General features: G+C 55.1%; 7 protein-coding genes and 1 long non-coding RNA gene across 12 annotated transcripts; 4 read left to right on the top strand and 4 right to left on the bottom strand.

Annotated features, from left to right (window-relative positions):
• The first annotated feature begins 23937 nt into the window (after window positions 1-23937).
• Window positions 23938-46321, top strand: LOC140003425 (uncharacterized). Its single transcript, XR_011812002.1, has 2 exons — window positions 23938-24536; window positions 44628-46321. It is a non-coding gene; the product is annotated as an uncharacterized lncRNA (long non-coding RNA).
• Window positions 46322-60552: 14231 nt separating this feature from the next.
• Window positions 60553-68871, bottom strand: RHCG (Rh family C glycoprotein). The gene is made up of 10 exons (XM_038185238.2): window positions 68429-68871; window positions 64965-65151; window positions 64575-64725; window positions 64298-64445; window positions 63722-63888; window positions 62912-63049; window positions 62420-62556; window positions 61736-61860; window positions 60917-60990; window positions 60553-60811 (listed from the first exon to the last, which is right to left on the bottom strand). Exons 1-10 carry the CDS (start codon window positions 68637-68639, stop codon window positions 60746-60748), a joined length of 1404 nt encoding a protein of 467 aa, XP_038041166.1. The 5' UTR covers window positions 68640-68871; the 3' UTR covers window positions 60553-60745.
• Window positions 68872-72260: 3389 nt separating this feature from the next.
• On the top strand, window positions 72261-89791 carry TICRR (TOPBP1 interacting checkpoint and replication regulator). Of its 2 annotated transcripts, none has more exons than XM_072043591.1 (22): window positions 72261-73221; window positions 74573-74858; window positions 75403-75644; window positions 75894-76137; window positions 76587-76719; window positions 77491-77633; window positions 78349-78561; window positions 79091-79239; window positions 79726-79820; window positions 80208-80301; window positions 80474-80553; window positions 80847-81089; window positions 81683-81779; window positions 81950-82019; window positions 82725-82865; window positions 83350-83440; window positions 83919-83980; window positions 84811-84963; window positions 85671-85828; window positions 86012-88298; window positions 88910-89020; window positions 89359-89791. In XM_072043591.1, the coding sequence occupies exons 1-22, from the start codon at window positions 72562-72564 to the stop codon at window positions 89475-89477; spliced, it is 5871 nt and encodes a 1956-aa protein (XP_071899692.1). In that variant the 5' UTR covers window positions 72261-72561; the 3' UTR covers window positions 89478-89791. The 2 variants fall into 2 exon arrangements, with proteins under 2 accessions (XP_071899692.1, XP_027321435.3); XM_027465634.3 differs by having other exon boundaries at window positions 72263-73221; window positions 84808-84963.
• Window positions 89792-90549: 758 nt separating this feature from the next.
• KIF7 (kinesin family member 7) lies at window positions 90550-99763 on the bottom strand. 2 transcript variants are annotated; one of them, XM_072043592.1, is made up of 18 exons: window positions 99406-99763; window positions 98744-98944; window positions 98192-98609; window positions 96879-97410; window positions 96396-96533; window positions 96030-96257; window positions 95456-95652; window positions 95105-95214; window positions 94692-94826; window positions 94116-94318; window positions 93820-94017; window positions 93441-93566; window positions 92840-93016; window positions 92357-92572; window positions 91961-92167; window positions 91650-91848; window positions 91418-91567; window positions 90550-91329 (listed from the first exon to the last, which is right to left on the bottom strand). In XM_072043592.1, the coding sequence occupies exons 1-18, from the start codon at window positions 99707-99709 to the stop codon at window positions 90983-90985; spliced, it is 4086 nt and encodes a 1361-aa protein (XP_071899693.1). In that variant the 5' UTR covers window positions 99710-99763; the 3' UTR covers window positions 90550-90982. The 2 variants fall into 2 exon arrangements, with proteins under 2 accessions (XP_071899693.1, XP_038040942.2); XM_038185014.2 differs by having other exon boundaries at window positions 95456-95628.
• Window positions 99764-100281: 518 nt separating this feature from the next.
• Window positions 100282-104030, top strand: LOC101796528 (ras-related and estrogen-regulated growth inhibitor-like protein). Its single transcript, XM_027465637.3, has 4 exons — window positions 100282-101435; window positions 101899-101952; window positions 102398-102474; window positions 102980-104030. Exons 1-4 carry the CDS (start codon window positions 101303-101305, stop codon window positions 103403-103405), a joined length of 690 nt encoding a protein of 229 aa, XP_027321438.3. The 5' UTR covers window positions 100282-101302; the 3' UTR covers window positions 103406-104030.
• A 269-nt stretch (window positions 104031-104299) lies between these two features.
• PLIN1 (perilipin 1) lies at window positions 104300-109261 on the bottom strand (the record flags this gene model as incomplete). Its single annotated transcript, NM_001310391.1, is given in 8 exon segments — window positions 104300-105279; window positions 105723-105956; window positions 106536-106688; window positions 107175-107419; window positions 107635-107887; window positions 108230-108312; window positions 108461-108659; window positions 109216-109261. Coding segments are annotated over 8 exon segments (1588 nt in total), but the record flags the coding sequence as incomplete, so codon positions are not given.
• Window positions 109262-112229: 2968 nt separating this feature from the next.
• On the bottom strand, window positions 112230-117809 carry PEX11A (peroxisomal biogenesis factor 11 alpha). 2 transcript variants are annotated; one of them, XM_072043595.1, is made up of 3 exons: window positions 117670-117809; window positions 116933-117048; window positions 112230-115478 (listed from the first exon to the last, which is right to left on the bottom strand). In XM_072043595.1, exons 1-3 carry the CDS (start codon window positions 117807-117809, stop codon window positions 114913-114915), a joined length of 822 nt encoding a protein of 273 aa, XP_071899696.1. In that variant the 3' UTR covers window positions 112230-114912. The 2 variants fall into 2 exon arrangements, with proteins under 2 accessions (XP_071899696.1, XP_005030740.2); XM_005030683.5 differs by lacking the exon at window positions 117670-117809 and adding an exon at window positions 117126-117290.
• WDR93 (WD repeat domain 93) lies at window positions 117764-128801 on the top strand. 2 transcript variants are annotated; one of them, XM_072043593.1, is made up of 15 exons: window positions 117764-118027; window positions 118633-118828; window positions 119452-119516; window positions 120110-120192; window positions 121092-121215; window positions 122300-122387; window positions 123000-123183; window positions 123371-123441; window positions 123860-123946; window positions 124242-124367; window positions 124848-125064; window positions 125755-125815; window positions 126568-126724; window positions 126978-127155; window positions 128242-128801. In XM_072043593.1, exons 1-15 carry the CDS (start codon window positions 117764-117766, stop codon window positions 128357-128359), a joined length of 2019 nt encoding a protein of 672 aa, XP_071899694.1. In that variant the 3' UTR covers window positions 128360-128801. The 2 variants fall into 2 exon arrangements, with proteins under 2 accessions (XP_071899694.1, XP_071899695.1); XM_072043594.1 differs by lacking the exon at window positions 117764-118027 and adding an exon at window positions 118377-118549.
• The last annotated feature ends 7010 nt before the right edge of the window (window positions 128802-135811 follow it).

Here is a 135811-nt window from a genome sequence, read left to right as displayed (position 1 = left end):
TAACTCAGTCGTGTGTGCGCCAGTTTGCACGGTCCCAAATTTCAGGTCTCTCTCCCAGCCGTTTCTTCGTGAGTGACACTTGGTAATTACTTGACGTCCAGCCGTACGTGTGGGAGCCTCGTTCTAATTGAGACCAATTCTCTTTTCCTTAATCAGACGTGACTGCAAGTGCGCGGAGTGGGATGCCTTGGGAAGGGCTGGGACGTCTCCACCTGGGCGAGGAGAGGTGAGTCCCTGGGAGTCCCGCTGAAGGGCCGAGTCCAACCTGGGCACGGGGGACCAGCTCTTTTACCCGATCCCTTCCTCTGCAGCCAAATTCCCCAGCTAGGCTTTTGAAGCAGGGCCAGTTCGCTGCTGCTGGAGGCCAGTGGTGATAATTCAGTGAGCCTGGGTCCACCTGGAGGCAGGGAGCCAAGGTGGGTCTGTGTGAAGCCGCCTGCTTCACGACCTCCTTGCTGGGCACCAACTGAGCCATGGCCGGCAAATTCCCTCCTGAAGCAGGCAGAGAGGATGGGTGCAAGCGTGGCGAGCAGAAAAGGCAGCAGGGAGGGAGAGAGCCTTTAAAAAAATAGTAATAGAAACGAGGGTTCGAATTGGGTAGCTGGGAGTTACTGAGCGGGGGAGTGGATGTGGCATTTTGTGTGGTTGGTTTGTTTTGTTCAAAGAAGGGGGGCTCACGCAGGCTCAGCAGCTGCTGCCCTCAGTGCTTCGGTGCCCTGCGTGGCTCCCGCCTTCCTCCGCTTCGACTCAGGCAGGAGAAAGGAGCAGAGAGAAGGGTGCTGCTTGTCTGCACCCACCGAGCCCCTGCGAGCACAGGCACCGCTGCCAGCACAGTACTGCCTTGTGTACGGCCTTTGCTTCCCGCAGCAGTCACATCTGACCCTTATTACTTCTGCAAGGTAGAACAAGGCAGGAAAAATGGCTGTGCGGTGAGTTTCTTCATGCGCCAGGATTTATTAAGAACAATAGGGGAAATCAATCCATCTATGTAGAATACATCGCAGGCTGCAATGGGATAAAGCATTTATTCCGCTCTTGAAGGGTAGAGCTATAACTCATGGGAGGCAAAACCCTCAGTGCTCCAGAGTCCCTTCCCTTCATGTGTGCAAAGAAATGCTTTAGCCCATGGCAACCCACCAGCTATTGAATTTGTGTGGAGAATCTGCCGCCCTTCCCCTCCGCTGGCCCCTTTTTGGAAGGCGAGGCACTCATTAAAACACACCTCTGGAAAAATGAAGGGGCTGTCTGTTCGGAGGCATCTCTGCATCTCGGCTTTACTTAAAACAGAAAGCCAAGGCAGAGGAGAGAATAGAAATGTCTCGGTGACGTACAAGCAACCCCCCACCAATTTCGAACAGAAAGATTAAAACCGGCGCTGGTTTTGCTGAACTTTCTGCTGATGCCCAAGAACCAGGCGTTGCAATTACAGCGGAGAGGCACGGGTTGGGGTGCCGTGGCAGGGCAAGGCGATGTGCAGGGAGAGCTGTGCTCTGTGGCCGGGTATCTCTGCTGCTGACTGCATGTGTGTGTCTGCGTCTGTCAGCACTGCCCTGTGCCCGGCTCTCCGGCTCGTGCAGTGCAAAGACTGGAGCAGTAGTTAGCAGGGGCAAAAGGTGACCGGGATTTGTTATAATCTTTCTGGGTGTGTGAGAGTGTGAAGGCAGGGGGGGCATTACTAGTGAAATGGTATTTTCACTAAGCCTATTTTCACTGGGTCTAATCTATCTTGTGGGAAGAGGATCTCTTCAATAGGGCAGGCCCAGCGAGGCTCAGGAGCTGTTTGGAGGGGGTCTGGAGAGCCAAGGAGCGCAGGCAGGGGGAGGCGTAGCAATTGAGCGGACACATGTCAGGCGGCCTTCCTCAGCAGAGATGACTTGGTAGGTAGCGTGCTGTTGGGCAGATGGGGTTAATTCTTACACCCAAATCAAAAGGCGACCGAGGGGGGAATGTTTTATTAATGAAAGCAGCCCTTTGTGAGTATTCCTCCTGAGGCACGTTCCCTCCACCCGCTGCCTTCCCCCCTGGCTGCTGTCTGGCCCCGCGTCTTGCTCAGTACCTGCTCAGCTGCCACTCACCCACTGATGGGTTTCATCAAGAACTGTCTCTGCATGTCTGAGTTGTGGGCCCGGGCGGGCAAGGCCGTGCAGGAGGAGGGACCGGTCCTCGGCCAGCCTGGAGAGAGAGGATGCACAGGCAGAGCTCGGGCTGTCACAGGTTGCGTGTCAGCCCCGTCGCTTGCTGCAGGGTCACCTTTTGCTGGTATCAAAGAGCGAGGGACGCCGTGGTTGGCAGAGCACAAGGGAAAACGCAGGTCAAAAGCAGGCACCTCAGTGGGCTGGGGATGGAGGGGATGACTGGAGGTTGGGCTGGGGAGGTTCAGGGTGCCTCAGCCACCATCCAGCCCTCTTCCCATCCCACTGCCTCGCTGTCCTGACAAGAAATGGGCTCAAGAGAAAGGGCAGAGGAGCTGGTTTCTGTGCCCCAGAAAGCATTCATTCCTGCCTGCTTCCTCAGGCGGACTGGGCAGCTTGTGCTGAAGGACTGGGCTGCGGGAGTGGGAAGATCTGTGAGCGGAATTTATTTCTGTCGCTTTGTTAAAAATAAAACAAAAGCTGGTTTATGACAATTGATTTAGAAGAAGGAGGAAGCGGAGCTCAATTCCCAGAGCTCCTTTTAGAAAGGCTCTGCATGCGTGCGTGCGCGCTGTATGTGTGTCAGAACAGAGCACCCAAGGAAGGCCGGGTCGGGAAACCTCGCATGGAAGCGGGGAAGAGACCCTGGTGCATGGCTGCTTCCCTGAGGGAACCCCCGCAGGGCTAATGTTTGATCTGAGGCTCGGCTGTACTCCTCTGAAACCTTGGGATGTCAGGAGCTCGAAGGGAGCCTGGGACGGAAGAGGATGCTATTTGCATTTTCCTATGAATGCATCTATTTGTATAAATATGGTGTCTCCGTGCATGCGCACACTCCCCCTACGCATGCATTTGTTTGAAGAGCAACGCACTGTCCCCGTGGTGTTCTCTGCTCAGGGCCAGAATTGGTTAGCCTGAAATTCAGACTCTTCCTGGAGGAGCTGTAACTCCCCTCCCTGCTCCAAATCTAGCGATGGCTGTGGACGCGGGACTCCCGAGATGTTTTGCCGTGCAATAGCAGAGTTTCATTGTGGAGGATTGCAACTCCCCCTTTCAAATTTGCACAGACATCAAAAGAGTCTGGAAGGTTCAAACAGATCACAACGTAATCAAAATGCCAAGCCACCGTCTGTTTCTGCCTTTGGGTTGACAAGCAGGATTAGCACCCAAGGGAAGCAGGGTGTAATAGTGTTTCACGGGCACTGTGAACAGCCCAGAAGTGCGCGGAGTACAGAAAGGTTAGCCGAAGGGCAGGTCTAGCTACAGACGTATGGTTGGGGGGTGGATTTTAAAGCAACGAGCTGTGCGCGTACAACCTCTGTGGATATTTGCTTCAGCAGAAGGCAGGACTGTCCTGCATATGGTTCTGTCATGCTGGAAGCACTTTAAACTAAACTGGAGGGAGCCAGTCCTGGCCTGGAATGTGAGTGGAGATGTGCACCGGAGCAGCAAGCAGCAGAGCCGGTTGACCTATAGGGCTGTCATGATAACGGTGTGGCTTTCCGTGTAGACAACCCCAGAGTGGAGTAGCTAGCCTGCCATCCCGTATGTTTCCCTGTCTAACTGAGATGTATAACACAGCTTGTCTGTGCGCGGCTGTAATCGCCCTCTTGCCCGGGTAACGCGTGCTCTGGTTCTCAGCGGCGTAGAGGAGCAGATGCCAAATTTTCAATGGGTGCCATGTGCCTATTTTGCCACGCAAAATAGCCCCATCTTGGCTAAAGGCTCATGAAATGCTTCCCAAATACCGCTTTTATGTCAGTAATTGCTATAGCCATTCTGAGGACAGCCCATGACCACGGATGAGAGTTCCTCATTTGGTATTTGAGCTTACTCATTTGGAGAGGAACAACAGTGATGTTTCCACCGTAAAATTCTCATGAAATGGGAAACACCAGGTGTAGCTTTGTTTGTGTCATCCGTATCACCTTACCTTTACCGTTTTATAACTGACTTTGTTTTAAATTTTTGTTAAATTGAAATTTGGGAAGGTTGTGTGTTCTTTACGGGTGCCTCTGCAGATTTGGCTTGGGATTTGTTTTGTTCTGGACAGGAGAAAGGCAGGATTTGCCCGCGACTTGTTCTCGTGGCTGGGCAGGCCATGGTTTCCCTCATAGCTCTCAGCCCAACTACCTGCACTGCTGTAGATGTCCACAAAACGTTTCCCTGGGTCAGAACGCAGTTGGGACACAATCTCCAGCAGCTTACAGGATTTATGGGGCACATCCAGACAGGCAGCCGTGTACTGAAAGCTCCTGCCTGTGTTGTAGGGTGGACCTGAGGCCCGCCTCAGCTTCCGCAGGTACCTAAAGGGACAGGCATTGTGAGGGCACCGCCACCTCTATAATCACAGGCATTCCCTGGCAATATGCACTGCCTTGTGAAGGAGAGATGTACTGTAGCAAACAGCCCCACGAGCTGAATTTTCAGGTCAGAAGGGCTGAGGGAAAGCAGTGGGAGCGCTGTGCACCTGGTGCCTCAGCCCTGGGAGCGAGCGGCCTGGGCTAAGATGGCCGCTCGCCCCGCCTGTGGGCACACTCAGGCCGGTGATGGCGTCTCCCCGGTGCCCAGGGCTCCCCGTTTTCCCCTCGGGGCTGCATGCTGGCCGCCCATACTTCCAGCCCCTGGTGCCAGCCATCAAGGGTCGGGCGGAGAGGAGCCCACCGGGGCAGGCCAGCCGCAGCCCTGAGGCAGCGTGGGCCCTGGCGGCCATTTTGAGGGAGGCGAGCGCTGCCTGTAAGATGGCCGCATGGGCATGAGGTGGGGTGCAGCGCTGCCTCGTCTTCGCCACGCTGCCTCCCTCACGCCGTCCCCTCCTTATCTTGCTAATTACCAATGAAGGCAGAACAATAACGGGAGCTGGCATGCCCCAGTTCTTTCTCTGCCACCTCCTTCCTCGGGCGGAAAATCTGCACGCACAACTCCCCCCCCCTCCCTCACTCCCCCCCGCCCGCCAGCCCCTCTGTGATATTAATTGAATTAACATACTTCCTAATTTGCCCTGTGTTTTCTGCACGCCGGCTCCCAGCCGCCTCGTCATGGCTTATCCAACTGGTGGGGAAGGAGCGAGCGCATTCTTCCCCTCCGCTCGTTTGGTTGTATGCGAAAAATCCTTAATGACATATAAAAGGGGTGGCGTGGGGGTGGGGATGGCGGGACAATAGCCCATGAGGGATTTGGCAGGAGACGTGCAATATTTACCGAGATAGACCATCCTTGCTGTCGTTTTGTTGGTGGATTACGACGGCCGTTTTCACCGCGTTCCTCCATTTATTTATTTTTCCGATGGCAGGGGGGACGCGTTGGCACGCTGCTGCTTTGTACGCCTTGCTTCACCTATGAAAAGGACACATTAAGGTGTTTCCATAAACCCCTGGATGACAAAGAAAGCGCCTTTCTGCTCGGCTCGTATGCAACAATGACAGAAGCCTTTAAAACCATGATTTTTTCCCCCCCCCAACGATTGCAGAAGGCTTCCCCTAAAAGGAACTTAAATACATATCATTAAATCTAAAGCACTAAGCTCCGCTCCTGCTAACTATGCCATGCTTTTTGTTTCTGATAGTATTTGTCCATTGCACAGAGCAAGCGATGGATGCGGAGCCTCCCCCGCCCTCCTCCCTTTGTTTAAATGACAAAATGTTTCTATGTTTTTGTTTAGAAAATAAACCTTTGTGTTTTTTTCAGCTTTTATTTTTATTTTGCATTTATCCTGGCATGAAATCCAAACTCCCCCTCTTCCCAGATCTTGGGAATCCATGTTCCTTGTGATCGTTTTTCCCTCCTTTATCTAAAAATGCAATGCTATTTTACAGTATTTCTCTGAAAACGCACCAATAATATTTTGAATTTGAGTATTTGGGGCTTCAGGATATTGCTTTTTTTTTTTTTTTTTATAAGCGATGAATGAAAAGCAATGATTTAAGTGTGTAATGCACAATACAGATGCCATGCATTGTAAATACATTTCAGGGGCATAAAATCCAACACAGAGAGCCGGTGTTCCACGAAAGCCGGGAGTCCAAAAATAACTGTAAAAATGAATTGTCTGTCGGGACGAATCTCTCAGATCCCATCCAATATTTGCAAGGTTACAATATACAACTGGGTTACTTATTGGCATACATATCTCATTTTAAAATGCCGATGACAAACTAAAAAAAAAAAAAAAAAAAAAAGAGGTGAAGGAGATATTTGACTGATTATTGAATAACGTGGATTCCTCGCATTTAATTTCATACTTACGTGCTATTTGCTTATCCCACGTTTATGGGTATGTGCTTTAGCTTCATATAAATCTCTCCTGTCTGTCTGTCTCGCCGTGTTCTTTTCTCTTCTGCTATCCCATCTGCTTCTCATGGTCCTTCTCCTGAAACCACATCACGGGGTCCGATGGGGATAAAGGGAATCTGCCTCTGGTCTCTATCATAAACATGCCAACGTGGGCTATTGTGTCGGGAGCCGGCGGTCACCAGATGGTGCTTGGTTGCCCAGGGTCTGTGTCGCTGGGTTTGGTCTCTCTGTACGCCAACAAGCCCCTTAGTATTGTGTCCCCTCAAGATCTACCCGCCCTGTCTAAGGACGTGGTAGGGACCTCGTGATGTGTCCTGGCGAGGAAATGCTTCTGGAAGTGCTCAGCGCTTTGCAGCCTCAGCCACACAGATACGAGCTGCCCTTGCAAAGCTGAGCTTTGTTAATCCCCATGCTCAGCCCTGTTCACCCCACCTGCATTCATGGGGAGGAAAATCAGCGTGTGAGTTTGTGGAGGACTAAATGCTGTCCTCACGCAAAAAAAAAAAAAAAAAGGTCTGTGCCAGCCTGAGCAGGCGTCTCCCTTTGCTAGCTTTAAGCACCAGGCTTGGGAAGACAGGGCGGTGATACTTCTGCTTCTGTAGGGTGCAGACAAAATCAAGGTATCTCATCAAAATCAAGGTATCTCATCTTGTGTGGGTATTATTGAGGAGTGGTTACAGACAGCAGGGCTTTCCCCGAGAAAAAACATTCAGCGGGTCCAGCCAGGAGAGACCCGGGACAAATCCTGCTCTTCGCTTGGTGTCTGCACGTCCTCAGGAGGTCCCGGACGTTGTTGTGCATGTAGGCTGCAGAGGGGGAATTAATGCAGAAATAAAGATTGAGAATAAAAACACTGAATGCAGACAGATGGAGAGAGCCTGGCATAATTACATTTAGTGGAGGGCCGCCATGAATGAAACCAATTAAAGGAGAAGCAATGCTTCTGTGAGAGAGAAAGGGGGGAAGACGGCCACCTCGCTATGACTTCTTAGGCATCCATCGTCCGGTGGGGGTGAGTCCCCAGGTCACGGGGGAAAATGTGCATGCTTAGCGGGACTTTGCTTATCTGCCAGGGCAAAAAACGAGAAGGAAATGGGAAAAGTAGGAGAGTGGCGGGGCAGGAGCAGAGCTGGCTCGCAGCCAGCCCCAGCCTCACGGTCCCCATTGTCTCATGGCTCTAATGCGTGCCTAGAAATCCAGTATTTGGGATTCAGGTTGCCGCTGTAAAGCAGAAAGGTCGTGCTCAGCGCCGCCTGGCATGGATTCCTCGGGCAGCTCTTTCGCCTGCATGCCCCGAGCGTGCCTTATGGACAAGCTCGGCTGAAGACCTTGCAAGCCAGGAGCAATGCTTCTGGCTCTGGTTCCTGCTCCATCAGACACTCAGCCAGGTTCAGAGGGAGCTTTGCAAGTCGGTGCTGCAGGTGGCTAGGGCTAGGACAGTCTTTTGGGGCTATTTCTTCTGTTTTAAGCAGAGCTTTGAGAAGCTTGGCCCATAGAAGACATGTCAGTGCCCTCCTCTAGGGTCTGTGCCATCCCCTAAACAAAGAACTGAGGAATCTGTGCCCTGCTTGGGAAAGGTGGAGGTGGGAATGCCCCCCCTGCACACTGACAGAAATCCCAATTTTCCAACTTTCTCCCCCTCTCCCCCCTTCCACTCCCTCAGGGGTGGAAGCCTTCTGGGTAGAACAGCAGCTGGCGCGGCTTGGCCAGAATGACTCCCAGGGGGTTATCACCCGGCTTGGGATTTGGGATGTTTGTTGTAAAACCCCATCACCTGGAATCAAGGGCTGCCTGGAAGTTTCAGTTTTCACTTGAAAGTAATAAAATGGTGCTAACGAGGAGTGCATTTACGGGCATCCTCATTACAGGGAAAGCTCTGGAAACAAGGCAAAGACATGCTAGGGCCTGGAATTGCCAATCTGAAAAAGATCTTTCCAAATCCTCAGGTGTTTTTGGAGTCAAGATTAGCGATTTTGAGGAGTCAGATTGCTAGTATTTGGAACTTGAGGCTGGAAGCTCAGGGAGGGAAAGAAAACCTTTTGCTATTGAAGTATGAAGGATGGCACCCGGTTGGATGGGGCCTGGCTTGCTCCTGCTGGATGTGCCGATGGCTCTCAGGAGCAGCCCAAGCCACTGGTCACAGAGAAACTTGGAAATAAATGTGTGTGGTGTGTGCTGCAGCCTCTGGCCTGTAGTAATTGGTGATGCTGGTGCAGGCACCCTGTCCTGGTGGAGATCGCGTTGGGGTGCCCGCGTGTATGTGCTCGTGGGGGTGATGCTGCACAGAGGCAGACCGGCTGTGCCTGTGGACCTGTCCTGGTGTGGCACACGCTGGGGACAGCTTGCAGAACATTGTTTGACTTCCCAATTGTTTGACTGCCAGGACTCAGGAGAAAAATACATTTTTTAATTATTTTTTAAAAATTTCTCTGGTCCTTGCTTTAACTGAGAGGTCAGTGCTGTGCACAGTGCCATGGGGGACTCTGCTGAAGAGCCAGAGGTGAAGGCGCTGTCCCTGTGCTGTCCTCCTGGGGCTGTGCAGGAGCTCCCCGGGTTGCCCCTCAGCCTGGTCCCACAGGGGATCGTGCTCCTTCGGTCCGTTTGTGAGGCCCTGCACAGGCATCGCCCCCACACCGGCCGCCACTTTGCCTGAACGTGCTGTAACCCGCGTGGTTTGTAACATACCCTGTGTGGAAATGTGCTGGAGCTCCCCGAAATGAAGACACGAGCCAGGACTTGTACGAGCTGGCCCAGTGGCTTCGTGAATTCTTTCAGGCCTGGCTTTCATTCCCCCGTGCTAACAGCCCGCTCTGCTCATCCGTGGCGTTTCCAGCAGCTCGGGCCCTGCCCCGTCCCCTGGCGTGGAGCTGAGGAGCAGGGTGGAAATGCAGAAAACACAGAGCGCTAATGAGCGGGTGCCAGGCTGGGGCCCTTCGGGCTCGTTTTGCCCGTGCTCGGGCTCAGGGGTGACGTGGCAGAGCAGGCTGATTGCTTGGGGAGGAAACAAACAGCTCACGAACACGGGCTGGCTGGGGAGCGCATCCTGCGGGGTCACTGGCGCTGCCTGCTTGTCCTGCTGACCCTTCAGACCTGTGTCCTCCGATCCGACCTGCTCAAAACGTGTCACCCCGGCAGGCACGGGGACACCGGGCTGTGCCAGCTGCACGCCGTGCCCCTGAGGGACCGGCTTGGCGGCTGTGCAGAATTAAATCCGCATTTTCTAGGCCACTTTGGGAAAAAATGGCTGAAAATTTCCTTTCCTTAGCCTAAAAACCCAGCTCTCCCGTTGGCTCTTCAAGTGCTGGGCAGGGACTAGAGGTCTCCTGCGACCCGAGAGCCTGACGAAGCTGTGAGCGGCTCAGTGAGGCTGGAGATGGGTTTTGTTGTTCCCCTGCTTTGGGCACGAGTGCCACGGTGCTGCGCTGGTGGCAGGGGGCACCTCGGGGCTGCTGAGCCCAGAGGAGAAAAAGGGACGGTTCTGGTGATGACCACACAGCCCTGGGGAGCGAGAGGCTGCGTGACAGCCCGCTTGATGCTCTCCACAAGCCCTCCTGCCTGCGGAGCCGGCGGTGACACGTCTCTGACAGGAGCGGGGAGGAGATGCCAGCGGGAGAGCCTGGTCGTGTCAGCCGGGATCAGGTCCCAGGCCCGGCTGTGGCTGCCAGCAGCTGCCCCAAGCGGTGGTGAACACGGTGCAGAGCTGATCCTGGGGTGTGTGCATGCCTGTGGCGAGGTGCTGTCCTAAAAATCTCCTGCCCCCTGCTCCTGGGGCTCTCCAAAACGCTGCTGGAAGCTGCCGGAGGGGCACCAGCCGCGGATGTGACAGGCTCACGCTGGACTTGCAGTCAGGCAACGGGTGCCGGCCTCGTAGGGTGCAGGCAGAAATGTTTCGGGGTGGGATTTGCTCTCCTACAGATCCTACTGCTTCCCCGGGAAGATGGGAAAACTCTGGTCCTGAAGGGATGAGCTCTGCCTGCACTTTGATGGCAGCCGTCCCAGGAACCGTGGGGAAAAAAAGACACCCACTGCTTTTTTCATATCTCCTTGTTTCTGTCTGCCTATCAGCCTGTCAGCTAGCTAGATGCTAATCCACATCAGCAGCAGCACAAATAAAGCTAGACTGGAGGGATGCTAATTTATGCCTGGATTTCATGCTTTGTTTTACTTCCCCACTTTATTGGACAGGGGAGGCTTTGTGAGTGACGTAAAATGTCGTGTGCGCTCTCCCCGTGGCAGGTTCCTGCACATGCAGCAGGAGAAGTTCATTGCTCTGCCTCCCCTGCAGCTCCGCACATGCCCTTCTCTGCCTTCCCCGGGGTGTTTTCGGGGGGATATTTCCGATGAACTCCCCTCGGACGAGGCCTGGCGCTGAGTTTTGCTGTGCCGCATTGAAAAGCCAGGGGTGCGTTTCCAGCCTCGCCTCGTTTTCCGCGCTGGCGCTGGCGTTTCTGCGTCTAAACTGTAATTTTGTATGCTCTAAGCGGGCAGCGGGGCTGCAGCCTCTGTCATTTGCATGAATAAATGTCATGTAAAATCATCTGCTCGGGGAGAGTGACCAGCTGCCGAGTAGGCGATGCGCTCGGAGCCAGGCGCGGGTCTGCCGAGAGCTGCTGGCCTCGCCGGCGTTGGGGAGAAGCCCGGGTGGACGGACGGGAGGTCGCAGGGGCATCCCCAGCCTGCCAGCGCCACGGCCAGCGGTGCGAGCAGGGGAGGAGTTTATCCCTTGGTGTTGGTCTGGGGGAAAACCCACCAGGCTTTGAAATGCGCTTAGGAAAAGGGAAAATGTAAAGGTTGCTCAAGGAAGAGTTAATAGGGAAGGGTCCGGCGTGGTTTCTTGTGTAGGATACGCGCAGTGACCCTTGGGGTCTTTGACAAGAGGCGTCAGCCTGCAGGGACAGGGAGTTAGGGGTGGGGAAGGTCTTCAGCCCCGTTAAAGGGTGGGAGATGCCCAAATCCCTTTGCGGCTCTGTGCTTTCCCCTGCAGCCAAGGTTTGTCAGCAAGGTGGCAAACCACAGGTTAGGGAGGGACCAGGCCAGAGCTGGAGAGGGCTTCGAACTGGCCACGTTGGTTACCGACCGCCCTGCTTCTTCGCCCAGCTCCTTCACACCTCGCCCAGCTCCCCTGGGTTAAACCCCAAGCGAGGAGCTCATCGCGTTCGGTACAAGCTGCCCAAATTTACAGCCGGGAAATGGGAGCAGAACCGCGTGCCCTGGTTTCTCCGTGCCGTCAGACAGCTTCCCCCAGCCCCGCGTCCTGGCACGCTGAGCCCTGGTGGTTTTATTTCACGCGGTGCCTGCCCCATTCCAACCACGGCTCTGCTCCTGGCCCTGTGCGTGGTGCTGTGCCCATCCCCGTGTGTTGGGGCAGGGGGCTGTGACCCTAAAACTGTTTGTGACTGATGGAAACCCCAGGTTTGCTTCCTTGGCGGCTCCCAGAGCTCTGCCGCAGCGAGGCAGCTCTCTTTCGGGTTTCCATCACAGCTCTTTTATTTTTATTTTTATTTTTTTCCCCTGACTATCCGATGGCCGGGAATAGTTCCTTCCTCCCGAGGTGCATCTGCTGGTGGAGGAGGACGTGTGGGCTGTGGCATTTGTGGCGGCAGCTTTCTCCGGGCCCCTCCTTTACAGCTCCTGCAAAGCACACCCAGGGGGATGTTTTTTTTGTTTTTTTTTGGGGGGGACCCCAGAGCATCGCCCCTCGCTCGGCTGTTCCGCGGAGGGGCTGGGAGGTGGCTGGAGGTGCCGGGCTTTGTGCGCCTGCCTCTCGCAGTTCTCTTTGTTTTGTCTCCCCCTCCAGTACCTTGTGCAGCCGCATTTGCATATATGGAAAATGCTGCCAGCCTCTCCTCCCCCTTCCCCAGCCCCTCGCCGCCTTGGCTCGGCCGACCCGTGGGCATTTCCAGCTGAACGGTGGCCGCCGAGCCCGGCCAAGCGTGCGCTGGGGCTGGGGGGCGAACCCTCCTCCGTCTGCCGTTCCCTTCCCGAGGGGGCCGTGGGGTGGTCGGGGGGCGGGCAGGACATCAGGGGGCTTTGGGCTTAATTCCCTCTGACTCGCAGGGAAGGCGGCGAGGTGCTGGAGGGGCGCAAGCCCCGCTCCATGAGCCCCCAGCCCCAACACCCTTGGTGGCAGCAGCCCCGCGGGAAGCAGGCCACGTTTAGGCGATTTTCCATCCTCTCTGGAAAGCTTGAGAGCGGGCAGCCCTACTGATAGACCCCCTGCTTCACCAGCCAGCCCTCCACCTCCCCAAAAGTGTCCTCCTCGGGATGTTTTAAGTCCCTACAGCCCCGGCGAGGTGCTCGGGGACAGCCCGGGCCATTGGAGCGGCCGGGGACGGAAGAAGGGGGTGGAGGAGAGCCGGGGCAGCTGCGGGGCTTGTGTTAGTAAACACTTCCTCGGGTTCACATTTTAATTCCTCGCCCCCCTCCCCATCTTCTCCCCCATCCTTTCCCTTTTCTGTCCGCTCACACAATGAGACCATTGTCAAGGGGTGATTTGAATGAGGGGTCTCCGGGCATGTTCCCAGCATTGTCAAACAGAGTGGGAAAAAAACAAAAAACAAAAAAAAAAAAAAACACAACTCCAGCCTAGCCAGGAGGACCAGACCAGACCGAGACAGATGCCTAAATTAGTGACAAAGCCTTTTGAATGTCCCCCCTAGACAAGGGGTGCCTTGTGCGTGTGTGCGTGTGTGTGTGCATGCTCGTGGGTGTGTGTTTGTGGCTGGGTGGCAGCTTGCATGTCTCCCCATGTTAATTAGTTTTGCATGCATGTCTGATAAGGTGCCAATGAATATATTTGTCCTCCTTCACATCGGCGAGAGCTGTCTGGGCGGCGGGGGAGATGCGGGGCGCTTTGGGGAGGGGGGTGCTGGGTGCAGCCCGGGGTGATCGAGCTGTGCGGGGCCGGGGTGAAGCTGGGAAGAGAAACGAAGCTTTTTTTTTTTTTTCTTTTTTTTTTTTTTTGGTTCACTGGCTCTTTCTGCTCGTCTTCGCCGATTGTCTGGCTGAGGGGCTGCGGGCTCTTTCTTCCCCTTTGCCCTGCGTCTCTCTCTCTGGAGCCCCTTGGAAGGTGTTTATTGCCCAGGGGGTCGTGTCCATCTTTGTGTGCACGCAGAGGCACGCAGCCGCTCGCACAAAGCCCCGCGCACAAAACCTCAGCCTGCTGCTCCAGGAGGGCAGCCGGACCCGGTGCCAGCCAAAAAACATGGGAAAAAAGCAAAATGGGTGTGCGAGCGGGACGGGCACGGGGTGGGGAGACAAAGAGGTGGGTGCTGCCGAGGGTTTAGAGGATTTACAAGCAGTGGCTCAGGGTGCAGGGACTAATTACCGAGAGAAAAGTGTTCCTGCATCCCCAGCGTGTGGACCAGCACATCAAGCCATTCCTAGAGCGCTGTTACCATCCCTCCCTCCATCCACCCACCCACCCCCATCCTGTAGGTTCACCCAAGAATCTGTAGCACACGTCGGGATAATTAATTTCTTGTGTATTTTTTTTAATTATTTTTGCATCCTTTCCCTTAAATCACCAAGACCTCAGAGCCCACGCAGGTTCCTCGAGCAGAGCAAGAAGAGGCTGTAGCGAGGCGAGGTGCCGTCGCTGCCCGTGCTGCCGCCTGCCCCTGAGCGGGAAGAGCAGGGAAATTCGGGGCTGACACGAGGCTGCTTCGAAGCCAGGCTGCTTGGGGAGGTTCTGCTGCGTGCCGAGGTCTGGGGGCTTCGCTCTCTGCTCCACGCCGGGGTCCTGGTGCTGGCCGCGGAGGTGTGGAGGGGCAGCGGGGTCCTGCAGGAGCCTGGCTGGGAGGTGGCAGAGCGCGGGGCGAGCAGCCCCAAAAACCTGTGGGTAGCGTGGAGGGAAAAGGGACCCCGGTGAAAGGCAGGTCACCCTGTTGGAGAACAAAGGCAATTTGGTGTGACTTCTCGGCGCTGCCTAATTGCGCGGGGTGAATAATGAGCAGTGGGGGAGGCAGCCCCGCCGTCCTCCCCGCGGGCTGCGGCCAGCGGCCAAGCCCCGCGGCTGGAAGCCCCGAGTCGGTGCCAGCAAATCGTGGGTGTCCTCGGAGAGAGCCAGCCCGCTGCTCGGCATCTGTGCCCCTCGCAGGGCCCATGGGGCTCCTGTGTTGCAAAGGCGTTGTGTTAACGCCGAGATATCAACCGGGGGGGGAAGCTGCTGGTGGGAGAGCTCACCCTGCGGGTGCTTGGGCGCGCTGTTTGCGCACAGGGTGACCCTGGCCTTCAGCCACAGGGATGCAGAGGGAAGCAGCACCCTCCCCGTGCCTCATCCCCAAACAAAATCCTTGCTGGAGACCCCTTCCAGCTGCAATCCCATCCCTGCCTCCTCCGTCCTGCTCCCAGGCCCCGCGCAGGGCTGTGGAAACCGCTTTGTCAGAGCCCCTTGCCAGGCTGAGCTGCAGAAGGGTGTTTTTTTTTTTCCTTTTCCCCGTCGGGATGACAATTCCCACACAAGCACAGCCTTTTAATGACTCCGTGGCAGCGAGGCAGGTAGCGCTCGGCCTGCCAAGGCTGCTTGGCACAGCTGGAGGCACGGCACCGCCGCGGGCACCCGGCCGGGGACAGGGTGGGAAGAGTGAACGTGGGGACAGCGTGGGGACAGTGGGGACAGCTCCTCCCCAGCGGGGACCCGTCCTTCATCGCCCTCCCCTTCATCCACGCTCTCTCCCTCCCTCCTCACCGCGTCCCACCTCGTTCTCTCCCTCTCCCACCTCCTCCCCTGGCTGCTCGCTCCTTCCACCGCCCCGCGCCTCCTCCGCCGCGGCGTTTTCTCACTCCTCCCCCAGTTTCGTGGTGCCCCTGCTCTCCCCGGCGGGTTCCCCTCCCCGGCGTGCCTCCGGAGCTGGGCTGTGGAGTGGGAACTTGGGGCTGGGTCCCGGGGCTGCGGCGGAGGTCAGAGCTATCTGGGGATTGTTTAAAAGAGATTTGCCCACATCCCGGCCCATGTGACCAGCCTCAGCTGCAGGTCTCTCTTTCTTAATCTGGAGATAAGCGTGATTATCCGAGGAAGGGCTGTTCGGAGCTTTGTAACTGTGACAGGGGAGCTTTCAAGTCGCACTTTGCTGGCAGAGCAGCGTTTAAAGCCGGGGAATCAGATTCCAAGCGTGGCTTTGCATCTCTTTTCTGCTGGGAGCATGGCGCAGGGCTGGCAGTGGGGATGGGAGCTTGATGAGGACTTTGCTTATGATGCGGAAAAAAAGAGCTGGGGGAGGGAAACGGGGGTGGGGGGAAGAGGGAGGCGAAAAAATCCCAATTCGCCATTTCCCAGGATAACAGAGATGCTCCTGCTCAAGGGGCCGGGCTGGCAGGAAGGTCCTTTTGGTGGCTGGGGGGGATTTTGGTGGCTGGCTCGGTGCTGCCGTGGTGGCACCCGGACAGCGAGGACGCAGATGGGTGCTCCTGCTCTCCTGCATCACCCCGACAAGCCCCTCGCACAGGAGGCCCTGTTTGGGAACGAAATGCTCCTGGGAGCCAGGATCAGCCTGTCCTGCCCGCATCGTGCCCTGCTGCCTGTCCCCATCCAGAGGAGGGACACTTGGGGACGGCGCGGTTTGGTGTCACGTCCCTGTCCCCTGTCACCGTATGGCGAGGTGTTTACAAGGGCACGGCCTCTGAGGGTTTCTCTCAGTGGGGCAGGCATCGGGACAGGGGTCAGGGGGAGCATTCGGCTGGGGAGCGAGGCGCTCCTTTGCTGCTATTTGCGGAACGGGAGCTGGTGGCGGGGACCCGTGGCGGCGGCGCTTTTGGTGGAGACGGGTCAAGGAGAAAGCGAGCTGGATCCACGCCAGGGGCTGGGATCTGGGTCGAGGCTGAATCAGGACGAAGTTGGCAGCGCTGCGGCCCGCCGCCTGGGCAGCACTCGCTGTTCTTGCTGGCCCCTCCTTGGAAGTGGTTCAGCTCCCAGCTGAGGCCAGCCCGATCCCAAGGACGCCCGGAGCAGCCCCTCCTGCTCCCCCCGCCCCACGCACCCCCTTTTGCTGGTGGCAACCCGCAGGGAGGGCACCGAGCAGCCCCATCACCCCGCTTTGGTCGAGCAGGGGCAGTTTCTTGCCTGTCACGGCACCGAGGGACCTCAGACATCCCTCTTCTTCCTCCTCCTTGGGGGCACCCTTCAGGTGAGAGCCGAGGCAGGTCGTGGGCCTTCCCCTGGAGGTGGGGGTGCGGAGATGTGTGCAGGCAGGGCTGGTGGCTCGCTTTTCCCCCGCCGCTTCCAGGAGGGAAGCGATTGCAAATGCCTCATCTCCAGAGCGAGCTCTGCAATCTCTCCCACATTGTCTGCCTGTCCCCGGAGCCCCACACAGCTGGTCTGTGGGTGGCAGCTCTGTTTTCCTTGTACCCCCGTGAACTTTCTTTCTTGCTATTTTTCTCCGCCCGCCGCTTACACCAATCCTCCTCAGCGCCCACAGCTTATTCCGGGGCTTTACCGAGGATCTGGCCAACATCTGCAGCCTTCACCAGGGCACAGCTCCTGAAGGAACTTGGAGCTGGACATGGCGTGCCTCTCACCCAGCCACAGCAAGGCTGAGCAGCCCAAATCCCTGCCTGTAAGGGATATCACACGTGCCCAGGGTGCAGGAGAACACGGAGAGCTCTCCCCGAGCTCCTGGCAGCCCGGCAGGCGGCAGAGGGAGCGTGGGCAGCAGCAGGGGGGTGTTGGCGTGTGCAGGCAGCAGCACGCGCACGCTGGGGCACGCGTGCCCATCGGCAGCGGCACGGCCACACGTGTGCCTGCACGGCCCCGGGTCCCGAAACCCTGGGCTGCAAGGGGAGAGCGGGGAGACCCTCTGAAGGGCGTCCCTAAAGGGATTTGGAGGCAGCAGCACCTACACGGGGATGGATGGACAGACGGACGTGGGGCGGGTGTGTGGAGCTTGGTTAATGCCTGCTCGGCCCGGGCACTGCTCGGCCCCTAATGGAAAGCTTCTTAGCAGGGCTCTGGGCTGATGGCAAGCGGAGGGATGCGAGGTGGAAGGGATTAGTGGGATGAGCCACGCGGGGAAAGGAAAAAGCGAAAGGAAAGGCGCTGGTGTGTCTCAGAGGATAGAGCTGAACGGAGATGCGGGGAGGAGAGGGGAGCAGGATGGGCAGAGCCCAGCCAGGCGGTTTCCCAAAAGGGAAACCTGCCTGCCCAGGAGGCAGGGCCTGAGCAGGGTTTCTGGGGAGCAAGGAGGAGCTCTGAAGGAGCCATGGCCATGCCTGAGAGGTGGGAGAGCTGCCTGTTGTCACAGCTCTTCTCCAAAGCGGCTGGTGCTGGCGGGGGGAGGCAGCTTGTGGCCGGGAGGGCGAGCTGGGTGCCCGACCTGCTCCCCTCCGCCAGCACTGCGGGCAGGGCAGAGACCAGGAATGTCCCCGGGCACCACGTTAGGCCAGGCCTGGCCTCCAGGCTGGGGACGAGCCCAGCGCAGGGCATAACGCACACGAGGGCTGGAGAGGCCGTGCGCTCCCCGTCCTGCGCAGCATCCCCCAGCCATGCTCTGCCTGCTGCCTCCTCAGCTGCAGCAGCACCAAATTCCCTGCAGCACGGGGACCCTCGGGGGACCAGGGGCACCCACCAGGACCAGGAGGGTCTGGGAACCTCCTCGTGGCCTTGCTGAACTCACCTGGGTGTCTGCTGGCACCGTGTGGGCAGTGGAAGAGACCCAGGGACAACTTGGGGACACTTCAAGGACAACTCAGGGACAACTCAGGGACAAGTCAGGGCTTTGCATTTGGTTCTGTCACTTGGGGCCGTTTATCTCTGCCCCTTGGTGGGGCTGCTCCCCGTGGCCAGGGCTGCCAGCACCCCACGGCAGTGCCCTCCTTGGGGACACCAGTGACAGCCCCGAGGAGCCGCCGAGGGCTGTCCCACCGAACGTGGGAAACTTCTGTCCCTGCAGCCGGCTCGGCTGGTGTCCCCTAAGTCAGGGCTCCCTTCCCGGCCTCCCATCCCCCTCCTCCTCCCTGCCTCCCTCCCCCCCCTTTCGCCGGAGCCTCTCTCCTCCCGATTTGCATAATTTTCCATTTTCAGTGTCCCCTTTTCTTTTTTTCCCTCTCCATATGGTGCGTCCCCCTCTCTGCCTGGCGCAGGAGCCTTCCTTAACAAGCTCGGCAAAGCCCTCTCTCTCAGGGGCTGCACATGAAAGATGCTCTGTAAAAACAGAGGCCGGGAAGGAGCCCTCCCCCTCTCCCCCTTGATTTATAAGGGGCCGGGATGTGGGAACGTTTCTGGGTCGTGCTTTGGAGCCGTCGGGTGCTTGCTGCCGTCTGCAGCGCCTCTTTGCCCCCCGCCATTCAGCGCAGCCCCCTGCGGCCGCCTCTCCCTTCGCTTTGATCTGCAATGCAAAAAGAGCGGCCGGGCCCAGCCTCTGCCCCTGGTGCCCGGCCCGAGCCCTGTTTTTGGGGTGCCCCAGCCCTGCCACGGCGGGGCCAGGCCGTGCCCTTGCTCCGGCCTCACCGTGCTGTGACTCCACAAGGCTGGGACACGGCTGACACAGGTGGCACGGGTGGCACGGGTGGCACAGGTGGCACATCCCAGCAGCTCTCGGTGCCATCTCCATCCCCCCGTGGCTCCGTCCCAGCAGCTCCCAGGCTCTGTCTCTCCCCACAGCAGCAAGCCCCAGGCTCTCGGTGACACAGGGACCCCGTTGCCACCCCGTGGGGAGCCCGAGGGCCGTGCCAGCGCCGTGCCACCGTGCCCAGGGTGGCGGCCGAGCGGCGCCCGGCCAGCTGCTAACGGGTTAAGCCGGTCTCCAGCTAATTTCTCCCGGCGCTCCCCTCCTCCTCGCACTTCTGTATGCAGCAGGCAGGGCCTCAGCGCAGGTTCCTGCACTGAGCTGTTGCCAGGGGAGTAGTTAGGCGAGTCTGAGCTATGCGGGGAAAAGGCCCGGGCTGTCAAAGTGTCTGAGATGAACCATAGCCCGGTCCCCCTGCAGCTGGGCCCAAGCATGCATCAGCCCTTGTTTGGAGCCTGGGAATGGCAAAGCCCAGGGAGGTTCAAGGGCAAACTTGCTATTCATTAGTCAGGGGTCCTTGACGTTCCCACTCTCTGTCTCCCTTCTTCTTCTTCTCTTTTCTGTCCCGCTTTTGACAGATTCCTGGGTGCTTTGGGGGGGAAGCTCCCCTCCTCCTCCTCCTCCTCCTCCTCCTCCTCCTCCTCCTCCTCCTCCTTCTCCTCGCCCAGCACATAAACTTCCCCCGAAGACAAGGCAGGAGGACAACAATGAGGGCGAGCGGCAGCCGCAGCCCTCGGGCGTCCTCCCTGCCCGCTGCCCAGCCCTGCCCGCAGCTCGCCCGCCTTTGGTTATCTCGGAGCTCACAGGAAATTGGGACTTGAGATAAGGAGCAACGTCAGCGGCCTTCTCCTCTCGGGTTCCGCGCTCGGAGCTGTAAATGCTGGCCCAGGTGCCCAGGACGAGAGGTGGAGGGAAGCCTCTGGGGGCCGTGCGCACGCCCGACCCCGGGCAGGAGATAAAAGTGGCCGTGGAGGCGTAACGCCGAGCCTCCCTCCCGCCCCGCCGCTCTCAACGTCCCCGTGCTCGGAGGAGCCGAAGCTCCCTTGTAATTATCCAAAGCAAACAGCACGTGTTATTAGGTTAAAATGATTTTTTTTTCCCTCCCCAGGCCCCCGGAGCAGAATGGAGGTGTAATTGTGCTAAGGAGTTAGCAGGGGAGAGCGCAGCTTTTGGTCACATTCAAGTTGGAGGTCTTGAGACAGGGAGGAGGTATGAAAGGCTTGTATTTGCATAAGCAGCATGCATCTGTGCAAAAAGAGAGATATCAGGGGCTTGCAAAATTCAATCAAGGCTGGGAGGGAAGAAAAAGGCGGGGGGGGGGGGGGAGAAGGAAGAGAGGGCGAAAAAAAAAAAAAAATGACAGTGAAAAAGGTTTTTCTGAGTAACACCCTGGCGAGATTAAATTGTCCAGAAAGTTTCTCCGCGCGAGCCTGCGATGCAGAGGCTGGGCTGAGGGGAGGGGAGGAGCAGGGTCCCTCCTTCCCGGCCACAAACGAGGCTTTGGCAAGGGGTGGGAATATGATTAGGCAGAGCCTCGTGCATCAGCGTGCCGTTATTTGGGGTTTGTGCCCTTCTCCCTGCCCCAAACAGCCCCAAGGGGCGGTTTGATGGAGTTATCTCCAGCCTGCTGGGTTGCTCCAGCTCCTCCTGCCCCAATTTCTTACCAAATGCTGGTGGGCATCACCAGGTGGGGTGGTGTTTGTAGCCAAGAGCATCCCCTCCATCTGCGCATTAAATGGGGAGCTCGTAGCATGCTCAGCCTGCCCAGGTGGAGGTCGGGGGCACCCAGCAAGGGTTTCCCCTGGCAAGCACAAGGATGCCTCCTCCTCCTCCTCCCCTGGGCCTTGGGAAAGCGCCCAGCACCCTGCAGCTCCCATCCCTGCTGCCCTGCCCAGCGGGATGTTAGGAGACAGCAGAGCTGAGCTCACCCGGGCTGCAGCTGCCTCCTGCCCCTCCAGCTTCGAGGCTGGCGTCAAAGTTGTGAAGGGGAAGGGATTTTCCTTGGATTCCCATCAAGCGCTTTAGGAATAGTGTAATAAAGGGGTTACAGAAGATATCTATTTTTAAGAAGGAGAAAAAATACCCAGGCAAATTGCAGCCCGGACCCCAGAGCGCGGAGTATTTGCACAGTTCAAAGAGTGAGGGCGGCTCAGCCACTCGCAGCCCGGGAACGTCGCTGTGCGACCTACAGCACATCACATGCCAGCTGCTCCCAGGGCGGCTCATTAGAGAGCCACACGGAAGATTTATCTCTCAAAATGGGCTCGCAAATATTTTATAAAATTTGCAATATTTTATAAAATTACAATTTGGCGCAATAAGAAGAATAAATGAGCCGGCTGGCGGCTCCTTTTGCATCCTGGGTCCAAGCGTGCCCAGGAATTGGGGGGTGCATTTGGCGTGGCTCCTGCCCGCACGGCGCTTTATGAGCAAAGCACAGGGAGGACAGCGAAGGGTTCAGAAGCTGTGCTGGGGGATCTGTGCTTGCCATGGGGAAAACAAAAAGGAAATGGAGGAAAAATCGTGAAAATTCAGGAAAAAGGGGGAAGAAGCTGCTACAAAGTGTGGGGCAAAAGCCGAAGCGCAGGGAGAGCCGCAAAGGGGGCGAGGCAGCACTTTTGCCCAGCAGACAGCTTTGGCTGCAGCTCCGGGGCTCGGTATCACTTTCTACAGACAGCCAAGGGCGCCGAGGGCAGGGAAAGTTAACGTGAAGATTAAAACATCAGAGGGCTGTTCCTTTAGTGGCTCTGACATGCAGAGTAATCCCATGCCCCAAAGCCTACGGAGGAAGGACAAGCGGCAACCCCTCCCCGGGCTGGCGGGGCAGGGGGCGGACGGGGGTCTGGGTGGGCATGGGGGGAGCTCGGTGTCTCGGGGACCTGGGCGAGGTGGCACCGAGCTGCTGGGCTGGAGGGGCCGGGCAGTGGGGTGGGGAGCTGTGGGTCCACCCGTGATCGGAGGTGTTCAGCCCTCAGCCGAGCGCTGCTGTGGTTCTGCGCGCTGGTTCTGCGCCCTGCCCCGCTGCAGGTTGTAACCTCTCCCTTTTTTCCTTTCCTTCCTAGATCCCGGTGAGTGGAGAAGGGATTTCTCAAGCCCGTGAGCTCCTTGTTGTGCAGTTGGCTGCCACCTGCCTGGACTCGCTGGCTGATGCCTCCAGGATCCTCCAGGAGGGTCCCAACCTGCTGCAGCGATGGCACCGCGAGGAGGAAGCTCATGAACAGAGGGTTCCTGCAGTGCCTCGCATCCCACCGCTGCGGGGAGGGACGGGGAACCAAGGGAAAACCCCACCTAACTCCTGTACACCTCCGGTACCCCAAACACCCCCAGCAGGACCACAGCGCTCAGAGAGATCTGAGCAAGCCACAGCTCCAAAATGCTGGGTGCACGAAGGGGGCAGGAGGCAGGTCGGAGCTGGCCGGACCCTGCTTTCAGCAGGTTTTTGAGGTTGGGCTCTGCTCATGGAGCAGGGCTTGGCCCTTGCAGCTCAACCACAGGGCACCGCGTGTGTGTGGAGCCCCCAGGACTGTGACCATCTCCGGGCCAGGCAGCCCTGCTGCTGCTTTCTTGCACTGTAAAAAAAATTAAAAAAAAAAGACTGTCTGTAATTGTCTCCCGTTAACATCACCCCCACCCCTCGCACTGTTGAAAATAAATTCTCCTTTTTGCAAAAGTGAAGCCGAGTCATCTGCTGCGCTCTCGGGACGGAGGAGGTGCCGGGCCCAAAACGCCCCCAGCCGCAGGGGGAGCAGCCCAGCCCGAGCTGCGTGGTGCCCGAGCGATCTTTATTTGGTCTGCGCCCTGTCTGGGAAGCGGCCGCTAAACCCAAGGCAAACAGGCCCTGTGAAAGAGGATAATGAATATGTCGCCAAAACGATTTGGAGCCCTTCTGCTTGCGGAGCGGGGTTCCCCATTGTGCCCGGCTCCCGGCGTGCTCTCGGCGGAGCGCGCGAGGTGGCTGCTTTCCCAGCTGAAACCCTAAAAAAAAAGAAAAAAAAAAAAAAAAGAAAAAAAAAGCAAACAATGGGTCAAGGCCCGCATTGTGCGCGCCCAGGCAGGCAGAAGGAGCGCAGCCCGGCATGGCCAAGTTCAAGGCTGGGCAGGGGGCCGGGCGCGCGGGGATGCTAATGGGGCTGCCGAGCTTCGGGGCCGGGAGCAGGGGGGCCGGGGGCTCTGCGTGTCCTCGTCCTGCGTGGCCACCAGCGCCCCAAAAACTCCTCGTGGGGAGCACTGGGGGTGGGTGCCCAGGGGAGCAAGGGGAGCTGCTGGTACTGGGAGCGGGGTGGGTTATTGGGGTGCTGGTGTTACTGGGAGGGGGTGTTACGAGCTGGGTCTTGGGTTAGAGGGGGAACTGGGGTCGCTGGTGGGTTGTACTGGGGAAACTGGTGCTGCGGGGAGAAGGGGAATGGAAAGAGAGGCGATGGCTGCAGGCAGCCCGTGTGCAGTGCCTGGCAGGGGCATCCTGCGGGGTGGGGGCGGCTTTGGGATCCCTGCAGAGGACGAGGCTCGGCCGCTCTGAGGACGCAGCCCAGCGGCAGCCGGAGCCCCCCCGGCCCCCCCCGGCCCCTCTTTCCCCGCCGTTTCCCCCCGGCTCCCCCCCCCCGGCCCGGATGAAGTGTGCGGAGACAGGCGGAGCGGCCCGTGGAAAAACACCATGGAGGGCCCGCACAAAGGGGGTTTTATTCAAATTTGTTTAGAGTTTAGCGGATTTGCATGAAAAATGTGTGAGAAAAGCCGGCTCCAATGACCTCATCCCCAGCTGCCATTAATGTTCAATTAAGTGCTGAATAGCGGCAAAGGGGGGACCGGCCGGGACGTGCAGAGAATCCAGGCTCGGGCGCAGACTGTGAGAACCGGGCGGCCCCCCCCCGGCCGTCTGGCCCCGGCCAGCCCCGACGGGGTCCCCCCCCCCCCCGCCGCCCCCCTGGCAGCGGCGCTCCGGGAGCTGCGCTCAGCCCGACGGGGCCCCCTCCGGGTCACCCCCCCCTCCCCCGAGGTTTAAAATAATGGGGACCCCTCCTCCGGGGGGGGGGATGTCTGGGTGTCTGGGTGCTGCTGGCTCTCCCCTGCAGCCCCCGTTGTGGGGGGGACACACACAGAGCCCCCACCGCCCGTCCCGGCCGGGCCAGAGCCGCTCTCCGCCTCGCAGCCGGTGTCAAAGCCCAAGTTCAAGTCCACGCCGAGGGGGCTCTGCCCCGGGATTCCCAGCTCCTTCCCATCCTCCGTCTTTTGTTCGCCTCTGACAATTGCTCTTTATTTCTTACACACCCCCCAGCCTCCCCCCCGCGAGCCCCCCCGACCCCCCCCCCCCCCCCCTTCCCGCACTTGGCACCGTTTAGCTGCCTGCCTTGCAAACTTAACAGCCCCGGTTCTCGGTTATAAGCACTCAAATTCCCCTTCTTTCCCCGTATAAACACGGCCCCGGGGTGCGCGGCTCTCCCCCGGGGGCTGCCCCCCCCCGGGTTCCCACGGCCCGGCCCCGGCCCGCCGAGGGCAGCCGCGAAGTTGCCGCTCCGGGACACGGCGGGAGCAGCACAGGAGCGAGCCGGATCCTGCACAAATCCCCCCCCCCGGGGGCTCCCCCAAGCCGCTGCTGCCCCGGGACGGCGCTCAGGTAAGGGACCCCCCCCAAAAAAAAAAATAATAATTGAATCCCCGGGAGCTGCCTCTGCGGCGGGGCGCGCCGGGACGGGCAAGTTTGGGGCTGTGTCACTGCACCCCCAGCACCCCCCAAAAAAAAAAAGATACAAAGATCCTTTCCCAGGGCTTGCTGTGGGGTTGTAGTGGCCGTGGGTGCCCCCCCAGGAGTGCCCCCCCCACACCCCTTCCCCCCGCAGGGGTGTGCGGCCGGGCCGGGGTGCGGGGATGCTCGGCGCTGCCTGGCGGGGGGAGGTGGGGAGGCCGAGGGGGACTTCCCCAAACTTCCTCCGCCCCCCTCGGGAGGGGAACACCCACCTCGGAGCGGGCCCGGTGGGCTCGGGGGGGACCCCGGCGAGCCGGCACCCCCGGCGGCTTCCCACCTGCAGCCGGGGAGCGCCCGTAAAACCCGGCCCGCTGCCGTCGGGGCGCTGGGGAAGGGGGGCGCAGGGGGAGCAGAGGGCTCCCGGTAGGCAAACCCCACCCCCGGGGCCTCCTCCGCCCCCCCCCCGGGGGGGCAGATGGGACCCTTTGGGCGCCGTAGGGCCGGGGTGCCCGTGGGGAGCGCGGTTTAACGGGGGGGGTCGGACTTGGGGATATAGGGGGGGACAGCGGCGGATCTGGGGTGCCCAGCCCCGGGCTTGGCACCTGAGCTGGGGGGGCACAGCTCCGTATCCGTGCCCTCCTCACGGGGGGGGGTTCAACCCACGCAGGACACCCCACGCGTGCCGGCACCGCGCTGGGATGCGCCGGGGGGGAGCGGGGTCGGAGCGGGGCCGCGGGGCCGCGGCTGCCCCCAGGCCTCGGGCACGGGCGGGCAGATTTGGTTTTGCGCTTATTTTATTTATTTTTTTTATTATTATTATTATTTCTTTGAAGACAAATTTGGGGGAAGGGGGTGGAACGAAGCTTCCCCCCCCGCGGTTAAAATAGAGATAAGGCAAGGCGGGAACGAAAACACCTTATCTGGGCGGGGAAGGCGAGATTTGGGGGCAAAAAAAAAAAAAAGAACAAAAAATAAAAATAAAAAGGAGAGGAGAGAGGCTGGGATATGGTGGGAAGGCAGGAGGGGGTCCTGAGGAGCCGAGACCCTTCCCCACGCCCTGCGCAGCCCCGCGGGGGCCCTTCCCCGGCTCCCCAGGTCCCCCGTGCGCCTGTTAAAGATCCACGCGTCCCACGCGTCCCACGCGCCCTCGGGGGCGCCACGATTCCCCTCGGCGCAACACGAGGGCCGTTTCCCCACGGCCGTTATCCCCGCAATCACCCCGGGGGGGGTGATTTTTATTTTTTTTGGGGGGGGGGGGATCGGCTGGGCACAGCCGGTGCCCATCCCTCGGTGCGCCCCAAGGCAGGAGCCCCGCGCTCCAAGGCGGCGCACGTTTGAAAATAGCAGGATTGGCGCACATCGGGGCGCGGACACGCCCGCTGATGTGGGAGAGGCTTTATTATCGTTATTTATTATTTTTTTTTCTGTAGCTATTTAAAAAAAAATAAAAATAAAAGCGCCCCGGTGCCTCTAATTTCCGTCCCATCCGTGCGCTGCCTGGCGAGCCCCCCCCCATTCTCCGCCGCCTTGGGGACCCCCACGCGTGTTTGGACCCACGGGGCTGTGTGTCCCCGTGGGATTTCCTCCCCTTCCCGACCCTGCAGGGACAAAACCACCTCCGGGACCCCCACCCAAAATCCTGGGGGGGGGACCGCGGCCGTGGTGGACCCGCAGCGGGCACGAGGTGCGCGGGGCCGGCGTCGGGAGGCGTCGGAGCCCCTCGGGGCGGGGGGGGCAAAGCGACTTTTCCCCCCGATCGGTCGGCAATCAGAAATCCCCTGCGCATGGAAACAGCCCTAATCGGCGGGGGGGGGAGGGAGGGAGGAGGGAAGGAGGGATGGAGGGGGTGAAGGAAGGATGGAGGGAAGAAGGAGGGATGGAGGAGGGATGGAGAGGAGAAGGAGGAATGGAGGGGGGGAAGGAGGGATGGAGGAGGGATGGAGAGGAGAAGGAGGGATGGAGGGGAGGATGGATGGAGGGGGAAAGGAGGGATGGAGAGCTGGAGGGGGGGGGCGGGAGGGGGGAAGGGTGCCGCGCCCCCGATTGGCCGTTTAAGCACAAAAATCCAGCGCTGGCTTTGAGGGGAGGGGGCCCGGGAGGTGCTGGGGGGCAGAGGTGGGCGCTGGGGCTGCTGGCGGGGCCCCCCCGGCCCCCCCCCGCCGGCAGCCATTTTGCAGCAGTGCCTGCCGTCGTGCCAGGGCCGGGCGGGGCGGGGGGCGCGGGGGGGGGGTGCGGGAGGTGCTCGCTGCCCTCCCCGGCCCGGCGGGGCTGGGGGGCTCCGTGCCACGGTGGGAAATGTATTGCCTCGCCCGGCACGCTCGCCCATTGACAGAGATAAACATGCAAATGAGGCGATTTGCATGTGATTAACATACAGGCAGATTGGGGGGGGAGGGGAGGGGCCGCCTGTGTGCGCACTGCAGCGTGTGTTAATGCAACACCCAAACAGCCATTGCTGATGGCTCCCGCCAGCGGCACCTGCGGGCCCCGTTTCGCCCCCCCCCAGCTCCCCCGAGGCTGGCACCGACCCCCCCGTGCCCCCATCCCCGACCCCCTCCGGACCCCGCTCCCGTCGCCCCTTTTCCCGAGCCCGGCCGGGTGCAGGAGGGAGAAGAGCGCAGCCCCCTCCCCTTCCCCAACCCCCGGTACGGAGCCTCCCGGCCCCGTTGGGCTCGGTTCAGCCCCGCGGGACGCGGGGACACGCGTGGGTCACTAAAAGGCTGCCCCGAGCCGGGGACGGGCTGGGGCTGGGGCTGGGTTTTCACCTTGTGCGTGGGAAGGAGGCGGAGGGCTGGGGGGGCTCCGTTCAACCGCTGCTGCTTCCAGGCTCCGCCACCGCCTGAAATCGCGCGGGGAAGGGGAAAACGGGGCCGGGGGAGCGTGGCCGGGGGGGTCCCGGGCCCGGCAGAGGTCCCCGAGCGGTCCCGGAGCTGGGGGGGCACCGGGATGCCCCCCTCGGGGCGCTCCCATCGCGCCGCACCCGTGGCCGAGCATCCCTCGGGGGGTGTCCCCCGCCGGGGGCCGTGCCCGTGCGCGGCCGCGGCCCCAAATTTTGCACGCGCGTGGCCCCAAGCGGACTCACCCACGGGGGTGTGGGCGATTTCTGTATATGCCGACCCCCCCTGTGCCCTCACACGGGGCTGTATCAGAGCCCGCTGCACCCGCACCCACCCGCTGGTCCCGCACCCACCGTGGGTGCCCGCTCCCCGGACACCCGTGGGTGCGTCCCAGGGCGCGCTGAGCCCCGCAGCAGCGGCCCCAGGGGCGCGGGGAAGGCCGTGCCCCCCCCGCTCGTAGCTCGGCCGCCAGGAGCCCCCCAGGCCGGGCATCTCCTCCCCTTCGGCTGCGGTGCGGCGTGGGGGCGGCCGCGGGGCGCCCTGCCCACACCCCCGCGTGTTTTCGTTGAGGTGGGAACCTCGCCCTGCCCGGCCGGCAAGGCAGCAAAAGCAGCGGGCCGCGGGGCGAGGAAAATCCATCCACGGAGGGAGCCGGGGGGGGCGAATCCAGCCCGAAATTGGGGGTGCCCATCACTGTTCCCACCCAAAAAAAAACACGGAGGTTTTGGGAAAAAACGGGGGCGGCCCTTGGGGTGCGGGGGGCGCAGCGGGCAGCGCCCGTTCCCTGCTCCGGCTGCGGGGATGCTGCGGGGATGCTGCGGGGATGCTGCGGGGATGCTGCGGGTCCCCGGCTCCCCTCTCTGCTCTCCGCATCCCGGGGTCCCCGTCCCCAATTTAGGGGCCTCCGTCCCTAATTTAGGTGCCCCCGAGCCGCGGCTCCGTCCCCCCGCAGCCCCCAGCAGCAGGTCCCCGGTGCGCTTTGCGGGGCCGGGAGCCCGGCGTTCCTCCGCCGCTCCCCGGCGGCACCGGGGGGAGAGGGCGCCGGGGCCGGGCGTTATTTGGGGAGGGGGCTCAGGACCAAGGAGGGGGGCCCGGGGAAAAGCCAAGCTGCGGCTGCCGGTGAGAAACCCAACCGCGCCGCCTCGTCCCCGCGTCCCACGGCACGGGAGATGAAAGCGCCGACGAATTTTGTTTTCCAAACCAATTTTAGCAAGCTCCCGTGTATATCTGCCCGCGTTTCCTCGGGAGAGAGGGAACAGCCGGAGCAGCCCTGCAATGAATTCTTCCTGCTGAAAATTCCTCCCAAATAGAGTTAATAGATTATTCTTACAAATAACGCTGCCTCTTTTCTCAGCGACTCCACACACAATCGGAACTTGCAAACACCAACACCGTTGTTGTCCTTTTTTTTTTCTTTCTTTATTCTTTTATTTTTTTATTTTTTTAATGTACCCGAAATATAATTTCCTTAGGGTTAGGAAGCCCTTCAGAACAGCCCGCTGGATAATACCCAGCAGTTCCTTCTTTTAAAACGACAAAAACATCAGGTGAAGCCTCCAGGAGAAGCATCGTGCCAAGGACAATGCCGAGCGGGGCTGAACGTGTCCAGCCGATGCCACTTACGAGAATCATTATTTCATTATTATTTTTTTTTTCATTTTGGTCAATTTAGGAATTATCTGGGGGGGGGGAGAGTGGGAAAAAGCGAGGCACGGAGGGAGACCCGGGGACCTGCGGCCACCGCGGCTGCGGGGCGGCACCGGCGGCCCCGTTCCCGGCCGCAGCCCGCAGCCAGACCCGGAGCTCTTCTCCCTGCCCCGTTTTTATTTTTTAAAATTTCTTATTTTTTATTTTATTCCCGTGCCCGATTTCCCCGGAGGACGCTGGGGGCGACCCCCTCGGTCAGCCCCGGGCTGCGGCAGGGCAGGGCGAAGTTGGCAGCGCCCGGCGGTGTTAGGGCGAGGCGTGGGGCGCGGGATCCGACCCGGTAAAATCCCGATACCCGCAATGGGATTTTTTTGGGGTCAGAAGCGGTACCGCTTCGTGCCGCCCGCCCCACGCACAGCCCTGCCCCGCACCTTCCTCACTCCGCTTTTGGGGCTTAGAGCGGAAGAAGGGGAAGCGCCGGTTAACGAAAGGGGGCTGCGTTTCTGGCAACACGGCCGGCTTTTCGCCGCCGGGCTCGGGCAAGGCGAGCCCCAGGCTTGGCCACCCCATTTCCCCGTCGGGGCCCGTCGGGGCGTTCACGGGGACCAGGGCCGGGGGTGCCCTTCCCTGCCCGGCCGCGGCTGCAGCCCGGCAGCGGGGAGAGCGGCGGAGGCTGGCGAAGCCTCTGGGCGTTTATTACCGCGGGTTAACAACTGCCTTTCCCCTATAAACCCTACAAACCATTACTAACCCTATAAACCATTTCCTCTCCCAGCCGCTTCGTTCCGCACCGAGCTCGGCACCGACCCACACCCGAAGCGCGGCCCCGGGGGGGGGGGCTGAGCCCAGCCCGGTACCGCCGGGGGAAGGGATGAGGGGCAAGGAGCGGAGCCCCGGGACAGCCGCGGTGCTGCGGGGCCGCTCGGGACCCCACTGAGCCGCCCCCCGACGGGCGGCCCCGCCCGGCCCCTCCTGTCCAGGGTCCTGAAAGCGCCCGCTCGGCGCCGACGGGGCGGGCGGGGAGAGCCGCCGACGGGCCGGGTACGGGGCCGGGAGGCATTTTAGGGACGGGGACAAGGAACGGGGACTTGGGGCCGGAGCCGGGCTCCTCGCCGCGGCGGACACCGGGGGAGCTGGCTTGTGCGGCGAGACGGGGCGGCAGCTGTAGGGCTGCCCCGACGGCGCCTTTGCAGGCGCTATTCTTCCCCGATTTACTGCTTGTCACCGGCGGCTCAAAGCGTCCCCCCACCGGCTCCGGGACCTGAGCCGTCTTCCCCCTCCCTCGCTTGGGGGCTGTGCAGAGCGGGGCCGAGGGGACCCCCCCCCATCGTTTTTCTCTCCTCGCCCCCTCCCTCCCCGGGCGCACGGCGCTGCCCGCAGCCCGCTCCCCTGCGCGCCCGCCGCTCCGGGGAAGTTCAAGAAGTTGCTTGGCCCCGCTCCCTGCGAGCAGAGCCAGCCCAAACACCAGCGTCTGCCCCGGAATATTTCACCGGCGGGGAGAGGGAAGGAGGGGGGGGGGGGAGACAGCTTAAAAAAAAAAAAAAAAAAAAAAAAAAGCCCCCTCGGGCTCTAATCTCCCATGCATCGTTACAACTGTCCGCAACGAGGCGGGGGAGGCCGGGCTGCAATTAGCTATAGAGCCGCTCGCCTTGCAAACAGAGGGGCTCGGATTATTGCAAATTCATTTCTATTTTCCAGGCCAGCGCTTGTATTCTCTGTTAGCATAAGAATAGAGCCAGGCCCTGTGAACTCCTCCGACCTACTGACCCCTCTCCCCAGAAATGAATAGCAGCACTTTCCGTCCCCCCCCCTCGCCAGCCTCTCCAGCAGACTCGAGCCACGGCCTAAATTCCTAATCAGGGTAATTTAATATATCTTAAGCCCCTGGCTGCTTTATTTTCGCTCCTTTTTTTAGTTTGTTTTAGGCATTCACTGGCTCTCACCCCGTCATTAGAGATCCTTATTTGACGGATATAAGAAGCTGTTATGAGACTACAAGTCTCTTTTTATCTTCTAAATAAGCTGTGCTTCCCTGTAATTAGAATGGTATTCCCAGCCTTTGAGGCCTTTCAGGACCGCCTAACAAAAAACTTGCAGGAGATGAATAATCCCGAAGGACAAACTCCCCGTCCCGAGTGAGGACCGGGACAGAAAGCGGCGCTGGGCTGCGGGGAGGGGGGTGCACAGTGGGGGCACACACGCGTGTGCAGGGCCGGCCCTGCCCGCACCCCCCCCAAACACCGGCCCTAGGGGCGCTGGGGGCCGGTGGGGTCGGTGCAGCCGCTCGCCTCTTGTCCGGGGGTCACCCGGCGACACCGCTGTCCCCGTGTCCCCAAATCTCCCTTTGGGGCACCGGGGTCCTCCCTGCCCTAAAACCCTCCCGGGGGGGTTCCCTCGGCGGCAGGCACCGAGCCCTCGTCCCCTGTCCCCGCAGCACCTCGGGGCCACCGGGACCCCAAGCCCCGGCCACCCCCAGCCGTGTCCCCGGCCCCCCCGGGACCCCGTCCCCCCATGTGCCCGTGGAGCCGTCGAGGGGATCGCGCCCCGGCCGCTCCTCTCGGCTCTCCTTGGCCAGCTCCTGCTGACGCCAGGAGCCAAACTCGCCAGAATTGGCTCGGATTTATGACGTCACGGCCGCTCGACGGGGGTCCCCCGTCGGGGGTCCCGCCCCGGCCCTGGAAACGGAGATTTTTTTAGGGGGGAACCAGCCCCGAAGGCTCTGCCTTGCCGGGACCGGGGAGGGGGGACACCCCGCCACCCGTCCCCACGCAGCTCCGGAGGTTTGGGGAAAATATCACAGCTCTACACGTATAGAAAATAGATGTGGAAACGCAGGGAAAGTGGCTGCGGGATAATTAGCCTTCTTGATGTGGTTGGAGAGTTATCTAATCCAGAGGAGCCTCAAGGCATCATTACGGAGACAATATTTCAGGAAATCCAATTCATTGGAGCAAAAATATGACATTCATTTTGCTGGTTATGTTATTACAAATATCCTTCAAAGCCGACATTTCACGCCCCCCCCCCCCCCCAAAAAAAAAAAAAGGAAAAAAAAAAAAGAAATAAAATAAAATAAAATGACCAGCCCGAGAGCCCCTCAGCTAGGGGCTGGGTACGAGGAGGAGGAGGCTGAGCCCGGCAGCAGAAGCTCCTCGCCTCCAGGAGCAGGGCTGGGTGTTTGGGGTGGGATTTGAGGTTGGAGGGAGCTCCCGAGGGGGCAGAGGGTTGAGGGGGGGTCGGGCAGAAGCAGCGGCAAGGTGAGGACGAGCTGCCCAGCCCCGACCGGCGGACACCCTGCGCTGCAGCTGCCCGGCTTGGCGGAGGCTGCCCTCGCTTCGCCTTGCGCCAGCGGTGCGCGCTATTTTCAGCTCCCTTTCGCCCTCCCGGGCGGCGGGCGGCGAGCAGCAAGGCTCTGCCTCTCCCGGTGGGCTGCGGAGCCCCAGAGCTTGCCCTGTAACGCCGAGCCGCTGGTGCTGCTGGTGCCGCTGGTGCCACTGGTGTCACTGGTGCCACTGGTGCGCGGCGCGGCGCGGCGCTGCCGGGCGGTTCCCTGCCTCTTCCCCGCTGCCTGCGGCTCTCCCGGGGTTTTCCTGCCCGGCCCCGGCCCTTCCCACCTGTTTTAATTTGGGGTCGGGGAGGGGGAAAGCGGGGCCGGAGCCGGAGGGGGTGCGGGTGGCCGTCGGTTTCTGCCGGCGCCGAGGATGTCCGGAGCGGCGACTTCCCAACCCCTGTCAACGAAATCCGCCCCCCCGAGCGCCTCTCGACGCCCTCCCCGCGCCCCCCCGCGCCCCTCAGCTCCCCCGGCCCACGCAGGGGCACGGACACGCGTGGCATCCCCCACGGCAGTGTTTATTTTTCGTGCAAAACGGGGAAAACACGGCGTTTCCCGTCCCTAGACGGCAGGGTCCGGGTGGCCCCGGCACACCGGGGCCGGTCCCGTCCCGATGGGGCGACCGCGGGGGTCGCCCCCGAAGCGCGCCCATGGCGGCTCCCCCAGCTGCCGCCACGTCTCGGCTCCAAATCGCAGCCCGGTTGTTTTGTTTAATTAAACTCAATGTCAGTGTTAATTTTCCGCCTGGCCGGGCAGCCCTGCCTTCGCCGGAGCCGCCGTGTTGGTTACAGATGTCAGGACGCCCCGTCGGGGCTGCGCAGAGCCCGTGGAGCCGCGTGGCGCCGGCCACGCGTGTCCGCGGCCGCGGGCTGGTCGCTGGGAGGAGCAGGGAAGGGGTTTCCTTGGCGAAGCTCCCCCCTCTTCACCCGCAGCTCGGTCCCGCGTGGGCGAGCAGCGTGGTGTTTCGCCAGCTTTGTAACGGGGGTGCCCCCTCTGCCCCCTACGGAGCGCCCCCGTCCCCTGGCTGTGCAGGGACAGCAGGGCAGGGGGTGCTGCGGGCGGTCGGGGGGGGTCTGAGGCACTGAGCGGCTCTGGATGTGGGTGCAGGGGAAGGACAAGGAGCTGGGGAAATGTAGGTGCTGGGGGAAGGCACGGGATGGGATCCGTGTCAGGCTTTGGGGGGTGGTCCTCTGGGAAATGTGGGAACAGGGTTTGGGAGCGGGGAGTCGGTGCCGTCCATTGCTTTAGGAAAGAGGTCCCCTCCCGAGGTGTTCTGGGGGACAGAGATGCTCTGGGGATGAGCAGGGGACACTGAGACACCCCCAAACCCATGGCAGCTCCAGGGAGGAGCCGTCCCCTCCCCACAAGTGCCCCAGCCCAGGACAGGGCACAGGATGGTGGCAGTGAGGGATGTGCCCTCCTGCCTGCCTGCACCCAGCAGAGCCCTCAGCCGGCTCCCTGTCAGCCCTTCCAGCAGCCAGGCACCTCTCTGCTCTTCATTTCCCCAATATTTTTCCAACCCCTCTAAAACTGAGGTCCTGCACCCCCCAGGGGAGTGCCAGAGCTGCTCCCGTGCCGAGCGCCCAGCCGGAGCATCCGATGCTCTCTGCCTCTCCTGCTGAGACGAGCAGGGAATAATAAGTGCCCGTTCACCTTCTCCCTGCCACTCACGCTTTCACAGCCCCCGCTCTTATCCCCCTTCGTCAACTCTTTTGGCAGGCTGAAGAGCCCCAGCCCTATTGAGTCCCTGCTCTGACTGCAGCTCCCGCGCGTCTCCAGCCGCCGGCCTCCCCGTCCCTCCCCACAGCCTCCCCAGCTCTGGGCTCCTCTCCTGCCATGGCCACGCTCTGCTCTGCTCTTTCCCAAGTCATTTTGCCTTTTTGCCCCCCCTGCCAGCGAGCAATGCGATCTGTTCAAAGACACATCCACAGCCCTGAGCTCTCCTGGAGCCGCCTCATTGCTGCGTGGGCAGCGGATTTGCGCCCTCCGTGCACGCTCGCCACTGAATCCCCTTCTCGTTTTAAGGCTTTTACCAGCACAGAGCCCCTTCTATCCCCCTCCGCGCAGTGCCAGGGCTGTAGCAGCGCTGGGTATTGGCACTTGGCAGCTTCCTCCCTTTCCCCAGCCACTTCCAAGCCTCCCAAGCACCGCGCTCCTGCGCCGCGGAGGCTCTGGCGGTGACCCCTCCGCTGCGGGAGCCCCAGGTTTTGTTACGCCACTTTGTCTCCTAACTTTTAACCGGTTATTCATTCCCGAGCTGCTTTTCAAACTTCCCTTCTCAGCAACGGGACCGGCCTTATTTACCAAACAATCAGGTTTATTGCTGTTTCTACTCATTCTTTGTTACAATTTCTATCTGTTTTCCCCATTAAACTCGGGACGTTGTGATTTTCCGGACCCCCCGTCGAGCCCTTTTTCGGAAGTTGGCTATCCTCCATTCCTATTTACAAAGACCGATTCACACAGGAGGCTACGCTCCAGCTACTGAAATAGCCATTTCATATTTAAGTCCTTCCAAAACTCCCGTGGAAATCTCATCCTTTGTCGCTCTTTATTTCTGCGGGAGCAGCTCTGCGACCTTTTCCACCACTACCTGGCCTGCGAGCGCACCCGGCTCCTGCAAGAAAGCCTCCTGTGGGGGAATTTCTGTAAGATCTTGTGAGCGATTGCCAGGGCAGGGGATTCATCTGGTTTCCTTCTTCGGCTGCCCGGCTGCCACCGCCCAGCCCTGCCTGCACGGCCACCTCTGGGGCTTTTTATTTGCCCTTGGCAAATTGTTCCTGGGAAGCTCTTTGTCCTGCCTCGTGGTTTTACATCTGTGCTGGGCGTTGCTGCTCCTCCGGATTTTCCCCAGTTTCTGCGTTTTCAGGGCATGCGTTTGCTTCTGCTGTTCTGTTTGACTGTGAGATTTCTCTGGGTGGCCTTAAATCTGCGTTGGCCCACAGCACGTTTGTTATAGTGTGGGATTTGGATGGGCTCCTGTCTCCCTGCCCGTGTCCCCAAACCCTGTGGGCACCATTGGGTGCCGGTCCCACGCATTTTGGGCAGTTCCTGCCATTGCTGCTCCTTTACCCCCTACACAGACACCGTCCCCACCCCAGCGTCACCTCCAGGCTTGGCACGGAGCATCCTGGGGACCTTTACGAACCCACCACCATGCACCTGCCCCAATTATGGTGGGGATTTACACCCTTTGGGTGCTGGCAGGGTACAACCCATGCCTGCTAGCCCTGATTTCCAGGCGGGCATCATATCCCGGGAGGGTGACGGTGGGGCAGCAGCAGGAGAGGTGTGGGGCTGGCGGCTCGGAGCGGAGCGAGCCCCTTGGCAAGCGTCCATCCCACCGCCTGCTGGAGGTGCAGGTGGAAACGCCTCGGAAGAGAAAAACGCACCCGCAGCAGCGGGCCCGGCGTTATTGAAGCCGCTCGTAAACAAAGCCACTTGAGTGGAGAGTATTCAGGGAGCCCAACAGCCGCAGGAAACTATAATTACGTTTAAATATTGTTAGCGTCATTATCTTTTATCCGCGATCAGATTAAAACAATTATGGCATTTTCAGGAATTGTCCTGGCATTCTCTTGACCGGCGTTATCTGTCAGGCAGGAAATGTGATTTTCTCCCCGCGCGCTGGGAGAGGCGCCAGCAGCCGCGCGGTCCCCGGCACACCGGGAGCAGCCGGCAGCCGGTGCGAATTCCCCTTTTGTGGAGAAAACTTCCCTCATCCCCTTCCCCTTCGTAGGGCACGAGCTGCTCCTTCCCCATCGCTCCGTTTCCAGCCTCTTGCTCCGGGTTGCCCAGCCCGGGTCCCCTGCCCCGGTGGCGGGGTGGGGACGGAGGGGGACGTGGTCCCGTGCCACCACCTCTGCCGGTGGCGGTGGCGGCGTGCCGGAGCGGGTGGGCTTGGCAAACACGGCTCCGTGCCTGAAAGCCGTGGTGAGCAATTTACCCGAGGAACTCATTTCAGGAGATCTAGTCTAAGTTAATTAAAGATGGCTGGCTGGGGTCATCGCCTTGGCAACAATTAAGGGCAGGAAAGACGCCTCATTAGTAATAGTTTTTAACAAAAACCATAATTTTTCATATCAGGACAATTGCTGGCGCACAAGGTGGGGGGGATGAGGACGCTTTGCTCTCTGTCCCTCTGTCTGTCCCCACCACGGCTGCTGGTCGCCCGCAGGGCAGGACAGGGACCCTCGGCCATCACCACCCCGAGGCCTCCCGAGCATCCCAGCCTTGTACCTGGCCTGGGGTGGCTGCTGGTGGCAGTGCCACCCCCGCCACCACCATGGCTCCATTCCTCCAGCTGTACCCTTTTTTTTTCCTTTTTTCCCTTTTTTCTCTTCCCTTCCCCCCCCCCCCACACTTCTTTGTAATCCAGAAATCTTAATGCCGCTGCCTACTAATGCCAGGCTGGGCAGAGTAGCTTTATTTTCTACTTAATTAACTGTCATCCTGTGATTGATCAATTAATGATGGAGCCATCACGGTAATGCTCCGGGAGCTGGTGCACGAGGGCCAGGCCAAGGCGGGCGCTCGCCTCCCCGCTCCTACCTGCCCCGGTGCCTGGGCACGCTGCCCTAAATCCTGCCCTGACAGCAAAGGGCAAGGTGACAGGAGCAGCCCCTTCTCCTGCAAATTTTGGCCCTTTGCAGGGCAGCAGCAGGAGGCCCAGGGCCCAGGAGCGATGCTCCTGCCCTGTTACCCCCAGCCGGGCAGCGGGGGGGTCGTGTCCTCCTCCTCTTCCTCCTCTGCCTCCTCCTCCGCCTCCTTCTCCTCCACCTCCAAAGTTGCACAAATGGCTCAACCAGCAGGGATAAATATAAACTCCATTCAGATATCCATAGAAACAGAGCTGGAGATGGAAGACCCCATGCAGCTAGAACCTTCCTCCTCCTTCCCACACACTGACATTCCCAGCGTTATTCCAGAGCCCTTTACGAAACCCCTCGGGCTGGGCAGGGGCCAGCAAGGTGCTACTGGAGAAACCCCAGAATCGGGGAGAGCTGTTCCTGCTGGATAATTTATCCCTTACCATAAGAAACAACAACAAAAATAAATCAGCATTGTGATCTAAGAGCTGTGAATCCACTCGGGGTGGATCTGCCCCCTTGCACGCGTGTGTGCATGGGTAAAGCAGGGGCACGGTGAGCACGGCGTGAGTCCTGCGGGTTAATTGCTGCTTCTTTCCTGCTCTGCAAAGTGCTGAGGTACGGACTGGATGTGCCTGGCGTATTGTCGTGCACCAGCCTGGCCCCATCACCCTGAATGCAGCCCCGGCACGGCCCAGCCGTGTGCCTGCACCCACAGCACCGCCGCGTGTGTCTGCGCACCGGGGACAACTCTTGGGTTTTAAGCCAGACGAGGCTCCCCTAACCCTGCTGGCTGGCCAGAAGGAATTAAAACCATGCCACAGGCAAGCAGCCGCTCCTGCGGGCTGCCTGAGCTGCTCTTGTCCTGCAGGAGCTGCGGGCTGAGCTGTTTGTCTCACGGCGGTGCTGTCACACCCCCGGCCCGCACGCACACACACACATATGGAGAGTCACGCGCGGACAGCCGGGGTGGAACCGTACAAAGTGTGGCAAACATGATGCTATTTTTCGAGTTAAAGCTCCGAATTGTGCATCGGAGGTGACACACGCTGCGGGCTGGGGGCCGAGAATAGGCCGGGCTTGGAAGCAACTCTGGCAAATATCAAAGGCATCGGCACCTCCTTGCTTCCCAAACCCAATCAGACACAATTCCCGCGGCCGATAATGCACGTTTACGGAGAGGAGATGTTGGAAGAGGTGTATCTAAGCAGAAAAAGGGTCTCTTTGTAGCCCCAGCTGCTGAGATGCTGGCAGGGCCCCGGCTGTCTGAGCCCTCCCAGGTCTGCTCTCCCTTCCTGCTGGAGGTCTGGCGGGGAGGCCGGCGTGGCACGAAGGCTGTGATGGTCTGAGGATAATGAACCTGGTGGCCAAATTCAACCCCTGGCTGTCTTTGGGCGGGGACCGGAGCCTTTTCTCGGTGCCTGCAGGCTCTGGGTGCCCAGCAGTGCCCAGACACTCGGGACCAGGAGGGGCAGCAGGGACAAAGCTCCCGTGGTTGTGCAGAGCCTAAAAATAATTTGAGGCTTGGGCAGGATGGGGAGAGGGTGGCAAAGCGAGTCTCCCTGTCGGGGAGCACTGAGAGAAAAAGGAGGTGTAGGAAGCTGGAGAAAATGAATTCATATTTACAAAAACAGTGGCTGAGCATCCTCAGGGCTTCAGCAGCTCCTCTCCCCTGGTTGCATCCATTCCTCCAGGGAAGGCAGGGGCCTTGGTGCACAACTGAGCATGGTATATGTACACTCTCTGATCATGTACTTCGGGCTTTTTAGCTAAGAAAAATCAGGTTAAAATGCCAGGCTACCATGCTTAAAGACATTTGCAGCAGCCACCACTGAAGCTGGGTTAAGAACACCAGCTTTACAGGTAACTGGAAAACGCAGGAATTGAAGGTTTCGAGTGGTTTATCGAATCTCTTGATAAATTAAAACATTTTTAACGTGCACAAGAGCAAACCTATGTCCTGAATTTCCACGTGCTGGAAACAGCCCCCCCCGTGGCTGCTCGTCCCAGGAGCCCCGTGGCCGTGCGGGAGGAGCGCAGCACCCGGGGCTGCTGTGCCCGCCGTGCCCTGACCCTGAGCATTGTGGCCGGCTCGTAAAGATGCTCCAGGATGGAGCTGGAGCCATTTAAAACCAATTAATAAGCAGTAAACTGCCCCGGCCCTCGCTGTTCATTAGGCAACCACAAAGAAACTTTATTTTAGAGTTGCAGCCCTTTTTTTTTCTTTTTTTTTTTTTTTTTTTTTTTCAGAAGGAAACTTTTTAAATATGTAATTGGCTCTGGGAACCAGGACCCAAAGGGGTTGCAAAAGCAAGGGAAGCAATTGCCTTAATCAGTCCAAGATCCCTGATTTATTTATGTATTTATTTCTATTTCAAAGCGGTGCTGCTCATCATATCAGGGCCTTTAGAAGCACAATTATTCTCTCGACGGAAGACCTAACCTAGGCTGTGATTATTTGCCTTTCTGAAAGGCAGCGTGGACCCCCCCAGCCGTCGTTCCCCGCCCCCAGCCCCCTGCTCAGCGATTTTGGAGCCCCCCAGCCAGCCTTCCCCCTCCAAACCGCCCCTGCCAGCACACGGCGGAGCTCCGCGGCTTCAAAGGCCGGTGCAAATGTGAACTAAATAACGCTCCTTTCTTCATCTCCTCCGGCCCCTTCTCGAGTTGCGTTAGATAAATGGGTGCCCGTCCTCGCTGCTTGCACAAGGCACCCGAGGTCACCCCCACGAACCCAGCCGGGGCAGCCTCGGATCGGCAACCCGGTGGGTTTTGTCCCCAGGAGCCTGGCTTGTGCCATGAGAAGTGTTTTATTTATCTGACGGGGGTGGGATGCAGAGGGGCTGAGCTGCCAGGCAGGGCCTGCCAAGGCTGAGCGTGTCTGGGAGATGGGAGAAAATGAGGGGAAATGGGAAAAAGCAGAAATCGGGATGTTCGCGGTGGGGCGAGGCCCCTCCGAGCCCAGCCAGCCCTGTCTGTAGGGTCAGGCTTTTAGGGGCCAGTGCTGGCGTTTTGCACACACCATCAGGGAGGGGGGGACTTCCATTTTCCCCACCAGCTGCAAATTTTGTCCCCCAGCATCCCCATCTCATGGCCCTGGGATGTCACAGTGCCGGGGCTCGCGGCGATGCCACGCCGGGCACGGGCTCGCGAGAAATTCTCCTCTGCCCCCCCAACTCCCGCATTGCATATTTTGCGAACGTTTAATTGGCTGCAATTATTAACTAGCACGGACACTGGAAACCTGCCAGTCAGGAAAATAATGAACCGTTTTAATACAAATTCAGCCCGTAAACAAACGCGGCTGCCAGCGCCTCTGCGGCCGCCTGGTGCTCGGCGGAGATGCTCCAGGAGGGGCTCGCCTCGGTGGGGACCCAGGGTTGGGGAACCCTCCATCCCCACGGGACCACACGTGTCCACATCCCCACGGGGACCCCACATCCCCCCAGAATGGTACCCGCACCCTCAAGCATCCCCAGAGCATCCCTTGAGGTGCAGAGCCCAGGCCTTGTGGGGGGGGTGCTCAGCGTCGTCCCCATTAATGCAGGGCTGAAACCACAGGACCCCCCCCAGCAGATGATGCCTTTCACCCCCCCGAGCTCTCCCTAAATATTTCTGCCCAGAAAAATATTCCTGCCAAGGTGTGGAGCTCGGCTCTGCCTACTTCTGATTTATTCCAAAATTCTCCATTCTCTATGCTTCTAAAAATTTTTCTCTTTCTCTCTCTCTCTCTTTTTTTTTTTTTAAAGTAAAATGAGCTGATGTTCCTTTTAACTTTCAGTAATTTGTAGAAATTAAAAAAAAAATCATTTGCTACGCGACCCAGATTTTAATAGCACTCTGAAATTAATGTCTCAGGGCTTTGTTTTATTTTTTAATTTTTTTTTTTTTTGACGAACTCACTCCCAGAATGGTGAAAAACCTCTCAAATCTGGATCATGAAAGTAGTTCTGAATTGTTTTCCTGATTTTTTAAAATACTTCTGACAAATTAATTGTTCTGCACCTGAATGGAGATGAAAATCCTCTTCCTCTTGCACGTAGTGCGCAGAAGCATATTTTAGCATTATAAAATAAAGCGAAATTTTACAAAACAGGGAGATTTTCAAAATCTAAATTACTGAAGAGGTGGGGCTGTGTTTCTCTGTTCTCAGGGACATGTGTGTAAAAAGGCATTTTTACATGTTGTCTAGGCTGAGAATATTGATGCCTGCCTTCACGAGTGCCTCCTTCCCCTGAATTAAGCAACAAGGTAGTAAAGATACAGCATTTATAAGCCAAAAAAGCAGGCACAATTTATTAAACAGCTACAATGTGACAATAAATAATTTTAATGTCAATCAAAATCTGATTATTGTCACAGAAATTTGGATTGAAAAGATAAAAGCCTGAAAAGGAGAATTGAAATCAAAACCACAGAGAAGATTCCAATATCTTTGTTCCTTGCGATAAATATTTTGGGTGATGGTTTTAAACAGATAATTCTTAATTTTTGGGGGGGAAAAAGGTTGAATGCGATAGGCTTTTAAGAAATGCGGTAAGAAAATATACACAGCTTTGGGAGGCAGTGAGAAGAGCTTTTTTTTTTTTAATAAAATGATTAAAAAAAAAAAGGCAAGAGAAAACAAACATTATTATTATTTTTAATTGAAAAAGACTGGTTTTAAAAAATTTTCTGTTGACTGCAGGGCAGTGGTGGGAGAGGGATGGCTCGCACTCGCTGGACAATATTCCCCCTCCATCCTCCCACCTTGGCAAGAACAAACAAACCCAAAAAAACCGCTGGGGATGCATTGGCCGAAGCTCAGGCTCTCTGGGTGAAAAAGCCCCGAATTAGGGCCACGCATTTATCCACGCAGCAAAACTTCAAACGGCCGGGGAGCCCCTGCTGCCGCGGGGCCGTGCCGCCACCGCAGCCCGGGCTCGGGGCCGGAGGATGCTGGCGGCTGGGGACACAGCGTGCCGGCAGCTGGGGTGGCAAACGCCGGCCATTTCTGCTCAGAAATTAATTTTGTAGGGGAAATAGAGGTGTTTTTTTTAAATACCGGGGGGAAACTGCGTGTTTTCCAGCAGCCTTTTGGGTGCTGCATGTGTGGGGTAGTGAAAAAATAATTTCCCTCGCTGTGAGCTTGTCAGAGCTGAGGCCAAGGATGCAGCTGCTGGGAGGCACCCGCATCACCCTTTTTTACCCCAAAATGAGGATGCTGAGGGTGCTGCGGGGAGGATGCTTGGCATCCCTGTGGCGTCGCAGGGTGCTGCAGGGCCGGTGGCCTCTCCTTGCTGCCCGTGAGGGGCTGGGTGAGACCCTCCAGCAAGGAGAAGGGTGCCCTGCATCGCCCAGCTTTCCCCTGCACGCCTGGGCAGCAGCTAGGGCTTGGCACCATGTTCAGATGACGTCTGATTTGGGGACATAAAATGCTAATATTTCACAGAGCAGCTAAGGTCGGAATCCTCCGTGCACCACTTCAGGCATTCGGTTTTATTCCGCACCCCAACCATGCCTGATTCTTCCTCCTGACATGCTCCCAATTATTGTTATTCTTCTTGCAAGGATTTAGGGGCATGGCACAAATGTGCACACCTGTAAATACACAACTGGGCGGCCAATATTGGCTCAACCCCTGGCAGCAGAACCCATGGGTTTGGAGGTGTGGGGATGTCCAAGTGTGTCCCCAGAGCGGCTGATGGATGGACGAGGAGGAACCGGGCAGTTTTAATCAGCGTGCGCGCCGCAATAGTTGGGTGAAGAAGGGACCTGACACCCGGATCCTGTATTTGTTATAAATCACACCCCTAAAAGCAGGGGGGAGAAAAAAAAATAAATTAAATCGAGGGGGGAATCGCGATGCTTTCAGTGCCAACTCACTCCCCGAGCTGGAACAAAGCTTTGCCAGCCCAGGAATAAATGATGCCGCACCTAACGGCTCTTATCCCTTCCCCGGTGCCTCCGACGAGGCAGCTGTAGGGGTTTGGAGATGCGGAGGTGATAGGAGGCGGCGTCCGGGCCTGGTGCTGGTTTTACCTTTACCGGTGGAGATGCTGGGACTGGCGGAGGGGCCGGGAGAGGGGCTCGGCCCCGGGTCCCCGCTCGCCCTGGCTGAGCAGCCGCCGGGCTCCTCTCTCTGCTCAATTGCACAGCGCACAAATGGAATCGCTCTCCTCGCTGTGTTTGTGGCCACGGGAGTGGAAGAATTACATCGGGCTGAAAATAGTATTTACTTTTACTGATTGAAAAATAGATGTTTGAAAAAAAAAATGCAAAAGCAGGAATTGAAACTATAATTACAACAAACCGTATGTAAACTCCCAGGTAAACACTGATTATACTGTGTCATTTCAGCCAGACTTTATTAGCGAGGGAAGAGGAGAATCTTCTCTCTCTCTGCCTGCGGCGGATGCGGCGTGTAGGATCCCACCGCCTGCCATTTGCAGAGCACTTTTCACCCTAAAAAATCCCACGTTTCCGGCCTGATCCCACATGGCTCTCCTCACCCCAGCTGCCTCGGATGAGCCGTGCCGTCGCCTTGTGCACGTGCATGGGTGCAGCGTGGGGCGGCGGCATGGGGGCCTTGGGAGGAGGCTGGGGAGTGGGCAGCGGGTGCTGGGGGGGATGAGGAACTTGGAATGGGGTCCTGAGGGGTGGGATGGGGTAGGTAGGGTGGGATGGGGTGGGTGGGGTGGGGTGGGATGGGATGGGGTTGGATGGGGTTGGGTGTGATGGGGGGGATGGGGTGGGATGGGATGGGATGGGATGGGATGGGATGGGATGGGATGGGATGGGATGGGATGGGGTGGGGTGGGGTGGGGTGGGGTGGGGTGGGATGGATGGGATGGGGTTGGATGGCGTCAGATGGGATGGGGTGGGATGCCCCAACTGCAGAATCCCCGTTCCCACAGCACCTGTGGGCCTGCTGGGCCCCATCCCCGCGGAAAGGCCGGTGCCAGCTGCAGGGCTCCCCATGCAGCTCCCCTTCGCTCAGCCACACGCCCTTCCTCGCCCCTGCATTAGGCACCCTCTCCCCTCGCTCACAGGCTCCTCACCCAGCCCCAAACCCCTAAAATTTCCCCTCTCCCTTGGGCCCACCGGTGCCGGAGCTGCAGCCCCCGCTGCCCCCCGGGGCAGTGCCAGGCAGCCGTGGGGACACCACAGCATCCCTCCGCCACCCCGGGCCGCCCGGCCTCCTGCTCCCCTTGCTCTCTGACATTTGGGGGGGAGTTTTGGGGTGGCGTTGGGGCACGGGGGGGGGACACACAACGAGAAAAACACGGGGAGCTCCAGGTAGCTCTTACACAACAGCGCTGCGGGGCCGGCGGCGCGTACAGCTTTGCCATAGTGGCACCCTGTGGCAAGAGGCGTTACTGCAAGCCTGGGGGGGGGGGACACGGGGAGGGGGATTTGGGGAGGGGGACAAGGCCCCTAGGGAAGGGGAGAGAGGGGCTGCTGCCCCCCCGGGGGTAGGGGCAGGGGGGGCTGCTCTTTGTCTGCCCTCCCGCACGGCTCCCGGTATCCGCCACCAGCAGGAGAGGGGGGCGAGGAGACGGCCGAGCTGCCGAGAAGGGCCGGGGGGGAGTTATTGACACAGAGGGCACGATGCTAAAAATCAAATCTCTCCCTCGCTCAGGCGGTGTTGACAGAAGAGGATGGGCAGAGATATCAGCGGCACACACGCGCGTCCCGGGAGAGGGTGCAGGCCGGCGGGCACCGCGCCGCAGCACGAGCGGGTGCAGGAAGGCTCTGCCTGGGGTATCCGCAGGAAAAGAAACCCCAAACCCTCTTTGGAAGCTGGGGGGCACCCCCTGAAGCCCCCACCCCACCGGGCACCGCCGGGGAGCCAGCAGCAGAAAATCTCCCCCGACCGCCGTGGGGGCTGTCGCCAGAGCTTCGGCTGCCCAGCGCATCCAAAAAAGAGATGTGGAAGAAGAGAAATGGGATCAAGCATTGGGGGGCTTGGTGCAGGGATGCTCCCCCCCTGTGGGCCCTCTCTGCTGTGCCCCTTGTCACCATGCACGGTTGCTCCAGCACCTAGAGTAGAGGCCTGCAGGTTATATGTATGAAGCAAAAACAACCTGGGCTTGAATGAGAGAGGAAAACCTATTTCTGGAACACCTCCAGGTTCAAGCCAGGGCACCAGGCAGGTGTTTCTAGGGAGGGATTGGGCTTGACACGGATTGCAGGGATAGGCAGGGTTTAAATGGTTGGTGCTGAAGTTCTGGGAGGGATGGACTCGGGTCTGGGCTCCTCTTGAGATCCCTGGGTGAGGAGGGGACGCGGGAAGGCTGGGGCTGCCTGCAAAGCCTGCCCCTACAAGCTGCATCCTTCTTTCCCCAAAACGTGCATTTCTAGACCTCAGAAAATGTGAGGAAGAGAGGGGATGAGGAGCGGGCCCTCCCCAGGCATTAACCAAGGCCGTGGCTGTGTGACTTTGCCCCAGGGCTTCCCAGATGTCAGCCACCTCCCTGAAAAACCATCAGGGAAGAAAGGGGAAATAAAACCCTGTGCGAGCAGTGCAGGACAAGCCCCCAGTTTGCCGTGTTCCTGCTGTCTCTGAATGCTTGGCTGACCCCTTTTGGGGACTCCTGCTATGAACCCCAAATACAAAGCAAACACCACGTGGGGGCCCTCATTTCTCCTGCAGACCAGGGCACCCCCAGCCCCAGTTTCCACAGCAGCAGGAGCAATGGGTGCAGACCCCTGTGGGACCCCCTGGACACCCCATCACAGCCCCTGGTCGTGCTGAGGGGGGGCACCAGGAGCAAGAGGTATCCCAGCCCTTCCCTGGGGTGACCACACCAATCCCACACCCTCCCTTGTCCCATCGGGCTGTCTTTGGGCTCGTAGCCCCCCTCCGCCCCCGAGCTCAGCGCCCCTTTCTGCTGTTAACACCCTCTGGCTCTCCGCACACCTGCAGACAATCGGGTCCCCAGCCACCTCCACCTTCCCCCCGCCTCAAAAGCTCCCCTCAGCTGTCTTTAAGCCGTATCTGAAATATGCGGTATGTAGGAGGAGAAATTCAGTCTGACAGCAGTTTAAAACACTGCACTACTTGGCAGATTTAAATGCTATTTTAAATATAAGCTATGACACAACGGACAAAAATAGCATTGAAAATACCCTGTCATGTTCCATATTGCGAGGAGTAGAGAAGCAGACCAGGCTAGAAAGGAGCAGAGAAAGAGGCCAGATGGAGAGGAGAGGTTATTTTGTTTGTTTTAAAGAAACGGGATAGATGTATTTTGTATGTGACTGGGTAAATGTGTTTTATGGAGCATGGAGCCAAAAAAATAAAAAATAAATAAACCTTCGCATGAAAATCTACGTGTGGTGTTCCATGTGGGATCTGCCAAGCAGGTTTGCTGGTAAATAATTGGGGCGAGGATGTATTTATTACAGGGCTGTGTTGGTAATACCCAACACCAGCAGCCGCCAGGCTGCTATCGGATTGCACTTGGTCACCTCTGAGCCTTTTCTCCCTCTTTATTTACCCACGATTTAATAGGAATTTGATCTGCCCAAGAAAAAAAGCACCCTGAAATAGCTGGAAGTGAGTTAACTTGCAGCCCAGCAGCTGGGCGCCATGGGGCATGGGGCTGTCCCCCCCTGGATGCTCCCCCAAAATGCAGGCAGGGAGGTGAGCCCTGGCCATCTCCTGGGGTCAGGATCCTGCTCACACGAGGGGAAGGACGGAGGCAAGGAGCAGGGAGCTGATTTATCACCCTGCTAGGCCGGGGGTGCTGCCGTGGGGCTGCTGCATGCCTGCGTGGCTCTGGCCCGGTGTGGGTGCAAAATGCCCTGGCCACCTGGGCCCCCAGGGCATGGAGCTGCAGGAGGAAGCTTCTCCTTCAGTGCCCCTTCCAAACCAACATGCTGTCCTTCTCTCCCAGCACCTTATCACCATGCACGCAGGATTACAGGGCAGGAGGTGTAACATCCACCCCTCTTTGGTCTTCTGCTGGAGGGGCAGAGTTTGGCCAAGCGAAAGCCCCTGGTGCGGTCGCTCCATCCCCAGGGCCAAAGCAGAGGCAGGGCAGGGCCGGCACCCTCCGAAAATCAGCCTGCAGGAGGGGCTTTTTGGGGCAGCATGGCGTGGCTCAGCCTCAGGAACAGCATCGCTGCTCCCAGCACCAGGCAGGGAGCGAGAGGGAAGAAAGCTGGCTAAGCTCCCAGAGCATTACCGTGACCTTCACCAGCTCAAGGCTAAGGCAACTGTCAGGGAAGGGCAGCCACGCCGCTGCATCTTAATAAAGATTTCGGAGACCTCCCAGTCGCCTCAGAAGCCCCCTGGAGCTGGGATTTGGCCCTGGGGCTCCCCAGGCCTCAGCACGACGGCCTGGGCACCGCAGCCATGCGGGTGGAAAGGGCAGCAGAGGTGCCGAGAGGGGATGGGACGTGTCACCGTGCCCTGCGTGGCCACCCTGCAGCCAAAAACGTCCCCCCCCAGTGCACCGCGAGCCCTGAGCATGCGGCGTTGATGGTGCCCAGGCGTGGGGCAGGTAGTAAAGGGGCTGGGAGCTGCGTGCCGGAGCGGTGGCCGGTGGCATCGCCATCCTGCCTCCTCCTGCTGCCCTGCCCAGCTGCAGCAACAGCTCCGCTCCCTCCCTCGCTCTTTGTTAAGCGCTGAATTCATCTGACAACTCAAAGAGGGGAGAGACCTCGCGGCCGCAGCGGCCGCAGCGGTTCCCCGGCTCCCCCTCTGCCCTCATTTGCAATGCTTGAGTGGGGATTTCTCTATTTACTAAGCTAACAATGTGGGTTCCCAGGGCCGGGGCTGATGATGACATCCCGGCGCTGGTGGGTGGTGGGGCCGGGGGGGGATTGCATAATGCCGAGGCAGGCGTGGGAAACCCAAGCATCTGCGAGAAAAGTCGCTGCCAGCCGCTTTGAGCGGGGCTCAAAGGGCTCCCGGGGACCCGGTGCCGAGGGCCTGGCGTGGGAGAGGCTGGGGGCTGCCGCCCCGTGCCCCGGCCCCGCTGCCACCGCCACCACCGGCTCCGTCCCCGGAAGGGTTAAGGCGGGCGGCGGGGTCTGCTCATTACAGGGCGAAGGGGGGAGATGGCACTTGCAAATCCCTCAATTACCCGGGCCAGAAGGCTGCTCAGGAAGAGCTTTATTAACGGTCGCCGTCTTCATTAACCGCTTCTCCACAGCTGCCTAATTACGGTCCGCCATTAGACTTGGCGGGGTCTCCCCCAGCACCGCCCTGACCCCCCGGCCCCCTGATTAACCTTAATTACCCCTCCTTGGCCGGGCGCTCACCTGAGCAGGGCCGAGGCCGGGGCGCCGGGGGCTGCCTAATTGCGGGCGTCCCCCCGGCGGGGGCGCGGGGAGGGGGCCGGAGGCGGCCGCCCGCCCGCTGCACGCCAGATGTTCGCGGCTGAAAAGCGGAGGGCTGCCCTCGCACTGAGCTAAGAGGCGGCAATGAGATCGCTAGCAGGGCATTGAGGGAGGCGGTGAAAGGGTTTCCCACCTGAGCCGATTGGGGCCGAGCGGGGTTTGCCGGCGAGGGAAGGCCGGGGACGAGGGACGCGGGGCTGGTGGTTGTCCCCGCTCGGCATTGGGACGCCGTGGGGCCTCCTCCTCGCTCCTCTCCTCCAGGGAGCGGTGTTTGGGGATGTCACCCGGGTCTGAAGGGACATCCAGCCCTGGAGGTGGCCTTATGGTGTGTGCCCACGTTACATATTTCGGGCTGTCCCTTGCTGCAAGGCCACGAGCACGGCGGAGGTCGCAGCAGGGTGAGCCCTGCGCCCTGCAGCTCTCCCACCCATGGGTGCAGCCACCCCTTCCCCGGAGGAGCCCTGAGCACCCCAGCCGAACCTCAGCTCACCCCAATCCTCTCGTGGTGGCCCGTTCACCATCCCCATGCCCGGGTGGCTCCTGGGGACCCGGCGTGACCTGGTGCAGCGATGCTGCTCGTGGCCACCAAACCAGCAGGGACGGCACTGGGGGAGGCCGAGGAGGGTGGGGATGGCTCATCCCGAGGGTCCCGCACCCCCCATTGCCCCTGCCCGCCGGGGCCTCCTCCCTGAGGAGCCACTACAAAGCTGCTGCCATTGCTTTTCTTCTCTCCCTCGCCAAACGTGGTGAAGCTCAGCTCCTCGGATGCAGGGAAAATGGAGCCTCTTTCTCCATCTCCCGCGTGCCCCCACCACCTTCTTCTGCCACCCCCCCCCCCCCCAGCCCCCAACACACACCTCCCTTTTGGGAGCAAAAAAAAAAGAAAAAAATAGATAATAAAGTTCTTATTTCCACCACATTTGCCATTTCCTGGTCTAAGTAAAGAGTGTCATAAGAGTGACAAGCTAAAAGCCACTGATTACTGTGGATTCATGGCATTTATTCTCCTCGTGAAAAGAGCAAACATCAGAAATAATGTGGTCCGGCCTGCCTCAGAGCCTAACCCTGCAATTAATCAGCATTCATGTGCAGAAGGTGCACGAGCATCTGATATGCAGAGAGGGAGTAATTAAAGGCAGATGCAATCTCTGCTTCCCGCGGGCCTGGGGAGGGCAGCGCAGCCCCCGCCGGGTGCAGCGCCCCAAACTCGTCCCCCTCTCCCCTGCTGCTCCTGCTCACCCCTCCGCTGCCTCGGCCAGAGGCTTTGGGGACGAGCTCTCCTCCCTTGCAGGAGCAGGAGCAGAGCCCCCCAGCCCACGCCGTGTCCGTGGCAGCGCTGCGTGCAGCTCTCCAGCCGACTGCTGCCTCCCTGCTCCCTCCCATCTTTTACAAATGACGTGGCCATGGCCCGAAACCCCCGAGGGGCGCGGGGCCGCTGGCCTAGCAAAGCGAGCGGGAGGATTTGGGGAAGCCGGTATTTAGCTGAGCTTCCGATGCCTTGAACCCTGACACGGCTCGGTGACACCGTGAGGAGGGGGTGAGGTCCCCGGGGATTGCTCCGGGCTGGGGCTTGCCCGGGACTATCAGTGGCCTCCTCCCGCCGGGGTCTGCACCGCTGCTCCCGCTGATCCTGTCGAGACCTTTAATCCGTGGGGGATCAGCAAATTAATCCACTAAAGCATGAAGGGCCTGAGCTGTGTTTAATCGCTCCCTTTTGTGTCAGGGGACGGCTAAATGACCATACAAGAGAAAAACCCACAGAAGGGTCAGAGGGGAGGCGGTGGGCGATTAACCCCCGTCACCTCCCCGCCGGCTGCGGCGCGGGGCGAGCCGGGACTGACCCCGTGTGCAGCCCGCTCCCCGTGTCCCCGGGATGCTGGCGGTGGGTGCCCCATGCTCCGCAGCCCCCAGCGGCACGGCCACGAGCTGCCCAGCCCCGGGTGAGACGAGCTGCGAGAGGTCTCAGCCCAGCTCCCAGTGGACCAGCTCTTATCACGCCAATTACCCCGCAACGCGCCCTCCGGGAGCTATTTCGGCCGAGGGGTCAGCGGCAGCGGTGACGGGGGCCGCATCCTCCCCGTGCCCCCGGGGAGGAGGAGCTGCGGCGAGCAGAAGCCCTGCTGGATCGTGCCAGCGCGTGGTTGAGCGCAGCAAACGCTCGCAGCCAGCACCCTTCAAAAATATCACTCGGGGAACAAGCGACACCGCCTCCCCCTCGGCGTCCTCGCACCCCAACGCCCTCGCCCCAGCAGGGGCGGCCACGCCAGCCTGGGTGCTGCACCCCCCTTCCCCACCGGTCCTCCTCCCCCCCACCCCCCCAACCCCAATTCGCTTCAAAAGGAGAATAACCTGCAATATATATATATTTTTTTTCCTTTCTGGAAACTAATGGACTCCTTAAATAGCAAAAATTGCACCCTGTAATTAAGATCTTGCTTTTTAAATGATTAATCATTCTAACCCCTTCCAGCGGCATCCCACTTACTGCTGCTCTCATATTGAAATGCAGATCTGAGAGGGAGGGAGCCGAGCAGGTCTGCGGAGAGGAGCAATTAAATCTTCCAGCTGTCGCTGGCCCACCCCGTCCTCCTGCTTTTCGGGAAGCCCTGGGTGTTGTCCATGGGGCTCGCTCGGTGCCCCACTCTGCATCCCCCCTGCTTTTGGCCCTCTGCTCTCTTCTCCCCACGTCCACCCCTTCTTTTTCCGTTGTCTCCTGCTTGCTGGGCTGAGTGGTGCTTCCCCAGCCCAAGGCCTGGCCTTTTTTTCCTGTGGAAATGCTGGCGGTTCCCCCGAAATCCACCCGTCCTCCTCTTCCCAGGTGAAAGGGGAAGGAGGACATCAGGGCCATGGAGAACTGGTGACGCCTGCACCAGGGTTCGCAGGTCCTCAGGTCTCACCTCCTGCCCTTCTCTTGGTCTCCCTCTGACCAGCACCTGGTCATAAAAAAATAAAATCCCACAAAAACCACTCAGGAATATGGGCCACTCCCCTGCGTGGGCTTCCCCGCAGCCCTGACGCATCACCTCCCTCATCCACGCTTCCCTGGGACAAGCCTTGTGTTTTTTGTGAGCAAACTGCTCAGCTGTGTAGAAACCACGACCAGAAGAAGCCCGAATCCCCCCTGCAGGTCCTCCTCAGGCTGGAGCGAGCCCTTCAGGGGGTTTCTGTGAGCACACAGGTGATTTTTCATCCCATTGTGGTGGATATATGAGTTATGGCAGTCAGCCACGCTTCTTGGCCTGCTGTCCCCTCTGCACCAGGCTGCCACCGGCCACAGGGGAAGGACCTGGGGTGTGCATTTTGGTTGTAATGTTCTCCAGCAAATCCCCCTTCCTGTCCTCCCCTCAAGCCGTGGTATCTGAAGGGGTGAGGAGAGGGTGTGGAAGGCAGTGCTGTGGTGAGGCCTAGTGTGGTTACAGCCCTGCACCCTCATCCTCCTGCCGTGGAGGAAACCCAGAGGGACCGGGTCCCTCACTGCCTGGGCACCTTTCTCCACACAGATCTCTTTTTGTGGTCACCAGGATGGCTTGTAAGGGTGTGAGCAGCACTGATCTGGGGCTTCCTTCCCCACAGCTGGAGCTTGGAGGCCTTGTCACTACAACAAGATGGGGATCAGAGCAGCAGAACACACGGCAGGCGGTGTGGAGCTGTGACTGCCCTCCCACCGGCCGCTCTGGGCCCCCCAAATCACCCACTGATCCCCCAAATCACCCACTGATCCCCCAAATCACCCACTGATCCCGAGGGATTTGAAGGCATTCAATGCCCACTTTGCTGGTATTTCGGCCTTGGTCCTGCTGGGAAAAACCTTAAGCGGCCTGGCATGGAAATACCCCTTACAGCCCCTGCAGGAGAGTGGGGAAAATCCACCAAGCTCCCTATTTACAGGTCCCCGCTCCTCCGCATGGCCCCTTTCTTCCTCGCCTTTGCTTTCCCCTTTTTACTCCCTGCCCCGAGCTCCAAGGCTCAGGACCCCGTCCCATCCCCGAGCCCCCGTCATTTGCATTTTCACCAGCCTTGATTAATGCCGGGGCCTGTTTATAGAGTTACAATCTCCAAATTAGGTTGCCGAAGGCATCCCGGGCCAGCCCTGGAAAAATCTCGGTGGCTGAAAGGAGCCATAACTAAGCCTTAAGCAGACGTCTTTATTCAGCTGTAATTGACGTTTAACAGACGTCTGTAACTTCGTCTGGACTTATAAAAAAAAAAAATAAAAAAAATCAAAAAAAAAAAAAAAAGTTCTCCCCTCTCTTTATGTTCCCCCCTTTTATCCAGCAGTCAAAAGTGTAAGAAACCACCACACAGCCCCACTCGGTCAGCGTGCAGCAGGGGCCGTGACAATAGTGGGGCTGAGACAAAGCCGCAGCCCACGCTGCACACACTGGCGCCTTGTATGTCTATTTACCTCCTAGAGTGGTTTATGCTAATTTATTGGCGAGCGGCGACCACTCCTGCATACTGATGCGCCTCCCCGTCCTCCTGAGCCGGGGGCCCTCGTCTGCAGGGGGGCAGTGGGGTGACCCCCTCCCGGCGGCGCCCCAAAAAGGATGCTGCAGCGCCCGTGGGTCCCACCCCTGCCAAACCCTGGCTTCCATCGCCTGGTGGCTCCTTATTTCGGGTTTTTGGTGACGGAAAAAATGGGGTGCTGGCCCTGTCCCCTCGTGCAGGGACCTTCCAGCTGCTCGAGCCGCAGCGAGGGGAACCAAACCTTAGGCTGGAGCCCTGGGCACAGCCAGCAATGCTATAGATAGCTGCGGAGACAGCAGGATCTTCATATAAATATCTCGCTGCTGTGTGCCTGTTCTGCTGCCATGTGTGAGCATGGGAGGGTGCTCACAAGTCAGGAAGACACTAGAAATCAGGATAAAATTATTTTCTTCTCTGCTGAGTGCTTACATTGTGTACTATTCTTTGCCGCACAATGGTTTCTTTCGGCGCTGGGACGTGGATTCTCAGGTCGGCTCTTAGTGACTGCTCCTTGAAGGCAAAATTTCCTTCCTCCCTTGAGAAGGTGTGGTGCTGGGGAAGAGCCCCTGTGCTGCCCGTGGGTGTTCCTCCAGGCAGGACGACAGGCAGACCCCTCACAGACCGCTGCCTTCCCAGCTGAGGGTTTTACAGGGCATTTCTGCATTTCTGCTACTTGGAGTGGAAGAGTAAATCCGTCCTGTTGGTTCAGGATTCCCAGGAGCAAAGCCAAGCAAAGCCAAGATTTGGGGGCAAAGCCAGGAGAAGCGACCGAGGCAAAAGAAACGAAGCCAGGAGCAATTCCTTTGATGCTGGGGACTTGCTGTGTGCAGCACGGGGAGGTCCCCAATACCTGGCCCCTGCTGCGAGGACGTGAAGGCTGGGGACAGCCAGGGCTGGGGCTTTGCGCCCACAGAGGGAATAGTGGGTGAGGGTTTTGCAGGTGGTACAGTGAATGAGAGGGGAGCCTGTCCAAGAGGAAGGGTGTAAGGAAGGGCAGGCCAGTGAGATGTATGAAGTACATCAGACAGCCTTCGGCCTCCCCAGGGGAAGATGAAGGGCTGTGGGCTGCAGCCCCCCGGCTCTCCCAGCCCTGACAGGCAATTCCTGGCTGCACAGTGGGGCAAGAAACCTGCCCACGCAGTGGGATGGCACACACTGCCATCCCATGCCGGAGGAGAGCCCATCTTGCCAGAAAAGTCATTTTTTTTTCATCTGCTTTGTGTCGCTCAAGCTCCGGAAAGGGGCTGCGTTGCAGGCACGGATCCGGCCTTTTGTGTTCCAACCCCCAAGGCTGGGGATTTCTTTCCTTTTTGTGCTGCTCGGAGCAGCAATGACTTTCTCAGTCCTTCTGGCATCTGGTTAGGCTCACGGAGAGCTCCCCGCTCCCCCCAGCCCCCTGCCCGTGAGGCAGGGCCCTGGGAAGGTGCCAGCCCCGAGCCTGGCAGCCGCAGCCCTGCCTGCACCGCTGCGTGCAGGAGGATGGAGATGGATACGAGCACCATGTCTTAGGCGAGGGCACCTCATGGTGGCAGCTGCAGAAATCGCCTGGGAAGCCTTTGTTTTAGCCATTTCCCTTTTTTTTCTCGCAGGGCAGTTTGCCCTGGCTGTGGCTGGCAAGGGGGAGAGGGTGCTCAGGAGCAGCGTGAGCCTGCAGGGACCAAAAAAGCTGTCCCTGGCCTGCAGATCCTCCTCCTGGCTCCTCTGCCACATGTCCCCTTCTCGAACCCGTGCGCAGAGGCACCGATGTGTGAAGCCAAGCCCGGGTCTTGCTTGGCTGCCCGCGGAGCATCCCCTGAGGCCATATCCCCACGGCCCCTTTGCACCCCAACCCAACGGGATATGGGGGCTGTGAGGGTGCGTGGGGCCGGGCTAGGGACAACCACAAGTGTGGCAGCAAACCACAGCCATTTAGGGCTGAGCCCCCCACCCTGACACCCCAAGGAGCCCTGCAGAGGCTTCTGCAATCTTCCCTTCCCCTGGGGCTCGCGGCACAGCGGGAGCATCCCTGGGGCTCGCCGGCGAGCTGTTATCTGCCAGTCAAAGGCGTGCGAGGAGAGACCCCCCCCCCAAAAAAAAAAAACAAGATGTCTGGTGTGAATCTCCTGATCCCGCTAACCCGTGCAAGCGTGCAAGCGGCAGCCCCGGGTCTCGCTTAGCAACAGGGCACGGAGCAGCCCGCGGCTCGCGGGAGAAAAAAGGGCCCTTTCTTGTCGGTGAAAGATTCATCGTCGGGCTGCAAGTGGCCCCTCCCCTCTTTCAAATACTTGTCAGCGGGGAGAATACAGCTTAGATACTGGGCTGATCAGATCATGGCTAATCTGTTATTCCTGCCCGCTAAAACTGCCGGAAGACTTTCAAACAACTTCACTGGGAGCGTGTGCGGCGGGAGGGAGCGGGCGGAGGAGCCGAGCCACGGGCAGCCCCGCGCCGCAGCCCCTGGGCACCTCCTGAGCCTGGGGAGGGTCCCCTGGGGATGGGGGCGATGAGCTGGCCAAAGTGTCCCCTGCGGTGAGAAGCAGGTCCTCCTGGCTGTGTGGCTCTTTCTCTCCAGTCCAGCTGTTTTGGAGACGTTTGTTGTTGTGGAAAGGTGTGTGCCCGGGAGCCTCAGCGATGTAGGGAGTGCCAAAAGGTGGCCAGCTCGGAGGAAGGTGCTTTCCTGGTTGTTCCCTCCCTCCAGGCTGACGTATTTGTAAAGGAAAAAAAAAATAGACCAGACAAATCAAACAACTCATATTCAGTGGTTTGCAGGAATTTCACGTGGTGGCCCGCATTCTGCTCTCCCACACGCGGGGGTAAAGCAAGGGGATGCTGTTAGCAGGGGAGGAGGCAGCGCACTCACACACACCCCCTACAAGCACTCCTGCGCCCAGCACCTGGGCCAGGATGTGCAGCCAGCCCAGGGGACAGAGGGACGTGCAGCCAGTGTCCCCCGGCTCCGCTCAGCCGTGTCCTCACTGCTCCTTTTCTCCGTGCTCATTAGCTCAAGCCACTGCCACGCCAGGGCCCCGAAGTCCCAGCCAGCAGCCCGGCTGGAGCAGGGAAGGGCAGCGGGAAGGCAATGCCTTTGGCTGGGAATTGAGAACCAAAGCACTTTGGCCAAAGCCATGGATTTTACAATCTTTTATTTAAAAAGTAGAATTTTAAAATTAAAATTACAATCACACGCTGCTCTGCCTCTCCCTAAACGCTCTGTGTGCCCACACAGCTTGCTGATGCATCTTGCCCTGCTCCCTACATCTCTTGCTGCCTTGCCCTGCTGCACAGCCCTGCCAGCCCAGAACTACGCCTGGATTTAGCCCAAATCTGCTTCTTTTGGGCTCTGCACTAACCGTGGTTATTGTGCAGAACCTGCCATGGAAACGGACCCTCGGTGGGACAGCTCTGCCTGAGACAGAAAGGAAAACTCCCCTGAAGTGGCCAGAGCTCATGGGAGCCCATGGGAGGGGGACGGGGTGCTCAGCGAGCCTGGGGACAGGGTCACACCCCAGCAAGCTCCTCTTAGTCAGGAATAATTAATTACCTTCTCGAGGATCTTAGCTTCAGCCCTTCCCTGCTCATGCACCAGCCCAGGAGAGGAGGGAGGGAGGAGACGGCAGCGAAGAGGGTAGAGAATTAATTGGACATTGTGTTGGGAATCGCCTCCTGGTTGCTGTCAATCTTGGGAGTGAACAGCCTCTTGTCTCACTCAATAGGAACTTTATATGCTCCTTTAATCCTTCAGTCCGTATTGTCAGGGCTTCCCCCCTCCTCCTGTCTCTCCTTCCCACCGCAGGACTTTTGATGACCCCAGCTGTCTGAGGCAATACAAAGAAGCCCCTTAACTAACACCCTGTGATCTATACAGGCAATAAAGAGGCTCCCCTTGACAAGGATTTGCGGGCAGAATATATGCAAATGCTGGGATGTGGGTGGGTGGGGAGGTGTGTCGCAGAAGCCACTGCGTGCTTTGGCACGGCTCCCGGCCCTGGGACGGGGTGAAGGGGAGATGTGGTGCAGGTGAGGGAAGGTGGCACACAGGAGAGCCCCAGGCTGCAGGTGGAGGCATGCAGAGGGGACACCCAGTGCCACTTTCCTCCCTGCTGTCCCAGGCAGGGTGGGGATGGATGCCGTGGGGCAGCGAGGAGATGGGGAGTCCTGCACGCGGCTGTTACGGCAGCATCTCTCCAGCTCTTGGATGCTTGCAGCGTGGGCTCCTCTCTTTGTCACCCCTTCCTCCCTGTCCCTGCAGGCTCAGGACACCTGGCAGTGGCAGCAGGCAGCTCAGTGTGTGCGTGGCCAGGCTCCTTGCCTGCTCACAAGGACATCCGTGCAGGCAGCATCCCCCCGACCATGGATGGGTGGTGCCACCTCTCCTCCCCTTTGTTCACCACCTCTCCTCGCACGCCTTGAGTTTTTCCTCTCTTTCCCAAGCCAGAGGGGTGAATCCCCTGGCATGGCAGCCCTGTGTTGAGGAATGAAACCCAAGGAGCACCAACACCACGTCTTCACGTCCACAAGCACGTGGAGGCCAGAAGTCCTCGTCGAGCTCCACGGCCGGGGCATGGGGTGTCCCCGGCAGCCCGGGGACACGGGGCCGGGTGCGGGCACCGCGTGCTGCTCCTCGAGAGGCCACGGCCACCTCCTGAAGTCAGGAGGCCATGCTCCTTCCCACATTAGCACATGAATGGGGCTGGGGGGGGGGGAGAGGCGGGAAGGGGGGCAAGCCCCCACTGTCCACTCAAGCAAACAATTTGGCTAGCAAATTGACATAATTACAAGGGACAGAGAGAAAAGAAAGGCGAGCCCCCTCCCCTGCGCTCCAGAGGGCCCGACCCCTGCCGAGTTACTTAGACCCTTTGTGAGACTCAATGCTAGGTACTGATTAGGGAACGTATGCCCTTTTCAAGGGCCCTAAGTGATTGGCTGCCTTAATCTGATTACAATTTACAGCACTCCTGAAGAAGGGGCTGGAGAGCCTTTCACACAGGCGTGGACGCGCCAGGTCTGCCACGCACGCACTCGCACCAGCACAAAGGTGCGCAGAGGTGCAGAGCCGTGCCGCAGCCGGGCAGCTGGCACGCGTCCCTGCGGGCCTGAGGAGGGGCACACGCGCGTGCAACGCACCCGCAGACGTGCCAACGCCACCGGGCACATGGCGGGTGTGCTGCTGTGGCATTCAGGGAGCCACGGGGTGTGCGTGTGTGTTTGGAAAGGGTTTGGGCATGTGCATGTGAAGCAACACCCGCACGGCTGCAGCGTGTGCACAGGGACAGGGGGCTTGGCACACGCTGGCACCCCACAACTGGGACAGCCACTGAGGCTTTGGGAGTGCAGGGAGCCCACGCCAGCCCCAGTCTGGGGTTACAACACACACCTAACCCCGCACTGGCACACCCACGGGCACAGACACAAGCTCGTGCCCCCGTGCCACAGATGGGGATCCTGTGCAGGGGTGCAGGGGTCCCCGCCAGTCCGCGCGGCCATTCTCCAAAATCTCTGCAGCAGCTTGCAGGAGCGGGAGTGTGATCTAAGCCCACCACCTGCCTATTAAAAGCAGGATTAAATGGTGCTGTTCCCCCCTCCCCACCCCCTTCCCGCTCTCTCTAACATCATCCCCTTGGGGAAACCACCATCTTTACATGAGATTTTCTTTCTTTTTTTTTTTTTTCTTCTTTTTTTTTAACCTCTTTTCTGCTTCGTGCTCCATAGCTCCCAGGGGATTAGCAGCCAGGCTGGCCCTTCCAGCCTACTTGAAGGCGGGTTGTTTCAGCCAGCCCCCCCATGGGAACCTGCCCCAGGACAGCTTTGGTCAATGCCTCCGGTGCTTCCCAGCCAATTTGTACCACCTAATCCCTGAGGGTATCAACAGCTCCTTTCTCACACATCCTCCTGCCTGCCAGAGCGGGCCAATCCTCTGCTCCCCGTTGAGAAACCCTCCGTCCACTGCTGGGGCCGTGACCGCACTTCAAACACGCTGGCCCGACCCCAGCATTGTTTGTCAGGGAATTAAAACTGCAAGGCCGGCCCCAGAGAGTGATTTAGGTACTGAGACCAGACTGAGCCCTGCAAGAGCACAAGCAATAAAACGCTTCACTGCCCAGGAGTCTGGGCAATTCAGGTGTCTTCCCACGAGGAGGAGGCAGAGCCCAGAGGACAGGGAGTGGGGTTGGGGCTCCTTCTGCCCGCACGTGCATGTGGAGCAGGACCATCTCCTGCTGCTCACAGACCTGTCCTGATGGAGATGTGTGCTGGCAGCCTTGTTAAAACAATAAGGGCTGCTCAGTTTTTTTTTTTTTTTGGTTACTGAGCTCCATGGCTCTTTGCAGGCTGCTGGGAAGAGACCAGAGGCTGTAGGAGCTGGATGCAACTTCCCCACAGTGGGACACTGCCTCCCCACCCTGCATGGGGCTGGCATGGCTGGACACATGGCTAATGGCCAAAGCCCCTCTTTTTCCCATCCCTGTACTGGTTCGGGTTGGAGGGGGCTAACTTGGGTGAGCCACCTGGACAATCCAGGGCAGGAGCAAAATTGTCCTGGCCAAAGCCTCTTGAGTTACAGCCAGCAATGTCAGTGCCTGGCATGAGATGGGGGGGATCTGCTATTTAGGGATGCTGAACTGGTAAATTGAGGGACACCCCAAACTCATCCCAAGGGGAGAACTAGCCCAGGAACTAGGAATGCTGCATTTTAACAGCAATTTAGCTGAATTTCCCCTTAGACAACAAAGCCCTTTCCCTGAGTCCCACGCCACTGCTGTGCTCAAGACAATTACTGCGGAGGATTTTAGGCCTTTTCTTTTTTTTTTTTGCTGCTCCTTTTATCAACAGCAAGGTTGTCTCAGGCCAAGCAGAGACAACCCTGGTTCAGAACAGAGCATCTCCTGCGCCTGGCTGTCCCCGTCCCCTCGCCATGGCGGGGGAACACAGTGTTTCGGCGCCTCCTCCTCTGTCACAATGTTTTTCAGCTCCACCAAGCAAAGTGTCCAATTAGAGCAGAGCCTCTTGCTTCCATCTTTGCCGACATTTAATTAACATGCTGCTGCTGGCAGCCGCTGACAAATTCCAGAAACATGTTGTAAAGGGTTTTTGTCTTTACCCAGCATGGAAAATGAGGGTGTCATATCCCAAGGGGATGTGAATAGCTACTTTTGACTCCCCCCCTCAGGTGTGAGAATTACAGCTAGATGCGGTGAAGAGACCTATCAGCCCTCCCACCTCCTTTTTTTATTTTTTTTCCCCCTTTTTTTCTCCTGCTCCTCACACATCACCCCGGAAAACACACAGGTTTTAGGCCTGATTTTCACTGCTGTCTCCCTGTAACTCTGGCTGAAGCCTGATGGCCTTGCTGGCTGGCTGGAAGTGGGGTTAAGAGACGGGGCTGCGCTCTCTTGCCTTTGGGCTCTTCCCACTAGAATAGCACAGTGAAGTGGGAGGAATGGTTTGATGAAAATGGAAGAAATGGATGAAACTGAAAAGAAGGAAAGGGCCTTCACAGCCATTCAGTACAAGCAAACAAGGCCCCCAAAGAGCCGATGGAGGCCTCAGCTGAGTGATCAAGAGGAGATGGCAGTGGGAAGCACACAAATATGTTGCCAGGCTCAAAAGCAGGCTTTGGGCAGCAGCGTGAGCACAGGGACTGCCCCTGCACCCCAGCACCATGTCCCCAAAAGCACCAGCCTGTGCTCCCCACAGAGCTTCAGCCTTTGCCAAGGACAACCTGGCTGCCGTGCCTCTGCCTTTTATCAAGGAGATACACTATGAGAGAGCCATTAGAACAACACGTGCTTATTTTATTCACAGGAACTAATTACAAAACTGAACCAGCGGGGCAGGGTTGCGGGGGACAGGGCGATTTCTCCGGCCACCCGCTGTCTCCACAGGGGCAGGGTGGCGACCGCCATCTTCCCGCCGCCGGGGTATCCCCGCCACCCTGCTGAGGTGGCAGCCCCAAAAGCCGGCGGCTCATGGCGAGGCAGGCTTGTCGGGGTTGTGCATGTGGTACACATCGCTCTCCTCGTCCTCAGGCACCTGCGGAGCCATGCAGCCCCCTCAGCTCCGCCGCAGGCCCTCATGCGACGGGCGGCAGCGCCATCTTGTGCCTCCCAGCCCACCCGCCACCACCCCAGGCCTCACCTCCCAGTAGATATCATCCTCGAAGCAGTTCTCATCTGCCGCGTCGCCCCAAATGGGCAGCTTCAGGATGGCCCCTGCAAGAAGCCGGGGAAGGTGGTGGGATGGTCAAGGGGCACCCTGAGCGCATCCCTGGGACACATCGCTCAGGGCTATCCCCGCCGATCAGGGCTGATTTTGGGGCGCTGCCTTGCTCGTGCAAAAAGATGCCCAAGTGGTGGTGGAATTTGTGTGGGAAAGGGGTGCTCCCTAATTCCTGGCTCTGAACCCCGGTGCATGGCCCTGATGTTGGGCCCTGACCCTGCTGCTCATGGCCCTGGGTGATGCCAGAAGAAACAGCGCTGGTCAGGAGATTGGGAAGAAAATGGGAGTTCTGCTGTGCTCCCGCTGCCCACGGAGAGGCAGCAAGGATATGTTGGATGGAGACAAGGTCCAGGTGGCCAGAGTCCATCTTTCTTAGCAGCAGAGGGAATGAGCCAAGCCCTGATGTGGTGCTCAGTGCTATACCAACACAACCTCCCACCCCATCCCCCTGAGAGGAGATGAGGCTGTGGTCTGATCCACATCACAGTGAAACCCCCATTCCTCTATTTGACCTTGCTGGGATACAGTCTTCCCTCTTCACTGCCCAGTATGGGCTTTCGGGGTAGTCCTGTCCGCAAGGAGTCAAAAGTGATGTGAGCAAGCCTGGGGCTGCCCTTTCTGCACAGCGGGTGCAACCCTTGCAACACAAGTAGGAAGGACTCGTGCAGCCAAGGGAGTCTCCATTTCAGTTGCAGGATGGACCCAACCCTCACCTTTCCGTGTTCTCCTCTTGCTTACCTACAAGGGCCCCCCCAGCGAAAGCCATCAGCAAAGACACAAAAATGCCAGCTGCCTGGAACCCTCCTTGGACACTGGGTGTCCGCGTCTTGTAGCTGCCAGTGAAGTCAAATGCCTTGATAAACCTGCAGAGGATGGAAATTGTGAGGATTGCTTCTGGCAGAGATCTACCCTGGTGGAGAAAGGTTGTGCAGAGCCAAGGTAGAGGAGCTTTGTTGCCCTGCTCCCTTGAGGGCTCCTCCCTAGCCCCATCCCTCTTCGACAATGGACCAGGAGTGTGTTGCAATGACACAAAACACTGTTCACTTCCTTCTCTTCTGCCCCCCGGCAAAACTTTACCTAGGAGGAGTCCAAAATGTAAACATTTCTTTTGTTTCAGAACTTCAGCCTTACTGGAATCCTAAAACAATGCACAGATAGAGGAAGGAACATCTCCCCACCCACTGTGCCCCAGAGTAATGCCAAGGAGTGGGGTTGATTCACTTTTTGAGGATGCCAGAAGTCAGCTACAAAAGATTAGTCTTTCATACTCGAGTAAGCCCAACATAGTCATTGCACCCCATGTTTTTGAGTGGAAAAGGGACAACTCTGGACACAGAGCAAAAGCTATTAATTGCTCCTCTCTTCCAGCCCATGAACCCTAGGTAAGATCTATTCTCGTGGATGAGTTTCAAGCTTTCTTACCCTTCCTTTCCATATACATCCTCTGTGGCTGCAGCTGCAGTGATGGCTCCCACAATGCCCCCAATAAGGCCTGGCATGCCGTGGAGGTTGTGAATGCCACACGTGTCCTGGATGTGCAACCTGGACTCCAAAACAGGCTGAAGGGAAGGGAGGCAAAGAGATCAGAGACATGAGCACAGCCCTGGAAACGATTAGTTCCTTCCATGGAGGACTGGGATAAACAGAGAAAGAAGATTGGTATTATGTGTCCCATTCAAGATTTGAGGGTTTGTAGACAAAGATGTGAGTGAAGCTGAGAGTAAAATAAGAATTTATCCTCCAAACACTCTCCTGTTTGGAGACTGAGCCTTCCTGAGTGTTTTGAGGCAGTTAATGGAGTAAGAAGTGCATCTCCCTAAGGGACAGCGGAAAGCAGGATCCCTCAAGGGGAAGTGAATCCATTCCTGGTCTCCTTGGCAGGACCAGGCTGCAGACCCCCAGAGCAGCACTCACCGTGAGGTAGACATACCCCACCGTGGACACGATGCCACAGATGAACCCGACAATGAGGGAGCCGTATGGGGTCAGCATCATCTCCGCGCTGGTGCCCACAGCCACACCGCCAGCCAGCGTTGCGTTCTGGATGTGGACCTGCAGAAATAACCGCCCTGGCTTGGCATCTCAGGGAGTTCCTGATTGTTCAGGGAACGGTGCAAATGGTAGAGCAGGAGAACCAGCTCTGAAAGTGCTTCCATAGGAAATATCAGGGCCCACTTTCCTGCTCGTTGGTGAAAAACAAGAGGAGAAGAACAGGCAGCCTCTGTCGGTAGCACAGGCACACACAGACTCCCACTCCCCGTACCACACACGTTCTTTGCATCCACCAATCTGGGTGGGGAGTTGTGATGAGATGGAAATTGTCTCACCCATGTGTCATGCCAGCTCTGCTGTCACACAGCTGTACGCCCCCACACAGAACACGTACAAGTCAGCCCCCCGATTGCTCACAAGCTGCTGTACAGACCCCGCTCAGCTTGCTGGGGAGCGCTGCCAAACCTGGCTCTGCATCGTGCCCATCAGCAGCTCTCCTGGGAGAGCTGTGCCTGAGCTTCACCACGTGCAGGGCACCAGCCTGCAGCTCATGACCACCAGGGCTCACTTCCCACCTGCTTTTTCAGTGCACCCTCTGGCTGGAGGCTGGTTGCACCACCACGTCCCAAAACCCCAGTTCAGCAAAGGACAAGTGTCGCTCTCTTCCTGGGCCCTTGGTCAACCTCATTATAAGTCTCCTGGGGAGTGCAGGGCTCTCGGCTCCCTGCTTACCATGTCCAGCTTGCCTTTCTTCTGCAGCATGCTGGAGAAGGCCATTGTGGTGAGGACACAGGCAGCCAGCGAGCAGTACGTGTTGATGGCAGCGCGGTGCTGGGCATCCCCGTGCTCAGAAATGGCCGAGTTAAAACTGGGCCAGTACATCCACAGATAGAGGGTGCCTGGCGGGGTGGGGAGGAGGGGGCAGAGAAGAGAAAGGGAAAAGAAAGAATACAGGAATTGAAAAAAAAAAAAACAAAAAACTCTAAAGGAAGATCTTTTCATGCAGAGGGAAGTTAAATCCCTGTGTCCTGCTGCCCCAGAGCTGCGACCCCATACTGGGACCAGCACCAAGTGGGGCTGGCAGAGGAGGGGAGCCAAAGCACTGCCTTGTTTTCCCAGACACCACCTGATCTCTGGCACCGATGAGGGGAGCTGAGCAGTCCCAAGGTGCTGAGAACTGGAACAGAGTGCTTCTCAGCCCCTGGTCCTGGTTTTGCTCTGTTTTTTCCAGTGACACAAGGAGGAACCAGCTCTCTGCAGCTGAGCGGCACGCACATACCAGCGAAGCCGAGGCTGCTGCTGACTCACCGATCATGGCGAAGAGGTCAGAGTGGTACACAGAGCCCTGCTTGTCCTTGCTCTGCTCCAGGTTGGGTCTGTACAGGACACGTGTCACGGTGAGGCCGAAGTAGGCTCCGAAGGTGTGAATGGTCATGGAGCCACCTGCATCCTTAACCTGCAGCCGAGGGAAAGCAGAGGTTCATTTTGGAATTGCCACTCGTACTGGAGGTGAGATGTGGTCTGCCCATCTGTTTTTCCAACCTGCATTCGGCCATGGGGAGAGGGGGACTGCCGAAAGCCTTACGTGAAGCAGGTTGAGGAGGATGTACTCATTCACTGCGAAGAGCGTGACTTGAAACAAGGTCATGACGAGGAGCTGTATGGGGCTGGTTTTGCCCAGGATGGCCCCAAAGGCAACGCACACAGAACCCACGCAGAAATCGGCATTGATTAGGCTGGAAAATGGGAGGGGAAATTGTGGTTTAGTAAGGAAATAGTCTTCGTAACTCACCCACACCCAGCTCTAGAGATCCCACCCTGAGACACGGAGGTGGTTAAGAGCCAGCTCTGGGATTCCCACTGACCTTCCTCCCAGCCTGACATAGTAGGACAAGGCAGGGAGCTTCCCCCAAAACTGTTTCCCATGGAACAGTACCATGGGAGGTGGCACCCCAGAGCCCGTATCTCTCCTTACTTCTCCACTCCAATGAGGATCTTCCCGTTCTGGAAAGAGTGGAACCAGCCCTGCATCAGGAGAGCCCACTGGATCCCAAAGGCGGCAAGGAGGAAATTGAAACCCACGGCTCCGAATCCGTAACGCTTGAGGAATGTCATGAGGAAGCCAAAGCCCACGAAGATCATCACGTGGACGTCCTGGAAAGCTGTGCACAGGGAAGGAGTCGTCAGCTCTGAGAGGACGACAAGGCTGTGAATGCTGCTTGAATTTGGTGGGGAAAGAAAACACACCACATCATGGCAGTGGGGAGGAAATTCAAGGGAAAATGTGTGTGCCTGTCCCATGTCCCCCCATTTCCAAGCCTGAAAATGTCTTAGCTTTTGGAAACTGGATTTTCGGTTAAAAGGTTCAGTCCTGAAAGCCAAAAATGTTTATTAAAAGTTGTAAGCAAGGGAAGACTGGAGACTAATGGGGCGTGCAAAGGAAAACATTTTTCTATTCAAGTTGTTTTCTTCCCCTTTAAACAAACAAACAAAAAATCAGCAAACATCATGTGAAATGAACAGGGTCTGCCAAATATTGTTAAACCCATACAAATGGTTATTTTGGGTAGGTCCATCCAACGTAGGGGTCCTGGTGATGGCTTGGAACAAGTGTTTAGGGAAAAACACAAGAACAGGGAGCTTACAAATACATTTTTAATTGCCACTGAAATCAGCGGCAAAATACCCTTGAGAACAGGATCCCACCTTGCGAGATTTTGAGTGCTTAAACCAGAGAGACCCAGTTCTTCCAACAAGTGCTCATACCTGCGAACTGGAGCCCCTCAGATGCCCTTCCCCGGGGGAAACCATACCTGCGTGAGCCTCTTGAGAGAAATACTCGGTGTAATAAACCCGCTGTACTTTTTAATGCTAAACGTTTCTTTCAGATAAGCATCACTTTGCAATTAAGTGAGCTGAAACGCTGCGTAATTACGAGTTGAACCATGCAGACCCTCACACTGGAGGCCACTCCAGTGGAAAAAAAGCAGGACACATAAGAAGCTCAGGGCAGAAGAAATTCAGCGATTGAGGACCTGCTCTGCCCCTGGTCCTCTGCTGGCCCTTTGGCATCCAGCAGCCCTGGATGTGCTCCTCGGGGACGGTGGAGCTGTAGCCACTGCCTCCACTATGGGCTGGGTGAGGACTTGGCTGTGTGCAACTGCAGAAGTCTTGGCTTCCATCCTCTGGAGCTTTACAAGATCTTCAGCTTGAGTGAAGACGAGCATTTAGACAGGTGCCAGTGACGTATCGTCAGGTTGTGGAGGCAGGTAAATTCCCTTGCTTTCAAAAATGCCCCCACCTATGATGCTACTCATGAAAGATGGAGAAGACAGGACCTGCAGCTGACCCCGCTCAGCAGAGGTCACACCAAGCAGCTTTCTCCCCATGTCCTAAGAAGCTGTCTTTGTAACTCTGGTTTAACCGTGCAGTCACACACGCTTTCCCTCCGCAGCTATATTTATTCTCTCCATCATTTTTTTTTTCTCAAGCGTAAGCAGCACAATACACAGCTAGAATTATCCTCAGCCATTTGCATCAAATACTCCTAATTTCATCCTGTAAGCAGAAACACATGGGTCAGTTAGGGCTGCGGGCCCTCGGAAAATACAGCGGATCCCTGCTGCGTTAGACCCTGCAGACAACCAGGAGGAAAAGCAGGTCTTTCTTCAAACTGCACGCAGTCTAAAGCCGTTTTCTAAACCTTGCCTTTGTTTTCCTTGAGGAGAATGACACTTGTGTTACACGGCAGGGCCGTGCCCTACAGGTTTTGTGACCCTTCTTTTGTGGGAGGGCAATTGGTGTCGCTCTCCAGAGGAGGTGTTTGGGCTTTGGGAATACAACCTGTGCCGAAGGATCTGATTTCACTTCCCTAGGGAGCAGATCATTCATTACAGAGTATCAACGTGTGACACAAAATGAGAAGACAGCGTTGTGCTGCCTGGAGTCGATGGCACCAGTGACAGGACTGCACGAACGCATCCTGCATTTCCTACTCACTTCAGGTCGTCACTGCTCGCCCACTGCGACAGCTTTGGACAGGTCCTGCGGGCAGCAGCAGTCACAGGCATGTTAATACAAACGACCCTTGGGTGTTTAACCATCGAGCTCTCTTCTAAACAAGCTGCGTGGACAGATCAAAATGCTTGGGTTCTGCCCTCATGCTGTGTTGGTCTATCGTTGCAGAGAGAGACGATTTCTCTGATTAGGTACTGGTGTTAAAAAAAGCTGTTCTTTGGGCACGTGAGCCCTTCCTCAGGTCTGGGACAGAAACAGAACTCAAAGCTAAGCTGAGCTAAGCAGCCTCTTGTAGGTTGATCAAGTTTTGGGAATCCACTCAGCCGTTTGAGAGGATACCTGGTGCTGCAGAGCGGAGATGGGTGGTGAGGACGGTAGGGCTGCAATGCTCTGGGCTCCTACAAGCTCGTTCTTGGCCCCCCTGGTGCCCTCCCAGCCCTTCAGCTACACAGGTTTCTGAGCAGCGGCTTTCTGCAAGCAGCTCCTTTCTGAACCAGCTAATCCTCAGCAGCCACAGGTTTCTATAGCTCCTTTGATTTAGCAGGTGTTTTTTAATGGAAATGTTCTAAATAGATGCATGACTCAGGCCCGTTGCTTCCTTGGAAACAATTGCCTGCAGAAGCAGCCTGTTCCCCACGGCTCACAAAGGAGGTGACCAGCCCTGGAGACCAAAGCCAGCCCCGGGGCACTGCCTGGCCAGAAGGGCTTCAGCCACCTGGGCAATCCCCACGGCGATTGGGCGCCCCGAGAGATCGGCCCCGGGAAGCTGGCAGGGTACGAGGACTCCGGCATCAAAATGGCAGCATCTAAAGGGTAATTTGCTCGTGAGGGGGAGGACGTAGGAAGGGGAGGAAGATGTCACAGGATCTCAGCAGCCGTTCCTCCGTATGTACGGGGAAGCTTGCTCTGATCCGGAGCCGAGGGAGGGGGCAGCAAGCCGAAACTTGCAGGGTGCTGGGAACACGTCAGCCCTATTCCTGGGGAAAAGACGTCATGTACTGGTGGCATGAAACCCTGCCAACAGACCCCCAGAGAACCGGAGGGCCACAAGGGTTTTCTCATACCCTTGGGTGTGCCCCAGAGCAGTGTCTGGGCAAAGCCCAGCTCTCTGTGTGGAGACACCACCTCTGAGAGGCTCCGTCCCAAGTCAGATATAACGGGGGAAGACAGAAGAAGCACTTGGGAAAGGAATATCCTACTGAAACATCCCCTTTACCTTCTCCCCAAACACTTGGGGCAACAAAAACATCTTCTGGGTGGTGTGTGTGTGCTGAGCTCATTGCAATGGAGATGTTGGAGCATGGGTTGTTGGGATGGGATGGGATGGGATGGGATGGGATGGGATGGGATGGGATGGGATGGGATGGGACGGGACGGGACGGTGGCCAACCAGCACTGGGACCGGGCTTCCTGAATACTCACATGGGTATCGGAAGTAGAAATCGTTCTCGATGTCGCTGGTCAGGTTCATCTGGTGCTTCTCTTCCTCCCAGTGGGCATCGGCTTCGGGGCCGAAGCGCACGAAGACGCCAAAGAGGACGATCATGGCCACCTCCCAGAGGAGGCAGACGAGCGGGAGCCGCCAGCGCATGCAGGTGTTCTTCGCCATCCCCTGGTGCCTCGGCCGCTCCATCCGCAGCTACGCCCAGCGCCCCGGCACGCTGTCAGCCCGCGGCCCCCTGCCTGCCCGTCGCGGGCCACATATATACGTCAGGGAACGCGAGGTGGGGCCCAGGGAGGTGCCTGCAGCAGGATCACATTTCAGACATGGAGACTTGTGGATGTGCTCTCTGCTCTCACCCTCCTTCCTCCCTGGGAGGAGAGCCGGGGCTCCAGCACCTCTTCTCCCAGCAGCTCCCGGCCGCAGTGAGCCCTGCCTCCCCGGGGGACTTGTAGCCGTGGAGCTGGGTGTCCTGCCCCCTGCTCTGCCCTGCCCCACAGCCCTCCCCGTCCCCTTCTCTGACCCTGCCACCCCAGCAGCCTCCCTGCCCGCACCGTGTCCCGCTGCCCTCGCCCCTCGTTCGGCTCTGTGCATGCCCTTCCCCACTGCCAAGGATGCCAGGGCAGCCTGAGTCACCGGGCACGGCTCCATGAATGTCCGTGGGACAGTCCCAGGAGGAAGAGGAAGGTAGATGCTTCCATCCAAAGGCCAAGGTCATGCACAGGCATGCTGTGGCACTGCCAAGGCTGCCGGGTATCTGTAGGGTTACCCAGCCTGTCCTCCTGGCAAGACGAGCTGGGCTGGGGCTGCAGGAGCTGGGTGCCAGAGATGGAACTGGAGAGCTCAGCGCTGCAGCCCTCAGCTGCAGGCTAAATAAATGTCCCCTTCTCCAGCACGGGGCTTCCTTTGGTGTTACACTAAACACAACTCTTCCTTTTTCCACCATTCTGAACCAGGTGCTGTGCCCTCAAAGAGCCAGGCAAGTCCTTCAAGAGGAGCCCAGCTCCCTCCTCTGCCTGCGGATCCCGGAGATGCCTGTCAGTCTTCCAGAGATGAAAGACTGCAGCCCAGGCAAGCTGCCCAAATTTGCTGATGGCATCTAATTGTGGCCTGCAGGCTGAGCAAGCAGCGCTGATTTCTGTGTTGATTAGGCAATAATTTGAGTTTATTATTATTTCTTGCTTGCTTTCTTCGCAAACTGACAGATGGCAGAAAAATGCTGGGGATGGTCTTGAAGAGACTGATGGCTGCACAAAATCCTTCTCCAATCCCATTTGGGCTCCAGGCAGAGCAGAGGCAGCTTTGGCAAGAAGCTGGGAAAGGCAGCTTGGGAGTGAGGAGCACATTTCTGTGGCAGAGCAGCCAATGAGAGATGCACCACGGAGGGTCACCTGGGAGCAGGGCAGCACGTAACCCAGCTGAGAAATCCTCTGGGCGTCCAACTATGGGGCAGCTGCAGCCGTAGACACCAAGAGGAGATCTCCAGCCAGAAAAAAGCCAAACCCCTGAGCAACACCCGAGCCCTAACTGCCAGAAGCTCTGTTGATAGTTGTGTGTCCTCCTGTCTGCTACGTGGCGGGACCAGTCCTCAGCCCTGCCCCGGAGCAGCTCTTGGAAACCTTGAGAAAGGAGACACGGGGGCACAAAGGAGCATTTCATAACATAAGGGGACCTGCTGGAGCCTGGTAGCCCGGCCCCAGCAGCTGTGCTCTACGTGGGGACTCCTCTTCAGCAGAAGAAAGCAAACTGCAGAGCTTTCCAGCCTGGGGGCTCACTGAATTGGTGGCGTCCCCCCAAAAGCAGCACCACAGCCCTGTCCCTGCAGAGCCCGGGAGGTCCCACAGGGGCTGTCCTGCGGCAGCTCTGTCCCCTGCCTCCCTCCTCAGCACGTGCAGGCAGGGCACGAGGGATAACAGCTTTTCTATCAGCCCGATAGTCTCACCTTGCTGCACCGCCTCACGCTGCCCCTTCCTTATCACCCTGCCGATCAGCACGGCGCCCCTGCCAGCCCGGCGGAGCCGGCACGCTCTGCTGGCTGCTGTACACGGGGCTCAGCCCTCATTTGCTCTCACCCAGCCGTGCCCTGGGAGCCTCTTCCAGGAGCACAGCTCCCCAGGCAGCTTTGCAGGGTGATACTGGGATTTCCACGCTAGGGTGAGCCACCAAATCCCCATGAGCGTGCAGGTGTCTGTAAAGCTACCCCCAGCACCCCTGCCCAAGGTTCGCTGAGGAAATCAGCAGGGTTGTGCAGGGGCTCGGGGCAGCTCCGTTTGTCCTTCTGCTCTGGGACGTGGAACTGGGCTGGCAGCGGGCAGGTCCCGGTTGCCTTGGGAAGGCTCTGGGTGAGGGTTGTACTGGACTGGTCCCAGCTGGGTCTCTCCCAGTTCCTCACTTTTAATGAGCACTAAAAATATTTCAGAGACGCAAAAACAAAATCTGAAGCGTGCACAAATCCCTCCCTCTTGCCTGGAGGCCTCTGGGCAGCTTCGCCCAGGAGAGGAGGGCACGGGGACTCCTTGGTTCACTGCGAGCTGTCCCAGCAGATCTTATCGCTGCTCGCACAGGGGCACTGGCACCAGGCTGGTCCCAGAGGTGACCGCAGCAGGTTTGTGCTGTGCATCCTGCTCCTTGGGAGGGGGCACAACGGGACATGTCCCGCTCCACCCTGGAATGACACCGGAGCTCATGCCAGTGAGCAGATGGACTTTAATATCCAAGAAGCCCCTGAACCGTCCTGCAGCTCTCGCTGTTGTCAGATTGCTGCCCAGGGACACATGGGGCAGCAATGCCCAGCCCTGCTCGCTGCTCCAAAATCAGGGGCAAAGCAGCAGCAGGCAGTACCCGTAGTGCTGGGCACACACCATGGACAGGGCAATGATGGGACACGATGTGGGGAAGCTCTGAAGCTTTCATGCAGCACAGGAGAGTCTCTGGGCATCAGCCAGCATCTCAGGTGACTTGTTGAGTGCGGGTCCTTGAGGAGTGTCCTGAAAGCAAAGCACCCGAAGCAATCCAAAACAAAGCTTTGTGCCTGGCTCAGCGGAATGAAAAACAAGCTGTCCACTGGGGCTGAACAAAGTGTCGGTGTGGTGGGAGATAAAACATTGCATTTAGGTCTGGGGCTTCTCAGCCTGTCTCTGAAGTGAGACCTCACCATTAAATATTGCTCAGGGAGAAATGTCGAAAAAAGGTCAAAAGAAAGCACGACTTTTCTAAGTGCAGAATAGCACTTTTTGGATCAAAGTGCCAACCAAACGTGAGCCTAACCTACAAATGATTTTTCTGGCGGCCTTCCCTTCCCTTCCTCCCACAAAACCACGTTTATCAGCAAGTAAATGATTGTCCAGCGAGAGCCCAGTGGCTTTACTGGAAAGAGGAAAAGTCGGTGGTGTCCTTGGGGAGCGGGCGGAGAGGGCAAACCTCTCAGCGAGCAGCGCAAGCTCACAGCCAGGGAGGAGGAGGAGAGGCGTGCGGCCGTCCCCAGGGTGGTGCCGCCACACTGTCCCCGCACCCCGCACACATTTCTGGTCCCAGGCGGTCCCTGGTGGGGCCGGTTTGGGTCACACTCCGCTAGGTGCCCTCTTTGGGCTGCGCACCCCCCGCACGTGGTCCCCGCGAACTCCCGCCGGCGCGCCCCCACCACGCTGACGCCCCCGCCCCGGCAGCCAATGAGAGGCCGCCCAGGCGATGACGTCACCGCCGCGCCCTCCCCTCCCGCCTTTAAGTTTGAAACCGGCGGCGGCCGCCAATCGGCTGGCTCCTAGCGCTTGGCCACGCCCCCTGGGGCTCCTCACCGCCGCCAGCCAATCGGGCGCGCCCAACCGCGGCCAATCAGCACCGCTCCCAGACGGAGCGCGGGCCGGCGCAGCGCGCGTGCGCGGCCACCCGCGGCGAGCCAATGGGAGGCTCCGGATGGGGAAGGCGGGCTGGCGGCGGCAGCCAATGAGAGAGCGCGAGGCTGAGGCGCGAGCAGACGAGCGCGTAATGGCGGCGGCGGCGTGAGGGGGAGAGGGGCCGCCGGGCCGGGGGGCGCAGGGAGGGGCCGTGAGGGGGCCGCGGGGCCGGGAGGAGGCCGTGAGGGGGCCCTGAGGGGGCCGCCGCCGCCGCCGCCGCCATGTCGGTGCCGTGCTCGCCCAGCGCCGTGTTCCTGCTGGACACCTCCAGCCCGTGCCGGCGGGCGCGGCTGCGGCGGGGCGCCCTGCGCCTCCTCAACCACCTGTGCTGCCGCTTCGGGCCGCCCCGCCTGCGCTGGGCCTTCCGCTTCTTCGACTCGCTGGGCGGCCGCGGCGGGGCCTCGCGGGGCGGCGGCTTTCGGCAGCCGGGGCCCGGCGCTTGGGCTCGCTTCGAGGAGGAGCTGGCCGAGCGCATGGGGGCCGTCCGGAGCGGCCTGCCCGGCCCCGCGCCCCGCGCCGCCCTCACGCACGGCGGGCTGAAGGAGACGCTGCTGGGCTTCCAGTGGGAGCGGCCCGAGATCGCCTCCCCCACCAAGCCCCTCCGCGCCAGCCGCAGGTCAGCGCCCGGGCCGGCGAGGGGAGAGGTTCCCGAGAACCTGGCGGCCCCCGAGGGCTTCGCCAACGCCGTGTTCCTCTTCTCGCCCTGTCCCCACTCCGGCCGGGAGCTGCGGCAGTTTGTGTCTGGCAGCGCTGCTGCTGCTCCCCTTGAGCCGCCCACGGCCCAGGAGGTGGCGGAGAAACTCCTGCCCAGGGGCGTCCAGGAGCTGCTGGTGGACCAGAAGGTCACGCTGTACTGGGTGGACACTGCCGAGTGGTCACAGGTAGGGAGCAAAGGCTCTGCTGGGCCGTCTCTATACCAAGTTTCTGTACAAGAAGGAAGGGGATCCTGTTCTGTGTGGTGAGCTCTGGGTGGGAAGGAGGTCTGCAGCCACTGCCACGTAGCCCTGGTCACTAAGATGCTGACAGCTGGGATCGTAGAACCATAGAATATCCCGAATTGGAAGGGACCCACGAGGATCATCAAATCTACCTCCTGGCACCACACAGGTCTACTCAAGAATTCAGACTGTGTGACTAAGTGCACAGTACAAATGCTTCTTAAACACCAACAGCCAGGGTTGCTCCGTCCCAGGTGCAGGACCCGGCAATTGCTCTTGTTAAACTTGATGCGGTTGGTGATCGCCCAGCTCTCCAACGTGTCCAGGTCTCTCTGCAAGGCCTTTCCACCCTCAGCAGAGTCTGCAACTCCTCCAAGTTTGGTGTCATCATCAGACTTGCTCAAAACACCTTCTAGTCCTGCATCCAGATCATTTATAAAACGCTGAAGATGACTGGCCCTAAAATGGAGCCTTGAGGGACCCCACCAGTGACCATCTGCTAGCCAGATGTGGCCCCATTAACCACAACCCTTTAAGCCCTGCCCGTCAGCCAGTTGCTCACCCATTGGATGACGTTTTTGTTCAGCTGTATGTTGGACATTTTGCCCAGTAGGATCCTAAGGGAAACTGTGTCAAAAGTCTTGCTAAAGTCCAAAAAGATCACATCAGCTGGTTTCCCTTGGTCGACTAGATGGGTAGTCTTATCATAAAAGGAAACCAAATTTGTCAAACAGGATGCCATCCGGACCCATGGGCTTGTCTGGATCCAGGTGGAGCAGCAAATCCTGCACACGGTCAGGGTCGGTTGGGAGTTTGTCATTCCCACCGTCATGGTCCTCCTGCTCAGGGCAAGCTGGGTCCTGAAGCCCAGCATCAGCATTGGAGACAGAGGCAAAGAAGGCGTTAAAAGTCCCTGCTTTGCCTGTGTCCTTGTCATGGAAGTTCTCCTTTTGACTGAGACATGTCAGTGATTTACTAACTCCAGGGTTTATCAATGGGCTGTCTTGTCCTTGGAGTTAGGTAGCAGTGTGGCAGTTCAGGTGTCTAGATACTAAACTCAAAAACGCATCCTTGAAAATACTGGCTACGTCTTAGTTCACTTGGAGTAGTCTTTTCTCTGTTGGGTGCCCCTGGAAGTTGGCAAAGTCCATGAAAACACTTGGGAAGAACTGAGATGTTCTGTGTGTGTGCTTGTTATGCCACTTGTAAAAGTGTGCAGTCTTTATTTGTTGTTTGTCAGTGAGACAATCTCTACCCGATGTGAACTGGAGCCCCCTCTGTTACTTCATTTCAGGTGATCGAATCCCCGGATCACGTTGGCTACTGGACAATGCTTGAGCTGCTCCAGCAGATAGGAGGCACCATTCTGCCGTCTGAAACCTTAGTGCAGTGTCTGAGCCACCACAGGGTGCACCTTGGGCACGGCTTTCTTGGAGACCCGAGTTCCCCCGTGCCGCAAACACTGCCATGGACGTCACTTCTGCCGCTGGACTCAACCTTGACCTGCTTGTTTTCGAAGCCCTCCGTATTTCAAGCAGCATTCCCCAAGCAGGAAGGGAGGTTGTTTCTCAGCATGCCTGGTAATTTTCTTTAAAGGCATAACAAGTCTGTTAGCCAGGGTTCTTGATCAGTTTCCCTCGTGTACAACATGAGTGGGAGTTACTTTAGATTTTTAAAAGTCTATGTTTCTTATTATCATATGTGTTTTAAATCTTCAAGTGCTCTTGTTCCTCTGGTATGAGAGTGATTGGCCTATATTCCTGTTCGGAATACTCTTCCATGCTTTCCAGAAGTTTGGGTGCGTGAGGAGCTCATTGCTGGTCCCGTACTACATAGACGTGCGGCCTTCTACATGCTTTAGCTCAGTTTCTTCAGTCTGGCTAAACCAAGAAGATGCATAAAAAGGCCCTTCAAAAGAAAACTCAACCTTAAAGCAGCACGCAGTGGGCGTTTTCTTTCTTTAGAGGTCCCTTCATGCACTTAGCTCCTTCATGAGATCTTAGTGAAGAGCTGTTCCCTGTTTAATCCTGATATTTGTTTTTCTTGCATTGAAGCTGTCTCAATCCAGATAAAAGAATCTTTTACACAGTTTAGGGCTTCTGTTTTTATTTTATCCTTGTGCAGGAGGAAAGAAGCAGGAAAAGTGTGCCGTGATTTTGGAACCTCTAGCCATGAGCCAACAACAACTGTGTTGTCCAGTCGATATCTTCCTGAAAGGCAGCTTGACGGGCTGGAACTGGATGCAGGCTGGCAGCTTTCTCACAGAGAGCTGGGTGCTGCACATTTCCGAGGCTGACTGTGCAGAACATAACCGGGTGGTGTTTCATCAACTGCTGAGGAGTCTAGTGGCTGAAGAACTGCACATGGTAAATCTTTCTTTGCCCTCAACTAGTGTCTGTTTTGAAACAAGTCATGGCAAAAAGGGTGACAGTGATATGTTATGAAAACAATAATGCTGGTATTTGTTACGCTGCAAATTGCTCATTTGGAGCTAATTGTAGAACATTTTTTTTAGAAGATCATGCATGTCTACAAACAGTTTGTAAAATGTTCATGCTCATTAAGTCTTTGTATATTTCCAGAAAATGTAAACGTGTATTATTTTTTTGATGTAGGTGGCTGAAGTGTCTCTGTCTAAGATGTGGAGCCCCTGCACTGCAGTTCTGTCCCCACTTTCTGAGAGTGCCGCAGTTCTCACCCTCCTGCGTGCTGAGCAGACCACAGAAGCTCAGCAGCAAGACCTTGGAGGAGCTGTGGTGGAGGACTCTTCCCAAGATCCTGCTCTGCATCTCCCGGATATTGTGCATAGTGTGTTGAGTAACATTGACATGTCAATGGAGGATTCTCTAGCTAGCACAGGTAGGCGTTAGGAAATGCAAAGCTTTCTGTATTTTGATCCACTCTAGCTTCAGAGCCTTCCACTCCAAATCAGAGCTAAGGATTTCCTCAGTGAGGAGTCTCATTTTTGTCTTGATTTCTGTGGCTCAGGCCTTTCAGTTCTATTGACAGCATTAGTTTCTGTTGCCTGGTAGGTAAAGCACAGCTGCACGTGCTTGGGGACAAGTTTTTAAAAAGTGTTATGTGGGCTATCTCTGTAAAACCTTTGCATGTGGCTGCATGGAGACTACTTTTGGCTCACTTCTTATGTTAATGCGAATCTTACGGGTCTCCCAGCCTGATGTTTGGCTAGTAAATTGTCCCTCCATAAGCTGAATTTGGAAACCTCTGTCTTAGAGCCTCTGTGGAGGCCAAAGCCTTCTGCCATTTCATTTAGCTTCCTTCTAATATCTTTATTTTTGTCTGTTCAGAAGAATCTCCTGTGCCAGAGTGGGTCCAGCGGGAGTTGTCTGATACAGGGAGCTGGCATCCTTCAGTGCTTGAAGCATGGTACCATTCATCAAACATTTGTGGAGCAAGCTCAGACCTGATGGAGTCATTCAGGTACTTCTTATGAAACCAGTCTGAGTAGTACTCAAGAATTTCTGCTCCCTTTTAAGGGAGCACGGCTGAATTGTTGCTCAAAGTGCTAGAATGAAATGCTCGTCTTAGTAAACTGAGCACAGAAACAGAAGCATTATATGCTTTTGCTTCAATATGCCTTGGTGTGTGAGACAAAAGGGAGCAGGAACAGGATATTTGGGTAGCAGTCAGCTTGCATTAAGGTCTTGACAGCTTCAGGAGTGAGATAGATGGTTTAAATGACCAAAGCTATTCAGATCTGCCAGGTGGCAGATTGCACCTCTTCTGCTTCAGTAAGATTCACTGCAAAGTGCTGGTGGTTTTGTTACCACCATTGGTGTTTACTGAGAACGTATTAATCTGCATGCTTTAAAGATCTTCCTGAATGTAACATAAAAAATGCATAACGTAGGACAGCCTCAGTAGCATGAAGCTGCTCGTGTGTGCTTTTGACATGGATCAGTGGCATTTGTCGTACATCAGGCAACTCCTGCCTCCTGCTGTGCTTGTTTCCAGTTCGGTGTGATTCTTTTAAGCTGGAGGATTGGGTGGTTTTATTGCTTCTGTAAGGTTGATAGGGAGCAGGCTTTAGAAGAGTACCAGCCTGTGTTACTTGCACTGTAGAATTGTGCTTCCCTAAGGCTTGCAGGAAGAAAGGCTCGCACGTAGAAGCAGGTTCATATGCAGTAAGAACAAGAGGTGTGCCTCCCCCTCTCTTTTTTGATACCTGTGTTGAATTGCTCTTTTATGTAGGCTCCTGCAGGCTCCTTGTGCTAACGAGAAGGATGGTGCAGACCAATCTGAAGTGGAACTCTCAGAAAGTCTGTCTGAGCTGTACCAAAGAAAATTCAGTGAAATATCTGCCACAGCTGGACCAGGAAATAACAGAAAAAGACGTATGTATGATTTGAGATTATATGTGCATGTTACCAATTAAAGATGATAGAGATTTCTCAGCAGGCCTCCTTATTGTATAAACCCTAAAGATCCATCCTCTCCTGAGTAGTGGCATGCTTTAGATTTTTTCTCTATTTAAAGACAGCATAACTTAAATATTAATATTGTCCTTTAGTAGAGCCCAGATAACTCCTAAATTCAAGGCTACACAGTGACTGACGATTAAAAAGCAGCATGCAGAGCTCTGCAGTTTCACTAGTTGTTGGAACAGGGACTGCTACAACTTCTGCTAAATATTGGAACCTCTTTATTTTTTCCTAATTTGGAGAAATTGAACACTTTGTTTTCCAGAAGAGTTTCATTGTTACATTTTAGTATTTTAAGCAGTGGTGCAGGTATCTTCATGATATATCCTTAACTGTCAGATGTTTCCATTTCTGTGACACAAAATTGCTTAAGGTATATGCAACTTGTGATTCTACTTGTAACTTACCTGGAGTGAAAATTTTCCCTCACTTCTGACCTGGAGAACTTGCTACCTCCTCTGCTGTCTGTACATTTCACAAAGAAATACAAACCTTTTACAGCCTATTTATTTTCAACTAAAAGCTACTAATCTTGCCTGATAGCAGCACATAACTCTAAGTTATGTTCTCCCTTGGTGGTGTTCCTGGTTAGTTTGGTGGAACTAACTTGCTTTCTGTTGTGTTGCAGGTGGGGTTCCCCGAACTCCAGTCAGGCAGAAGATGAAGACCATGCCCAGGTCCCTGCAGATGCTTAATGTTGCAAGGCTCAATGTCAAAGCACAGAAGTTTCAACCTGATGCTGTGCCACCAGCAGTGAGTGAGAAGGTTCCGCAGAAGCTTTCAGCGAAAAGGTTGGATGAAAAATGGGAAGAAAAGGAAAAGGCTCTTAAAATATCAGTAGGCGAGTACTGACTTACCAGTTCTGATACCAGTCCTTATATTTGTAGGTGGTTATGTTGGATTTTGGGGGAAAGGCGAAAGAAAGAAAATAGTGGAGTGGAGTACCAGTAGGTAGGGAGCAGATTGTTTGGATTTCTATATCTGTGTTGTCATACACTGGTTATTACTTCTAATTTTTCACCTTTCTCCCAGTTGGTTTTTGTAAAGGTTTGCATCATAATGTTATAATAGCGTTATAACCTCTGGGATTAGTTTCCTGCCCCATCTGAAAAGAACGATAAAGGACTGTGGTGTCCTTTGTTGTAGTTCTGTACCAAAAGAAGTAAAGCAAAGTACCCCTTGGTGATGTTTGGATCATTTGTGCTGGACCTAGGGCCGCTTCTGTTATTGTTCTGTGGTCTGCGTGTGTCTTTGTTGGACAAAAATCTTGTTAATGGCCTCCCGTAATCCTTTCTTCAGTTGGAATGGGGTTTTAATCAGTAAGGAGTGGTAAATTTCTGTTTAGTTGACTTCGATCACTTCCCTTGCAGACTTCAAAACTGAGGAGGAACTGCAGGCCCATTTAATTACAAGCTATCAGAAGGCTGTTGCTGAGGAAGTTATTTCATCTGTGTGTGCCCAGAACATGATCATGGCCGTTAAAAGGTTCTTGAAAGTACAAAATGCCAAAGAGAAAGAGGTAGGTAAGAATACGTAAGCAGGGTTGTTACTGATCTAGGAATTAGATTTTTTGCTATTTCAGGCTACTTTTTTTCCTTCAATTTACCTTATTTTTTTAATATGTTTGCACTTGGTTAAAACCACTAACTCTTATCTGTCCTGAATCAGTTGTAAAAATCTGTAGGTAATTGTCAGGAATGTCAGAAAATCCATTTCAGTTATCAGTTCACACCACTGGTAAAAATTGCAACAGATCATTTTTCCTCTACATTGACCTCATCTTGAATTTTAATGTTGCTTGAGGACAGTATTAAAAAAAAAAAAAAAAATCAATTCTAACAAACCATATCTTAAAAAGATGTTTTCTGTTTTTTTGCTTTTCATGATTAATCTTTGCTAAGTCACTGAAATCAAAGCAATTCCTTCCTTGAAGGACAAGAAAAAATCAAGCTATTCCCAAGATACTGGTACAAAATTACAAACCTTGTTGTAATTCTCTTTACAGGTGGCCTGCATGGAACAAGTCAGAAACCATCTCCTGAAGACAAGCAAAGTGCTCAGACAACAGCATGGCTCAGAGAAAGAAACCAAAGTCAGAGAGTATGAGACATTTTATTTGCTTCAACTTCAGAGATGCTGTAGAGTTAGTTAGCAATTCTTGATGGTGGCTTTTTTTGTGCAAGTGGAAAGGTATTTACATGGGTAAACGTTCCAAAGAATCTTGGCACACTTCAAAAAACATTTCAATGAATCAATGGTAAAAACATTTAATTAAATGCAAATATATTATATGATAAGCATTGCAGACAATATCTGAAATAAGACATTTCCCATGCCACCAAAAGGAAATACTAACTGATTTAGGTTGTCAAAAGGAGCCACTTCCCCTACAATATTTCCTGTTTTTTTTTTTTGAGTAAACATTTTGAAGTAAATACCCAGTTTGCTCCAGATAAAGGGTCAGTAAATGACTGCTTGTTTTCTTAGGTGTCAACTTCAGGTATTCTTGCGCCTTGAGTTGTGTCTTCAGTGCCCTTCACTACAAAGCAACGCTGATGAAATGGAGCAGCTGTTAGAAGAGGTAAGTAGACTATAGACCAGGTTGTGGTTTTAAATGGCATGAGGAATGTAGACCTGGACCTTATAGTTTTCCCCTGATTCTACTGTAACATTCTGTATTCCTTGCTAAAAATCTGGTGTTAACAACTATCATGGCTTAATCCATTTTTTCACCTGATTTTCTGCTCTTCCAGATGACAGATATGCTGCGCATTTTATGTCTGACTGAAGACCCAGCTTATCTCACAAAGTTTCTAGAGGAAATACTGGATTTGTAAGTTCTTTGGGGTAACTCGATTGTTACTGGGGACTGTGACTTTGGTTGTGTGCTCTCTCTGAGTAAACAGAAATCTACAGCTTTGATTTACTGCATTCTTGCAATTCTAAGAAGTTTAGACTATTCTGCTTGCTACACTTTTAATTAATGGAAACATAGCTGATAAGCATATGAACTAATGGCAAAAAAGGCTTTTAATTGATACCTAAAGATTCAGTTTAAACCTGGAGATTGTAATGGAGTTGGTTTTGTGGAGGACTTTATTTGATGTGGGTTCTCTGATGCACTAGGTATATGAATTCTATACCGAAGACCCTTGGAGATCTGTACTACAGTCTGGGTACACAAATACCACCGAAGCTGGCATCTGTTCTGCCTTCAGACTTCTTCAGTGATGATTCAGTGACTCTGGATAGCAAATCTCCAGGCCTTCCAGAGTCTTTATCATCTGCCCTAACTCCCAGTGCTGTTTGCCTACGCAGTGAGGGTGATCAGCTGGAGGAACTGCGCACCCGATCTGCCAAAAAGAGAAGGTAATAATCCCAAATGAGGGAGGCAGCTTGGTGCAGCCCGGCCTGTGTCTGTGGTGCTAACTAAACTATAGCTCTATTGTTTTGGTTTCTGTTGCATAATGGCTGGTTAGGGCAAATTCACACTTGCTGAGAGCTCTGCAAGCCTGATGGGAAATATAAAGGGCTCCCAGTTTTCATTTTAACTTCCCATTATTTTATTATATGAAAGTGTAATCCTGATTTGATTCTGTATGCCTGCTCTATGCACAAGCAGAGTTTGTGGGTCTCTTCTGAGAGAAGTTCTGCTATGCAGTTAGGTGACCCTGTATCACTAAAGTTAAAACTGAGATTTACTGGAGCCCTCTGTGTTAAGGATTGTGTACGTTTCTGCAAACTGTGAAGTGAGTTTAATACCAATCTTAAAGTTAATTACAGTAGTTATATTGCAAATCATTTTTCAATATTGTAACAAATGATGTACTAACTAATAATTTACAGTCTGAATTTAGATAAAGGCTTTATATCTCAAGAGTCAAACCCATGTTTAATTGTCATTAGGTTGATAACTACACTTCTGATCTTATTTTAACTTCATCTTTGTATGACTTCTAAAGGAATAATATATTAGCCAGACACAGGAGCATGACAGAAGCATCACAGAACTTGCGTCAAATTGAGATTCCCAAGACAGCCAAGACTCCCCTCAGAAAGGTAAAACTCTCACAGAAGGGTTGTGTGTGGGTTGCTCGTGTAGGGGTGCAGCAACATTGTGAAGTGACACTTGAGTGGGGAAAAAAGGAATCTTGCTTTGTATTAACTCAGTAGGTGTGCCTTGTATCAAAACTTCCAGTGAGTCTGATTTCTTTTTTTGTTTGTTTTAGGAGAGCTCACGTTCTCACCTTGCCACTGAGAAATCCCAACAAATGCCTCTGCAGAAAGAAGCAGTGCAAGGTATATTGACTTCTATCTTTTTCATGGAAAGGTGCGTCTTCAGCACGTGCTATCCCTGTAAATTTCAGTGAGCTCATGAAATCATGCTGAAGCATCCTGGAAATCTGAAGGAAACTGCTGAATTCTGGAAAAAAACTTTGAGGAGAAAAATAGTTGTTTTCTGTGTGCTCACGTACAGAAAACATGCATCATATATCCTGAAAAAAAACCACAACCTTTCAGTTCTTCCTTGGCTGTTGCAATTATTTCCATCTGCTCTGAAAAAGAGTGAGGGCAGGAGAAAACTCTTACATCTGGAAATAGGATGTTTCTCCTCAAAAATACGTAATAGGATTTAAATTCCACATCTGTTCCCTGAACCCACATATACTTCAGTTGTGACTTTGTAGCTTACTCAGTGTTGCTCCATCTGGGATGCTGGCTGGCTGCTTTTTCTGCTGTGGCACCTGCTAGCAGCTTATTGCTGGAAAGTATGGATAATACAAATTTAATACAAGTTCAGGATGGATTTAGAGAATGACATAGTCCAGTAACAACCCCCCCCCCCCCCCCTGCCTTGATAATCATACACCACCACCCTCCCCGCCAGCCCCCCCCCCAAAAAAAAAAAAGCCATTTTTCAGTGTGTTCTGGCCTCTAAAATACTTCTGACTTGCTACTTTTTCCTTTTAATCTGATCATTTCTTGCTTTGTCTTGCCTCACAGAGGTTACAAAGGTAAGGAGGAACCTCTTCAATGAAGGGATACGTTCACCATCCAAAAGGTCTATGAAAAAGATGCCTAGAAGCCAGTCAGTATCTGCTGTGGAAGGCCTAAAATACAAATGCTCTGATGAAGGTGCTAAGGGTAGGTCATAACTTGCATGTGTAGGATAGCTATGGGAGAGCTTCTGAAACTAAAACTGTGTGGTGTTGTCAAATCAGGTGAAAGCGTTTTGAATCATTGCTGTGATTGTTTGTATAGAGAACAGGATGGCATTGGAACTGAAACCTGTTTTTTGCTGAATTCCACACACCTCACAAAGAAATCAAATGTTAAAAATGCTTGGTTACTAAAAGATCTGTGAATGAAGGTTAAGGAATGAAAGCAATCTTACGTGTGTCACAGTAAAGTTAGTGCTATTAATAAATTGAGGGAATAAGAAAGAAGTGACGGCACTGGACTCTTAAATACATAGAATAATTTGAGTGCTGGGAGGCTGATCCCTAGTTGTTCCATATTGGCAGTCATTCATAAGCTGAAACCCGTGTGAAATTAATTCTTTCTCCTAACTGCTTTCTAATTGTATGGTGTTATATCCATTCATTGCTTGAATTTCTTTATTTTTCAGATCATCACAAGTTACTGACCAAGAGAGTTGCAGAAACACCACTGCATAAACAGGTCTCTAGGAGACTACTGCATAGGCAGATCAAAGGCCGGTGAGTAAGCTCTTTCTGAATTTCGTCAGTAAGTGCTGGATGTTTGATGGCTGAGCACAAGAGCCAGATGTCTTTGTTTTCAAAGTGTCACCTTCACCTAAGGTAGCAAAGAGAACAGAGAATCAGTGGAGGCTAAGTTTCATTGTGTAAGTAAAAGTACTTTAATTCCTGCAGCAGAGTGCTGTTCAGGTTTAGCTGCTGCGCTGAGAATTTCTGAAGTGCAATCCAGGCTTAGACTTAGCAGTTTCACGTGGAAGCAAATGTTATCTATTCTACAGCTAGAAAGATGCTTATACTCAGTCATGTCTTAATAGGAGGTAGAGTGCTTACTGGCTGCTCAGAGTAGCCCCCAAAGCAGTGTATTGTTGTAGAATATAGTACTGCTTTTCAGTTTTCATGGTAAGTTTTATTTTTGTAAATGAGAATGTAAACTTGAATGTAATTTGAGTATGTAAAGTCTAAACTGTTTTTTTTAAAGGTCTTCTGATCCAGGCTGTGACACTAGTGTTGTAGAAGAGTCTCCAGAGAAGGCCATAATTGGTAAGCAGGAAGGTTTTTTTTGATTAAAGCTATTTTTGCTGTTGTAGTCCTTAAGATGAGTGTGCTTCAATGTAGGTAACTCACAAATAAGTGACATAGAAGTATTCTACAATTGTTGGTGGAGCACAGCCTCCTCTGATGGAACTATTTGCAGCTTGCTGCTTTGGTTACCCTTTGACTACCCTCTGTATTTTCACTTGGAAAAGTTACTCTTCACCTGAAGTGGGAGATATTTGAAGGACTTCATGGGTCAACAAGACCTTGAGCTGCTGTAATTATGGTCAAACCAGCACGCGTTGTTTTTAATGTAATGTGTTAGTGTTGGGACCCTAAAACTACTCTGGCTTCTACTGTCACAGACAAGTGTTCTGCAGAGCCAGGTGGTGATGTCATGTTGGCTACTGCTGTTTTTCTCCTCTAGGAAGGAGGAAGAAAAGAGCATGGCTGGGCAAGTAGGAAGGTAAAACTCAGTAAAAAGAGGAGAGTTAACTAATGGAGAGTGAACTAACATAATCTGGATGTAACTTGGACTGAATATGGATTTTTCTAGTATTCCTTCTCATGCAATTGCTGGAGAGGAAGGAAAGTGATCATGACTTAGAGGACAGGAGACTATGATTTGGAAGAAGACTTGTGTGCAATAATATTCCAAACACCCCAGGAAAGCAGAAGCGTTTTTCTTCACATTCTTGCCTTTGTATGTGAGATAATATTACTGTGTGGAAGTTTCTTCTTAGTGTGTTCTTTTCCATTGTGATCTGTTCCTGAAGATGTCCCTATTGTTGAGGGAGAAAGAAGGTTCAGTCTGTCATATCATTACCTTTCAGAAGCAGGTTTAAGAAGAAGTCCACGCATCAAACAACTGTCGTTGAATAGGACCCACTCTGGTGTTTTCTATTCTGCTGCGCAGCACAGCTCACAGAATTCACAGGGAGTCCACCAAGGACGAGAAGAGGAGAGCTGCGCTCAGCAGGATGTAGCAGGTACTGAATGGAACCTGAGCAGGCTGGTATTGCTGATCTGAAAAGCTGGTGTGGATAGCTCGAAGTTTGATTGGTTCTCTAAAAGACTGTAAGGAGTGAAGAACTATCATGTAATGTCTTCTGTAGAGAGAAACTCAGCCCCACTAATTCTTGAACTGAGAATCTCCATCTGTAGGATGGAGAGGCAGCTATTTCTGTGATGAGTACACTGCCAACTTCAACTAGTCAGGCCCATCTAACAGAATATCACTGATTGCCATTCTGCATCCCTTAAATGCAGTGAAACCCTGTCAAATTTGGGACAGAAATCCTAAAGCTACTTTGTCTCCTGGCAGCATAAAGGCATAAAGCAGTGACTGATGGGGTCTTCTTTGCTGGGTTTCTCACTAGGATTATCAGTTGCAACGGTTTCACTTATTTCTTTATATTTTACCTACTGGAATCCTTAGTCTTGAACTAGAACTTTCTGATGCTATGAGCTGTAAATAGGAGGCTGAGCTTTTTTTTCTAGAGCACTGTTTCTATGGATGGATATCAGTTTTAGTTTGGGAAATAATAATTCTACTGAATCTTAACATCAGGCTAGAAAAAAAACTGCTAGGGCAGGCAGCTTTGTATGCTACCTGTCCGTACATCTGAAGTGATTGAGATGATTGTTCGTGGCAGGTTTCTTGGTGTTAGTTGAATTGTACTATTCCACTTCACAGGCATTAAGCTGCACTCCAAGAGCCCCACAGTCCAGACTCCCAAGAGACTCTTTTTTGGTGCAGTCATTGATACATGTAGCCCTGCAGAGAAGCATTCGTCTGGAAGGAGGAGAACAAGAAAGGATTCTTTAAACTTGGAGGAGCTGACGGCCTGTCAGGTAAAAACACTTGCCCTTCTCTTCCTTCAATCCCCTTACTCTGTTTAGTGAGACCAATACATCTTAAATTTAGTGTTTAAGTCTAATCAAACAGTTTGCTTTAAACCTTGAAGTAAATACTAAGAAGGATGGGTAATACTGTTGGAATAGAACAAGGCTGATTCCTTTTTTTCCCCCCTGCAGACTCCTAGAAAAACACCTCATAAATCTACGCAGAAGCTACTGAATTCTGCCAGTAAACTACCAAGGAGATCACCTCGCATTCTCCACAGGACTCCCCCAAAACTGGAGAAGACTCCCAGCAAAAGCCCAGCTGCTAAGCAGAGTGCAGCCAAGTGTTTGGGAAAGTACTTTTCTCATCCTGTACAAGGGGCCAAGTCCCCATCTCTGTTAAGAGAAAGTAAAAGGGTTCACTTACTGCAAGTAACACCTGAGGATTGTACTCTACGAGAGAAACTTTCCCCTCCTTACAAAGAGGCTGCCTTACAAATGCCAGAGCATAACGAGGCATCGAACACTGTGAACTCCTCACTACCTCACAACAACTCAAACCCACTTGGTTCTTCCCCATCTGCCCTCCAGGAAAGTTTTCTTACAGAACTGCGAACTCCAAGGTGTTCCTTGAGATCCCTCTCAAAATTATCCTCTCCAGCTGGTACTCAGAGGCTCATCTTTCCAAGTGAAATTCGGGTGCAGCCAGAAGCAGTATCTCAAGCAATGGAAAGTACTCCCAGGAAGCTTGATGATTCAGGTTCAAAGTTACCTGCCTTACCTGCCAGCCCCCTGACTGCAGAAATGTCTGAGCTCACTGTGAAGCTGCAGTCTCCCTTCAGTTCTCCTCTCTGTGCCGCAGCCATCAGCTCTCCTTCCCATGTGCAGGCTGGGGAGTCTCACTGGGAACTTACTGTGCCTAAAACAACTCTCCTAAAATCTCCAGGTACCGCTGGCTCTTTGCCAAAGTCCCCACTTAACGCCTCCAAGCAAGGTGGGTGCGAGCCAGATTCTGGAGGAGAGGACCTCACACCACATGCATGTGAAACAACTTCCAGAAATAAGGACAGCCATCGTGATAACAGTGATAGCTCTTGTGAAGAAAGCCTGCAGCTCTCTAAGTCCCAAATTCCTAAAAATACCCCTGTGTCAGAGAAAAACAAACCAGTGGGTGTAATGGCTCAAAACTCTTCGCCAGGAAAGGACCCGGAAAACGTGGATGAGCATTCCTCTCCGAAGCTGCCTGCTGGAGAATGTGCGCTGAGTGCTGAGATGGAGTGTGAGCAGGTGGTTAAGGAGGGAAACTCCAGTGCGAGCACCTGTGAGTCCTTCTTAAGCAGTTCTCAAACAAGCAGCGATGAGTTGGAGACAAGAAGCCTCCTGAGGGAAGAATACACAAGGACAAAGGCTCCGTCTCTCCGGAGACACTCCAGGTGTGCCCTGAGTACTTCACCTCCTCTACCAAAGTCTGCTCCTGCCTATTCCTTACGCTGCACCGCAGACAGGAGGCAGCGGGAGGCTGCAGCACGGATGGGAAACCCTGAGCTTCCAGCCAAGTTCTCCACCCCTAAAAGCCATTGCAAAGCGCCTTCTGCCAGCCCACCCACTTATGAGGTCGAACTTGAAATGCAAGCTTCAGGCTTACCCAAGCTTCGCATTAAGAAAATCAACTCTTGCTCAGCACTGGAGGTTCAGCCTGAAGCAAGTGCCAGCAAACCCAAGGGAGGAGAAAGCCCCTTCGGTGATCTTGCTACGGCCTCGTGTAGCAAACACCCAGGGAAGCTGGCAGCTGCCTGTGTCTCACCCTCTTGCTTCCGCGCTTTCCACAGTACGCCTGGGAAAGGTGGGGGACAGACCTACATCTGCCAGTCGTGCACCCCAACGAGCTGTGCTTCCAACGCCACCTCCCCGTCTCCCCTGGAAGCAGAAGTTCCCCAGACCCCTTCTCCAAAGCTGAAGGGGAAGAGCACCCCTGATGCTATCAAGGACTGGCCTCGGAGGAGGAGAGCAGCAGGCAGCACTGCTAACGCTGGCTCTGGTCGAAACGAGAAAAATGCGGATGAAAGAAGAATGTCAGCAGGCAGAGAAGGAGAAGTGAAGGTCTTGGAGCGCTGCAGCAGCAGAGTAATGAGTGTGCTCGGAGAGTTTGAACTGGAAGGGATTTGCAGGCTGCAGGATCAGGCATCTCTTCCTGATTCTGATCCCAGAGCTGAAGAGAGCTTTGTTGTGGGAACTTTCGGCTTAAAATCGCGGAAGCGGACCTTTACATCTCTATCTCCAGAGAAGGAGGAGAATCACGAGGCTAAGAGAACTTGCAGTGACAAGCACAACTCGGATCCCTGTGTCTTTTCCCCAGATGAGGGCAACAGAAGCAAATCAAGGACAGACTCGGTGCTTTCTGAGAAATCCAGAGCGTGTTCACTCCTAACTCCTGTGCAGCCCAGTTGCATGGGGGATGATGATGTCTTCCTTTTATCAGGTGATTAAGTGGCTCTCTTGAAATTCAGAGATGGCTGAAAGTGTGGGGTAGGGGAGAGAAAAGGCATAACTATTTTCTGTCTGTCTTAGGGAGACTGAGATGGAGAGGGAAAGGGGGTTGCGAGTGACAAGGAAGCTAATTATGTGGGGAGGCAGATCAGCTGTGAGGATTTCAGCTAGTGGGATTGTTTGTGAGCGTTTCATCAATGGAGTAATAATGATGCAAAAGGGTAATAAATGTGAAAGAGCAGGAGGCTGGAAAAATTCAAAGGAAAAATTAAGATTTGCATCCAATTCTTCTCTGTAGAAGCACATAGTGGAAAAAGGTTCGGTAAGGTAACTACAGCACGCAGGATGGAATACAAACCATGGCTTGAGGAAAGTGACAGCACTCGTGCTGCAGCGTGTGTTGAAATTGGACCAGGCAATGAATTCTGAGAGAATGAAACATGTGAAGGTGCAACTGCAGACTTGCTCAGTGCCAGAAACCCCTAGTTTTAGATAAATTGGAAATATTACTTGTGCTGATGGAAGCTTCGAGGCCGAGTAAGGGCTGAGACTTAAATGTGCTCTTGAGCTGTCAGTTTGCAGCGTGTCACTGTGCTTCTCCAGGTACAACTCCACCGCTGAAGAGTGCTCTGTCTGCGAGCAGCCTCCTGGCGCTGACTCAGTCTCCGCTGCTGTGTAAGGGGCAGACGCCGCCGGCTCGGAAGCGTGCTCGAGGTAACTCCTTGTGCTGTAGGGGAAGGCTGGGCTCCAGTAGGCTGCCCAGCGTGCTCCCCTTGCCTGCAGTTCAATGAGAGCAAAAGCATGCCGGAGCTTGGGCTTGGTGCAGAAAGCCTGTATGTGTATTGGCCACTTCTGTGCTCCGTGTCTGTCTCTCACACTTCCAAGAAATTTGGTGTGAACTGGGATGTTTGGAAGGTGGGGTGGTAGCAGTGAAGAAAAGAGTAGCAGAACAGGAAGTTCAGCGTACTGCTCCTGGTGATACTGGGTTTCTTGGAGTCACCAGGAAGTAAATTTTGAGCAAATTGTGGCTTTAATTTTTTCATCTCTTGTAGAAGGAGAATCGGATGCCCTTGAAGTTATGAGCAACCAGGAGCTGTCTCCATTCCACAGCGTGGCTTCCAGGAAGCGGCCCCTCAGCAGGACTTACTCACGGAAAAGGCTGCTCAGCTGAATTTGGAGCCAGAACAACATGGGAACCTGTTATCTGAGCTGTACCATGGGGATTTTAACAAGGAACTTTTAATTGGTGCTGTCCTGGAGCTGTCTGTATTGGTGGGAGATGGGATGGAGGAATAGGGCAGTGGAAATAAGGACCGTCTAAAGGTTTTAACCTCAATTATGTCAGCTCTCTGCCCTGTCTGACACTTCTCCTGTGTGTAGTAGCTGAGTTGTGCAGTTAAGGTTCAGTCCTGCTCAGCAAAGAGGGAGAACTGCCCACCTTTGACGGCTTTCTTGTAAAATAAACTGATCTGAATTTTCACTACATCACTTGGTCCGAAGTCTGTCTCTACCTCATGTTGTGGGCAAGAGGTGGTGACTGCATGAAGGAAGCTGGAGGTGAATGTACAGAAAACAGGCTGCCTGCTCCTCATTTTATCTTCTACTAACTGGGGCCCTCTGTTAGCTGCATCCACTATGCCACAGACAGGGACATTTCTTTGAGTGGTAAAACTTGAAGTGGAGTAATTGGAAATGAGATCAGGTGATTTGTACTTCCCCTTCCCGGCTTTTAACTCAGTTTATGTTATACCTCAAGATTTGAAATGGTAATTGTGGTAGAGGTGCTCACAACTTCAACTGAAGTGGGGGCTTGCTTCTGGTCAGGAGTCCCCCATCGTTAAAGCAGGTACCCAGGCCTTCACGTGAATGGGGTCAGTGCCAAGGCACAGGACTGTATTTAACCTCCCCTGCAGCTGGAAGGGAACACTGCTTTATTTAAAGCCCTTTATAGGCAGGAATGGAAAATGACGTTGACCCAGGGCTGCTTTTATCCTGGATGCTTCAATTACACTGCTGTCTGGAGCTGCTTTTCCTACTTCATGTAGGAAGCCTACCAGCTCAGGCTCTGTGGGCAGAGGAAATGCTGAACTCCTGACTGGAAAGCAGTGTTGTGAACAGGTATTTGTCATGGTTATTCCGAGCGCTTATAGAAGCAGGTACGCTAGATCCCATGCAGTGAGCGGTAAATAAACTCCTTTCCTGCATACCTCAAGTAAATGACCACTGCAGCCTCTGGCAACTGCTTCATAAAACTCACTCTGCTTTATTAGAAAAGTTACAAAAAGTTCCTACAAAAACCTATTTACAAATTCCCCAAAACTGCTGAGCATCACCCTCAGGCTGCTAGGGCTGAGCAAGCCCTGCGGCAGGGGCTTCCAAACTGTAAACAAGTTCTTAGTGTCAGAGGCCAGGGCAGGAGCCATTTCCCCTGTCCCGGTGTTCAAGCTGCAGCGGGTGCAGGAGGAGAGGCGTTGGGTAAGTGCTGTCCTGCGTGGCAGCAACATGGAGTGTGAGCTGTCCTGCACCTTTCATGCTTGTTTCCCTTACAGAAGTCCTGTCTTTTTCTTCCTTGGGTATCTGAAATGTAACAGCGTTGTAGCCAGGCTGGCGTAGGGGGCAGAAAGGCTCCTGTCAGCAGTACCCACTCCTTCCTGCAGGGTAGCATGAAGCCTATGCCTAGAGTGGGTTTTTCCTGACGTCGATCATGGCTGGGTGGTGCGGCATGGGGCTCACGTTCAGGCTGGCTCGGCGGGGCTCCCAGCGGGGCTTGGCGGGAGGGAGGCCCCGGGGCAGCTGCACCTCGTGGGGCTGCCCAGCCCTGAGTGAGTGCTCTGCGTCCCTCCGGGGGTCCCCGGGGCTGTCGCTGGGCAGGGAAGAACGGCGCCAGGTGGATGGCAACGGGGCGTGCACCAGGTCCCTGCTCTCGTCCCGCAGGCGGTGGCTTTCTTCAGTGGCAGCCAGAGGCACGGGCAGCTCCCCAGGGCTGGGCTCCTCGCAGGGCCCGTGCGTGTTTCTCTCCATGCCTGCAGGGAAAGAGACGAGCATCAGGATCTCCACTCAAAGCCCTGCCTTGAGCGTGGTAGGGAAGGCAAATCCCAAACCTCCTCTCACCTTTGGGCCCTCCCGGCTGGAGACTCAAGCTGCTCAGCCTCTGGCTCAGCTCCTGGTTTGCCCGCAGGTAGCGGCTCAGCTCCTTTTCCAGCAGCTGGATCCTCCCCTCGTACTGCAGCTTGCTGCTGGCCAGCCCCTCGTCCATGTGCTCTGTGAAGGGAAACCGAGGCCACTGCCAGCTCTGAAGCACGCGAGCGGCGTCGCTGCCGCCTGCAGGGAGCTGGGCGGTTACCGCGGCTCTGCTGGAGCAGCAGCTGCACGCTCTGCTCGTGCTCCTTCTGCTGCAGCGTCAGCTGCCGGTCCGTCTCCAGGCGCTGCCGCTCCAAGGCCACCTCCAGCCAGTGCACCAGCTGCTGCTGCTCCTCCAGCTGCATCTCCAGCTCCGAGAAGGCGATGTGCTGCCGGTGCTGCTCCTCCCGCAGCGTCACCACCTGCCGGAGGAACAGCTCAGCTCCCGCCTCGCCCCGCTGTGCCTCCACCAGTTTCCTCGATGAGGAAAACAAGAGGTTGGTCAGCCCCTAAGGATCCCCCCGGCGCTCCCACCTTGTCGAAGTACTTGCAGAGCAGAGCCCGGGTCTCGGAGGAGGAGAGGTAGCTGAGCTTGGCCATGAGGTTCATCTCGCACTGGGACAGCAGGCTGGCCGAGGCCCGCAGGACTCGCTGCCTGCACGTGATGGACTCGTTCTTGTACTCGATGGCTGCGTCCAGAGCCTCGATGGCCTCGTCCAGCTGGAACAAGATCCGTTCTTCCTGCCGGGGCAGAGCTGCAGTTACCAAAGAGCAAAGGGTTTGCTGCCTAACCCCTGCCCTCGAGCTTTTTCATCTCCTGGCCAAGACAACGCTGATGGGAGGTTGGGATCTGCCTGGTTTGGGGATGCAGAGGAGCATCTGCTGCTGGCCCCGTGCTCAGATCTTTACCTCCAACCCAAGAAGAGGTACCTCTGGGGACAGCAGGGTGCCCTGGCGCAGCTTGTTGTCGAGCTCCAGCCTCTGCTTGAGCAGCTGGTCCTTCTCCTGCCGCAGGCTGTTGATCTCCTGGCGGATCTGCTGCTGGTCGTGGGCGCTGCCGTGCCGCAGTTGCCCGCTCTTCTCAGTCAGCTCCTTTTCCAGGTGCTCCAGGCGGCTGGACACACGCACGATGTCGTCTGTCAGTGCCTGCAGCAGAAGATACTCGATGGAGCTGCTCCAAAGAAAAGCCCCCAGCCCCTTTCCACCCCCTCCATAGGTCAAGTGACCCCCACGCACACATAAGCCAAGGATTTCCAAAACAATGAAGTCAGAGGCCCAGCGCAAACAGGCTCTCTGATAGAGGCAGATTTTCCACCTGTTTTCCAACACCATCACCTAGCCTGGTTCTGCCAGACCCAGGACAGCACTGCTGGAAATCAAGTGAGGAGCAGAGGTGTCACGTTCTTGTCCTACCTGGCTGGAGCGCAGTCTCTTGCTCTCCAGGCCGTTCTTCTCCTGCAGCAGGGCTTCCTTCTTGGCCACGATAGCTTCACGCTTCCTCAGCTCATCCTCTAGCTCGTCTAGGGCCCGGCGCTGCTCGAGAACTTTATCCATCTCCATGTCCAGCCACTTCTTCTGCTCCTCAATTTTCTGAGGGAAGGAGGCAAAAAGCTCATGCATGTGTACAGACAGCAGCAGCGCCAGGACTGCTAGCCTGATGAGCAGGGAGGTTGACTCCATCTCTGCTAACCCAAACGGCCCAGACTTCACTGTTTTTATTCTCCTAGCTTGCCAAAACACAGAGCTGAGCCAAATCCCCAGCTGCCCAGGAGCCCCTGGGGGGCTACATCTCCCACCACCACCCTTCTGCGAGCAAACGCGATTTCACAGCTTCTCTACCGATGCTTCAGGAGAGATCCTGGCCCTGGAGATAAGACATGATTTAAGTCTTCTGCTACCAGATGCACGTGACATTATGGACTGTCCTCCTTAAGGGGAGGATGGATTTGTAACCAAGTGTGCTAGGTCTCGAGCTGAGGCACCAATGGATGAGGCAGGCTCACTGTGCCCGTACCTGCTGCTGCTCCAGGCTGATCACCGAGCCGTTGCTGCCGCTCCGCCGCTTCCTCTGGAAAGCTGCGATTTCCTCTGTTTTGATGCGCAGGATTTTCTGGTGCTGCTCGTGCTTCAGTTCCAGTTCCTGCATGGGAAGGAGCAACCGCTAGCCTCGAGGGGTGCACGCTGCTTGGGAACCGAGCACTGTGGGCTGCTGGATGGGTTATGCTCCCAGCCAGCTCTTTGGGAGCTCTTAAAAAAGAAATGCAGCGCCCACCACCCTCTCTCCAGCCTGATGCTGAGGATCACGGGCAGCATCAGAGCTACCTGCCCCTGCCCAGCCCATCCATCACCTTCACAAATGCAGCAGTCGCACAGCTGCTCCTGCCAGCTCCTACCTTGACGCGGTGCTGCCTCTTATTCATCTCGGCCTCCAGCCGCCGCTTCTGCTCGCTCTCCTCCCGCAGCCGCCGCTGCAGCTGGCCCTGCTGCCGCCGCATCAGCTGGATGTTCCTCTCCAGCTCCTGCACCCGCTTCTCGCTCTGCGCCGAAAGCGACACCAGCCTCTCTGTCGCCTGCTTCTTCTTGCACAGGACCTGCCCGGGGGTGAAACTGCTTGGTGGCCCCCGAGCCCTTGGCAGAGCGTCCCCAGCTCCCCTGGGGACAGAGCCAGGCGCCCTCCGTTCGCACCCACCTGTGCCTTGCTCTGCGCAGCTGCCACGCGCGTGCGGTACTCCTGCAGCTTGCGCTTCTCCCCGGGGTCCCACGGCTCTTTGCCCTCCAGCTCCTGGAGCTGCTTCTGGCTGTCGCTCAGCTCAGCCCGCACCTGCTCTGCCTCCTGCTCCAGCTCGCTGATCTTCTGGCAGTACTGCTTGTTCAGGGCCTGCGCGTCCTTGCCTGCAAGGCAGCCCCTCTGCAATGACCTCCAGCTCCCCTTCCCTCCCAGCCAGGCCAGACCTTTCCCCTCTGTCCAAATATTTTTGGCAGGTGGCTACAGACTGAGTGCAGGGACTTCAAGCCCTCCTCCTCCGGCTCCCTTCAGCAATTCTAGGCACGGGAATTTGGGCAGAAACCAAGGGGAAAGGTCTCAGGCAGCAGGAGGCAGAGAGAAGCAGTGCCCTGCTGCCTGCAGAAGGGATGGGGCACACGACAAGGAAAAGGGAGGATGGAAGCAGGGACCAAGCATCCCACCTAGGAGGAGATTTCACAGGGGATGTGTGCACGTTCCCCAACCACCCCCTGCTTATCTGCCTCTCCAGCTGCTCTGCACCTGTCTTAATGAGCTCTGTGATCAGCTCCTCCTTCATGCGGATGTTGATGGCCAGCTCTCGGATCTTCTGCTGTGCTTGCACCAGCCTCCACTCCGAGTCCTTCCCTGGAAGGCGCTCCTGCCTCCGGCAGGCCTCTGCAACACAGATTCCCAGATAAGGACTCTCCCATCCTAGCCAGGGGACAGAGGGACAGTTAGACCTCAGAGCTGTAGCCAAGAACCGCCCCAAGTCACCTGCTGCGTGCACCAGAGCAGGCAGCTTGTCCCACATCCCAGCAGGCCAAACCTCTCCCCAACAGAAGCAGTGAGAACGTTACCTGCTCCGCTTCGACCCCCGGGTTCAGCCCGGTGGGACGCAGTGCCCTCCTATCAGAAGGAAACCCCCAGTCCCACCACCTACGGTTGCCACTTGCCTTTTAGCAGCTCCAGCTGCTCTTCCTGCATCAGGCGGGGACTGCCTCCGCCCAGCTCCTCGCCCAGCTTGCTGCACGCCTCCCTCTTGCTCCAGCTCTGAATCCCATTTCTGGAAAGAACAGCACGTAAATCAGCTGGGGCTGCTCCCAGCAAGGACCCTGAGATCCACAAGAGTCAGAACAGACGCTGGTGAGCTCCCCAGAGAGCTGACAGCTGTCTCAGCAGCACCACTGACCCCACAAGCAGCATTTGCTTCTACACCCTATGCAGAGGAGGCTGAGCTCCCTGCTGCAGCACAGGCTCCCACAGCTCCCAGGGCAATGTAGGGTGCTGGGACAGCCTCAACTCACCGGCGCTGGCACAGGGACTGTTTCTGTTCCCACTCTTCCTCCTCTTCCGAGGAGAGCTCTGCCAGCTTCTCTGAGTCCTGGCTGAGCTCTCTCCTCAGCACCGTGTCTTTGACCTCTGCGCTGCTGGGCAGACGCTGCGTGTGATTCGGGTGACAGCCTGTCAGGTCCTCGTCCTGGAAGGAGGGATTGCTGTCAAGCTGTCGGGGCAGAGAATCGGAGAGGAAATGTGCCACAGGAGAGCCAGTGATGGCAAAAGCAGCTGAGTCTCAGCTGGGAATCACTATTAGGCACGCAGGAAAGCTACAAAACAGTGTTTGCAGGAGAACTGAGTTTTGCTAGAGGCAGACAGCTGCTGCTTAGAAGCTGAGCAAAGTCTAGGACCTGTCACTAATATCAAAGTAAGAGCCTCAGTTTGGAAGCTTGAGCTTTTCTCAAGACAAGAATCCTTCCTGGTGTGCATGCTGAGTGCAGCTTTGACCAGATTCATGCTCAGGGGTGGGAATAGCAGTTCCTATGCCAAAGGGAATCACAGCAAAAAGGCAGCAGCTCCTCAGGGGCAGACCTGTGCTCTCACCTTCCTACAGAGAACCCTTCCACTCTGCTCGGCAGGAAGGAGCCCCGAGGGAACCCCACAGAGGCCGTGGGACTGCGCAGCAGCCAGAGGGGCCGTGTGAGGTCTCTGGGTGGCAGTGACCAGGTGAAGGTCTTCCAGCAGTTCTGGCACACACAGGTTTGGCATGGCCATCTCCAGGCGCACGTGCAGCTCGGAGATCGTATCCTGCTGTTCCTGCAGTTTGTCGCTCTGAAAGCAACAAGAAAAATGTCATTACATACATGTGGATCCCAGATCTGCTGCACAGGAGCCCAAAGGCCGGGTTGTACCTGCCCTAATGCCTGGACTGGGGCAGGCCCAATTTATAAAAGCAGAGCCCAGAAATACCTGCAGTTTGTACTGCTCCATGGCATCCTCCAGGGCAGCCAGGAAGTCACGGTTCTCCTCCTCCAGGCGCTCCACTTGTCTCTGCAGCTTGGCCACGTGCTCGTCTTTGATGGACTCACACCCCTTCTCTGTGTTCACCTGTCCCCAAAATACAAGAGAGGCAATGTCAGCGTTCACCCTTGTCCATCCCTCCCTGTGCTGGCTTCCTTAAGGGCTCTGCAGGCACAGCTTTGCGGAGGTTTTGCTTGTGAAATCAGTCTCCCAGCTGCAGCTGAGACCAAGCTGTTGCTGCCTGCAACACGCTCTGGGAGCACCATGGCTTCCTTCCCCCCCTGCAGCCTCTTGGCCATGTTGCTTTTCCTCCACTCCCTCTCCTGCTCTTTCCACCACGTGCTGTGGCTGCTGCTCTCCACAGCAGCGGTGGGACAGGGGAACACCACCTCCTCCCCACCTCGGCGCTGAAACACCTCAAAGCCTCGTCACCTGGCCTTTTGCCAGCTTGGAGCCTCGTGCGTCGAGGCCCTGCTCTTCTGCGGAGGTGCTCTCGATGCCGCTATCCAGCCCGGCCGAGGTCAGCTCGCTCCTCTCGCTCTCCACCGCGCACAGCCACTCCTTCACCCGTAGGATCTGCTCCACCGTCAGGTTGCTGTCCTCCTGCAGCTCCGTCAGCAGCCGGTACGCGGCGTCCGTGCAGGTCCTGTAGTGAGTGCACTCAGCCAGCAGCCGAGCCGTGGGGTCCGGGGCGCTGCGTTTGGTGGTGTCGGAGCGGTTGATGATGCGGGTCTCTGAGCGGTGCCGCTGCTCCAGCGCCTTCTGCAGGTTCTTTATCTGCCGGTGAAGCTCCTCCACGTGCTCCGTCTCCTTGCGGCAGTTCACCACCGCCTTGTTCTGGATGTTCTGAGCTCGGCTGGCGTAGTTCAGCGTGTTGAGGCTCTCGTCGAAGTCGGAGGAGGAAGGGCTGACGCAGGCTATCATCACAGTCTGGGCATTCCCCCCCAGGGAGTCTTTCAGGATCCTGGGGGAAGCACAGACACAGGTGATTAAGCTAGCTGAAATGCAAAATAACGCAGGAACCCAAAGGTTTCCAGCCCTTTTCAAAGGTTTTCAAACCCAAGGAGAATGATGTTCTGGCTCTGCAGCCAGCTCAGCACTCTTGCAGTGAGCAGTGATTAAGCAGAGGACTCACAGTTTGCACCACGGCAAGTTTCCATCTGCGTAACGCCTGAAGCTGCGTGCTACCCAACTCTGCGTTCCTTGCTACGTGTGTGCTGCGAGGGAACGTGCTGGAGACTGCAAAGGGCACCTGCTCAAGCTAAAAACTAACTGCAGGGTGGCTCGTCACAGGCAAACCACCAAGCAAACAAAACAGAAGCATCTTTAGTCACTGCCAGGCAGGAATGGCCAGAACACCCCACTGCAGATTCAGTATCATGACTTAAGCAAGCCTCAAGCCTCCTCTTCTGCAGCACCACAACGAGCTGGCCTGAAATCGGTAGCTTGGCCTCACTGTTCTCAGCTTTCCCCACATGAAACCTCCCCCACAGGGCAGGCTCATGAAATGCCAAACCAGCAGAGCTCTCACAACCAAGCAGTCACACTGAGAGCCCTGGCGTGCGAGCAGAAGGGGTGACTCACCCTGCAAGCCCCTCTCAGTTAGCCTGGGGTCTCTGCCACCAAACCTGGCAGGCTGGGCATGGGAAAGGCCATCAGCTGGCCAGAAAGCCACAGAGAAGCATCACATCCCTCCTGCTGGGCCACCAGCCATGAGATTGTGGGGTCCCGGTCCCGATCTGTACCTGGTGATTTTGGAATCCCTGTAGGGGATGTGGCTGCTCTTCCTCCGAGGGTCCCCCAGGGCGCTGATGACGTTGCCCAAGGCCAGCAGCCCGCAGTTGATCTGGATGCTCTCCTTCAGCCTCTCCCCCGTGTTTCCAGTCTTCACAATCCGCTCTGAGCCCGCCAGGTCCACGAAGTGGAACTTGGAAACCAGGACCTGGCCCGAGGCGGGGACCGAGGGGTGGTTGTGGAGGGCGAGGCGGGTGAGGCGGCCGGCCCCGCGCCGCTGCTCCATCGTCACCGTGAAGATGGTGTGCGAGCGGCTCGACTGCGCGTTGATGTGGGTGGCTCCCGTGTGCTTGGCTGTGTTGCCCATCTCCAGCAGGCTCAGCACCTCGTCCAGCCCCTCCACCTCCGACTCCTTCACGCCGCTGAGCACTGCAACGGCAAACGGAGCCCTGGCCGTAAGGGATGGGCTACATGAGGAAGGCCTGGCCCTGCTTTCAGGTGCCTAAACCCAAAACGGCCTTGGGAACGGGGAGAAAAGGGAGCCCGAGAGCAGCCACACGTACCGACGTTCCCCTTGTCATCCTCGCGGATCTGGATGTCTTTGCTGGCCGTATCCACCTGCAGCAAGTCCCGAAACTCCTCCTTGTACACCTCCAGGTAGGACACCCGCACCGTGTAGTCAACCAGGTCGTTCTCGTCGATGAGCCTGAAGGTCTCGGCCATGGCTCGCGGGATGATGCCCTGCTCATCTTCGTTGATGGCAGCTGGCAGAGAGACACGGACACGGTTACAGGATGCAAATCCTACCCCAATTCTGTCCTGCATAGCAGTGGCAGATCCGAGCACACACTTCTTCCTGAGGTGCGTTACTGAGCCAGCACCGTGTCTGAGGCCGCAGTGTGCTTCGCTGTGAAACCAGCGTTGCTCCACAAACCTTCCTAGCTCAGAGAAGTTTGTGGTTTGTGCTCAGAGACTGCTTTTATCTGCCCCACTCGAGTTTTAAACCATTCTGCTTTTGCCTGAGGCAGCCCCCCAAACTGACAGAGCCCCCCGAGCGGCTGGGGAGCCGAAGGCAGCCTGGGGACGGGGACAAAACGCAGCGGGTGCGAGGCACGGAGACCACCGAGCATCCCGGGGGGGGGCTCTATGAGGGGACTGTGGGCAGCAGCCCCCCTCTGCCCCCTCACAGCCCCCCCCCCCGGCCCCGGGGCAGCCCGATACCCACCGACGCTGGCCTCGCCGATGGTGTACGTCTTGCCGGAGCCGGTCTGGCCGTAGGCGAAGACGGTGGCGTTGAAGCCCTGGAAGAAGGCTCTGAGCAGGGGCCGCACACAGGCGCTGTACACGGCCTCCTGCCCCGCCGCCTCGGGCAGCACGGCGGCGAAGCGAAAGCGGCGGCGGTGGCCCAGGGCCACCTCCCCGGTGGCGGCGTCGCCCCGCAGGCAGGGCCGGTGGCCCCGCAGCACCTCCTTGGGCAGCAGCGGCCGCACCCGCACCGCCACCCGCACCGCGGCCCCCTCCGGGGCCATGGCCGGGCCCGGCGCCGCTCCGCTCGGCTCCGCTCGGCTGGGCGCGGGGAGATGGCGTCAGGAGGAACCGCCCCGCACCGACACGGGGAGAGGGGACGGGATGGGATGGGGCCGGGACGGGGGGGTGAGGGGGGGAGGCTGCGAGGGGAGGGGGGGGGGGGGGGTGCCCCATCAGTCGTGAGATGCCCCAGAAGTCGTGATATATACCCCGTCGGTCATGAGATGCCCCGCCAGTCGTGATATAGCCCATCAATCGGGTTGTGAGATGCTCTGTCAGTTGTGAGATGCCCCATCTATCATGATATATACCCCGTCAGTCGTGAGATGCCCCACCAGTCGCGATATACCCCATCGGTCGTGAGATGCCCTGCCAGTTGTGATATAGCCCATCTATCACAATATACCCCACCAGCTGTGAGATGCCCCATTAGTCATGAGATACCCTGTTGGTTGTGATACACCCTGTCAGTTGTGAGATGCCCCACCACTTGTGAGATGCCCCATCTATCATGATATACCCCACCAGTTGTGAGATGCCCCATGAGTCATGATATAGCCCATCGGTTCTGAGATGCCCTGCCAGTCGTGATATACACCATCAGTTGGGTCGTGAGATGCCCTGTCAGTTGTGAGATGCCCCATCTATCGTGGTATACCCCACCAGTCATGAGATGCCCCATCAGTCATGATATACCCCGTCGGTTGTGAGATGCCCTGCCAGTCGTGATATACCCCATCTATCATGATATACCCCACCAGTCATGAGATGCCCCGTCATTTGTGAGATACCCCATCTATCATGATATACCCCACCAGCTGTATCTCACCAGTCAGTTCTGAGATACCCGTCAGTCATGAGATGCCCTGTCAATCATGATATACCCCATCAGTCATGATATAGCCTGTTGGGAGTGATATACTCCATCCATCATGAGATACCCCATTGGTTGTGATATACCCTGTCAGTTGTGAGATGCCCCGTCACTTGTGAGGTGCCCCATCTATCACGATATACCCCACCAGCTGTGAGATGCCCCATCAGTCACGAGATGCCACATCAGTCACGATATACCCCCTCGGTCGTGAGATGCCCTGTCAGTTATGAGATACCCCATCCATCACGACACACCCCATCTGTCACGATATACCCCCTCGGTCACGAGATGCCCCATCACTTATACAGTCTGCGAGGCAACCCCTCAGCCCCAAGCCCCTCCACCAGTCGTGATACTCCTGTCACGAGCCGCTCCGCTGCTCCCCACAAGCCCCATCGAGTTGGTGGGGAGGTGTTGGGGGACACCGGGGCGCCCGGCGGGCAGGCGTGGGCAGGCTGCTGGGCCGCGTGCGGCAGCGCTGCTGCGGGCAGCCCGCCACGCTGCGGGATGACGGGGCCAGCCCGGCGCTGACGTGTGCCGGGATGAGCCGATCGACGGATTACAAAGTTTGGAATCCCTCCGGCTGCAGCCCCGGCCGCGGCTCCCCGGCGGCTGCCGGGAGCGGGGTGGTCCCCGTGGGTCCCCTGGGTGCCGTGGGATTTGCCGACCCCCTCGGACACGCTGCCGGAACCCCCGGCAGGGCACGGCCACGCTCGGCATGGGGCTCCGGCTGCGCAGGAGTGCCAGCTTCACCCCCGACCACCCTGCCCTGCTGGAGGTGCCCAGCCCCGCCGCCCTGAAAGCAGAAGCGAACGTGCTCGTGATGGGAGCGGACAGCGTGGGGAAATCAGGTAGGAAACGACCATGAGCAGAGAGCTGAAACTTTGCAGGCACAGAGACCCCCTGCTACCGCAAAAAAAAAGACGGAGAGCTGCAGCAGATTTTGGGGATTAAGCTGCGGAGAGCAACCCCGCTGTGCTCCGGGACAGAGAGGGGAACGGGGCTGTGCTTTCGGGTACCGGGGTGGGGAAGCTGAGCACAACCTTGCAGGCAGCAGGGGAGGGATGGGGAGGGATGGGGAAGGTGTTTTTCACCGAGCTGCAGTCTGCTGGTGTGCCGCTTCGTGCCGTGCCTCTCCGCTGTTTGCAGCCCCGTGGCTGGAAGGGAGGGAATCCGAGATCGGTCCCTGTAGCAGGAGTTTATGGGGGGATCGCTGCCTGAGCGTGATCGGGGCTGTGCTGACCTTGGTCTGGGTTTAAGCATGAATCCGGGAGGTTTAGGATTGTTTTGTGATTCTTATTCTCCCCTCTGCAGCCCTGACTGTGCGTTTCCTCACCAGGCGCTTTATCGGGGAGTACGGAGACATGGGTGAGTGGTGGCGCAGGGCCGGTCCCACTAAACGCCCGCTGGGGACTGGGAGGTCAGAAAGTGAGCCCGATCCCCATCCTGCTGCAGGGTTCGGTTCCTTCCCATCCTCTCCTGTGCTTCCCTAGAGCCTCTGCCTGCTCCCGGGACACTTGAAGGTCGTGTCTGTTCAGTGAGCCCTTTTTTCACTTTGGAACTGTTTCTTTGGGGTGCCAAAGGCTCAGGTGTGCATGGGCTGAGCATGGGGTACTCGTGGCAGAGGCAAATCTGCCCCACAGCCCCCGCTGCTGCTGTACAGAGAGCCTGAGGGCTGTGCCTCAGGGCTTGCAGTCTCCCAGGGTGGACACTAAAGGCTTTTAGGGGAGAAGACCTGGTGCAAGGGAACTGTCTCTGGGGTCTGTGTGGGCAAACGTCTTTGTTTTCTCTTTTTTTTTTTTTTTTTTGGCAGAATTCATCTATAGCCACACCCTGACCGTGGACGGTCGGGAGATTCTCTTCCACATCTGGGACGTCCCCAACTCCCAGGTGAGAGGGCTGCACTCCTCCCTCATCTTCACCCCCAGGATGAAAACCCAGCCTTTGCTAAAAGCAGCCCCCATGGGCTGGGAGCCCCAGCTACACAAAGCTCTTGCTTCAGGCTTGCTCAGCAGATGGTTTGTAGGATCTGAGTCCTTTTTGCCTGCTGAGTACAGGGCAGCTGTGCTGTTCGTGGAAATAGTCATCGCAGCATGCAGTTTTCTGACCGGGGAGGACAGCAAGGCGCTGATATTGTGCCTCTGGGCTGAGCACAAGGTATTAATGCAGTGGGAGTGCCCCATGGAGGACCCCACGCTGTTATTACCTGTGCCAATTCCCGTCTGTGTGGGAAGGGGAGGGCTCTGACTCCGCTGTCCCTGTCTGGTCACCTCCGTACTGCTCGCTGCCATTCCTGATGGGTTCAGGGTCTCCGCACCCTGCGCTAGCAGGCTGGCATGGAGACAGGGAGCTGGGTAAAGAAACCTTCAGGAACCCTCCTTTTATCCTTCCCCAGGACCAGGCAGATGATGGCTCCTCGGAGGAGAAGCGAATCCAGTGGGCAGACAGCTTCGTCCTGGTCTACAGCATCTGCGACCGCGCCAGCTTCGACATCCTGCCCCCCAAAATCCAGTTCATCAAGGCGGCCAAGGAGGGGCAGAGCCAGGAGAAGGTGCCCATCGTCATCGTGGGCAACAAGCGGGACCTGCACCACCAACGGGAGGTGTCCAGCGAGGAGGGACGGCTCCTGGCCCTCTCCCTGGACTGTGGGTTCTACGAGGTCTCTGCGGCCGAGGCGTATCACGGGGCCCTCATGGTCTTCCACGGACTGGCCGAGCGCATCCCCGACACCAAACTGGCCCTGAAAAAGGGTACGGGCATCCGGGGCATCGTCAAGACCATGTCAGCGGTGTTTGCCCGCAAGCGAACGGACTCCCTCTGAGCTGTGGCCTGGGTGTTGCTTCTCCCTGTGCTGCCCGGCTGGATGGAGCCTCCTCAGGGTGCCCGTGGAGATGGGGCACGTTTCCACCAGCACGGTGGTTTCCTGCAGGAACACACAGCTCCTTCTCTGGGAAGCTGCCCCGGTGAGCAGGGAGGACACGCCACCTCCGCCCCGCTCCGTGTCCCCACGCTGTCACCTTGGCATCACGCTGCTGACCCCGCAGGATATCAGGCCGGGTCCTTGACCCTCCCGTCCCACCCTCCTTCTCTCCGTGACTCCAGGCGGAGCCGTGCTGGTGACCTGCTCCTCCCGCCTGCAGCCCTTTGGTGGCTGTGGACATTTCCCTTGTGCGAGTGGTGCGCGGGCTGTGCATGGGAAAGTCAGGCGCCGGGCTCGTTCCCAGGATGTGGGACTGCACCGTGCGTCTCGTAAAGCCAGACCTCTGTGAGCCTGCGGGTCCCCGGGGAGGAAGGGAGGTGGGGAGGAGGGCTCGGAGGCTTTTCCCCTTCCCTGGTGTGCCTGGGAAAGCAGCGTGTAGGAAGGGGGTGGTGTGCGCGGTACAGACAGTGAGTTCTCCGCTCTGTTCTCCTCTAAACGGAATAAATCTTCTTTGGCAGGAAGCCCCTGGCTCCTCGTGGCTGTGAATTTGTACTCCAGGCATGGGAAGAGGCACGTCTGGTGCTGGGCACTGCCTGAGCACGGCGAAAGGCAGGGGCCCTCCTTCCCATGGTGTTCCCAGCCCTTTGTGGCTTGCTGCATAGACCCAGCTGGCGCAGCCTCTGCAGACACCCTTGGGATCCCCTTGTCCCTGCTTGGGTGCCCAGGGGCTGAGTTTCCCCTTCCTCAACCCATCCTGTTGCTGGGTTAGCTCTGGGAAAGCAAACCGCGCCGGGGGCAGGTAGGGAAGGTTTATTACAGCAGCAGATACAACCACAAGTAGCGGGAAGTGGGGCAGAACCGCAGGAGAAGGGGGTCCAGGCACTCCGCCCGCTGTCACCGGCCTCATTTCCGACCCTCAACAAGGACACCAAGGGTGGCCCAGAGCTGGTCCCTTTCTGCTTTTTTTCCACATCTCCTTCCCTTCTCTGGTCCCCTCTGGTCTCTCCTCCACCTACTTCTCCCTCCAACAGCAGCATTTTGGCTGCCTTCGCTCTCCCCCTCCTGGCCCCAGCGCACTCCCCAGGGAAGAGCCACCCCACGGGGCAGAGCGAGGACCCTCCTGTGTCTGCGGGGGGGACGCGTGCGTGGCGGGGACAACCACAGGGCAAAGCACCCACGGGTTCCCTATGATCTGCTTGGGCTCCAGCTTGGGGACAGGGGCTGACACCCCATCAGGACACAACCATGGATGCAACCCATGAGCATGGAGACACCCCCTGGGTGGGAGGGACGTCCCTGCTCATTGTCACACCGATGTCTGTGTCCATGTGGGGACGCGGGTAGTGGCGGGGCGAAGCGTGCTGTGGGGTGCCGAGCCGTGTGCCCCCACCACCACCTCCTCAGTCCTTCTTGAAGGCCGGGCTGTAGAGGTTGGCGTAGTAGGCCCGGCTGTACATGGCCTCGGGCCCGAAGCGGTAGGAGCCCTCGCTCACGCGCCGGTTGTAGGGGGCGAAGGCGGATTTCCGCGGCAGGGGGCACTCGGGCTCGAAGGCCGGGCTGCGGTAGAGGTTGTGGCGCATGAAGAGGGGGTCCTCCAGGCCCAGGAAGGACAGCGGGTGGTGGCCGCGGTACAGCCGCCAGTCGCCCCTCAGCTGGGACTTCTCCTCGGCGGGGGCGGCAGCAGGCTTGCCGTCCTCCTCCTCCTTCTGCTCCGGCTCAGGGCTGGCCTTGCTGCCCCCCGCCGCCGCCTCGTCCTTCACCGACTGCCTGCGGAGCTGAGAGCTGGCGTGAGCGGCGGCCCCGAGGGAGACCTCGTGGGGCAGAGAGCTCAGGACAGGACATTTTATCCCCACGGGTGTCCCCTGAGAAGGAGGGAGTGGGCGGCCGCAGGACACGCGGTCCCCGGGGAGGGAAGGGAGGTGGAGGAGCAGGGGGGGGGAACGTGGGCTCGGCCTGAATTTTCGCCTCCCCAGGAATTTGCGGTCCCGTCCTGGAGCACACGTAGGGTGATTGGCGTCCCGACAGGGACAGGAGGGCATGTGTGGTGTGGTGGCTTCAGGGCTTGGTGTCACTGGGGTGTGCCCTGCCTGGGGGGTGTCATGGGGACTCCCCATCACAGGTTTTGGTGACTCTCTGTCCATGGGGGTATTCATGGGGAGAGCTTGGACCTAAAAGGCTTTGCTGGAGGTGGACGGGACCTGATCCGTGATAAACTCACCGGCACGTAGCTGTACAGGGTGCCCAGCAGATGCTTGGGGGCACTGACGAGGGTCCCCCCCAGCGCATCCACCGTCTCCATGGCCCTGGACAGCCTGCGGGGGGTGAACAGGATCAAGCCCTCGGCCGCATCCCAGGCCACAGCAGGGACCTTCTTCACGCTGGAGATGCCGGAGGCACAGGCGCTCTGCAGGTTGTGGGCCACGCTGCCCACCAGCCCAGGACCATCCCCTGCCTGGAGAGAGAAGCCACCACAGCCGCTCGTGCTGGCCACCACCATCTTCCCCCCCCCCAGACCCTCACAGCCCCCTGGGACCCCACATTTCCGCTGCAGGCAGAGGCAAAGGGCACTGATCCCGACCTGCAGCTTCCCGTCCTCGTGTCCCAGCAGAGCTGCTGCCAGCGGGGAAAGTTCCCAGCCCCGGCTCTCTGTGCTGGCAGCAGGGCCCCCCCAAACCTCAATCCCCCCCCACCCAGGGTCCTCCTGCCCTTTTTTCACTGCTGGGACCGTGCAGTGGGGGGACACTCGGTGCCAAGACCCCAAAGCAACAACTGGGAGCTTGGTGCCGGGTCGGGGAATTGGGGCACCTGCATCGTGCCTGGCACATAGCTGTCGGATTTGGGGGGTTCAGGATTTCTTTCCCCAAGGAATAAGCCAGGGAAAGTCAATCCTCTGGCTCGTGCCCAGCCCCTGAGAAGGTGTCAGAAAAGGAGGGCATTTATTTATCTTTTCGGAGAGGAGAGTGAGGACGTGTTGGGGCCAGGAGGATGCTTTGGGATGACCCCATCTCGCCGCCCTCCCGTTTCTCCGTACCTCACCGGCATGGCTGTCCTCCTTCTTCCCTGCTTTCTCCTGCTTTTGCTCCGGCACCTTGCTCTGCCGCCGGCTCAGCCAGCCGCCCGCAGTGCCCTGCCCCTCACTGTGGCTTTGTGGTGCTTGGGGTGCGCTCGGCTTGGCCAGGCTGCCCTGCGGGGGCAAAAAACAGAGCTCGGGGCAGCCCCGGGGCTTTGGGACTGGCTGGGAAGGGGCTCTCACCGCAGCACGGGGTGGGAGAGGCGAGGCACCCCCTGTCCTGATGGTATCTGGTCCTCCCACGGGGCGTTTGGTGTGGGGAGGATGTTATGGCAAGGCCATAAATCAGCCATCTAGATTGGGAGGCAGCTGGAAATAACTCATCCTGCTAACGTGCTGCAGGCTGTGTGAATGTGCTGATGGCACGGAGACCGCTGGCCCCAGCTCCCACTGCTGAGCAGGGGAAAGCTGGCAGCGACTGCCCCTGCTGCCTATTGTGCTCTCTGGGAACATGGGAAAAGGGCTCTCGGGTTTTACCATGGGAAAAGGCGACGGAAATCCCAGCCCAGCCTTCGGTAGGAATCCCAACATTTCAGGTCTGGCCTCATTCCCGTAGCCCCCATTTTGCTGTGGGTCTCTGGGGGGATTTGGGGCACTCACCACGATGGGGATCCAGGTGACCAGCTCCTGCCCCTTGGTTTTGGCGCGCTGGAGGCTCTGGGTGGTTTGCTGGTAAGCGCGGTGGGAGACGGTGCTGACCAGGGCTCCGATCCGGCCCAGGGTGCTGGGGGCACTGGGAGCGCTGGGAGCACTGGGAGCACTGGGAGCGCTGGGAGCTCTGGGAGCACTGGGCTTCCTCTGGGAGATCTTTGCTGCTGGCCCACGAGTCTCTTTGGGCTTCTTATCTAAAAGCAGAGCAGCCCAGGGCTGGGTGGGGGACCCACACCAGAAGCCTCCAGTGGCCAAGGGCCAAGCATCCTCCCTCCACCTGCACCCCAAAAGCGAGGTGCCACCTCTTATAGGGCCAGGAACAGAGGGTCTCCTCCATCCCAGCCACCCCCTGCTCTGCAGGGACATCCCTCTGCAGCCCCCTTGGTGATGATTTGGGCATCGGGACTACCTGCTTCCTCGTCCTCTTCTGGCAGCAGGTACTCCATCAGCTTCTCCAGCCCGCCCAGCGCCGTGTCGACGCCGGCGGCCGCCATCTGGCTCACCGAGTTGCTCCTCGTGTACCTGGCCGTGGTCTCCACGGTGCTCTTGGTCGCCTCGTAGCCCTCTGCCGCCAGCCCCAGGATCTTGTCCACAGAGTTGCCAATGGTGCTTTTGGCGCTTTGGAGCGGGGTGGAGATGGTGTCCTTCAGTTCGGAGGCGAGCTGCGGGTGGAGAGATGCAGAAGAGCCCTGCTGGCCTGCTCCAGGTGGCAGGGGACAGCCAGAGGGACAATGGAGACCCCAGCTGTGGCCGCACCCAGGAGGGGCATGACAATTTCCTACAGCCTGGGCTGGAGGCAGCTGGTGGGGATGGCACACGGGACACTACTGACATATGTCTGGGAGCTACCCAACCCTTGTGGCCAAGTCCTTGCTTTGGGGTGCCCCGGAGCAGCTCCTCACCTCCAGCAATGAGCAGAGGCAGCGTGCCCCATAGGAGAAGCCCTGTGGGCTCCACAGAGGGGCTGTAGGGTCCCAGAGGCTGCTGTCCCACCCGTGACCTACCTTCTCAACGGGGTACTGCAGGGCAGGGATCTTCTCCTCCAGGTGGTCCAAGCCCCGGCAGGCCAAGTTGTTGGCTACAGTGACTGCCTCGGGCAAAAACACGAGAGCGGGCTGGTGAGGAAGGCTGGGGGCTGCGCTGGGGGTGCTGTGTACCCATGCCAGCACCACGGGAGGCTCCCCCTGCCGTGTCCTCCCCTGTCCCCTCCCCACGGGCAGCGTTGGAGGACTCACACTGGGGCTCCAGCCTGCGCACCACAGGCTCCACGCTCCACAAGGCCAAGGCGCCGGCGCCCTGCACGCCCCGCTCGTAGACCTCACACACGGAGGCCATGAGCGGGTGGGCCTCCTTGGTGCTGGCGTAGGTCCGCTGCAGGCTTTCGCAGGTCGAGCTGACCACCGGCAGGTGCAGGACCCGCTGCAGCACGTTCTCCTGAGCATCACAGAGGGATGGTTAGGGGCCAGCCAGCTCCCCAAAAACGTCCCGTCACCTACGGGCATCGGGCACATCGCTGTGCCCACCCGGGAGCTCAGCTCCCACTGGAGGAGGAGACGTCCCCCAGCCCACTTTCTCTGCTTTCCAGTGGCAGCTCAGCAAGCAGCTGCTCAGGAAGCTGAGGGCCAGGAGGTGGCACAAGTGAGAGTCTCCCGGCCTCCTTTCCTGTGGCTCAGCTGTGCAAAACCAGGCTGGCTGCTGCTGCCGGAGGAGCAGCGACCCCACAAACGACCCCATAAACACCGTTGGAGCGCTGATGGTCCCCACCTGCCCCAGCTCCCAAGCTTGACTGTTCTCCTTCCAGCTCGGGGTTAACTCCTGATTCCCAACTAGATAACTGCAAGCACGCCAAACGTTATCCTTCGCTCTATTACAGGTAAGGATAACCCACGGGGCAGCACAAGGTGCGACCCACATCCACCTGGTGCAGCCCGTATGAAGCTGCCTGGCACTATCACGCTCTGCCCTTTCCTCTCCCTCTCCCCACACTCACCTTGGCACTTCCATCCTGCAGGGTCTGATTCTTCTTGGCCGTCATCGCGACACGTCTGCGGGCAAAGCGAAGTTCAGAGCTGCAGGCAGTGCTGTGCTGCCCGTGGGCTCCCTGCTGGCCCCACAGCTCGGAGTGGGATGGGCTGGAGCTGGGCTGGGACACGCACCTCCCCTGGGTGCCACGGGACGTGCCATTGCCTAAGGCTTGACTTTTTACCACTTAAACCCTACAGCCAAGGGCTCCACGAGCTCCTCCCCTGCTAGCGGGCCTCAGCACCCCAGGGTGTGAAGAATGGGCTGAGAGGCTGAGAGGTTGGGAGGAGCGGGGTACAAGCAGGATGAAATGGGTTAGGGCTGGAAAGCAAGCTGAGGGTAGGCAGGCTGGGGGTAGGTGCAGAGAGGAGCGGAGAGAGGAGCTGCTGGCAGGATGAGGGAGGCTGAGCGGTGATGCTCGGGATGTGGGGTTGTGACGGGGACCGTGAGACCCCCCTGTGCACCACCCCATGGCTCAGCACCATCATCCCTGTCCCCATGCACCCGGCTGGGCTGCAAAGCACCGCAAAACCCCCGCCTGTGCTGCTCCTGGTGACACCCAATCCCTGCCCTCACCCCGACCAGTCCCGCTGAAGCTGTCCCCCCTTTGGGGACCGGGGACTCACCCAGGGTCTGCCTGTGCAGAGCAGGAGCCGGTGGCAGTGCCGTCCCTGCGTGCGGGGCCTGTGCCGGGGTGCGCGGTGCCCTGGGCACTACCACCCCCAGGCCCCACCTCCCAGCTGGGTTCAGAGCCACGGGTTGCTGTGGAAACTGGGCAAACAGCACCCCGAGGCCACCCAAATTTGGGGCAGAAGGCTGCGAAAACGGCCCTGCTCAAAGCAGGGCAGGCTGCCTGAGGTCAGCAAGGCCAAAATCCCCATCTCGCCGGGCCCCAGATGCAGTGCTAAGCCACACTCATGACAAACGCCTGTTCCCTTATTTCCAGGGGGATCTCTCTCTGTCACAGCACGTGCTTGCCACCTCTTTTCCTTGCTCTGGGCACCTCGGAGCAGTTTGTGCTCCAGCTGGCACGGCACGTGCTGCAGACCCCTACATGTCCTAACCCCTCAGTGGTGCTGGACTCTTCTGACCCTCAGGATCTCTCCTGGGATCTCTCCAAAAGAGGACGCAGTCCCACGAATGTGGCCTCCAAGCAGTGCAGCAGCTCGGCCTCTGTCCCTCAACCCCCGTGCAGGACACGGAGGTGTGCGCCCAAGCCTGCCTGGCTCTGGGTTCCTCGAAGCTCTGCTCGGTCCTCCTTTCCTTCCAGAGAGCCTGGATTTGCTCCCAGCCCTGCAAAACTCACAGAGCTGCCTTGCCTGCTGGGCTCACCCCCCAAACAGAGGCACACCAGTGCCCTGGAACAGGCACACCAGTGTTCTGGATGGGCTCCAGCGCAGCAGCGGGGTGAGTCACTGCTCTCCAGACAGCGGGACAAAGGGCAGCAGCCTGCTCACAAGTTTGCTCTCTTGGCACCGAGGCTTCTCCCAGCTCTGCTGGCTGGGTAGGGGCAGTGCCAGCCTTCTCCCTGCCTTGGCGTGAGCTGGGATCAACAGACAGCGCAGCCTTTGCCCTGCTGTGGCCTTTCCCCTTCCCCTTGCTGCGGGGCAGAGGCTGTGCCAGCCCCGTGACAAACACTTTCTGCAGGCAGCATTTAGAGCCTGGATCGGCTGGGTGCAGGGCAGCAGAGGTTTACACCCTTGTCTCTGCAGTCTCCTCCATTCCCATTAATATACCATGGTTGGGGGTGAGCTGGAGCCCTAAAGACACATGAGGCATCTTTAAGCTTAGGTCTGCAGGGGGCTGGAGTAGTTAATTTATTTCCATGCCCAACAGCAGGATCACCATCCCCAAATCACTGCTGGCAAGTGTCTGCCCAGTTTCTTTTTAAATAATGTCTTCCCTGGCAATCTATTTAGTGTTTTGTTTTACTTCAGTTCAACGTAAAATCACCTGTGTGATTTAATTCTCCTTCGTGGCAATATAAACGTACCTCTTGCATGGAGTTAGAGACCAATTTACTGCCTTCCCCTTGGCAGAAAGCCTTTTAGACACATGAATACCCTTCACACCCTCTCTCAGTCACCTTTCCTCTACAAAACCAGTTCACCTGATCCCTCCCCAGAGCTGTTGGGTTTTAGACCTTTGATCACTCTTGCTGCTCACCTGGGACTCTCCAATGGCTCACACGTTTCTTGAAATACCGTGCCAAGCAGGGTACAAATGCTAGAAAAGCCTTGTCTGTGAGTAGATCCCTTATCTCACGTACCATTCTCCTGTTAATTGCTACCATTATGAAATATATATGAGACCAGTAATTCAGAGGGAAATTCGTGCTAAATTGTTGCCGAACGCAATGCTTTGTGCATTACTCAGGAACTGACATTTTGGAGCTTTTAAATTTGCAAAGCTCTTACTGCAGGGGACAGGAGTAAACAGTGAGCTATCAGCAGGAGCTCGGTTTTAATGGCTATCCCTTCCCCATCCCTCCCCATCTCAACCGGAGATGTTATCCTTCACTCTCTGCCCTGAACAGGTGTTCATTATTAAACAACCGCAGCAATTTGCCCCACAACACAGAGCCATCCAAACGAAAGGCTGTTTATAAGGTATTTCAGTGCAGGTGTAGCCATTCTTTTCACCTAGCTGTGCCTGTGCTGGGCTGAGGGCTCCAGCACCAACTGCTTGTACTCAAGGGCAGCCGATGGCAATTCCCCAAATGTCATTTTTCAGGTGATTTCATGTGCACTTTTACCAGGTGCTCACATGTTTACTTCTTAATGTTTTCACATCTGAAATTGGGGTTGTAAATGAGCCTGTAAAATCTGGCTGCCACCCTGCTCCTGTGAAAGGAAAGCTCTATAACCCAAGAGCAAACACAGGCAGTATCTCTTCAACAGTTTTGCCCAATTCGGAGATATGAAAGAGGATTCCTTCTTCAGCATCTCTTCTCCACCCTCTAAATCACACACAGACACGGTGTCATTCTTAGATAAGTTTATTGCTTGTGTTCAAACAGCTGTTCTTATTCCAACTGCTGTATTAGAAACATACAAAGAAAAGGCACTAAAAGGATCTTCTCCACTTGATCGTGATTCTATGGCTTCAGTCACATCACATTAAAATACATTAAATTACTAGCCTCCAGCTGGGGAGCAGAAAGGCAAGTGTTAGTGCTTAACATCCAGTAAAGTTACTCCTGTATGCTCCGTCCTGTTCTATACAGAATGGGGCAGGTAAGGCTGAGAAAGGCTGAAAATTCATTGCCCTGTCTCCCAGGTTAAGTCTGTACTTGTTAATCCACCCCAGTCCCTCCAGGAGAAACATCAAGAACTGGCTTGTGGCTTTGCATAGTGTTTGCTTGGCACATGGGCAAAAAACCCACACTCCTCCCTCTGCAGAGGGCACAGCGAGGTATATCTGGCCAGGGGCCACATCAGCAAGTAAATCTATTTCCCTTTACCTATGAACTACAAGGGAAAAAGAGGAGTAGGCTTGCAAAACAGTGGAAGATCTATTTTGTATCCAAGAGGTCCCCTGAGAGGAATTCGTAATGCAGATTCTTGCAAGAAGACAAAATTCTGTAGGCAAAGGGTAGCCAGACCTCCACTGCCAGGTCGTGGAGATTCTTCTCCTTTCCTTAGGAGAGGAATTAGGAGGGTGTAGGGGTTGCTGCATGTTGGGATAATGATCAATCTGACCAAGGGAGGGATGGGTCACACATTGCCAGCATCTCACTCAAAGGCAAAAGGAGTAAAGGAACAAAACAACCCCATTGTTAAAAAGGGTATCAGGAGGAAGCCCTGGAAGGCAACATATCCATAATGGTCTGAACTGCCAGTACGCTCTGCTTTTAATGGTGTTCATTTCCATATTAAAAAGAAGAGCTGCTGCAGGCCATGTTTGGTCTTCAGACACACTTAATTATCCTGCTCAGCAACCTCTTTTTTCAAACCCTTCATTGGCAGCCTAAGACTTCAGATTCAAAGTGGAAGTGATTCCAGGCGTGACCACAACGACTTAGGGTAAGCTGGGGCCCTGCATTACCATGCCTACTCAATTCCACAGCCCTCTCCTTTTAATAAAGGAGACCAGCGCCTTTTAATTCCTGTTTACAGACAGTATCAGAAGTAATAAGAGAGTACCTTGGTCCTGGTTAGAGTAATCTCTGTTCACATCTCCTGACAGATGACACAAGGAGTCCTTGCATCTGAAAGCAACAGAACACACAGGCTGAGCTCTGATGAAGAAAAGCGATAATTTTGTCTCCTATATATATGATGTGCAAATTTTTCTCAGACAGCGTACTCTGCAAAGTCAGGAGCAACAAAGACTGCATGTCACGTAACTGTGAGGCAGCTGGACACAGCGTTTCTCCTTTAACCTAGATCAGTGCCAGGCAGTCATTCCCAGCTAGGTAACCGAAGAGCAATTCCGCTGTCACAGGGTAAATACAAGGCACTTTCAAATGGTAGAACCAGCGAGGGAATGCAAAAGAAATCTTGTGGTTGTGATGGGAGGATAATGAGGATCAAGAAGGAAAATGTGAAACGTGAATGCCCAAATCCAGGTAATAAGCTTCTCTTCTCAAGGAGATTCTGATACGATCAAGTCCAACTCCATTCCCTTCCCTCCAGGAGCTTACGCAACTGGAAACACTCCCTTGCAGTTTGACTCAACAAGCTCCAAGACAGCCTTCTGTCCTTAAATACAGGTTCCAAAGCACTTTATTACGCTGGATGTTTTCAAGTAAAATTAGAAGAACAAGCTGCTTATCACACTGTGATTAATGTAAAATGGTTGAATTTAGAATCACGGAGGCTTGGGAGTTAAGGTGCATGTGCAATGGGAAATGTAGTGCTCAGGAGAGGTTCCAGATTCACAGCTTTGGAAAGTCAGTTCCCTACAAATCACAGCATTATCGGCAATGAGACCAGCTTTTCCCAGGCACTGTTCTTCACCAAAATCCTCAGCTGGAGAAGTCAGAGTAAGTGGCCAGCAGTCCTTGGCTCACATTAACAAAGGAGAAGAAGAAGGTGCTGATGCCCTGGGACAAAGTTGGCACTCACCAGACCATAGGTCTAGCGTCAACAGTGCGTGCTCGTGTAACGCGGAGATCACTGGAAGGTCAGGAAACACCACTCCTGTTACCATCAAACCACTGCCCACAGACGTCAGGATGCAGGAATCCAGTCCCATCACAACACTCAGGCATTACTTCAGGCCATTTAAGCAGAGCTCCTAACTTGACTGAACACGCTGTAGAAAATTTGACTGCAGGAACCTTTGATTGGTGAATTCTAGCTTTCCAGTGTAAACACGATTAATTATGAGTCCTATTACCTATTGCAGTAGTCGAGGCAGCTATTTCGTAACCCTGTATTAAAATATAAAATCAGTATTTCCTTATCTGGCAGCCACGTTCCAAGTCCTGTTTCTGTCTGTGCAATATTATTTTGTTTTTCCCATTTTCACTCCATTGGGCACCAAACTCATCTGCAAAGAGAGAGGGAAGGAGCAAGGGTGGAGTTCATTTATTCAGAGGACAAAACTCATCTTGAGGTTACTGTGAGATATCTTCATTTGTAAAGTGCCATAGGGAGAATCAAAACCTGTCAGAGGTTCAAAGCCGTCGGCTCACCACATGCCGTGCAGTTTCTCTCTGTCACTGTTTCAGCTTCAGATGAGGGCTTGCTAATGTGAGGATCCCCACCAGAGAGGAGAGGAGGCCACAGAAACCAATCACTCCTGGATTGGTCTTGTAGATCCCCAGTGTATCCAAAGGACCCGTGAGATCACAGAGATTCTTCACCATGTCGAGCACCAGAGGAGGATGATTTTTAAGTATCTGAAACAGTAGGAGGAAAAAACCGTGCACGCCATCACATTTCAAACCATTTAGTTCGTGATTTCGTTTGTCCCGGGAAGAATTCTCCTTCATCTTTCCTTCCTGTACAGCTTGCTCCAGCCTCCACGAGACCTCATACCAATCCCTGGCCAGGTTCATCAGCAGCGAAAAGTAGTAGCACTTGGTGGCCCAGTTCCGCCACTTTGGCACGTCGATGTCAGGCTGGAGTCCAACGCTCTTCAACCACAGGACTGTGTCGCAGACGAAGTACAGGGCACGGGTCAGGTTGGAAGCCGTAAGGCAGACGCGAGGAACCACGTCTGGCAGCTGCGTAGTTCTCCGGGCTGCTACCAATGCGTGCACCGTGTTGCCCAGTCTGAACACTGCAAGAGACACCACGAAGGTTAGCGTGGCTGCTGCAGAGACACAGCTCTAGGCAGCGCGACTCGGCACGTCACTGCCCATAATTCATAAACTTAACAGGTTTCAGGCATTTGTATGCTTAAACATCTTCTCCACTCTTAAGGGAATTGTGAGTTCGCAGTGTGAGAGGCTAGTATTAGGGAGGGAAGGGGTGTAAATCCCTCAGTGTTACTGTCCTAAACACAATTTTGTCAATAGCCAGGAATCACCAGCTTTTCCTGCTGCTCCATTTTCAGTGCTTGGGTGTGCTCTGGACCCACAGAACTCTGAACAGGGCAGTGACACAAACAGAGCCTCCAGTGTCAGTGGTACTCTGCTGTGAATTTCATTTAACACTGGACAGGAGGTGATGTTACTGCATAAACCCCATTGCCACCACGAGCTGCACCTTCCCTAAGCTTCTGCAGAAGCTGGGGGCTTACATGCTGAGCACGCTGACACCCAAGTCCCTTCTCAGCCATGAATTTGTGAGAGGTGCACATCGCTCCCTGCAAACAGGAGCAGTATATTCCACTTCCAGCTATAACACGTAGCAAACCCTATTTCATGCCCTGCACAGGTTAGGTTTCACCTCATGAATGTTAATACAATACCACACAAAATACTTTTAATAACCTGCTGCACTGTAACAGTGACAGATGTTGGCTGTACCCATGTTTAGTGGAGCTGCAAGCGCCCTGAATTTCGGCCTGAAGCCTACCGGAGGTTTGTTTAGCACAGACAAGAGAATTATGGCTGTGCTGATAAACCAGCTGGCCTCTCTCCTGGAAATTACCATACTCCAGAGCTAATTGGCATAATAAAACAAATCTATGGTAACACATTAAATCAGCGTCCTTGCCGCACATGTTGAAACTGCTCCAGAATTGAGTAATTGATAAGTAGGTGTAAGATCAAGCCGAAAGCACACAGGACAACCACAGCAACAAACAGCACAACCCCAACAGGGTGACATGGAACAAAGTGATGCATACAGTTAGAGCACAAGAAAAGGAGAGACGGGGAAAAAAATTAGTAGAGTGTAAGTGCTAAAGAAAAGTCGTGTGAAGTAAAATGTAAGAAGCCACGTTGAAGGATGGTTCTTCAGAGGTGCTTTTCAGGGGATGGGGATCTTTAGTAGTAAGCCACCTTGCTGGGAGGACTGACAGGAGTGCAGTGAGGCAGCGGTGTGCCAAAACTCCTCGTTCTGTCCCAAAACAGGGCTGACAACTTCAACTCCTGCCTGTTAACTCACTGCTCCAGCCCTCCCTGCAGCAACTCATGGCAGAGGAGGCTGGAGGAGCGACAAATGCCTTTGTAGCCGTGCAGATCCTGCCAAGCCAAGGCAGGGTAAGGATGCTGACAGCTCCATGAGTCCACCAGAAGGGTTTTGTGTCCCCAGGAGGCGCTCGCCCCCGGGGACCCCGGCACTTACTCTTCCGTCCCGAGCTCATGCTGGCTTCCAGCTGCTTCAGCTTCAGCACCAGCTCCTCCTTCTCGGCCTGCCGCTGCAGCACATAGCCCAGCAGCATGCAGGTGTACTGCGTGGCTCTGCAAAACACCACAGACACACGGGCTGAGAGCACGGCGGGCACCCGGGGACCCCGGCACAAGGGCCGAGCACTCACCGTAGGAGCCTCTCGCGGCCCTGGCTGCGCTCGGTGAAGTCCACGAAGCGCTGCATGGCGCCGGGGCAGCCCCGCCGGCACCGGCACCGGCACCACAACGGCGGCCGCTCCCGCTCCGCCCCGCTCCGCCCCGCTCCGCCGCCGGAACCCCCCCGCTCCGGGCTCTGCTTCCCCGGCCGGGCCGCGGCGCTGCCGGCCCGTTGCCATGGCGACCGGCAACAGCAGGGCAGGTGCGGGGCGGTGTCACCGCGAAAAGCTTCCCCCCCCCCCTCCTCCCAGGTTGTTGTTTTTTTTTTCTTTTAATGCTTTTTCATAAATCTTATCCACCTCACTCCTAAACTTTGACTTTATTTATTTATTTTTTAATGTAAAATATCAGTGTCTTTGCCTCCGATATTCGCAGAGCGGAACAAAAACAAAGTAACAGAGGGGATGCAACAAGTAGAAATAAACAATACAGAGAAACTTTGCTCTGCCCACTCCCAAAGGAACCCTCTTCCCTCTTAACTATCATTAACCAGATTTTCTTTTTTTTCCCCTTTACCTCATGAAAGTAGATATTGTGCGATTCTTCGTTCTCCTGCACCTGCTGTGGTTACTGCACCGGTGCTGTGCTCTGCACTGCGAGAGGCAGCACGATGCCCGCGCGTGTCCGGAAGCATTCCCTGGAGATTCCTCCGCCATCTGAAGAGGACTGGCTGAAGGATGATGAGGAAGACTTCTTCCAGCAGGATCCCGAGCGAATACGCGATGTGTTGCCTCAGCCCTTCAGGATGGCCAACAAACTGGTGATGCTGGTTTTTGAAAATGCTATGGAAATCATCGAAAGAAGGGAGACGCTCCGAGAAGCACAAAAACTGAAGGGCCAGCCCACAAAATGCTTTCCTACAGCTGAATTCCAGGTACAGAGCCCCTTACACCAGGGACAGCAGCAATTACCTTGCCAGTTTCTCTAGTGAATATCCATTCAGTTGGCTTTACATCCTTCTGTTCATCACCTTCCTCAGAATCCACCACCATCTCCCCGATTCATTTCAAAAGGGCTGCAGTTTCTCAGCTTGTCCAACAGGTTCTGCTTGCCACCCATCTATCACATCTCTCTGAAAAGAAAGAAGCAGGTATTAAAGAGCATTAAATTCACCTTCTGCTTCCTTGGCTTGCTCCACCCTTGTTGAGCCCAGAAGGTAATTAGTCAGTAGCATACAAATGAGCAAGCTCAGCTTTGTGTAATAGTGAATATGCTGTGAGCAGGTTTTTCTTTTTATTTTATTGTTATTTTTATTTCTGAGAGAAATAAACTCTCTAATTCCTGACCAAGCAATCTCTGTGACAGAGATGTGACCTTCTTCCCCTGCTCTTCTGATGAAAGCTCATGCAAAAGCTTCTCCCTTGTAGAACAAATCAGCCTTTGCTACTGGTGAAAGGTTAGGAGATTATTGCTGGTGTGGCTGATGTATCCCCCTCATCTGTAGTGGTGGGGTGCACACATCTTTTCCTCTCTTGGTAGGTAACTGGAACAGCCAATTGCCTGTCAGTGTCTGGAAAATTCATCTTTGTTGGTCTGTCTGTGGGTCTGGCTGCCTTCAGGATGTACGACTGTAAGCAGGTCTGTGTTTGGGATGCAGTCAAGACAGAGATTTGTGTCATCCGCTCCTCGGACTTGGGGAACGAGCACCATGTCCTGCTCACTGTGGATGAAATGGGTAGGTGTGACATGGGTTTCCCTGACCTGGCTGGTGGATGGCTGGGCTCTGGAGCTGAAGAGTTGGTAGCTGCTTTATGGAAGAGTGCTAAATCAGGAGGAATGTGAGCGTGGCTGTTGTATTTCCTAGAAAGCCCTGCAAAGAGTGTTAGGTAACGGGTTGTAGGGTGATAGAGTGGCCCTAGGGCCTTGGGATTAGGAAAGGGTGTGGGTTTGGTGTCCTTGCTGGAACAGCAGAGGCAGATGCAGGGCTGAGGCTGAAGTGCAGTAAGTTTTAGACCAGATGGAAAGAAGCATTGCTAGGTGTGACCTCCTGCTTGTGCTTTGTTTCAGCACCTGTAATTGTACAGCCCTGTGGTGAATAAGTTTGTTTGTTGATTCGTCTGAAAGCTGTCATTTCTGGCGGAGGTGCTTTTCAGACTGTCTTATCCATCTCTGTGTACAATCAAGTGTTTGCTGGTAATGACATAAGGAAGCCACTGGAAGCAGTGGGATATTCTTCCTTGAGCCCAGAAAAAAACACAAAAACATAGTCCTGTCCACTCTCCTGCAGATATTGTAACAGCCCTCTCCCAAGAGCATGGCTACCATCTGTTCACTTTCCTCTTCCTATTTCTATTCCAGGGCTTGTCTCGCTCTTCTGCTTTCACAGGGAAAGCTTCCTACTCATTAAGATCTTAAATGAGGTGGTAAGTACTGATTTAATTGCATAGACACTGCGTAAGGACTAGTAAATAATCAATCATGAAGAGTACTAATTGCTCTCAGGAAATTATGTCATGGGCAGCCACATGCTGACACCAGAGCTCATTCACTGAGCCAGGAGCATGCAGGTTGGCTGGTGATGTGACATATGCTCTCTGAGTGCCAAAGTCATCCCATGCCAACATCCCAGAGATGTGTCTGCAACAAAAGTAGCTGCTGGAAGTCCCTGACACCATCCTATATGAACCAGAGGAATAATTCTTCATTTAGACTAGTCTCAGGGAAGTGTTTTTCAGAACTAATGGCTTACATACACCTCAGAAGGACAGCCTGATGCAAGGTGCAAACTAAACATCTCTGAGGTGCTTAGACAGAGCACGCAAGAGCAGCATTAAGGGCCACCAGACCTTCCTGCCAACCCAGAGGAAACCTGAGAAACAAAACTCTAGGCACAAGATACTTTACTGGGAAAGAATATTCAGTTCTGTTCTTCCAGCACTATTGAGAACTGTGCAAGGCCGTGGAGCTCTGTGACTCAGTGATCTTGCTTTGACGCCAGCCTGCTTTTGTTTGGCAGGAAGATATTAGCAAGCGAAGTACTTGTGTGGAGGTGGTGCTGTCCTCAGGAGGTGATTATGCAGGAGTCCTGCTGCAAGGCAAGTGCAAGAACATGGTGTGTTTGATGACGTCTGTTGTGTTCTAGCACAGGGGCCATCAGCAATGCTTTTGAAATGTTCCAAGCATTCTGGGTTCCCAGGGATCTTGTTCCTAATCTTCCCAGTCCCTCTTCCAGCTTAGAGACGTGCTCCTGCCGCTCCCTTTCCTCCCAAAAGGCCTGGTATGGATCAGCACTGATCCCAAAAGTTGGCTGATTGGAACTGGTCAGTGCAGTTCCCAGCTCCCATTAGGCTCAACGAAGCAGAGGCTAAGTGAAGGCTCTTCTTCTCCCCATAATTATTTACCTCAGTTCTTTCTCTGATTCACCATGGCTCACTTTTATGCTGCAAGTATGTAGACCTGAAGAACTTTCTCTGCTGACATAAGCCGGACAGCACAGAGACAGTTTCTAAAAACACTACAACCAACTCTCCTTGCTGTTGTTTCATGGCAGCTGCCTCTGCCAACTCATTTGCTGCTAGCATGTTTTCTGGACCCCTTTGGTGGAACCTGCCTGGACATGTGCTGAGAATGATTTATATAAGATTGATTAAAATATATATCTCAACCATTTGTAGTGAGCCAATGTGTGAAACCATGTCTCACTTCCTGCTTTACTTCAGAGGTTTCATGTCAAATTCTTTGACTGCGTGGCTTCATGGAATTTATTTGGTGGTTGTGGGACTTTGAGGGGCTGAACTACAGGCTGTGATGTCAGTCTTAGTCAAGTATGTGAAGCCCTAAGTGGGAGGAGAGGTGGGATACACGGAGTTCACCGGGATTTTATATTTCAAAAACTCTCCACATTTTGTTTTAATGATTTAAGATAACAGAGGGTGCTTGCTTGAAAGACCTTTACTCCTTGTTTCCAGTTGCTCAACAAAGTTTCCCAATGCAGGCAGCTCAGAAGTTTGGCTGGAGGTCTACCGATTGCCCAAGGATTCCTGGCTGAAGGAGACAGAGAAGAGCTCAGGAGCTGCAGCAGGGCTGGCTTTCAGGGAGAAGAGGTCAAGCTGGACATCTGTGGTACAAAACAGTTCCACCCCTCTCCCTGCTATTTTTTTCTTATACCCTTTTGCCTACAGGTCTTTCCCCAAACCTTGCTCTTGCAGACAGCAACAGCAAGATACAGGCTGAACAAGTCTGTCAGCCCAGGGGGATGGAGCATGAGTCTCTACAGCAGCCCATCCCACATTTCACAAGGCCTTTGTGTTATTGGGACATGTTTACTCTCCCAAGACAGGCTTTCCAATGAGGTTCCTTTGGTCCCAGGGCTAGCATTCCTGCTGCTCCTCCCTGAAACCGTCAGCTCCTTTCCCAGCAGTATTGCCCCATCTGATGAGGCCCTGTGCAAGGATATTCCCACAGGGTTTCTCCCTTATGTTATTAGGGGAAGGTGGAGGAGCACAGTGGGAATCAGGCCTGAGATCTCCACTCAGAAGTCTGGTCCTGCAAGGGCCTATGACTTAGGTTCCTGTTTTAGACTGCCTGTGAGAGGGATCTGGGGGGCTCATAGCTGAATCCACCTGAGCAAGACAATATCTCCGCCCTGCCTCAGTTAGTTTGTTTGAACTAACCAATGCAATCACCAGTTCTTTGGCAAAAAAAAAGTCTGGAGCTGCATGGAGACTGTTTTACAGAGATAGTAACTGGCCTCAGTGAGCGTCCTGGGCTGTTGCAGGAAATCTTAAAAGCTGAGTCAGTGCTTAACCCTCTCCTACATCACTTTCACCCTTCTAGATTTCACCTTTCCACACATAGACACCTTCTGCCCAGAACCTCCAGCTAACCCTCTGTAATACCTGCCTCATACCTCTTGCTTCTCCTTCAGCAGAGACTTTTCTGGGCATTTAAGAGCGAACTCCTCCATACTTTGTAATGGTGTTAAGGAACTAGTGACCTCCCTCAGGTTTCTGTGTTTTGGCCTGAAGAATGAGCCTAAAATGAGTATCTCAATATTGGAGGCAATGAGAGCTTTGTGTATGCTTCCTTCAGGAAGCATTCAATTCCTATAAACTTCTAACAGGTGAAAACTTAGCAGCATTGAACACAGCACAGCTCCAGGGAAGCCACTTTTTCCGTTTTTCTGTTTGACATTTTTCTGTTGCAGGAGTCTTTTGTGTCTGCAAACAAAGCTGAGGCAAAGCTGAGTCTCCCAGTGCTGGTGCTGAAAGTGAAGCCACCCAAACCCATTACAGGTCAGGGACTGTTTATATGCTTAGAACATGCCGTCTTCTTCAGGTGGCAAAGGATTTGTGGCCCTTAAGTCTACAGAACAGTCAGAAAACTTCAGTAATGTGTTCCTTAGTCCCTTCCTGGCCTATATTTATTAGCACAAAACACTTCAGTGTGTCTGAAAGTGGTTGTCATACACCCTTGGCTTCATTGTCACCAGAGAGGGAGGAGACTGCTCCTAGATTCTGGCAACCTGACAGCACCATTACTTTTGTCACTCTGAGTCCTGGATTCAGGGACATACTGAAGCTTTACAGAGAGGATGGGGAGGGAGCAGACATTGTGCTGGGGCGATGTCAGGGAGAATGCCACAGAAAGGCAAGGTTAGCTCTGACTTGCTCTAATCCCTGCCTCCAAATACTGGAAAATGGGTTAGTGATATGGAGAGTCTCAGAGAATATATTAATGTTGAAATAGTTGTACCAGGAAAATGCAGTGTGGTCCTCTTCAAGACAATGCCACCCTGAAGGTGGAATGGTAAAAGTGCATCTGGGGCTCTCCCACATCTTCATGGTGCATGGGCTGTGCCTCTTTCTCCCAGGGCTGTGCCTCTTTCCTTTATGTTTGCAATCTAGGAACTAATTTTAAAAGCCCTTTGGATGCCTTGAAGAAAGTGGATGATGGCAGCATGCTTGGCTTGGGGCACAATCACCTGATCAAGGACTCTCAGTGGGAGCAACACGAGGCAATCTTCCGCAGCATTTATCGGGAGTTTCTGGAGGCTGAGGGTGAGAGTGAGAGCAAGGATGAGGTTCCCAGGTGAGTGAGAGTCCCAGCCAGCATTTCATTCCATGAGTCTTCAACATGGGACACTTCAAGTGTTGACGGAAACCTCTTTCTTAGCTCTGTTCCCCAGGGTGTCAGGGCAGGGGGCTAGAGCAACTCCAGAACCTGTTGCATCACTGTCTACTTATCAAGGCCTTTCTTTACTTGACTCCTTTTTCAGGCGTGCAACTTTTCATTTTCTCCTGCCCAGCTGGATCCTACAGGGGGGAACTGACATAAAAGTACAGCCAGGTAACTCAACTGAGCAAAAAGATGTGGAGTATGTCATTGCATGACATTGAGCTCCAGTTAGAACTCAGTGACTCAGGGTTGGGTTGGCTCTATAAATTCCATCTTCAAAAGCATAAGTCTGGGTAAAACTGTCAGCCCTAAGACTGTTAAGTCAGTCACCGGCATGAAGTCAAAAAAACTTGGCTCCTTGGTTTAAAATAACTAAATGAGGGGGACACATAAGCAAGGAAAAAAAAAAAAGACAAGGGAGTGTTTGTTGTGTTCTAGTTTGTGGGAGCAGAGTTTCTATAAGTCTTGTCAGGGAAACCATGAAAGCCTAGATAACAGCTTTCTAATTGGGGTTTTCGTGTCCTGGATTGTTCTTTTCTTTGTCCCTTGATATCCTTCTCTATTTTTATTGTCCCCTTCTCCATTCTAGATGTTCCAGCTAGCATCAGTGTGTACTGGGACGGAAGCCACAATCTCTGTTTCTATTTACTTAACCGTCCACTCAAGGAGAGAGTGGGTAAGGAAGTCTTACAGAGCACTTCAGGGAGTGAGAGTGTTCAGTGGCCAGTAGCTGTCCCTCAGCCAGATCTTCCGTTATTCAGGGAAATGAGGAATGGGGAGGAGAGCTACACCATATCTTGTGTGTTAGGCTGCCATTTGGATTGCAGGGCTCTGTGTTGTACAGGCTGACAGAATCCTGTCAAGAGACTGCAGAATGGTTCATGTTTTATCAGGAAACTGGAAGCTGGTACTGTGAGAGAGAATGTTCTGCACTTTCTTACAGTTATCCATCTTCCTGTCCTTCTGTTTAGATGCTGATCTGAAACCTGATGTTGTGTGGCCATGTGCAGCTCCAATTGCATGCTCAGCTGTCAGTTCCTGGTACCTGGCACTGGCATGTGAAGATTCAGCAATAACTATTTGGGATAAACACCTAGGTGAGCTTTTGGTACTGTGCACTGGGATCACAATGGATAGATATTTCCCTTCCTTAGGAGTGTGAGGCTCTGGCTTGGCATGAACAGGGAGCTGCCAGTGAATTTACAAGCAAATCTGAAATTAATTTGGACTCGCTTGTTCATGGGATGCTCTGCCAGAAGTTGCCAAAGCAGCCTGACTCCGTAGCCCTGACAGAACCATTCCCATGCACAGCAATGCAGGGGCTGTGAACTGCTGCATCGAGGACTGACTCCTCTTTCGTCCTGTGACTGTGGGACAGTCACTACTTTGCCACTGCATCCTCAGGCTATCTTTGAGGCTGTTGTGGCATCATAGTCCAGGATGCCCTCAGTGGAAGTATCATTCTGCCATGATGCATGGTTCTTCTGGCAGAAGAATCTTCTTCTGCCATCAAGGCTATTCTGCTGCCTATTTATTTATTTATTTATTTGATTAATTTTTATTTAATGCCTCTCCAGGATATCCACTGTCTGTGACTGTCATGCCAGAGAAACGTCCCATACGTAGCATCCACTTCCTGCAGAGTGCTGCAGCTGCCAGCAGTGAGACACCTTGCCCTGGTACAGATCCTCCCTCTCCAGCCGTGGAGCTTTTAGTGCTGTGTACAGATGGGTCTTTGTATTTGTTAAGAGCATCCAGGGCCAAGAAGCCCAGCATCACGCTCCTGGCAGACAGGTGAGGTAGTCTCTGATAGATCTCACTCCAGACAAGGGAGCTGGGTTATAGTGCTCAGGTCCATCAGGGAGGCCCAGACCTCAGTGGGACAGAGGAGACAGAGGACTTTCTACTGCCTTCAACCAGATAGCTCTGCCATGTTGCTGTCAGCAGCAAAGATGGCTTTGCTAGAAGTCAGTCCCAGTCCTAAAATCCAGTGGTTGTTCCAGAACGATGACTATTCCTGGGCTCTGTGCACTAGAACACAGGGGCTTGTAGCACTGCTCTAGGGCTGATGTTCAGCTAGCTGTGTCTCTGCCAGGTACCCAGGGCCCTTCTCTCTTCTGTCCTTGCCGTAGTAACGTCCACTTGGAAGTCAAAATAAGCATTTCCTGACATATTTCTATCAACTTGACTTTCTCTTATCCCTTTGGTTTGAGGAGAAGAGAGGCTGCTTCTGCTCTGGGAGCTGTGGTTTCCTGCCTCCATGTCAGGCAGAGGACTTGAATCTCCAATGTAGTTCTTGTGCAGCTATGCACAAGACAGGCCTTGGGGGTTCCTGCCCAGGAGGAAGCGGCTTTGTTTGTGTAGGGAAGGGGCTTGGCTGGAACCTCATGCCAGCCCCTGTAGCTTATATCGCCATTGCCATTCTTACAGCCTCTCAGTACATGTGATATGGATGAAACAGTGGCAACTGAATCTGTTTTACAGGCCTGAAGATCCGAACCTTGCTGTCACTGCAGTGGTGCCTGTCCTGGCATTCCCCAGTGCTGTGAGTATTGCTGCCAGGTTCTTTAAGAACTGGGTAAGAGCACAGGTCCATCTGGCCTAGCACCCTCTTTCCAGTGATGGCTGTAACTGGGTGCTTGGAAGAATAAGAACAGCGCAAGCAGATGTTGCTGTCCTCACATTCTTTCCCAGCCTCCAGCTATTTTCAGCTCAAGGACTTCCTGCACTAGTTACAGTTCTGCATGTACCTTCTAACTCTCAAATGATTTCTCTTCCTTTATCTTACTTGGTATCCCCTTGTAGCTTTCCCTTGTTATCTAATGACCACTGAGGTGGGAGGCACTGGAGGCCTGCACATGGGAGGGTCCAGCTGCAAAAATGAGAGCTGTGAAGCTTCCAGGATCAGGGTCAATACAGGAGGGCATCATGGTGGGAAGTTGTAAGCACAAGTTCAGACAGACCTTTCAAGTAGCCTCCAAGTTTTCAGGCTTGGGGAGAAAAGGACTAAAAGCCTTTCACCAGAGCCAGCCATGTAGAAGACTGCATCTACTTAATTTCTGACTTGTCCTGCTGCCCCTTCCCAATCCCAACCAAGCAATTCTGGTCCAAGTTCCCTGCACAGCCTGTTCTTGGCTTGCTGTGGTCCTATGACTACTGGGCAAGCAAAGAAAACAGCATCATAGTTGGGGATGTCAAATCCTCAGTGTCAAGTCCTGAATGACATTCCCTGCCCTTTCCAGGAAATGCTTTTCACCTCTCTTAGATCCACCTTTAAGTCTCAACTTGCTGTTTCAGGCCCTGGTTTTCTCTTGGGATGGCACGGTGTCCTTGATGAATACTGCCACATCGCAAATGGTTTGCTGCTTCAACAGTCCACCTTCTCATGCTGTAGCATCCCCCTGGCAGCCAGTGTTCACATTGGATACTGTGAATTGGTGCCTGCTTCTTCGAGGTGGGTATCAAGATACAAAGTGTGACTGTGCAGTGATGTGGCAGCGAGAGGGCAAAGGACACTGCTGGGCTGTGTTTCTTGGCAGACAAATGTCTGGGGAGGGCACAAATTCTCACAGCGTGACCTCATGAGTTAGTCTAGTAGAATCGCTCAGACCTGACTAGCTCTTGTATACTCTGTACATCTCTGTATCTCTTGTATAGCTCTTGTACATCTCTGGTAAGAGACCTCCACTGTTCTTGTCTCTGTCTAGGAGACGAGCAGCAGACAGATGCATTGGCACAGAGCAGAGCCAGTCACAGCACCATCTTCCTCTTTTACTTCAACTCCTACCCACTGGAGGAGGCTTTCCCAAAGAAACCAGATTTGCCTTTCAAGTCCTTACAGAACCTGTCATTGTTTGAGAGATGTAACATGTTCTTGCGTGATAGGTAAGAGTCTCCTTCTGCCTGATAGGTAAGTGCATTGATGTTAGCTGTGGCATTGCTGAGGTCCAAGCAGGGTCTCAACTTGGAGCCTCTGGGTTCTTCTGTGTACTGTGACACAGACTTATGTCTGGATAAGGTTGATGTTCAGCTAGTTGGATCCCTGCCAGCCACCAAAAACATGTGCCCCTTCCTTCTCTCCCTTCTGTCATCCATAGAATAACTTGCAACTGTATGTCAGGATGCCTGGGGCAGGCCTCTCCTTCCAAGAGGACTTGCTAGTTCTAAGTGGTTTTTGTACAACACAGGATGTGCAAGGTTGTCAGATAATATGATTCTTGCTTAACTGTTGTCCTCTTCCTTTTGACCCCATAGACATGCAGAACTGGGATCTCTTTGTATGTTGCTGCTCACCTCCATTCCTGGGTTAATTTGTTGCTTAAGTAGCTTTATGTTGTATGTTTCTTGGTTTGAGAATGTCCCTGGCACCCTCATGACAAGGTTGCAGCCAGAGCTTAGTTGATGTGCTGAATTCATGCTGTCACTAGATGGCAATGTGACATCTCTTATTGGATGACTTTTTCCTTGAATTCTTACCTGGAGCCAGTTCCACGTCAGTGACGTTCTGTTCATTCTTATCACTATGCTTTAGTTCTCCAATTTGAAGTGGAACAGGTAGGTACAGGTATGACCTTACAGGACTTATTACCTGGTAGTCTTTTCTGATTCCTTGTCTCCAGGGTGAATCCTGTGGTGTTTTCTGATTAGTTACAGATAGAAAAGTGAAAGTTTCATCCTATGCCACTGGTTCTGTCCCCACTTCTTAAAAAGATGGAGAGCAGACTCTTGTCTGCCTCATGCCAGAAACACTGGTGAGACATCACCTCCCCTCTGGGCACTGAGAGCTCAGGCCAGAGCAGACCAGATATGACTGCAGTGAGACCTGTGTCTACAGACTGTCAGGCAAAGAGAAATACAGAGGCTCCTGCTATGAAGAGCAGCCCCAGGGACCCTTGGGGAGCCAGGCTAGGGTTGTGTGAGCATTGGGAGAATGGCAGTGACTGTTCTAACTCCCTCTTCTTCCCCTGCTAGTCAGCAGTGCCTGGTAGGACTCGAGGAGCAGTTGCCTGAGTACTGGAGTCGGCTGCAGGCACGAGCAGCTGGCATGGACAAGGAGAGTCAGAAAATAAAGGGACAGAAGAAGCCATAGTCAGCCATGCATCCTGAGGACCAGGTTCTGCGGTATCCTAATCCTACAGACCTGTGATCCAGCACTGATATTTTAACAGCATCTCTGTTCAAATCTATCCTGCTGCTTTCCAGCCTGGGGCAATTTGTTATCTGAACTATCTGCTTGTCTGCCACAGCCACAAGGATCTGCTCGCGACTCTCTGCTTATCTAACCTTCAGCCTGTTCCAGCAGGGTTCAGCTCTTCCTCATGGGAGATCAACACAGCTGATGGAAGAGTCTTCAAGTAGGAAAGAACTCTTACCAAGGTGGTACGTGAAACAACTGTGTGCTTCAGCTAAGGGTTTGTGCTGGATCTCTGAGTCCTCTCAGAGACCTGGAACATCAGAGCAATACGGTATGTTACAATGTCCCTCTTTAACAAAGCCTTTCCTCCAATAAATGTCTCTCACACTTCACAAGACTGGCTTTTTTACCAGACTCTGATTTTCTGTCCTTCTGTTTTTGAGGCTCACCAGCATGTGTCATCTTCTGTTCTAACCCAGATGGGCAGGCAGCAGCATCCTTGTGCTCAGCAAGGGATCTGGTCTTTTCAAACTAGGCAGCAAATCAGCCTTGAAAGTGGGCATCCCCCAGAGCATACAGGGTTGCAGGGCTAAACCACAGTGACCCTGCAGAGTGCTTCAGGTCTGACCTGGGCTGCTCCTTAGTCAAGTTGTTTCTTTTGACTTGAAAGAAGGAAGATTTGAGATAATACTACTTAGGATTTGCAGTCTGGAAATGTTCACACGAGATCACTGGGTTAAGTTCAAGCTAGGATTGGTGTTTGAGCCAAGTATTGATGTCACTGAGGAGCAGGACAGAAGCTGGGGAGTTCAGAGAAGTCAGCGCTACGCTGAGCCAAAGACAGGCCAGGAGCATGGCCAAGCACACAGGTCAAAGGCCGTAGAGAGCTGAAGCATCCCTTCAGCAGCACAGGACAAGGAAGTTCTAGGGGCAATGCAGGCATCCATGCATATGTTTCTTGATCCAGAAGTTCTGCATTAAGTAAGTAGCTTGCCTTTTATAAGCAAAAACATGTGCAGGCTCCCTGATCAGTCTTTCACGGTCAGTGTTTTCAGTCCTGTGGCAGTATCTAGATGTTGGTTTCAGAGTTTGATTCCTCTGTCAGGGGCTAACTGCATTTTTGCACTGGGTGTCTTTGCTCAGGGCAGTCAAGGGTCTTCTGGAACTTGAGGGGATTTAAGAGAGATCACTTAAAATGTGCTTTCTTGAGCATCAACAAAATATCTCTGCCTGGCTCCTGGCACTGTGTAGAAGCTGTGCTGTTACAGCTGCCACCTCAGGAGGGGTTGTGTTAGTGCATATAGTAAAGGTTTATATAAAATCATGAGAAAGCCTTGGTCTTTTTACAAGCAATCATGCTTCCAGGGTTACTGTCTAATCCACAAAGAATCTTACAAAGCTGCCAGCAACCTTTCCTGTGTGCAAGGATGGGCTGTATTTTTTCCAGGTCTCCATCTAGTGATTCCCCCAAAGGTTCAGCAAAGCATCAATACAAAGAGCCAGGGATTCAGCACAGATTGAGCAATGTAGGCACTCCCATGCCAAAGTCCCACTTAAGTTTTTCATAGCAAATTGTCTTATTTTGAATTGAGTTTTGATGAGAGGTCTCAGCTCTTCTTTTGGAAATAAAAGCAACCAGTCTGTTGAGATAGGAAACAGGAGAAGCACTCCATTTGTTTCACAAGTTTCAGATGCCTGGTTTTGCTCTGGAGAAGTGCAAGTTATTTGAATTGAAACCTTCCTATTTTTCTACCTTTGTGAAGGGTTTTGAGGGCCACAGTAAAGTCCTTTGTGCTGTCATTTTCCGTCTGCCACAGTCTACAGCTCCACAGCTCATCTGATTGTTATGGATATTGATACTGGGTTGTGTGAGCACTTGCCATCTGCTTCAGCGCAAAGTCAAGCTGGTTAGCTCAAACTACCTTCAATGCCTATTTAAACTGAGCCACCTGGTTTAGCAATAAAGTGATCAAGGAACAATCCTTGATCTTTTCCTCTGTTCTTGCTGTGGTGGCAGTAACAGCTAAATTATTTGGTTTCTATGGTAGTTTAAGAAACAATGGACCTTCTGCCATATCTGGGCAGAGGGGATTACTCTGGGCAGGAAATCCTAGTTCTGCATTGCTTCCCGTTCTGCAGAGAGCCAACACAACTACTGCGTGTCTGCTTGAGCAGCACTAGATCTAATTCTTACTATTTGTGCAAACGTAAACGGTTTGGGGATCTGTGCCCTCTAATCATACCCCGCCTGCTGCCTGCTCAGAAGTGGAACAGGGCTTGCCTAGCATCCATAGAAGAGGCAGGACATGATCTGCTAAACAGTTAGATGTACTGTGCACCCACCGGTTTGTGTGTATTCATCTCAAGATGTGCTTGTTTGTTTGCAGTTTGAGTTTACTCTAAAACCCTAATCATGTGCTTGGCCAAGATAACCAGGAGCTGGCAGGCTCCACAGAGAAAGGAAAACAACAAGCAGCTGCGGGAGGCTGATGAAGAGCCTTTGTTTTTCCTCATGACTTCAGCAGGGGACCATTTGTTTGCTGCTTCTTGAAGGGATACAAAAAAAATTGGTATGATCAGTGTGTTGACATGAGTGTTGGTGATGGAGCTGTGTGCTGAGCTCCACAGCATGTTCTGGAGAGGATCAGTGGCTCCTGATTGCTTATTCCAAAGATGATGCCCTTGCCAGCTTTTTTTTTTCATTCCTAGTCACTCTGTGAGCCTTAGACAGCTGTAGATCTGAGCCAATTTAAGCTGTTTTGATGCTGGAAATTATAGAAAAGCCTTTACGATAGAGATACAAAGGTGAAAATCAAAAGATGAAACTGCTAGAGTTTTGGCTGGTCCAAGTCCTCACTCAGTGACAAGTTCGGTGAACTCTGAGTTGCTTCCTGAGTATAACAGGAGCAAGGGGGCTCTGTATTTTAAAAGGAAAAAGATATCACTTGGATTGAGAAAGACCGTGTGCAGGAGGAAGAGGAGCCCAGATCCACAGAGAGGCGCTCGAGCAGCATCGTTCCTGCTGAGCCAGGTTGCTGCCCAGCCATGCAGAGATGGTTTCTGTGGGAGAAGAGGCTGTTCTTTAATCTCTCTAAATTATCTGCTGTTCTCTGCAAGAAGCCAAATGTCATCTTATTTCTTCGCATGCTTGCTTGTGCTGTGGAAGCAGAGGAAATCAGAGGCTGATCTGATAACATTCTGCTGCTCCTGAAAGACAGCAGAGGTTCGGGCTGTTTGGGTGAGCCATGTCTGTGGGGCTGTAAGGACTGTGGTCCTACAACAGGAGTACTGTGTGCTCTGGGAGCTATGTTCCTTGTGCCCATGTTGCCAGTCTTGATTCAACAACTCCTGTATCCCCTACTGCCTCACCACATACAACTTGAAGCCATCCCAAGGAGGAATCTGCAGCAATCTCTGTGTGCTATGTGGGGCAGGTAATGTCACTGCAAGGCACCAAGGGACCGTGCCAGCCCCAGCAAGTGCTGGTTTTCTGTTTACTCTGGAAGCAGGGGCATAAGCGGGTGTAGGGGCAGCCCTACGATGCTGGGCCTAGACACAGGGAACCAGGCACTGCATCCCATTCCTAATTGCTCCGTGCCCAAACCAGTGTCACCTCATTCCCTGCAATGCCAGTTCTTTGTACCAGGCCACAGTTTCTCTTCGAGTCCAGGCTGTAGCTGGGGATGTGCTGCTGAGCCGAGCTACAGGGATTATGCTAATAATCTCTAATGCTTTGTGTCAGGCATCTCAGTCTAGTTTAATTTTGGGTTTCTGCCCAAATTAATTTGGGGTTTCAACCCCTTCCCAGGTTGTCCGTGTTTCTGTCCCAGCTGGTGATTATCTGGTGTTTCTGGTGGTGTTTTAGGACCTGGTACAGAATTTCATGTGCACTCATGGGCCACGGGCAGCCTGGCTCTGCTGTCTTTTATACGTGCTTTACCAAGAGCATGGCCTGTGGCTTGGATGAGAAATCAGCTGCGTTCCTGAAGCCAAAACACAGGAGGAAGTTGGCTGAGCCTGGCTGAGGGCGTTAGAAGGAAGAGATTTGCATGATTACTAGGGTGATGCTGGGTTCTGGCTGTAACCCCATGGATTTACAGGCACTTCACATCGACAAAGACAGAGACAAGGCCTTGCTGTCAAGAGCTTCCCTCTATGTAGGCCAACAGAGCAGCAGAGCGGCAGCAGAGGATTTGTCATCACAGGAGCCCGGCCTTCACGTGGCACACCTCTGTGCAGCGACTGCTGCCTCGGCCCCAGGACAGGCCATGGCCATGCTCTGAGAGGAGCGAAGGCGAGTGACTCACGTCACTGCTGGTGCTGCAGGAGGGCATGTACAACATCTGTGTGGCAAACCGGCCCAGGCTGCCATGTCTGAAGTGTTTCTCCTGCCCCCAGCTCCTCAGACTGAACAGCCTTGGGGTTAGGAGCTCGGTGCCAGCCCAATGGAGTAAAGGGCAATTCTTCTTCAGACACAGGGCTGGGTCATTGTTGTTCAAGGGTCAGGGGAGATGGGGAGTAAGTGTGTGATGTGAGGAGGTGTGCACAGGAAATGGGGCTCTGTAGGGGGAGAAAAACAAGTCCCGCGCTGAGCTATGAGGAAGAAACAATAATTAGGCAAGGAGGAGGAACCTGCCAAGCTGCAATCCTGACCAAACAATCAAATAAGAGTATAATATAGCTTCGTAATGCAGAGTAAACACGGTGTAGAGGATGCTTCCGAATTAATTCCAGTTTGAAACAGTGATCATTTAAAAACATCCGGCACCCTAATTCTAAACTGCATGTCACAGGCTCCATCACAGCCTGTGGTAAATCGTCCCAGTTGTTGATCTACCTGTGTTGTTCAAAACTGCACCCGGTTTTTCATCTGAGTAGGTCACGTTCCAGCCTCCAGTTCTCGGACCTTGCTGGATCTTTGTCTGGCAGCTGAAGAGCCCATCAGCAATAGGTGTGCCTCATGTTTGGGGACTTACAAGCCACGTGCAAAGCTGGAGTGGGGATGCTAAATGCTTCTCACTGTCAGTTCCATGGCAGTCTCCTGGCAGATCCTGCAGCCGTGATGGCCAATGTGGCAAGGCTAAACATCTGCCATGTTGCACCTTCCTGCCATTTCAGCAGCCCTTAACCTACACAGTGCTACTTTGCAGTGAGGAGGCAGCGGATGCTATGGTTTTGCCATCTCTCTCTCTCTCTTTTTCCCTCTTCTTGTGTTATTTCTGTGGAATTTTATATTTTAGCAGTTTATATTCCTAAAAATATTTCTGCTCAAAGCCTCACTAGAAGGTACCTTGCACTGGTATATGTTTGTGAAGGCTGGATTGTGTTGATCAGGTTTGTGGACAAGCATCCTTCCTGCAGATTAAATCAGAGCCGGTGCTGCTGAGTGGAGTAACAAGAGGTAAAGCAGGTATAAGTGATAAAAGGAGGAAGCCCAGAGTTATTTTGCTTTGCTGTGATCACTTTAATCAGCAGTTTTCAGGAACAAGTTGTATTTTTCTTCAGTGCACATTACCAGTGTTGTAAATCAACATTCCTCTGGGATCAGAAGGGCTGAGGTTATTTTCTTGTGGGAATCAGAGTGAAGAGATAGACTTGCACGTTTCCTTTATAAAATTAATCGGAATCAAAAGCCTTCCTCTGTAAATTCTCCACCTCTTGAGGGAAAGCCTGAAATCCAGATCTGGATTTTACACCTGCATCCCTCTCTGACTACACTGATCTTAATCTTCCAGATCTGGGAAGAAAATACAGAGCCTATCTCTGTCATTTAGGCTACCTGTTTTGCATGTGCACTTTCATTTAAGACTGTCTTAACAGTTTCTCTTACTGAATACATTAGGATAGTCTCATTATAACATAATTATTTTGCTGAAACACATGCGTCTTGTTGCCTCATTTCAGAGCTTCCTGAGGAAAAGCGCTAATGCAGTTTCATTATCATCCTAGTGACAACTGTTTTCCCATCCAACTTTGAATTTACTTTCATTCTTTGGGAACAGGGCAACTGCTGGAGCCCCTCTCCCTTTTTCAAAGATGACATCCTGCAGTTAGGAAGTATTAACAAGGCACTGGGGTAACAGAACAGCTGCACAAAAGGCACATAATCAAATATAATGAATTGTTGGTGAAAAGATCAGCCAATTAATGCTTTCAGCTGCTGCAGCTCAAAAAAAAAAAAAAAAAAAAAAAGCATATTTCTTCCCCCAAAGGTAGATCGAACACTGTTATGAATTCCTAAAAGCCTCTTTAGAGAATTTAAATGCACCATCCAGCTTGAAGCTGTGGACTCACGTAGCATTCCAGCAATAATATTTTCCCAGGGATGAACTGTTCCTGAACAGAACAGCCACTGAAGTGCATTTCATATGGGAGGGATTTCAAGTTAGTAGGGGCTTATAGTTATATAAGTAAGGTAAGTATAATCTATCGGAAAGCGAAGCATTTTGCCGAGAAGCTTGAAAAAATCCTGTGAAAATGTTTTCACATTATGAGTACAAACCCAGTATTTTTTGCTTGCTTTTATTATCTAGTTAGAGGTGTAGCGTGAAGGAAGAATAAGACATTGAAGGAAGTAAGTTGTATTTTTTTGTTGTTGTTTGGCTCAAAGGAGAAATATTGCCATGCTTTGTTTCATTCATGTAAAAAAATAAAACCAACCTTTTTGACTGAAATGGCCTTCTGAGCAAAATCTCATTTCACTTACCTCCGTGCACATGTTCAGTGTTTTGGGAAAGAATAGAGGCATGGTTTTCAAGATGAGCCACGATCTTGGATGCCTTTATGTTATAATGTTCAACTAGAGCTCCTTCAAATGGACTGTGGTTTCCTTACTGTCCCCAGAAAGCCTCCTTTTAGGATTTTTCATTTGAGTATAAGATATTTGACTAGAAAATACATTGAAGATTTGTCTGTTATTCCCTAATAACGAGGAAACAACAAAAATTTCCATTGCTCCATTATGCAACAAAATTGCAGTGGGCTGAAATTGTGACCACCTCTGTGATTGTAGTGCCTGCAGCCTTCCTGCCAGAGGTGTGAGTTGGTGACAAACAGCTCAGGTAAATAGGATGGGCTGGAAGAAAATATGCAGGGACCTGGAATTTGCCTCCTACTGGCGGCATGTTGCCAAAAAAGTAAGGGGGAACATTTGAGCTAAAGCTGCTGGAGACTCAGAGACCTTCTGGGCAGGATGCTAAGGAGGGCAGGGAGCTGCAGAACTTTTTCTTTTTGGGAGCAAATGCCTTTTATGCAATCCTTTCAGACCCCCTCTTGGCTTCAGTGCTTTCCCCATCACAGTGCGGCTGATTATTTGTGCTAATGTCCTCACCTCTGGTGAACAATATTGCCGCTATATTTAATACAAGTGAGGGTTATTACAGTATTATCTGGAAGGAGCCATGCCCA

The sequence above is a fragment of the Anas platyrhynchos genome, chromosome 11, assembly GCF_047663525.1.
Source record: "Anas platyrhynchos isolate ZD024472 breed Pekin duck chromosome 11, IASCAAS_PekinDuck_T2T, whole genome shotgun sequence".
Lineage (NCBI taxonomy): Eukaryota > Metazoa > Chordata > Aves > Anseriformes > Anatidae > Anas > Anas platyrhynchos.
The sequence above is the reverse complement of the archived record's forward strand: the minus strand, read 5'-3'. Positions and strand labels throughout refer to the sequence as shown.

Bases quoted from the DNA above. Each gene is read 5' to 3' on its own strand.
- LOC101796528 (XM_027465637.3), top strand. From the start codon at position 101,303: ATGGGGCTCCGGCTGCGCAGGAGTGCCAGCTTCACCCCCGACCACCCT. The intron at 101,953-102,397 runs GTGAGTGGTGGC...TTTTTTTGGCAG, and splicing joins CGGGGAGTACGGAGACATGG to AATTCATCTATAGCCACACC. The intron at 102,475-102,979 runs GTGAGAGGGCTG...ATCCTTCCCCAG, and splicing joins GGGACGTCCCCAACTCCCAG to GACCAGGCAGATGATGGCTC.
- PEX11A (XM_072043595.1), bottom strand. From the start codon at position 117,809: ATGGCGGAGGAATCTCCAGGGAATGCTTCCGGACACGCGCGGGCATCG. The intron at 117,049-117,669 runs GTAAAGGGGAAA...GGTGTTTTGCAG, and splicing joins ACAATATCTACTTTCATGAG to AGCCACGCAGTACACCTGCA. The intron at 115,479-116,932 runs GTAAGTGCCGGG...TGTCTCTTGCAG, and splicing joins CATGAGCTCGGGACGGAAGA to TGTTCAGACTGGGCAACACG.
- KIF7 (XM_072043592.1), bottom strand. From the start codon at position 99,709: ATGGCCCCGGAGGGGGCCGCGGTGCGGGTGGCGGTGCGGGTGCGGCCG. The intron at 95,653-96,029 runs GTGAGAGCACAG...CTGCCCCGACAG, and splicing joins GAAGGGTTCTCTGTAGGAAG to CTTGACAGCAATCCCTCCTT. The intron at 91,330-91,417 runs GTGAGAGGAGGT...CTTTCCCTGCAG, and splicing joins CCAGCCGGGAGGGCCCAAAG to GCATGGAGAGAAACACGCAC.
- WDR93 (XM_072043593.1), top strand. From the start codon at position 117,764: ATGCCCGCGCGTGTCCGGAAGCATTCCCTGGAGATTCCTCCGCCATCT. The intron at 118,028-118,632 runs GTACAGAGCCCC...CTCTCTTGGTAG, and splicing joins TTCCTACAGCTGAATTCCAG to GTAACTGGAACAGCCAATTG. The intron at 123,184-123,370 runs GTGAGTGAGAGT...CTCCTTTTTCAG, and splicing joins AGCAAGGATGAGGTTCCCAG to GCGTGCAACTTTTCATTTTC.
- RHCG (XM_038185238.2), bottom strand. From the start codon at position 68,639: ATGGAGCGGCCGAGGCACCAGGGGATGGCGAAGAACACCTGCATGCGC. The intron at 61,861-62,419 runs GTAAGAAAGCTT...CATCCTCTGCAG, and splicing joins GATGTATATGGAAAGGAAGG to GTTTATCAAGGCATTTGACT. The intron at 60,812-60,916 runs GTGAGGCCTGGG...ATGGCTCCGCAG, and splicing joins AGGATGATATCTACTGGGAG to GTGCCTGAGGACGAGGAGAG.
- TICRR (XM_027465634.3), top strand. From the start codon at position 72,562: ATGTCGGTGCCGTGCTCGCCCAGCGCCGTGTTCCTGCTGGACACCTCC. The intron at 78,562-79,090 runs GCGAGTACTGAC...CTTCCCTTGCAG, and splicing joins GGCTCTTAAAATATCAGTAG to ACTTCAAAACTGAGGAGGAA. The intron at 83,441-83,918 runs GTGAGTAAGCTC...TTTTTTTTAAAG, and splicing joins CATAGGCAGATCAAAGGCCG to GTCTTCTGATCCAGGCTGTG.